At 38.1% G+C, this 103,423-nt stretch overlaps 1 protein-coding gene and 1 non-coding gene across 3 annotated transcripts; one reads left to right on the top strand and one right to left on the bottom strand.

The window, feature by feature from the left end:
• Positions 1-27,146: 27,146 nt before the first annotated feature.
• SLC9A4 (solute carrier family 9 member A4) lies at positions 27,147-90,045 on the bottom strand. Of its 2 annotated transcripts, none has more exons than XM_066377505.1 (12): positions 89,343-90,045; positions 84,072-84,535; positions 63,712-63,971; positions 61,814-62,031; positions 58,859-59,061; positions 57,814-57,900; positions 53,255-53,325; positions 51,724-51,885; positions 42,465-42,573; positions 37,930-38,061; positions 36,783-36,870; positions 27,147-29,386 (listed from the first exon to the last, which is right to left on the bottom strand). In XM_066377505.1, the coding sequence occupies exons 1-12, from the start codon at positions 89,626-89,628 to the stop codon at positions 29,070-29,072; spliced, it is 2,397 nt and encodes a 798-aa protein (XP_066233602.1). In that variant the 5' UTR covers positions 89,629-90,045; the 3' UTR covers positions 27,147-29,069. The 2 variants fall into 2 exon arrangements, with proteins under 2 accessions (XP_066233602.1, XP_066233603.1); XM_066377506.1 differs by having other exon boundaries at positions 89,431-89,528.
• Positions 79,759-79,962, top strand: LOC136401804 (small nucleolar RNA U3). Its single transcript, XR_010750765.1, has one exon. It is a non-coding gene; the product is annotated as a small nucleolar RNA U3 (small nucleolar RNA).
• Positions 90,046-103,423: the final 13,378 nt, after the last annotated feature.

The raw sequence follows: 103,423 nt of genomic DNA, 5'->3' as shown, positions 1-103,423 counted from the left end.
TCATCTCTCTGTTCCTGTCTATCTGTCCCTGTCTATCTCTCTCTCTCTGATTCTCTCTCTGTCTCTGTAAAAAAACAAACAAAAAAACCCCCCAAAACCCAAAATAGCAATAAATAAGTACATATTAATAATAAACTTAAATATAAATGTATTTAATGCTCCAATCAAAAGGCATAGGGTAACTGCATGGATAAAAAAACAGGACCTGTACATATGCTGTCTACAAGAGACCTTCCTGAGAACAAAAGATACACATAGATTGAATGTGAAGGGATGGAAAATGTATTTCATGCAAATGGAAATGAAAATAAAGCTGGGGAAGTAATACAAATATTGATCGACTTACAACCTATGCAACTTATGACCATTTGATTTTATGACCACAATCGCTAGCCATGACTGCTCCGCATCTGGCAGCGCAAGCGTTGTCCAGCTGGGCATACTACATTGTGGGCCAGCTTCCGGCAGCACTACCATTTCTGTGTGCACCATTTCAACTGTTATCCCAGACTCGGTACAGCAATTTGTGTTTTGTGTCTTGAATATTTTTCATCAAACCCCTCCCAAGATATTTACCAAGAGGAAATTGTCTTTGCAAATATTAAACCAGTTGTACTGGTAATGCAGTGTTTCACTTAAACCTGATGAATGTAAAACTAAGAAACAAAATGGTGTAGAGATAATACAAATGGCATAAAATGAACACAAAAAATATGATATATAACAATAATGAAAGAAAATTATGATAAAATATGACTTAAAGATTTTTATAACATCATTTCACAGTACTGTACATATAGCTTACTCAACTTTGACCAAATCATGTTATGACCAGTCTGTTGGAACCAATCATGGTCGTAAGTCGAACACAAGTTGTATGTATATCTGACAAAATAGCCTTTAAAACAAAGGCTATAGCAAGGGATAAAGAAGGTCACTACATAATGATAAAGGGAATAATCCAACAGGAGGATATAACAATTTTAAATACTTAAACACCTAACATAGGAGCAACTAAATAATACAATACAAAAACTGAAAAACATTCAAACACTTGGAAGATAAATAGCATGTTATTAAATAACAAATGGGGTAACAACAAGATCAAGGAAGAAATAAAAGATTTTTTCAAAACAAATGAAAATGAACAAAAAACATATCAAAATTTATGAAACACAACAAAAGCAGTCCTGAGAGGCAGGCATACCTTAAGAAGCAAGAAAAAGCTCAAATAAACAACTTATCCCTGCATCTTAAAAAGCTAGAAAAAGAACAACAAATAAAGCCCAGAAGAAGTAGAAGAAAAGAAATAATAAAGATCAGAGCAGAAATAAATGACATAGAGGCTAAAAATATATATATAAAAGATCAATGAAAGCAAAAACAGTTTCTTTGAAAAGGTAGACGAGATTGACAAATCTTTAACCAGATCATCAAGGAAAAAAAAGAGATAGGACTCAAATAAATAAAATTAGAAATGAAAGTGGACAAGTAACAATTGACACTGCAGAAATACAAAGAATTGTAAAAAAAAATACTATGAAGATCTATATGCCAAAAAACTGGATAACCTAGGTGAAATGGATAAATTCCAAGAAACATACAGTCTTCCAACATTCAATCTGAAGAATCAGAAAACCTAAACAGACTTATTACAACAAATGAAATAAAAACATTTATCAAAATACCCCCAGCAAACAAAAGTCTTGGACAAGATAGCTTCACAGGCAAATTTTACCAAGTATTCAAAAAAGACCTAACATCTATTCTTCTTAACCTATGTTAAAAAACTTAAGAGGAGGGAAGACTTCTAAGCTACTATTTTTTTATTGATTTAAATTTATTGTGTCTACATAAATTTAAGTGTCCCACCAAATACATCCCCCTGTGTGCCCCTCAACATCCCCTTTGCCACTTTTGTCCACCTTTGTCCCACAAAGCCCTCCCTCCTTCCCTCCGGATTTGCTTTTCTGCTCTCTATAAACCTGTATTGTGAATATATAATTTTACAAATCTCTTTCCCTTCTCTGATCCCATCCTCTCATCCCCTTTCCCTCTGTCTGCTTTCCCTCTGGTACCTTTGATCCCACCTGTGCCTCTATTCTGTTCTTCAGTTCACGTTGTTCATTAGATTCCTCAAATGAGTGAGGTCATATGATATTTTTCTTTCTCTGCTTGGCTTATTTCACTTAACATAATAGTTTTCAGATCCATCCATGTTGTTGCAAAAGGTAAGATTCTCTTCTTTTTTATGGCCCTATAGTATTTCATTGTGTATATGTACCACTGTTTTTTATCCAATCATCCATTGAATGACACTTGGGCTATTTCCAGATTTTGGCTATCATAAACAATGCTGCCCTAAACATGGGCGTGCAATTCTTATTTTGAATCAGTGATATGGTGTTCTTGGGATATATTCCTAAAAGTAAGATGGCTGGGTCAAATGGCAGTTCCATCTTTAAGTTTTTGAGGAATTTCTATACTGTTTTCCACAGTGGCTACACCAGTCTGCATTCCCACCAGCAGTGCAGGAGAGTTCCCTTTTGTCCACATGCTTGCCAGCACTTATTATCTGTTGTTTTGTTAATGAATGCCATTCTGGCTGGTGTGAGGTGATATCTCCATGTGGTTTTAATTTGCATTTTTCTAATGATTAGTGATGTTGACCATTTTTTCATCTGCCTATTGACCATCTGTATGTCCTCTTTGGAGAAGTATTTATTCATATCTTCTACCCATTTTTGATTGGATTGTTTATCTTTCCAGTGTTGAGTTTCACAAGTTCTTTATAAATATTGGTTATTAACCCCTTATCAGATGTATTGTCAAATATGTTCTCCCATGGTGTGGTTTTTCTTTTTATTTTGTTTATATTGTCTTTAGCTGTGCAAAACTTTTTAGTTTGATATAGTCCCATTTGTTCATCCTGTGCTTTACTTCCCTTGCTGGTGGAGATAAATCAGCAAATATACTGCTGCGATAGATGTCGGTGAGCATACTGCCTATGTTTTCTTCTAAGATGATTATGGTTTCATGACTACATTTAAGTCTTTTATCCATTTGAGTTTATTTTTGTGAATGGTGTAAGTTGGTACTCTAGTTTCATTTCTTTTGCAGTAGCTGTCCAATTTCTCCAACACTATTTGTTAAAGAGACTCTCTTTACTCCATTGTATGCTCTTAACTCTTTTGTCAAATACCAATTGTCCATAAAGGTGTGGGTATATTTCTGGGTTCTCTGTTCTTTTCCATTGATCTGTATGCCTGTTCTTATGCCAGTACCAGGCTGTTTTGAGTACAATGGCCTTGTAGTGTAATTTGATATCAGGAAGTGTGATACCCTCCACTTTATTCTTCTTTTTCAAGATTGCTGACGCTATTCCTGTTCTTTTTTGGTTCCATATAAATTTTTGGAATATTTGTTCTATATCTTTGAAGTATGCCATTGGTATTTTAATAGAAGTTGCATTGAATTTATAGATTGCTTTGGGTAATATGGACATTTTAATGATGTTTATTCTTCCTATCCATGAGCATGGTATATGCTTCCACTTGTTTGTATTTTGCTTGATTTCTTTTATCAATGTTTTATAATTTCCCAAGTACTAGTCTTTAACCTCTTTGGTTAAATTTACTTTTAGGTACTTTAATTTTTCTGTTGCAATAGTGAAAGGGATTGTTTTTCTAATTTCTCTTTTAGATACTTCATTGTTGGTGTATAAAAAAGCCACTGATTTCTGACTATTCATTTTATATCTTGCTGCCTTGCTGAATTCATTTATCAGGTCCAGTAGTTTTTTGACTGAGACTTTAGAGGGTTTTCTATGTACAGTTTCATGTAATCAGCAAATAATGATAGTTTTATTCCTTCTTTTCCAATTTGGATTTCTTTTATTTCTTCTTCTTGTCTGATTGATGTGGCTAGGACTTCCAGAACTCTGTTGAATAAGAATGGTGAGAGGAGGCACCCCTGCCTTATTCCTGATCTTAAGGGGATTGCTTTTAATTTTTGTCCACTGAGTATGATGTTGGCTGTCGGTTTCTCATAGATGGCCTTTATCATGTTGAGGTATGTTCCCTGTATTCCCACTTTGCTGAGAGTTTTGATCTTAAATGGGTGCTGGATTTTATTATGTGCTTTTTCTGCATCTATTGATATAATCATGTGATTTTTTTCTTACCTTTTGTTTATGTGATGAACCTCATTGATTGAGTTGCAAATTTTTTTTACCAGCCTTGCCTCCCCAGAATAAATCCCACTTGATCATGATGGAATGTTTTTTTTTTCATATATTGCTGGATCTGGTTTGCTAATATTTTGTTGAGAACTTTAGCATCTAAATTTATCAAGGACATTGGCCTATAGTTTTCCTTCTTTGTATTGTCTTCACCTGATTTTGGAATCAGAATTATGCTTGCCTTGTAAAAGAAGTTTGGAAGTCTTCTCTCCTCTTGAATGTTTTGAAATAGCTTGAGAAGGATAGGAGTTAGTTCTTCTTTGAACATTTGGTAGAATTCGCATGTGAAGCTATCTGGCCTAGGGTCTTTGTTTGTTGGGAGATTTTTGATAACTGTTTCAATCTCATTTGTTGTAATTGGTCTGTTTCGGTTTTCTGATTTTTCCAGATTGATTTTTGAAAGATTATATGTTTCAATGAATTTGGCCATTTCACATAGGTTGTCTAATTTTTTGGCATACAGTTCTTCACAGTATTTTCTTACAATCCTTTGTGTTTCTGCTGTGTCAGTTGTTACTTCTCCACTCTCATTTCTAACTTTATTTATTTGAGTCTTCTGTCTTTTTTTCTTGGTAAGTCTCGTTAAAGGTTTATCAATCTTGTTTACCTTTTCAAAGAGCCAGCTCTTGGTTTCACTGATCCTTTGTATTTTTTTCATAGACTCTATATCATTTATTTCTGCTCTGATCTTTATTATTTCCTTCCTTCTACTTTTCTGCGTTCTACTTGCTGATCTTTTTCTAGTTCTTTTAGATTAGGGTTAAGTTGTTTATTTGGGCTTTTTCTTGCTTCTTAAGGTATGCCTGTAATGCTATGAACTTTCCTCTCAGGACTGCCTTTGCTGGGTTCCATAAATTTTGAGTTGTTGTATGTGCATTTTCATTTGTTTCAAGGAAATTTTTGCTTTCTTCCTTGATCTCATTGTTAACCCATTTGTTATTTTAACATGATATTTAGTTTCCAAGTGTTTGAGTGTTTTTCAGTTTTTCTATTGTAGTTGATTTCTAGTTTCATGCCATTGTGTTTCGAGAAGATGCTTGATGTGATTTCAATCTTCTTAAATTTGTTGAGACTTATTTTGTGCCCTAACATGTGGTTTATTCTAGAGAATGTACCACGAGCACTTGAAAAGAATGTATATTCTGCTGCTTTAGGGTGAAATGTTCTGAATCCAGTTGATCTAGTGTTTCCTTTAAGTCTGCTGTTTCTTTGTTAAGTTTAGTTTGAGGATCTATCCAACTCAGTGGGGTATTGTAATCCCCTACTATTATAGTATTGCTGTTGATCTCGCCCTTTATATCCATCAAAGTCTGCTTTATATATTTAGGTGCTCCTATATTAGGTGCATAGATATTTATAATGATTATATCTTCTTTTAGATTGCTCCTTTTATCATTATGTAGTGCCCTTCTTTATCACTTACTATAGCCTTTGTTTTAAAGTCTATTTTCTCAGATATAAGTTTTGCTATCCCAGCTTTTTTTTTTCATTTCCATTTGCATGATGTATTTTTTTTCCATCCTTTTATTTTTGGTCTACGTGTATCTTCTGTTTTGAAGTGGGTCTCTTGTAGACACCAAATGTATGGGTCCTGTTTTCTTATTCATGCAGCTACCCTATGTCTTTTTTTTTTTTAACAAAGACATAGAGTCAAAGAGAGGGATAGATAGGGACAGATAGATGGGAACTGAGAGAGATGAGAAGCATTAATTATTAGTTTTTTTTGTAACACCTTAGTTGTTCATTGATTGCTTTCTTATATGTGCCTTGCCCGTGGGCCTTCAGCAGACCGAGTAACCCCTTGCTTGAGCCAGCGACCTTGGGTCCAAGCTGGTGAGCTTTGCTCAAACCAGATGAGCCTGTACTCAAGCTGGTGACCTCGGGGTCTCGAACCTGGGTCTTTTGCATCCCAGTTCGATGCTCTATCCACTGTGCCACCACCTGGTCAGGGTACCCTATGTCTTTTCTTTTTTTAATTCTAATGGGGTGACATTGATAAGTCAGGGTACATATGTTCAGAGAGAACATCTCCAGGTTATTTTGACATTTGATTATGCTGCATTCCCATTACCCAAAGTCAAATTATCTTCTGTCACCTTCTAACTGGTTTTCTTTTTGCCCCTCTTCTCCCCCAACCCCCTCCCTCTCCTTACCCCCACCCTGTAACCCCCACACTTTGTCCATGTCTCTGAGTCTCATTTTTATGTCCCACCTATGTATGGAATTATATAGTTCTTAGTTTTTTCTAATTTACTTATTTTGTTCAGTATAATGTTATCAACGTCCATCCATGTTGTTTTAAATGATCTGATGTCATCATTTTTATTACCCTATGTCTTTTGATTGGAGCTTAACCCATTTACATTTAAGGTTATTATTGATATATAGCTGTTTATTGCCATTTTATTCTTTAAATCTACAATACATTCCTCTTTTACTAGATGTTTTTCCCTCTTTTGTTCAGGTTACAACAGACCCCTTAACATTTCTTGCAGCATTGGTTTGATTGTAAGGTATATTTAGTTTTTTTCTGTGAAGCTTTTTATTTCTTTTTCTATTTTAAATGATAGCCTTGCTAGATAAAGAGGTCTTGGTTGTAGGTTATTGTTCTGCATTACTTTGAATATTTCTTGCCATTCCCCTCTGGCCTCAAGTGTTTCTGAGAAGTCAGATGTCACCCTTATGGGGTCTCTTTTGTACATGATTGCTTTTCTCTTGCAGCTTTTAGTATTCTTTGTTTATCTCTTAGCTTTGGTATTTTAATTATAATTTGTCATGGTGTAGTTCTCTTTGGATATTAATTTAATATGATTCTGTGCTTCTTGAATTGTGTGACTTCTACATCAGTTTAGGAAAGTTTTTAGATATAATTTCTTCAATCAGGTCCTCTATCTCTTGTTCTTTCTATTCTCTTTCAGGAACCTCTATTATGCAAATGTTATTTCTCTTCATATTGTTGTAGAGCTCTCTTAGAGTTTCCTCAGACTGTTTGATCCTCTTTTGTTTTTTGCTGTTCTGCTTCTGTGCTTTTGCTTATCTTGTCCTCTAAATTGTTGATTTTATCCTCTGCTTCATCCAGTCTGCTTTATTTCCTTCAAGTGTAGTCTTCATTTCTGATATTGTATTTGTCATTTCTGTCTGATTCTTTTTTATGATTTCAATGTCCTTTTTTGATACCAGCTATCTCTTTGTTTAGGTTCTCAGTTTGTCCCTCTATTGTTGCTCTAAGATCATTGAGCATCCTAACACTCATTATTCTAAACTCTGCATCTGATATCTTAGTTATTTTTATTTTATTCAGTTCTTTTTCTGGAGCTTTCTCTTGTTGATTCATTTGAATTGCACTTCTCTGTCTTCCCATTTTGTCTCTGTATAAACTGCTCCTTTGGATGTGTTGTTTGTGTAGCTAGCTGAAGGTAGGGTTGGTGTTGTCTGCCTCCAGCTTTCAGTTGTGTTATTTCTAAATATTCTTGGGATGCCTTCAGCTATTTGTAATCCACTGTTGGCTATTTGTCTGCTGCTACTAATTTTTTTGCTGTTTGTGACAGTGTTTTCTATGCCTTAATTGGGTTAGCTGTGAAGAGCCTTGTTTTTAAGATAGCACTCTAACTATGGTTGTTAGGTCTCAAGCTAATAATGCTCTCTGTATCTGGCTACTGGATGTACCACCCTGGACCTCCCTGGTCAGAACCTGGTGCAGACCATTAGGGGTCACTGCTTTTGACTGGCATTTAGCAACCTTCTTGGAGTGACCTGCAATCTAGAATTTGTGTCTGCCTCTGCTGGGCCCTGATAACCTTGGAACTATCAGCTGCACTCCTAGGCTGGCTTTTATCTACTCTTGGCCAGTGTGTGTGGCCTATCTATTCCTGAAGTGAGGTATTTCCACCAGTCCCCCTCTGTCTCTGCCTCCTCTGGCACCGGCACCAGAGCAGGCTCACAGGCTGCAGTCCAGGCTTTTCCACTGTTGTGAGGGCCTCCTTGCCTCCCTGGGACCCCTCCCTCCTGTGGGTGCACAAGCTGTGTCTCTGGGCTCTGCCCCTGCAGGCATGAGGGACACCTCTTAGGGCTCTACCCCTCTCTTTTGCACTGCTACTGGGGTCAGCCCTTCATGAGTGTGTGGGCTGCCTCTCTGGACTCCACCTCCCACATGCATGTAGGAAGCCTTTCCAGGCTTCACTACTCGCCATTGCCACACTGGCCACCTGGCTCTGCCCCCTTGAATATGCAAGATGCCTCACCTTGCTGGAGTCTGTCCCAAGTTAGCACAGAGCATACCTCGCTCTTCAGGGTTCTGCCCCTGCAGGCATGTGGGAGTCCTCTCCAGGCTTAGCTCCCTACCACTAAAGCTCTGGCTGTCTCTCTGGGCTCCTCCCCTGTCCACTGCATGGGCCAAGTGCCATGGCTGCTGCCACAGCTGGGCCCCCCTGGTCTTCAGGAAGTACTCAGCAGGTTGAAGGGGGGCCTTGTAGTCCAGACATCAGCACTCAAAACCTGTGTTCCTGATGTGCCCCTTGCTTCTAAGTGACTCTTTGCACTGACTGGAATAGGAAACCTCTGGTGGGCAGGGTAATTGCTTCCCTTTGCTGGTGCCACTTCTTCTGGGAAAAATGGCCACTTTAGATTTTGGGAGTGAGTCAGTGCAGGGGTTAAAGTGGCTATCTCCTACAGTCTCTCCTTGTGCCCTCAAGACTATACTCTCCTCTCACAACTCCAGTTTTTTCAGTGGTCCTCGCTCCTGGAGCCCCAGGTAAGTGGCTGTGAATGAGGTTTTCTGCATGGTCCCTTTAAGAAAAAGCCTGGGTATGAGAGTTCTGTCTCGCTCTCGCAAATAGTAACCCAGCTTTTCTTTCAACTAAATACTGTCCCTACGCCTTTTCTAAGCTTTGGTACTCCAGAATGGGTTTCCAGTCCTGTGGCTGAGCACCCACAGTTCTCTGGTAAACTCACCCCACTGTGAGAGATCCTCTGAGCCACCTCTCACTCCTGGGGGTGGGGCAGCCCTTTCCACATCTCCGCCTTTTCTACCAGCTCAGTGTGGTTCCTTCAGTATTTCTTGGTTATAGATTCCTCTTAGTTTAGGCCAAAGTGGTTTTTCAAGATGATTGTTCCTAATTTAAGTTGTAATCACTTTTATTCTGGGGTGTGAGAGGTGTAACCTCCACCTACTTCATAGCCATTTTCTTCCTTCAAGCTCCTTTTATGAGGCAAGCATTATTCTTATTCCAAAACTTGGTAAAGAAACTACAAAGAAATAAAACCATAGATCAATATCCCTGATAAACTTAGATGCTAAAATTCTCAACAAAATATTAGCAAACCAGATCTAGGAATACATTAAAAATGTCATACATCATGATCAAGTGGATTTATTTTGGGGAGGCAAAGGTGGTACAGTATTTGCAAATCAATCAATGTGATTTGTCAAATAAACAAAAGGAAGGATAAAAATCTCATGATTACATCAATAGATGCAGAGAAAGCATTTGATAAATGCCAGCACCCATTTGTGATCAATACTCTCAGCAAAGTGGGAATACGGGGGACATACCTCAACATAATAAAGGCCATCTATGAGAAACCGACAGCCAACATCATACTCAGTAGATAAAAATTAAAAACAATTCCCTTAAGATCAGGAACAAGGCAGGCGTGCCCCCTTTCATCACTTTTATTCAACATAGTTCTGGAAGTCCTAGACATCACAATCAGACAAGAAGAAGAAATAATTGCCTGACCAAGTAGTGACACAGTGGATAGATTGTCAGACTGGGATGTGGAGGGCCCAGGTTTGAACCTTTCAGGTCACCAACTTGAGTGCAGGCTCAACTGGTTTGAGCAAGGCTCACCAGATTGAGCCAAAGGTCTCTGGCCTGAGCATAGGGTGACTCAGTCAGCAGTGTCCCCCCAATCAAGGCAATTATAAGAAAGCCATCAATGAACAACTAAGGTTGCAATAAAAAATTGATGTTTCTCACCTCTCTCCCTTCCTGTCTGTCTGTCCTTATCCATCCCTCTCTGTGTCTCTCTTTGTCTCTGTCATGAAAAAGAAGAAGAAGAAATAAAAGACATCCAAATTGAAAAAGAAATACAAATATTATTTGCTGATGACATCATACTGTACATAGAAAACTCTAAAGTCTCAGTCAAAAAACTACTAGACCTGATAAATAAATTCAGCAAGGTTGTGGGATATAAAATTAATATTCAGAAATCAGTGGAATTTTTATACACCAACAATAAACTGTCTGAAAGAGAAATTAAAAAAACAATCCCATTCACAATTGCAAGAGCAACAACAACAAAAATAAAGTACCCAGGAGTAAATTTAATCAAGGAAGTAAAAGACTTGTATTCAGAAAATTATAAGACATTGATAAAAAAAATCAAGGAAGATACAAAATAGTGGAAGCATATACCATGTTCATGGATAGGAAGAATAAACATCATTAAAATGTCTGTATTACCCAAAGCAATCTATAAATTCAAAGCAATTCCTATTAAAATACCAATGGCATACTTCAAAGATATAGAACAAATATCCTAAAAATTTATATAGAAACAAACAAACAAACAAAAAACACAAATAGCCTCAGTAATCTTGAAAATGAAGAATAAAGTGAGAGGTATTACACTTTCTGATATCAAGTTATACTACAAGGCCATTGTACTCAAAACAGCTTGGTACTGGCTTAAGAACAGGCATACAGATCAATGGAAAAGAACAGAGAACCCAGAAATAAACCCATGCCTTTATGGTCAATTGATATTTAAAAAGGGAGGTAAGATCATAAAGTGGAATAAAGACTATCTCTTTAATAAATGGTGTTGGGAAACTTGGATAGGTACATGGAAAAAAATAAAAAAAGACCACTAACTTACACTATTCACCAAAATAAACTCAAAATGAATAAAAGACTTAAATATAAGTTTGGAAAGTATAAACATCTTGGAAGAAAACATAGGCAGTAAAATTTTTGATATCTCTTGTAGCAATATTTTTGCTGATTTATCTCCACAGGCAAGTGAAATAAAGAACAAAATAAACAAATTGAACTATATCAAACTGAAAAACTTTTGCACAGCAAAGGACACCACCATTAACAAAATAAAAAGACAACCCACACAATGGAAAACATATTTGCTAATACATCTAATAACCAAAATTTATAAAGAACTTCTGAAACTCAACACCAGGAAGGTAAATAGTCCAATTAAAAAATGGGTAAAGTAACTGAGTGGACACTTCTCCAAAGAGGACATACAGATGAACAATAGGCAGATGAAAAAATATTCAATGTCACTAATCATCAGAGAAATGCAAATTAAAACCACAATGAGGTATCACCTGACACCTGTCAGAATGGTGCTCATTAACAAAATAGCACACCATAAATGTTGGTGAGGGTGTGGAGAAAAGGGAACCCTCCTGTACTGCTGGTGGGAATGCAGACTGGTGTAGCCACTGTGAAAAACAGTATTGAGATTCCTCAAAAAGTTAAAAATGAAACTGCCTTTTGACCCAGATATCGCCCTTTTAGGAATATATCCTAAGATTACCTAATCACTGATTCAAAAGGAGATATGCATTCCCATGTTTATGGCAGCATTGTTTACAATAGCCAAATCTGTAAACAATTCAAGTGTCCATCAGTGGAAGAGTGGATTAAAAAGCTGTTGTACATATACCCATGATCACATGGTCATGAAAAAAAAATGGAAATCTTACCTTTTGTGATGACAGGGATGGACCTGGAGATTATTATGCTAAGGGAAATAAACCATGCAGAGAAAGACAAATATCATATGATCTCACATATATGTGGAATCTAATGAACAAAGTGAACTGAGGAATGGAATAGAGGCAGAGGTAGAGTCAGAGCAACCAGGGGGACAGCTGTCAGAAGGAAGGGGGGGTGAAGGGATAGGATCAGAGAAAGTGAAGGGATTAGTGAAATTATATATACATAACACAGAGATACAGATAACAAGACAGCAAATCCCAGAGGAAAGGGTGGAGGGAAGTAAGGGGTAGGAGTAGAGAGGTTGTAATGGAAGGCACATTGTTAGGGGGTGAGGGTATTATACTGAGTGGCACACTTGAATTCATGTTAACACAATAAATTAAAATTAATAAAAATTAAAAACAAAACAGTCATAAAAAATAAATAAAAAATAAAGTAACACAGTTTAGCTTAGTCTCAAATAACTAAATTACCTGAGTTTTAAACCTTGTTCTGCCACTTAACAACTGTGTTACCTTGGGCATGTGATAATTGATCTGATTTTTTTTATTTGTTAAGTAGAAATAAAACTTACCTCTCAGAGAAAGATGTATAACCCAAAAGGGAGGCCTATCATATGTGGATGACACCAGAAAAATAAGAATTGCAAATTAAAGTCTTGCTTTATTTATGTGACATTTGATAATACAAAAAGAAAGAGGTCAATGTTGTATTAAAAAAAGGAATCATAATTCTACTGTATTTCCTTGTATTTTCATTTCATTCTTGTGTTCATTGTTTTTTTTAAATCCATAAGGTTACTAGAGACAATTATCTAGCTCAGTTCTAAGAATTATTATGAGAATTATATACAGAGGGCCCGCGGGTTATGACACAGTTTCGTTTCTACAACAGTGATGTAACCTGAATTTTGGTGTAAGTCTAAACACACCCTAACCTAAGTTACTTACCTATCCTAACACAGTTGTAAAATCATAATCTAGAACATAAAAACACAACTGAGCCACAGAAAAAGGAAATGGACATAAATATACTGTAGTGTACACTGTACTGCGTATTCTTCTACTGCGCATAAGCAAACTAGTTTGCTCATGTAGTCCATAAGTACGATGCTAATGGCATAAGCCAAAACACTTGTGTCTCAATTTTTTTAAGTTTTTATGGGAATGAGCATCGTAAACTCTAAACATTATATGTTGAGGCTGTTGTAAACTGAGGACCTTCTGTATGTGAGAAAATCAAAAGTTTGGCAAATAGTATAATAGGTAGCTGATAATTTTTAGTGTGAGAGGGACAAAACATGAAAATAAAACAAGAGTTTAATAGTTTCTTTGCTTACACCTAACTGCTGGGGCAAATTTTGCCCTTGATAAATGGCATTCAGGCCTCTCTCAGCTGTGCCAACCTCATCCAATTGATTTCCTAGAGCATAGTGTGCAGACTGCGTAAAGAGTAAGGGCAGAAATCTAAAAGAATTAATGTATCAGAGAAAAAGATTAGATATGGAAGGAAACAGAAAACATGCAGAAGGAATGTTGGCCTTGCATGGTGACTGCGGTCGGAAACTTCTGGGAGCCTTGGATGAAAGAAGACTTTGAGTACCAGCACACTGTGGTAGTCCCTAAGAGTAAGAGAGATGTGAAATTAATTTTTAAAGTGTTTAAGACATTTGTTTTTGAATGTTCTTCATGTATGGCCTTTTTCACAAGAGAAAAATAAAAAACTAAATTGTTTTTCAGTTAGTTGTTTTACTGCTTGACTATTTATTGTATCTTTGACTCCTAGTCTGTGATAGGATGTTTTGAGATCAGAATAAGTCATTTTGGCTTTGTGCAGGGTACAGTATTATTATTATTTAAATCCAAATACATAGAGAAAAGCAAAGGGTATCATGGAATCCATAGCAATAAAGAGCAAGCACATCAGAATCAGTTCAATGAATGTGTGCTGAGCACCTGCTCTGTTGCAGCCATGGTGGTAGAAATGGCAATGTTATAAACTAAGGTCTTTCCTTCAAGAGAATTCCAGCTTTGTGGAGGAAATACTGAAACCTGCTGGACATACTATATAGGAAGTATTATCATAAGAAAAAGCATAACAAAAAAATTGTTCTACATAGAATTAAATAATTCATTTTGAATTAAAGAATTAGAAACCAGATTCATACAAAAGATTGAATAATTCAACTGAATCTTGAAGCACAGATAAGATTTGGGTGGGTTTTACTGAGAGAACGGAGAAGCTCACAACGTGATCTTGAAGCAGAATTCATTTGTGATAACAAATATATCCCACTGTTATGCTTCCTGTTACATATGGATAAGATAAAATTATATATCCTATATCTATGGTGAATATAGATTCAAAACCTAAATAAAATACTTAGCAAAAAAAATTATGAAGATAATATAAAAATAAGGTGTGTTTACTAGATGCATGCAAAGTTGGTTTAATAATGGAAAGCCAACTGATATAATTTACCACGTTAAAAGTAGGTCAAGACTGGACTTACAAAGTCAAAGTTACAGAGTAATAGGAGCCCAACCCAAACTACAAGCACTGGACACTTGGGGATATAAAAATATGTTTTAGTGACAAGTAACAGTGCCCTTACATAGATGGGTGGAAGGTAAGCAGTCACAAAAACCCCCTGGTTTACATAGTTTGCTCAGCAGAAGACTCCTTCCCTACCTTAGTGTACCACATTTTCAGTGGAAGTGGTTATACAATTCTCCTGGACAAATGGATTCAATTGTATTCCAGATTAGGCTGAAGAATAAAAAATGACAATGTACTAGTCATCAGTATTATTGCAAGTCCAAAGGAAGTTTGAATGAAATTTACATTTTGTTTGGAAATAATCATAGCAATTAACATGGTTGAGCAGTTACTATTGATAAGCCATATCTTCACTGCTTTTCAAGAAATATATCTCTTATTTTCCCAACAACTCACATGTCCATCATCATCTTTGGGATGAGAAATGCATAACTTGCCCAACATTATAAATGTAAAAGCTTTCAGGCTCCAGAGCCCACACCTAAACCACTAATCTATATCTGCCTCTTCCAAAAGAAACATTTGACACCTTCTTTTCTTGGCATTTATTTCCCCACATTTGATCTCAACAATTTGTCTTACATTTTCAATTTGACATACCACTATAAAATAAGCCCCAGTCGCTATAAGGTAAATCTGGAGAGCTTTCATAAAACTGTGTCAAATCTACTGTCCATTTATATATGTGAGCCTGCGTGTGTGTAATTGTATTATTTGCAAACTACTGAGGCACATGTTCTCTAACTATCACATTAATATCAAAAACACTCTTCTTGTTTTTTTTTCCCACACTCCTTTAACAAACACTTCCCCACCCAACTCAACCTATGCACTTTCCTTGTTACCAGCCTGAGCAGGGATGGGTGGCTACATTTTCTGAATATTTCCTTATCACTCTTCCTGAGTCATGATTATCATTATTACTTTGGTTTCTTTATTCTCCTTTGTATGAGGTATCTAAGTTTCAGAGAAACTCACGCTCATTTTCTTATCTTATACCAAACCAAACATTTCCTCAGAACACTTACCAAAATTTTTATATTTAATCAACATTGATTGAGCAGAAATATGATATATGTGACTCCCTTATCTGAGCATGTAAAGGTGAAGATAAATGTGTTAGGTACTTGTGGGGAAAAGAGCTGTGCTAGGCTTGCTCACTAGCTTACCAGCTGCAAGCACTTGGCTTGATTAGTGTGTAAGCACGTGGCAGTGCCACATGTAGATAGCCATGCAAGGCTATGAGTGCTTGTGGTCAGGGCGGATTGCAGATGTGGATTGTGGATTGCCTGCCCCTGACTGTGAGGGGTCATTTTGCTGTTTGTTCGCTTGCTGCCATGAGAATAGGTGTTCCCCTACCTTTTTGCTCATCTGTCATTGCGAGAATCTATTAAATGAGAATGGCCCAATTCTCTCAGGCTTTGCAGTTTTTCTATTGCCTGCCATTCATTTATTTTTGCCTTTACTTCCTCTGCTTTTGGGGTAAAATTCATAAAATGTTCTCTTTGGCCAAGGTTCATAAGTTTAATAATATGTTTTCTTCTATGTAATTTATTGATTCAGATCTTATATTTAGGTCTTTGATCCATTTTGAATTAATTTTTGTACATGAGGACATTAATTTTAATTTCTAGAAAAAAAAACAGAAATATCAGTCAATGAAATAGAATAGAGAGCTGGGAAATAAACCCTTACTTTATAGTAAAATAACATTTGACAAAGGAAGAGAGAACTTACAATGGGGTGAAGACATACTATTCCATAAATGATGTTAGGAAAATTAGACAGATTTATGCAAAAAAAATGAAACTAGACCACATTCTTGCACCATACAACAGAATAAAGTCAGAGTGGATTAAAGGCTTAAATATAAGATTTAAAACCATAAAACTCCTAGAAAAAAAAACAAGCAGTAAAATCTCGGACATTTCTCTTAGTAATACTTTTTATTTTATATCTCAGTAGTCAAGGGAAACAGAAGAAAAAATAAACAAATGGGACTACATCATACTAAATGGTTTTTGCACAGCAAAGAAAACCATAAACACAATGAAAAGACAACCCACTGAATGGGAAAACATATTTGCCAATGATACATCTAATAAGGGGTTAATATCCAAAATTTATAAAGAACTCACAACTTCATATAAAAACAAAAGAAAACAGAACAAAGAGTCCACTTGAAAAATGGGTAAAGAACCTGAATAAACACTTTTCTAAAGAGGACATACCGATGGCCAATAGACATATGAAAAGATGCTCAATATCACTAATCATCAGAGAAATGCAAATTAAAACCACAATGTAGCCTGACCTGTGGTGGCGCAGTGGATAAAGCGTTGACCTGGAAATGCTGAGGTCGCTGGTTCAAAACCCTGGGCTTGCCTGGTCAAGGCGCATATGGGAGTTGATGCTTCCAGCTCCTCCCCGCTGTCTCTCTCTGTCTCTCTCTCTCTCTCTCCCCCCCCTCTCTCTCCTCTCTAAAATGAATAAATAAAATAAAAATTAAAAAAAAAAACCCACAATGTGATACCACTTCATACCTGTCAGAATAGCTGTCATCAATAAATCAACAAAAGCAAATGTTTGTGAGGATGTAGAGAAAAGGGACCCCTTGTACACTGTTGGTGGGAATGCAGAACAAGGGCAGCCACTCTGGAAAACAGTGTGAAATTTCCTCAAAAAGTTTAAAAACTGAAGCTGCCTTGTGACCCAGCAATTCCATTTCTGGGACTATATCTGAAGAAACCCAAAACACTAATTTGAAAATAGCTATGTCCCCTGTTTTCACTGCAGCATTATCTGCAATAATTAAGCAATGGAAGCAGCCCAAGTGCCCCTCAATAGACAAGTGGATAAAAAAAAGTGTGGTACATATTGTAAGGTGGTCAGCAATGGGGGAAGTTCATGTGAAGAACCAGACCCAGGAACATTGGCTGGAGTCGCCTACATCCATGTGCTCCCAAAGAAACTTCCCAGGAGTCCTTTGGAAAAGAGTGACTGTCCATCAGCCAGTGAGATTTCATCACGTCATATTAGCTCAACCACACTAGACAGGACTCTTTAAATATCTCCCACACAGTTTTATCCATGCGACTTCCCTGGCCTGTGTCCCCCAGACCAGCTGCGTCAGAAACTTCTTTTCCGTTCCGAGTGCGTGTGTGCCCATGGAGACATCCCGAGCACATCCACTTTACTTATCCATCTGGTGGCAGAGCTTGAGTTGCAGAATGTCAATTCTCAACTCTGACCACTCCGAGAACTGAGGGTGGCCATAGAGGCATAGGAATCTAAACCTAATCCAAAAACATTCCTGGAATTGCCTTATCCAAAATCTCTCCCTCCCTAAAGAAGAAGAAACTGTTCTTCTCCACTGTGGTCAGGCCACAGAACCCACTGGATAATCAAACCAGGTAGCCTCCTGAAGGGACTATCAGTTTTAACACCCTCACCAATTTAACTATCGCCAAAAGAACTGGGAACTGGTTAAAGATCCCTTACATTCAGGGCTTTTAGTTATTTGTGCTCCCATCCTAATCTCTGTGCCACCTACTACATGGTGCAGCTTTCTTAGGCCAGAAAAACCTCACCTAAGTCCTCCACTCCTAATCTTTCCTTCTTTGCTGACTCTCAACTCTCTCCCCCTCCTGTCTGACCCCTGGGGCGCTCCTCTCTCGGGGCCCCTCTCTGGTCCCTCTGCAGACCTCTTTTGCTCGGGTCTCTTCCCTCCAAGAGCCCCTTCTCCTCCCTTCGCTGGATCCTGCCTGCAGCTGCCCACTGAGCCCTGCCCTGACTGCAAGCATCACCATCACTGGCAGAATGATTGCCCCTTGTGGGCAAATGGCTCATCCTCAGCTCCTCTTCATGGAGGATGGGCCACCCAAATGGGAGCCAATCTAGCCAGGTGGGCCCACTGCTCGAACTCCTAGACATCATGAATGACTGACATGGCCTGGACTCGGAGACCCCCCCATCATCCTCCCCAAACTCCAGGTAGGTTAATGCTGCAAATAGCGGGTAAGTTCATCTCATTTCTTGTGGACACAAGAGCTGCCTTCTCTCTTTTGCCATCACACCCTGGACTTCTAGTTCCCTCACAGGTCTCGGTTATGGGAGTGAATGTGACCCCTTTCCCCTTCACACACCACCTCTGACATGCAGTTTGGACAGAATCCCCTTTTTGCACTCCTTCTTAGTTATGCCATCATACCCTGTACCCCTCCTATCTTGGAGCACTGTACAAAGTCTTGAAGCCACGATCCAGCTGATGACATCTTCCTTACTACCAAGGGCTACCCCATAATCAATGCTACCTTCATTTCTAACCATGTCTCTCTCCTCAAGCTTGCCCCCATGCAGGACCGCTGGCAGTTGGAACAGGTGTTCCTTGCGACTACCCTCAAAACCACCACCTTTCGATCTCCCCCTCCCCACGATGCCCCTAACCATCAGGAAGTAGCCAGATGAATAAGTGGCCCCCCTAATTAACACAAAAGGTCGAAATATAAGGTGGTCAGCAATGGGGGAAGGTTACGCGAGGAACCCAGACCTGGGAACTTTGGCTGGAACCGCCCACATCCGTGGTCACCAAAAAAAACTTCCTAGGAGTCCTTTGGAAAAGAGCGACTGTCCGTCAGCCAGTGAGATTTCGCCATGTCATATTAGCTCGGCCACACTAGACAGGACCCTTTAAATATCTCCCACGCAGTTTTATCCATGCGACTTCCCTGGCCTGTGTCCCCCGGACCAAGGGGCATCGTTCGGGAAGCGCTCTGTACTCAATAAAGCTTTTTCTTATCCACACTTCGTGGCTACGCCCCTTCCTTCTTCCTCGGCCGGGAAAAATGCCTTACACATATATGTAGTGCAATATCAATTATAAAAAAGTTGGAAGTAACTTAAAAGTAAACAAAGAGACAATTCATGGGGTAAGAGAGGGTTTTAAACATACAGCTAAAATGAACTGTATCCTAAGACATTTGCAGACAAAGTCATTTATGATGAAATGGTAGCCCCTGCTGATCTCATGAGAGTTCCTCAGCTGAATCAGTAGAGTATGTGGGTTCTTTAAATAGCAAATCCACTGGTAAAGCCCAGGACAAAAGAGTCAGATTTGAATAAGATGCAAATTTGAGCAGCAGACAGTAATCTGAATAAGGCTAGTTGGTCCCCTTTGCTGGAGAAACAGGAGCTTTCTGCATTGTAGTACTTCCCACCAGTTTTTCCCAAATGGAAATTTAGGTTCACAGCATTAGGGTCTAAACAATGTCACTTTCTCTCATTTCTATAATAATTTTAATCTACTCTTTCTTTATTATTATTAAATGAGAGTTGGGAAGCAGAGAGACAGAGACAGACTCCCGACCTGATTCACCCAGCAAGTTCCCTATAGGGCAATACTCTGCCTATCTGGGGCTGCTGCTCAGTTGTTGGTCAACTGAGTTATTTCAGTGCCTGAGGCGAGGCCATAGAGCCATCCTCAGTGCTTGGGGCCATGGCTGTGGGAGAAGAGAAGAGAGAGAGAGAGAGAGAGAGAGAGAAGATGGGGGAAGGGTGGGAAAATAGATGGTTGCTTCTTCTGTGTGCCCTGACCAGGAATTGAACCTGGGACTTTCACACACTGGGCCAATGTTCTACAACTGAGCCAGCCTGCCAGGGCCTTAATCTGCTCTTAACACTTTGTTTTAAGCTTTCATTGTCTTTGAATTATTTTGTTTGAATTACAACTCTGTAAATTGAGAAAGCTGACAGTATTGCAAAGAATTCTTGTTCATAAACATAGAAATGGATTCTGTCAGCAGAGGGAGATAACCGATTTCACTTCCCATTGTGTTAAATGCTTTCTTGCATCTATTGGTTTAATTTCATTTTAATATTTCTGGCTACCTATAAAACTATGGCATTTTCAATTCTCCTCTGAGACACTATGTTGGTTTTCTCATTAATTAATGAGTTAAATACATTCTTTAGCAAGCATTAATTTTATTTTAAACAATTGTAATTTTGCTTTAAAAAATGCATTCATGGGGTATGGTCAGTCTGACTCCAGAACCCACATTCTAACAACAAAACCATAGTAACACCTTTACTATAGTAAAATTTTATTTTGTACTAACAATATCACAAACATTCTAACACATGTGGTTTTAAACCTGTGTGTTCCAGAACACCACTGTGCTACAAGAATTTTTAAAACATGCAGTACCTGGCTCTATAGGCAGGGGCACTGACCTCTTTTCCCTTAGATTGTCAAATAAAAAAAATGACAAAAGCCAACATAACAATAGCAACCCAGTGTGAATGAATCAAAATTATATCAATTTTTTGTCGGATTGGCAAAAAATATATATCTTGGTGTGCCACAGAATTTTAGTAATTTATGGTGTGCCATGCAATAAAACAAGTTTAAAATCATTGCACGAGCTGGGTGAAGGGGATGAAAGAATTGAGCAAAAAAGGACAAGAAAAAAAAAGAAAGAAAGAAACTCACAAACATGGACAACAGTGTGGTATTTATGGGGTTGGGAGTGGAAGGCAGAGGAGGTTATAAGGAAGATAAATGGTGATGGATGAAGACTTGACCTGGGGGCGGGGTGGACAACATAGTGTACAGAGATGTGTTGTACAACTGGGCACTTGGAACCTGTATAATTATGTTAACCAGTATCAACCCAATAAATTCAATTTAAAGAAAAAGAAAGTTGTTTCTCTAACAGCTTGAAGAGGTTAAATAAGTTCTTACCCCTAGTGTTATATTTACTCCTTAAGTTCTTTCATAGCCACAAAAAATTTCTGCTTGCTTAAGACTGACTTGCTTAAGCAGGACTCTCTACTTCAGAATTTGTTCAACTAATTCCAGAATCACAACCTCTTCAGGAGGTACAGAGAGTAAATGCCATTACTCTCAACTTAGTGATATGGAACTAACTTGCAGGGTCAAAGGGCTTGGTCAGTATCACATGAGCACTCAGTGATGGAGCTAGTACTCCAACCCAAACCTTCTGAATCTGAATTCTTTTTTGTTGCTCTATTGAAGGAGGAGTCTGTTGGGTCATCTCCAGACAGGTGGTAATGCCCAGCGGGAAGGATTCTACTGCCAGGTGACAACATTCACTGTGAACCTGGAAACAGTTCATAAGCCCTGGAAGAATTGACCCTAGCATGCTCAACCAGGGTCTGACCACTGCTCTGAGATGTTTAGATCTTAGGACTTACTAGGATAATTAATACTGCAACATTCCCACAAGGCTTTCTTTGTGTCTGGTATTTAAAGAGTTGACTGTCGAAGGACACACTGGTGGTACACAAAGCCTTGCAAATAATTTATCAAATGTAACTGTGTGTAAATTTTCCTGAGTATCCAGATACCAAGAAGGGTCTAGTGGTGTGATGTAATCACAAGCATACCTTTTCTCCTGCAAGGAATTCATTATACCTACTCAAGTCATTGTAAAATCATTAACCTGATTGTGAGGTACACTCCAAATAGCTTACTTTCTCTCATTCAGCTTTGAAGAGCTCACCATGGATGCATTTTACTTTTTAGATGTTCATTTTCATTCTTCCAGTGTTTGCCCAGATATTTTTATTTTTAACAGAGAGCTGCCTGATGCTCCACTTGCTGTGGAATAGAACTGCAAAGATTCCAGCTCATTGTCTAAATTTAGAACTTGAAATCCAACTCCAGGGGTGTGGGTGGAATGCCGCAACCATTGTCTGCTGAACTCCTTGCTCTTAAAACTGCTGGTTTGTACTGCTGGTTGAACAACTTTCCCTTTCCCGTGGGTGTTTCCTGGAGGCGAACCTGTCCTATTGTCCCCTTGTTTTACAAATATCCCTTTTAAGGAACAACGTATTTATCCTTTTTTCCTCTTTCTGGTTAGCTTTTTTTTTAAGCTTCTTCATTTTATAACTTTGGTGACATTCTCTTCTCCACATACACACAACCTCTGTTAAAGATGGCATAGTTAGATAACAGGGCTACCTCCTGAACCAGGCCCAGGTAATCACAAACCCTGAACAAGGGCAGCCTTCAGGGTGAAACAGTACACCAGTGAAACCCAGCACTAGAGTTTCACTTGCTCTCAGTTACCCAGAAAAATTCCTGTAAGGAAACAAAATAAATGAAACACTGTGGGCATTTCTTCCTTTTAAACTGCTCCAGGTTCGTGGTGCTAGCTGACACCTTATTTTAAAAGTTTCTAACTATTTCTATAGTATTTCCATTCATTCAAAGATAAAATTCAATAGCAATAAAAACATTGAAATAAAAAAAATCAGTTATAATGAATGTCCTCACTTCCTTTTACTTAATCTGAGATGAACTTCTGAATCAGTGATTTGGCCAGAGTGCCTGTTTATCCTCAATTAGCACTTCAACATCAAGTGACACAGAAAGGAGACTTGTGGCTGTGGCAGAGGTACTTACACAAGACTGAAACTAGGGCTTGACTTAGTGAAGTGCTCTGAAGAATTCAAATGACAGTGGCATAAAGCATATTCATTGGCAGGTACTCAGCGCATGCTGTAGCTATGAGGGTGTTACCCTAGCTTCGTGGGTAAGTTAGTGACTTTGAGTTCAGACAGCTCTAAATGTGCATATATTGTCATTTGTGTGCCCTTGGTGAAAGCTTTTCTGAGTCTCAATTTTTTCATCTATAATAATTCATAATATCAAGAGTTAAAATTTTAAAAACATGCATGTCAAGTTCTTCGTAAAAAGCCAGGCTTAGTACAAATAGTGTACTTAACCATACAGTACTTAACCATAATTTAACTTTCTCATTATATGGCTACTTCAAATGTCAAAATCATTCTCTTTAGCCTTTTAATGGTTGTTGGTTTACATTTTCATCCTAAGTAAATTGCCCAGTGCAGTGTTTCAGACTTCTCAAGACTGTTGAGATCTCTGTTTGGAGACCTCATTAGGAAACCAAGAAAAAAGTTCCTTGAAAACAACATATAATTGACAAATGCAATATATATATGCTATATTAAAGAATGGTACAACTGAAACCTACCTAATTTTACTAATGTTACCCAGATAAATTTAATAAATAAAATCAGGCACAAAACATTATCTTCAGAAATAGTATTAATGACACAAATGGTTAATCCTGATCATCATCTAATTTGTAGGTCATCCATTAACTTTGTAAAAACAGATTGTTCAAAATCACATCATCTTACACTATATTATTTGTCCGTTCTAAAACCAAGGGTTTTTTGTTGTTGTTGTTGTTTTGATATTATGGAGCTTCTCTGTTTTTTTTTCCATTGGTTCTTTTTCAAGTGAGAAAGATAACTGTGTGGATTTGAGTCACTTACTAAATCCCCAGTTCTTCTCATGGAGAAAGTTTAGGTCAGTAATTATGAACCAGAAAAACCTGATTTCTGAGGTTTTCCTTAGAAGTAGAGTGACCTTGGACCTGTTACTTAATCTCTCTAAACGTTTTTCATTGAAGATGGAGTGAGATTGCATTTGTATATAAAGCATTTTAAATAATGCCTGGCATATGATAAGCACACTATAAATGTTGGCTCTTATTGTTGTTCTCTTCAGGACTGATTTCTAGACCACAGAGTATATTCTTTGATTTCAGGTCCACTCGATTAGATTTGAGATCTGTATAACTGCCCAGGAACACAATAGTGATCATCTTGGTTCAGTGTACAACACTGTTTCAGTTACTTTATTGAACAAATCCTAACTTGAAGAAGGCCAGGCAATGGAAATTTTTATTTCTGACCTTTCATACTTACTTGAGCACCCCTAACTTGGAAGCTCATTAGACTCTCAGAAAGAAAAATAATTTATTAATCAAATATTGTGCACAGATGAAACAACATATCATTTGATAATACTTGTAGTGATCCAGGCATCTCTTTTATTCCCTTTGGCTTATGGCTCAATTAACAATTAACAGTGACATGTCCTAAAAGGAAACATTCTCTCTGCACTCCTGGGTTTTCTCAGGATGAGTTAGAAATAAGACACTTGACAGAGCTTAGTCAGAAAAAAATCTGCAATAAACCACCTGTCTTATTTGTAAATGAAATATACTTGCAAAAACTATTGATAACACCAACAGATATTTATTAACTTTATTTATAAGTTACTTTTTTAATTTGAGAAAGTTGTGAAATATAACCAGAAACTCTTCTTTTCCCATGCTGAAAATTCTTGAACACTTATCTCTCCAGTTAATATTCATATGTTAAAAGAATTTCTTGTTTGAAAAGAAGGTCCTTTATAGAAAAAATTCAAAACTGAGAAATTAAATCCTAAGGGAAATTTTCCTCAATGAAAAGCAATGTTCCCTTTCTTCACTAGGCACATCATACTATGCAGAGACAGAGCTTCCAAATTCATTGTCTCTTTGAAAATATACTATGATTAGAATTGGATACCAAGGTAACTATCCCCAAGTATAAAAATGCAATAATTTTGAAGAAATAACACAGAAATAAACAAAGTGTGATTGAAAAAACATGAATCCATACTTAGACCTTATCTCTGAGGTCTATTGATTGATGGGTGCTATATAGAGATGTGGCCAGGTAGAGTTGTGATCATGTTTTTCAATGCCCTCTATTTCTGTTACATCCTCTCAATGGCCTCTATTAAGACAATCAAATGGCCTCTCAGAAAAGACTCGGATTTCTGTAATTTATGCCTCTCTATGTTATCCAATTAATGTATGTCCTATCTTATGAATACATTTTTAGCCTAAATAATTATGAATTTTAGTGATCCAGCTCTCAACATAAAACACATATTAATATAAGAATTTTACATATCTGATATTATTGAATCTTTATTCTCATTTTATGATGTAGATAAAATTGAAAGTTTAAAATTTTTATTTATTTATTCCTTTTTAGAGAGGGGAGAGAAAGAGAGAGAGAAGAGTAGTAGGAAGCATCAATTCCCATATGTCCCTTGACTAGGCAAGACCAGGGTTTCAAACCAGCAACCTCAGTGTTCCAGGTCAACTCTTTACCCACTGTGCCACCACAGGTCAGGCATGTAGATAAAATTAATACCTTGGAATATTAACAATAAATTTTATCTCAAGGAGGATAATTAAATAGCCCAAGGGGGCTTACAAGTACAAGTGGTCTGACTTCAGCACTTGAGCTCTGAACGAGCTATATTGATTTAAAAATCTAAATGCTCTAAGTGGCAGGTATCTAAACAGGAAAGGAGGTCTTCTGGTGACTTTCTTGGGACTGAAACCAACAGTTTGAGCTGAAGACCTGAGCTCTGCCACATACCTGCCATAATAGTCACTTGTTATATAGCAGTGGTAATTCTATCATGGAATTCAGGTGGTAACCCTAGCCCTCTTCCCATGACCCTTTAACTTTTCCAAGAAGAGAAGTACAGAAGTATATGGGCTTCATGAGCAAGAAAAAGATGAAGAAAGCATAAAAAGTGTTCAGGATATCAGCTCCTTTCTGTCATAGCAGTTCCCCTTTTGCAACCAATGGTCAGAGTTTCTTTTTTATTAGATTGATTAAAGACAAAAGAGGTACCCATGGCATCACATCAAGGCTGGGAAAGATGAATAAGAACATTTAACTCATCTGAAACACCAGAAAACATGTCAAAAACCTTAAGGTGGAAAGCCTGTCTGTGTAGACAAATACAAGAAAAGGCTGCATTACTCAACTTCAGAATTCATAGAAATCCAAAACCATTCAGCCTAGCACTATAAATAGGTTTGAGAAAGAAAGAAAGAAAAAAGCAAAACAAAATAAACTTATGAAGAAAAATTAAATAAAACTTTATAAGTTATGTGTTCAATTTTTTGAGGTTGAAGATAAAAGGGAAAATCCAGCCACTGGCAGAGAAGGTAGTCTGCTCAGTGGACCAGATGCCAGGCCTAGGAGAACACCCCTTGTAGAATTCCCTCCCCTCCCTGAGATGAGTAAGGAAGAAAAACATGATCTTTCTCAACACTCAGGAGGAAACTTTTTCTGCTAAACCATGTGGTGTCTGCTCAAAAACTCATCATGCAAAACTGATACCTGAGTATTCTTCAAGCACTTACACTCTCAGCTAATCCTCAGAGTCACTAATGGAATGAAGATCAGATCACATGCATTTTGAAACAGTCTTGGATAATAAACAAAGAGGCTGTTTCCACCATGAGCTCCCCAAGTCCACCAGAGCTACCAAGACCATTTTGCGCCCTCAACCTGCCTGATCTTTCAAGCAAGAGCTCCAGGGCTACTTCCTAGACTTGGGCAGCCCTAACCAGACAGTGACTGGAAAAACAAGAGCCTTGGGAAGAACAACTCCATTATGACTTCTACCAGTCAAAAGAGAAAATTTCTCTCTACTCACAAAATACTATCACAACTGTCCTAAAATGGAAACAACATCTCAGAGAAAAATAGTAGAGGTTAGATGTCTCCTATTAATTTTTAGACCTTGGTGGTGACTCCAGGAAGGGACCTTCTCAATTTGGATTTCTGGTGTTATGTGAGTAGTCCAGGAAGGGATGTAGGTATTTTCCACCTCTCAAGAGTCAGCTGTGTGTATGGATTTGGAAAGGGAATTCTGATGACACACCTCTCGTTATCTCCATCTCTAGTTTAACGATAATGACTCACTGACTCCTTCTCCAGGAACATAGGTTTTTTTCTGTGGCTTTGACTGCAGGTTTATTTAAAAGAAAAACCCAGACATCTCTTGGTTTTATGTGTGCTTCTTCTAAACCTTTGGGTTGATTGCTATTATGTGATAGTATACAGTTTTATTAAAATCCAAAAATTTAGGAAACTTAGAAGCTGTCTTATATTTCAGATTCAGAAGAATAAAGACAAGTAGCTCTTTTGACTGCCATTTCTACCACTGCAGCAGGAACCTGAGTGAATGCCATTCACAAATTGTAAATCCGTGGAAAGTCATATATCTTTCATCAGTCACTGACACCCATGGGTCAACACTACAGGATGAGCCCACGTCCTTCAAGAGAAAGGAGATGCTCAATGGCATCAGGTAGTTTCTCAAGATTTCATTCTGTCACCTAGAAAATAAGAATGCCTGACATCTTCTCTAATCTATTTTTCAGCTGAAAAATGTTATTGTTACTTCATTTATTGAAAATTTACTATGTACAAGGCACTATAGTAACAACAACACAGCCAAAGCAAACAGAAAAAAAGATAAAACAGGAGATAAAAAAAGACACAACTGATAAATGGATAAAATTTAAAATACATAAATTATGCTTCCCATACTTTAAACCAAAACCATGGAAGTGAACACACACACGTGCAAGTGTAATTCCCAGGTAAGTTCCATGACATGTCCAAAGTGCTGTGGGGGCCCCAAGGAAGAAGGGAATCACTTGATCATTTCTCATTAAGGGAATCAAGGCAGGTCTAAGAAGCTGGGTGAATTGGATCCTGACCTTTAAAAGGGTATAGAGTTAAATTAGTTGCGGATGATTGGAGATGTCAAGCACAACAATGATAAAGTGCATTATGATTAATTGATTACTATAGATTAGCCACTTGGCACAATAAATAGTACTTAATAAATTTTTATTCTATATGTAGCCAGAAGAAAGAGAATGGAAAGAGAGGAAAGAGGAAGGAAAGATAAAGTCATCTAGTAAAATTGGTGAGTTGAAGTGTGAGTTTCAAGGTCAATAAAGATGAAACAATAAAGATGTAAAATTAAATTGGAAAATAGTTTCAATCCTTAGGACAAAATATCATACCCTACAAATGTACATCTAATAAACACCTCTTGTTTATGTCATTGCTATTTAAGGTCCATTTATGGCTATTTTGTTTCCAATTTTTGTTTTTAAAATAAGTGCTACAATTATGAAACAGATAAGCCAGAAATTAAGATAAAACAGAAATTAAGTTTTCAAATTAATTTTTCAGTCTTTACACATCTGTCTATTGTTGCTACTGATTCAATATAACAACATTATGACAAATTTTTCCTCTCCCCATAAATATAATTATTGAATAGTGCATTCAAATTCAAAACCAAATGCATTCTTTTGGGAGGAAAGTCAATTAGCTTATAAAGCCAGCAACTCACCACTTGATCTTAGGCAAGATGTCCTCATTTGTAACCTCCTGGAATTGGGTCAGAATTTTCTAGGCCTTCTCTTAGGTCTACCTTGATTTTAAGTTACACATGCATACTGTCAAAGTGAATTACCAATCATGTTGTATCTCAATAAATTAAACAGATCACACACTCTTAGAAATTTCCCGGGTGATGAATGTTTGTCACTCACAGGGAATTATCTACAAAGTACACCGGCTAAGAATATGGTACTGCCTATAAGCTAGTGCTCCCAATCCTCCAAAAAAATCCCTGCCTTTTATAGATGTATGTCTAATAACTTCAAAAAAAATAAACTTAATAAATTTCTTCAGATTCTAAAAAATCTTCTTTTACAATAAGTAGCTAGCCACTTGAGAAGCACAGAAACAATCTTATGCACAAACTATTTCCTTTGGAGCAAAGGCCTGTGGAAGCTGTAGTATTATTCCCTTCTGTGTCTGTGCTCTGCTGACCATCTGGACCCAGCTGCTGAGATCTCTTCTGCGCTCTCTTCTCCAGATTCATACTCCTCATCTACTGCATAAAATAGCGGTTTGGGCCTTAAAACCGCCCTTCTACCTCCACCAGCATGTTCTTGGCTTGTGCCTCTTTGATAGCCAAAGTTGGATGGCTTCCCTCTTCTGTTTAAATTCTTTATTGGGATTATTTCTTGTGTCAGCTTTCTTTCTTGAAGCCTGATTGTTCGAGAGTGTGCAGTGAACATGACCAAGGAGAGTTCTGAATCGCTGCTGTCCTTATCTAGGAAATTATGAAAAGAAAGGGTGAGAAGAAGACCTAAGATCAGAATGAAGACAATACCCAGATTGTAAAATCTCAGAATGAAACTGCCATTTTTGAGGCTCCAACTCTAACACTCAGCTTTCTTTTTTTTTATCTTATTTTTATTAATTTTAATGCAGTGACATTGATAAATCAGGGTACATATGTTCCGAGAAAACATCTCCAGATTATTTTGATCTTTGATTATGCTGCATACCCCTCACTCAAAGTCAAATCGTCCTCTGTCACCTTCTATCTGGTTTTCTTTGTGCCCCTACCCTCCCCCCCACTCCCTCTCTCTCCTTCCTTGCCCCTTCCCCACCCCTCCATCCCACTCCCTGTTACCATCACATTCTTGTCCATGTTTCTGAGTCTCATTTTTATGTCCCATCTATGCATTGGTTCAATCAGCTTTCTTATCGGCATGATTTCCTCTTTAAAGTTTGCTACTCTGGCAGGGATGAGCAATGAAGTTGACCCTTGAACAACGTGGTAATTAGGAGTACCAACACCCTGTGATGTCGTAAATTCATGTGTAACTTTTGACTCCCCCCAGAAACTTTACTAAACCTTACTGTTGAGTGGAAACCTTGAAGATAACATTAACAGTCAATTAACACATAATTTGTACATTAGATATAATTCTAGAACTTATAATAAAGTAAGCTAAATAAAAGACAATCTCATTAAGAAAATCATAAGGAAGAGAAAATACATTTATGGCACTGTACATATTTATTTTAAAAATCCAGGTATGAGTGGGCCTGTGCAGGTCAAACTTGTGCTGTTCCAACATCTACTGTAGAAGTTATATGTGCAGTGTTATAAATAAACAGAAACATATGAAAATGAGTATCAAACTTGTCTCCTCCAGGTCAATAGGAAGTGATTTTTATAAAATCAGAACAATAAGCCTTAAGGCACAAAGATACTTTGTGTTTTCAAAACCAATGTTAAACTGAAGGTTACATGGTACTGTGATGTGAAAAAGGCTGTTTTTATCCAGTTTTTTTTAATTTTTCAACCAGTGGTTACCAGAAGGGTTTAATCTGAGTTTGTTCCCTTTTTTAACCTTGAACTAGCCAATCTTAGAAAAACAGAGATGCGTGTGGGCACAGTAGAGAGCCATGTATGGCCAAGCAACTCTAACTAGGAGCTTTCATGTCAAAAGAGGTAAGAAGATGAGCAGATTGTGGCTGGCACTCAGTGGCAATGATGAAGAGCAAGTCCATGCACTGGAAACTTACTTTGTGTTTGTCCCTGTGCGAATAATTCTACATCTATTATGTCATTTAATCCTTCATTATAACCCTTTGTGATGAGAATACATTTATGGCACTTTGTGATGAGAATACATTATGATGCTTGTTTCTTAGGTGAAGGTTTCAGGAAGTTCAGTGACTTTCAGTATCACACCGAAGATAAGAAAGGAGTTTGAGCAGGACCTGTCCAGCTGCTCATCCACTCTCCAGCAGGCTGTCACTGTCTCATTTATACATGTCATATGTGGATCAGAAAAGTTATGTCATGAGAGGAGAAAAGACATTGGGAATCTATGTAATGTCTCCTCTTGGGGGTCTTTCAAATACCTATGCCATGCCCAGGATATAGCCTTTTCCTTCACTGTGTACATATCCTCCAAGGAATATTTTTACAGTCTTTTAAATTCTCATTTCCTCAAGTTTTACCCTTGTAAATTTATTTTCCCTTTAAATATTCTCCTGAGAATTTAGGTATTTTTCAGGCCTTTTATTTAAATATGAAAAGGTTATTTTCCCCACTTTCTATTCCCTCCTAAAGAAAGCAAAGCAAAGCAAATTGAAAAGATCCCCAGAGCTAGAGCTAACATGCACACAGGTTTATACTTGAAAAAATGTATGCAGAATAGAGAACATCATAAAATCTTTAAATACTCTTTTCAATAATTTTTTATTTTATTTTCATAATGTGACCAAATTATCCTGAGAAAGTAGTCTGTAAATTAAGAGGGACAGAAGGCTGGAACCAATGCTCTGGATAAAGAAAGTATTTGTATATTATTTGTCCACTTTTTCACAACTTCTCTTTAATCTGTGCTCTACGATCTGGCCTGGGACCCAAGTTCCTCTTGATCTTTTGGTGCCTTGAACACTACCTGGGCATTACCTAAAACAATAATGGCAAGGATGCGTCTGCCCCAAGGGCTTATCCTTTCTCTCGCTCTAGTCACCATTGACTAGAGTGGGTTATTGAAAAGTGGGTTTCATGCACCAGAAAGAGGCTTGGGCAGGTAACTTGCAATAAAATCATTAGATCTATCCAAAATGGGAGAAAGTGGTTCTCTGGAAAGCAGAAGAAGGAATAGTAGAGGCTGTGCTTTGTTCAGTGGTTCTCCAGATCAGCACCCAGGCAACTTAGATCCAGGCAGAGATCAGTGAAGACCTTTGCAGCAAAATCTGAATATCTATTCTTCTATCTGCCACCTGATCAGATCATTAACTTCTGGACATGCATCCTGGGGCTGAGTGAAGGCTAGAGCTTAATAAGTAGGATGAAAGCGGACTTCTGATACAGATCCAGACCCCCAGTGCAACCCTTTCCCTCATTTCCTCCTCGTGATTTGCTTTAGTTGCAGTAAAATATACATAACAGAAAATTTAGCATTTGAACCATGTTTTTGACTTGTAACCATTTTTAGGTTGTATAGTTCTGCAGCACTAAGTGCATTCACACTGTTGCACAGCTGTCACCGCCGTTCAGGTACAGAACTCTTTTTGTCGTCCCCAACCCATATGAGTTTTTAGCAGTCTCGGGCAGGCACAGGAAAGGTGTGCAGGCAGGACTTCCATACTTGTAACATCAAGTGAACCTCAAGGGCACAGGAACGTTGCAAGAGTGTTTGCAGACTCCCACACCAGCAGGGAGCTCCCAGAAATCTAGAGTAAGGGATGTAGGGCAATGGGAGAGCGAGGAAGGAAAGTGCTTTCCAATTCATAGCCTGGTTAGCCAGGGATCACCTGCTGGATGAACATTTCCCTCTGTGTTCTCCCATAGAGCCCCTCTGCCCATTCCCTGATCTCATCTGGTGCAGAAAGACTTCAAGGATTTAAGTTACTACACCCAGATACACACTGAGGACTATCTCAGTCTCACAATGATTATTATTATAATTCTTTAAAATTTATTAAGGATAAGTCCTACTTTATTACTTTTCCTTATCAGGTTTCTAGGTTGACCATTCTTTTCACTCACTTAATAAAATTTAGAATGAGTTGAGCACATTTGAAAGAAAAAAATTGGTACAAAGACTTCATTTTATTTCTAGATTAATTCATGTATGACATTTCTGGTGTGTTGTCTTCTTTTCTAAAAACATCTTTATGTACCTATGTCAAGTCCTCTTTGATATCCCTCAATAGTAATAACAATAATAATGGCTAATATTTATTGTACATTTACTTGGTGCCAGGCACTGTTCTAAGAGATTTTTGTGTATCAATTGACTTCATGTCTGGACAACACTTTTGTATATGGAAAGTACCAATATTCTCTTCTTTATAGAGAGGAAATGAAAGTATAGAGGGGTAGAGTTTTATGTTTTCTTCAGCTAAGTCCTTGTTGGGCAGATAAAATATATTATGCTCACTTTGTTAAAGATGGCGCTGCCCACGTAGAGACCCGTCACCCAGGTGATATTAAAGTGTGTTGGGGGCGGGCTGTGGGCAGGCAGAATCCTTGTAGCCTGGGGCTTGGTTTTAGGACTAAGCCTTTCCCACTCTTTCTGATGTGGGGTGGTGCAATCCCATCATGACTCAGATATGTGACTTTGTATTAGAGACTTTCCTATTTTGTATATTGGATTAAAGGTTTTGATTTCTACACTATAAAATGGAGGCAGAACAGGAGCTTGCGCTCTTGGTTCCTGAAATTATCATTAGAGGAGAGAGCAGAGAGGAGAGCAGAGAAAGGCCACGTGGAGGAGGCCAGGAGAAGCAGCCAAGATGGTGGAGTGTTGAGTGAGAAGCCAGTTTGTGCAGAGTTTGTGCAGGGAGAAGGAAGGAGATAGGGAACAGAGGTGAATAAGTCTGGTAAGCTAGAAACCTTTGATTCTAGGAAACTCGGATAAGTCAGTAGCTTTGTGAGCACTGAATGTGAGTGGGTTTTGGAGCCCAGTGTGTGTTTTTACTTGCCCGCTGGCGGCAAGCTAGAATTAAAGATGATAGTCCACCAGTTTTTGGCTCTGTTGTTTCTTTGTTGACTGTCCGAATCCAGTGCGAACCTGCATGGGCCAGGCGGCTATGATGGTGGCCCTGGCTACTGGTCATACAGTCCTAAACATATTTTCCTGTGATTTTATGATTTTTACTGAAAGTATGAGTAAGATGCCTTTTAGGATATCTATTGAAAAGATAAGGTCTTTTGACCTACTAATCTGGTGAATAATTAATGTAAATACATTTCTAAATAATAAACAACCTCAACTCTGGAATAAATTCCACTTTGTAAGATGTAGCATTCCTTTATTGTTCTCCTATATTTTGTGTATAATGCTTTATTTAAGATTTGTATGTTAGTGCTCAGGGAAATTATTTTCTCTACTATAGCATGTGAAATTAATGTTCATCTCGTAAGAAATGATTGTAAGACTTTCATGCTTTCTATTTACTACAACAACATAAATACCACCAGATGATTCATAGCAGGAAGATTTTTAAAAATCATTCCATTGTACACCCCGTAACTGGTGCTCTTTTATTTGTTTGCTTTTGTTTGTGGAATAACTCTTTTGTAACATAAAATAATACTAGTCACAAGACTGATCTAAGAAAAGACCAAGGAGACAGACATGAGAGTCTTCAGGACAACAAAGGTGGCATATCATCTTAAAAAAAAAAAAAGGCTTTAGGACAGAAACACAACCATTTGAAAACAGTGTCTATCTTAATCTACACAAAGATAAATCTCAGATGACTTTGTTTATATGAGAAAGTCAAACTATTAAAGTTCTAGATGAAATTTTTGGGTAAATCAGTTTCTAATTATTCTGTAGAAGATCAAGCATATTTGATAAATCAAAACCTGAATGGAAAGCCTGTCTAAAAATTAAAAAATAAATGTGAGACTTCAGGAAAAGTCATTAGCAACAAATACAAGACAATAGATGATATCCTTGTTATATAATGTTCTTAAAATCCAACTTAAAAAAACAAACAACCAAATAAGAAAAAAATGGACAAAGCAAAAACAAAAACTTCCCCAAAGGAAATACAGTTATTTCTAAAATTATGAAAAGATGTTAAACTACACTAAAAATAAAAATTCATATAAAAATTAAATTTTATCTAATTACATCATAATTACTCAAAAGTTTGACAATAGCACAGTGATGGTAAAAGTGTTCAGAAATTACCTTTTTCATAGACTGTTGATGTAAGGGTAAATTTTAATATGTCATTTTTTTACCTAATAATTTTACTTTTAGGAAAATGTACTAAGGAAATAATTGTTTATTTGTGCAAAAATCAGTGAAAAGTGATTCAAGGCACTTATTTTATTTATATATTTCATTGCTTACATTCATTAGAAATTGGAAATACCCTGACCTGACCGGGCGGTGGTGCAGTGGACAAAGCATAGGACTAGCATGCGGAGTACCCAGGTCAAGACCTCAAGGTTGCTAGCTTGAGTGTGGGTTCATCTGGTCTGAACAAAGCTCACCAGCTTGAGCCCAAGGTTGCTAGCTTGAGCAAAGGGTTATTCAGTCTGCTGTAGCCCCACAGTCAAGACACCTATGAGAAAGCAATCAATATATAATTTAAGGAGCCATAATGAAAAATTGATTCTTCTCATCTCTCTCCCTTCCTGTCTGTCCTTATCTATCCCTCTCTCTGACTCTCTCTCTCTCTCTGTCTCTGTCAAAAAAAAATTGGAAATACCTTAAATATTTGTCAGTAAGGATTTAGCTAAATAAGCTATGATGCTTTTGTATAATTAATTCTTATTAATTCATTTAAAATGATCAAAAGGTTCATACCTATTAACATGGAAATATGTTCACAATATGTGGTTAAGTAAATTAAACAATTTATAAAAGTTATAAAATAATGACTACATGACATTTTTTTTATCATTGATGCTGGTGTTTTTATGATTTCTTTTTCTTTTTTTGTATCATGTATATGGTTAGGGTAGGAATCAGGATAGTGTAGAGGTAATTATAGAAAGATTTGTACCAAAATAGTCAATAGTGATTATATCTGGGTTTGGAGGTTTCAAGTACTTTCAAATTCCTTTGTACGCTTTTCTATACTGGTTAATTTTGTTTCTATATCAAGAAAGTTTTTAAATAAGAAAATAAATAAGGTTAATTTCAAAGAGTAATTATATTCACTCTTCAAAGATTTAATTTTAAAATTCTGTCTTTAGTTTATTTAAATTTACAATGTAACTTAAACTTTTGAAAATTTAGGAAAATTTAAATTAATAGCATACATGCATACAAATGTTAAGAGGAAAATATTTAATCAGTAAATTTGATGAAATTATTTTAGCAAAGTTTAAACAACTTGCAAGAATTCCAGTAATTTTTAAACCATGGATGAATTCTGAAACTTCAAAAATGTGTCCATTTTTTGTTTCTCTAAGACAGGACTCAACAAATTATGACCCTTGGACTATATTTAGCATCCTGCTTCTTTCTATATGGCCTATGAACTAAGAATGATTGTTACATTTTATTTGTTTGTTTGTTTGTTTATTTATTTATTTATTTTTAGTGAGGCTGGGGAGAAAGACAGACAGAGACAGACAGACAGGAAGGAAGAGAGGTGAGAAACCTCAAGTCATAGTTGTGACATCTTAGTTGTTCATTAATTGCTTTCTCATATATGCTTTGATGGGGGCTTGGGGGCTCCAGATGAGCCAGTGACCCCTTGCTCAAGCCAGTGACCTCAGGTTCATGCCAGCGACCTTGGGCTTCAAGCCAGTAACCTTTGGTCTCAAGTTGGAGACCTCGTGCTCAAGGTGGATGAATCTGAACTCAAGCTGGATAAGCCTAAACTCAAGCCAGCAACCTTGGGGGTTTGAACCTGGGTTCTCATCATCCCAGGCCGATGTTCTATCCACTGAGCCACCAGCTGGTCAGGTGATTGTTACACTTTTAAGTTGTAATAAAGAATTAAAAGAAGATATTTCATGATAAGTGAAATGATAGAATTCAAATATCAGTGTCCATTAATAATTTTTTGATTAAATTAATAAATAGTTGTTCTTTCTTTCTCTCTTTGGTCATAGAGGTACCTATATTTTTTACTTTGCATTTTGGCCCCCAAGCCCCAAAATATATACTATCTGGCACTTTACAGAAAAGAGGAAGAGCAGCCAGACAGGGAGTTACCTTTGAACTCAGCAGCCTCCTTATCTCTCCTTGCTGGCTGAGTATTGCTATAGGGAAAGGTGAGGTATCGGATATTTTTGGTAGCAGTCTGTGGAAGACAAGAAGAAATCAAAGCAGAGTCAACTACTGAAATTTGGACTTTTACATGGCAAACAAAGTGAAGGATACAGACCTATACTGTGGCATCTTATTTGGATTACTGGCTTTCAGTTACTTTTGTTTAAAAAACAAACAAACAAAAAAAGGAATATATTTTCTTTCCTTTTTGTGATAACAGACCAGTGGTAGTCAACCTGATCCCTACTGCCCACTGATGGGCGTTCCAGCTTTCATGGTGGGCAATAGCGGAGCAACCAAAGCATAAATAAAACGATAGATTTAACTATAGTAAGTTGTTTTATAAAGATTTATTCTGCCAAACTTAGCGAAAACATAACATAAAATACTTGGTAAGTAATTATTATTATGTGCTTTAACTTGCTGTAACTCTGCTTTATAAATTTTATAAAGTAAAGTTACTTCCCTATTTTATGTCACCATTACTGTGGAACTGGTGGGCGGTTACAAAATTTTACTATTAACAGAGATACAAAAGTGGGTGGTAGGTAAAAAAAGGTTGACTACCCCTGTAATAGATCATTATAAACCTCAAAGTTACTCCCACAGCCTTGCTGAGATTAGGGTAGAGAGGAGGATCTACTATAGACCCAACCTCTATCAAATAATCCCAGCAAGATTGGTTTGATATGGCCTCACATAGACTGACTCAGATGCTCAGTGGGTGGGATGGAAATAAAGCCAAATGCCTTGGCAAAAACAACATTCTCCCTGGGAGAGATGTAAGCTCCTTGGAGCCAGAGGCCTTGGTCTACAGATGGCCCCTAGCATGTTCATTACCTAGTCACCATGGCATCCAGTCTAGCCTCACAGCCCAGTAAGTATGTTGCAGACACTGACCCATCTTAGAAGACAGATCCCTTGGGTTCCTAAGACCCTAGAGCTCAAGAAGGATACCCAAGTATGGTGTCTAGCAAACCATTACTTTTGTATTCCTCTGTCAACAAGGCAGTGACTTTATTTGTTTAAATACCAGTGGTAGTCACCTGAGGAGGCCCTGTGCAGGCACTGTCCACAGTCCCCACCTTACCGGTTTTCCCCATGGCAGGCTGTGGCCTTTCCTTATGCTCTCCTGAAAAGTGTTCTGGCGACGAATCAGGATCTCTTTAGCTTGCTCCTCAACTGTTTTGGGTTTGAGGTTGTATTTATTGTAGGAAAGTGTCTATAGAAAGATGAAATGTCAAATATGAAAGGTCATCTCCATTATAACAGTCAACCTCAGGAGGCTATGAAATTATCACAAATTAAGACTACTGGAGCAAGAATGCAGCATGGAAGTCATCTAAGCATTTTCCTTAATTACAGGGGAGCAAGTTATGGCCCCAAGAAGAATGGTCTGTGATCAAGGTTACCTTTATTGGGACATATCTGTGGTTGGAACTGGTGCCTCACAGATCACAGAGCAGTGCTCTCTATCTGTACTATCTGTCTAATGATCTGCCCCTTCCCCAAATACCTACAGGCTTTGGCTTCTCGGTGTTCACACTGGCTTCTCTTCCTAGGTTGTGTTTTTTATACTAGGCCAGTGGTTACTGAATTTAGTTAATCAAGAAAATGTCAAAACTACTTTGGAAATTTCTATAAGATTGCTATATTTTTAAAATCTTTTTATTTATTGATTTTAGTAAGAGAGGAAGGCAGGGGAGAGAGAGAGAGAGAGAGAGAGAGAGAGAGAGAGAGAGAGAGAGGAACATAGATCTGTTCTTCTATGTGCCCTGACCAGGGATTGAACCAGCAACCTCTGCAATTCGGGACGATGTTCTAACCAATTGAGTTATCTGGCCAGGACAGGTGCTATTTTTTAATTTTGCCAACTAAAGATACACTTTAAAAATCAACCAAATACATCATCTTGGATAAAAAATATTCCTTCAAATTAAATCAATTTAGCTTTATGAAAATCTTCTTCCTGTTTTTTTTTTTTTTTTTTTTTTTTTTTTTTTTTTTTTTTTTTTTTTTTTTTTACCAAGGCTAGTGCAAACCTGTGTCCAACATCAGTCTTCAGATAGTTACAAAGTGCTTAACTGGAACTTTACCTCTCCTTTCTTTTCAGTCTAGGTTTTCTAGTGAATACCCTGTTTCCTGTGGGTCAGTAGGTCTCTTGGATAATATAATCAGGACTGCAGGCACTATCATTCTTGGTTAACAGATGCTTTCATACGAATATTCAGTTCAACAGCAAGAAAGCCAGTGCTCTATGTGCCAGATGCTGTGGTAGACATGGGGTTTTTAAAAATAGATAAATTAGAATTACAGTCTTCAAAAGGCTTACAGTTTACTGAGGAAGTTAAACAAATAAGTATTTACTGTTAATTACTCAGGCAAGTGATAAGATGTTGGGGTTTAAATTGGGCAGGGAGTTATAGAGGATAGGCAAAGGGCACTCAATCAGTCATTTATTTGGGTTCTTAGTGTACATAAATCCAGTTAAGTATTTTGTGGCCTTTGTTATACATTAACTAAATAATAGTTAACAAACTCTCATAAAATAGAACTTGTCTAAAAATATTTCCATAAAGAAAATATATGTTGGGAATAAAGGAAGCAAAGGTGAATTAGCAAAGCCAGCTTTCTCCTTCTGCTGAAGGGAGGTTTTTACCAGCCCCTCTTGACTGATTAGCCAATCTGACAAGAACGTGTCCAAAAAAATTGATTTTTAAAGACAGTTTGAAATATGGATTTTATCCACCATTTCTAATGATAGAACTCAATGTGAATACATTTTATACATTGAGATATTAAAAAATGACACATAACACTATCATAAAAATATTTTCAAAATAAGCATGCAGAATACTGAGACAAACTCTTATAATTTTTCATCAATGCTAAATTCATGCAAAATTGGACTCAAGGTGTGTGATTACATACTGTATACATATATCTGCATACACACATATATGTGTTTGTGTGTTTAGACATACGTTGCTAGTAAAAATTCCCTACACCTTGGTTTGAGGTAAAGTTGCACTTTAAGAAAAATTTGAATGATTTTTTCTATTTCACCTCATATCACATTACTCAAGTGCTTGTTTCACTTGCCTGTCTTCAGGGAGCATAGTAGGCCCTATGAATATAATGCATATTCAAGTTTCTTCCCTCTCTTTCCTCCCTTTCTGCCTTTTAATTAAAGAATTGTTGACTGTTTAAAACCTGTATTTCCCACTAAACCTTGAGCTTTATGGGATAAAGATGTGTATTAAATCTTTGCTAAAGGGAACTGAAGTTAAACAAATTGTTTTCCTCCTTTGAAACTATATCAAAATTCTAAGTGTGGTCTAATTGTTTTAGCCACCGCCAGGACTGCCCATCAGGCTTTGACTTATCCTTAGGATCTGGGCTAAGGCTGGTTTCTTCCCTTGTAAATTTAGGGTGTCTGTCAATCTCCATCCCCACTGTATTCCAAAGCACTTCTGCTCTGATTGTCCCAATGAGAACCTCCACCAGTAAAGAGCTTCAACTGATCCACAGGTGAAGATCTTGTACTAAATGTACTGAGGAGTGTAGCTGCAAGCAGCAGTTGCCAGAGCCCCCTGAGGTAGAACAGATCTAGCAGAGTGAGCTCAGTTTCAGATCAACCACAGTGGTCCCCAATCTTTCTGGGCCACGGACTGGTTTAATGTCAGAAAATATTTTCATGGACTGGCCTTTAGGGTGGGACGGATAAATGTATCATGTGACCGAGACAAGCATCAAGAGCGAGTCTTAGACGGATGTAACAGAAGGAATCTGGTCATTTTTCAAAAATAAAACATCATTCAGGCTTAAATATAAATAAAACGGAAATAATGTAAGTTATTTATTTTTTCTCTGCGGACCGGTACCAAATGGCCCACGGACCAGTACCGGTCCGCGGCCCAGGGGTTGGGGACCACTGATATAGTATATTAAAATCCCCCTATACCCCTTCCAGCCTTGCCCAGTAGTAACTCCTGACTGTCAACATGGCCTTCAAAAGGCTTATTTCAAGATGTGGACTGTGAGAAACACATCCTGACTACCAGAGAGGCCTAGTGACCTGTCATCCAGGCTAGAGACCTACGGATATCATCTTTTGTGACAATTGTCAACATTATAGATTGCCTACTAGAAATACAGCAGTCAAATAGCTGTCTTGGGCATCATCTTTAGAGCTATTTATTCTCCAAGAAAGCAAGAGGACCGTGGTAGAGGTGAGAAGTCACGTGACCTATGTAGAAGATAGAGTGAGAAAAGAAAGAAAGGAAGGGGAAGAACTACTGAGTTTCACTTTCACAAAGTAACAAAAGTGGAGGCAAAAGACATCTCAGAGGCTTGAAAGGACACATACGCAGAAAAGGACACAAAAATTTAATGGACAGTAACCTCATTTTAACTGAATTGGAGACTCACGATCTCTATTTCCATTTCTGGACCTTTCCCTAAATTCAACCTTCATCAACATGGGGAAAAGACTGAATACCCCTGTGAGCTCTGGTCCTCACTAAGCAGGCCTACATTCTTTAAACCAGGAAGTTCTTAACTATTTAGCTAAGGCAGAATGTCATAGTCTTACAGAAACAGTTTCACTTGGAATGATTTGAAAGTTCTTGCATTTACTCTAAGTGTTCTATGACTGCTGCTGACCTATATTTCTTCAGCAGGTGCACAGACTTTCCATGACACATTCTGCTTAATCACTGACCTTTCAAGACAGGAAGCTAGAAACATTCATTTTCACTGGATCTTATACATATGGGGCCATAGAAAGTGCATTGGGTAGGTAGTTGGAAGACCTGAATTCTTATATTAATTTTGTGACCTTAAAAATTTCAGATAAACAACTTCCCTAATTTTCTGCTTAAAAATGAAGAACTTTGACTAGATGACTTTTTATGACATAATCACAAAAAAAGAAGGTCTTAATAAAGAATTCACTTATAATCATACTCAAGAATTGGGAAGTTCAACTGAATACTCAAACTTAAAAAAATTCTCATTAGAGGACACAATGGACAAAATCATTGGACAAAATCAAAGTTTCAGAAGGCCCCCCCCCCCCCGACTCAGGAAATGTTCTTACTGTGCACTTTGGAACAGTTCCCAAGTGCTAGTATAGACTCCATAACTTTTTCCAAAATTGAAAAATAATATGCCTAATATATTTCCTCTTATAAAGGCTTTCAGAATTGTAGTCTTAGTATTCTAATCGAAACCATCTTAATTTTCTGAGTGTTATTGCAGTCCATCAGAAAGAGACAACTTGTTGACTGAGTGCCATCTTTTTTCTGTGGTGCAGCGGGTGAGCTCCACCACTTGTCCTCTGGAGGGAGAGGGAGATCTGCTGCTTCTGGGAAGCACCAATTTGCAGGACTGAGGGCAGCCTGACCCCTAGGGCCAGCAAGTAGATTTGCATTTCTTTTTATACCACAGGTGCCAATTTTGCAACAGAAATGTAACAATTAACTTTCTGTTCTCCAAACTAAGCAGGGAGGAACTGTTCAACAAAAAGGCTGCCTTAGAGAAGATAATGTGACCAAGAACTGATTCCTGAAGGATTGGTTTCCAGAACAGGCAACAGGAACAAGTCAGATTGCTAATACACACCCTTTGTCGGACTTGGTACATGTTGTGTGTCAGAATGTCCTTCATGGACTCAACGTCTTCAGGGGAAAGACTTTTCATTCCTTGTATCCCCTGGGCCCTGGAAACATCACTGGAGGGAGGCAAGCATTAATTTTTTTCGTGTTGGCAAGAGTGCCACAAAAGTGTCAGTGTATTTGTGAGCATTCTAAATTCCAAAACCCTTGCTTTTACATAATCTTTCCTTATTATTTTAGTAAGTTCATGTTTCTTAACTTACATTTTGAAAAAAATATATAGTTTCTTTGCCTTTAGCTTTCATGTGAAAAATATAACTCATTTTTAAAAGGGGGCTTAAGGTGGTGACAAACTAGTAGATTTTTTTCTCTCCATATCTGCTATGAACAAACATGTATAAAATACAATTAAAAGCTAATTATTAAAAAATAAAAAAATAAATTTTTTAATATCACTGGGGAACAAATTTTTTTCATTTTCTGTTGCATGAGGTTTTAGAACTGTTTCTACATATTTTTGCATCACTGATTCCAAATCTGAAATCTGTTCTTTGGTGTGCATGCTCTAGTTTTCATGCAATTTTAATTTCTTTTTGTTACAGTTAATGGCATGCATTCATTTTTAAATTGGAGTTCAAGGGCAACGACTCTTGGATTGAACATAACCACAAGGCAATTAATATTTTACAAACATCATTTTTACATAATTGTAGTTGTTTTTAAATGTAAAACTTATTATCTGATAAAAACACCATCTTATTTTTTTTAAGATTGAATCATGGCTTCTTTGAGTAGGCGTAATTGTAAGAATAGTCCTGATACCTTCTGTTATATATGTGGCTCTTACACACTTCAACGTCAAAGGCTCAATATTTCATCATTTGTGACACGTACATATATTGCCTATTTTCAAGTTCTCCTTGGCAATCAAGACAAGAATTGGGATCCTCATATTATGTTTCATTATTGTGAGGAAATGCTTCATGACTGGACAAAAGGAAAACACAAAGGAATGCCTTTTGGTATTCCCATGGTTTGGCGTGAACCTAAGGACCACAGCAGTGACTGTTATTTCTGTCTGATCCATACAAAGGGCATAGGCAAGAAAAAATGGCATATGATCACATATGCTAATATTCCTTCAGCAATACGACCTATCCCACACTCTGAGACACTCCTGGTTCCAGTTTTCAATGGTTTTATTTCTTCTAAGGATGAAGAAAGTGAACATGGTGATCAAGTATATTTTGATAAGATGCATGAGGAAATGGTTGTAGAATCTGAAGGATCTTCTTCTGATGCCAAGCAGTCATTGACCCCTCAGCAGTTTAGCCAACCCGAATTGAATGACTTAGTAAGAGATTTGGGCCTATCAAAGAAAGCAGCTGAGTTATTAGCCTCCAGGTTTCAAGAAAAGAATGTACTTCACTGGTCAGCTAAAGTATCCCATTTCAGGAAGCGTGAACAAATTTTTGTGGACTTTTTTCCAAAGACAAACACTTTGTTTATTGTCATGATATCAGTAGTCTTCTCAGCCAGCTAGGTGTTACCACTTACAGTCCAACAGAATGGCGGCTATTTCTTCACAGCTTTAAATGGAGTCTGAAATGTAGTCTCCTACACAACAGTAATGTTTATGCAGCGGTTCCAATTGGTTATTCAACTCATCTGTGAGAAGATCATAATGACATAAAAATTGTCTTCGACATTCTGAAGTATGAGGAGCATAACTGGATCATTTGTGTGGATCTTAAAATGGTAAATTTCCTGCTAGGACAACAGAGAAGTTTCACGAAGTATCCTTGCTTTCTGTGTTTGTGGGACAGCCAAGCTCGGGAGAAACACTGGACACAGAAGGACTGACTGAAACGTGAAGCTCTGGAAGTAGGGATGCAAAATATTGTGAATGAACCTGTAGTTAATCGAGATAGGATCATTTTCCCCCCACTTCACATCAAACTTGGCTTAATGAAGCAGTTTGTTCAGGCTTTGAATAGAGAAAGTGAATGCTTTCAACATATTATTTCTGCCTTTCCTACCTTGTCTTTCAAGAAGATAAAAGCAGGTATATTCGTTGGACCTCAAATTTGAACCCTCATACATGACGAAGAATTTGCCAGGAAGATGAATAAGGAGGAGAAAGCAGCATGGCAGTCTTTTGTGGCAGTTGCAAAGAACTTCCTTGGCAACAAAAAAGCAGAAAACTATGAACCTCTGGTTCAAAGGATGCTGTTGGCTTTCTGCGACATTGGATGTAACATGAGTGTTAAGATTCACTTCCTGAACAGTCACCTTGATAAGTTTCCTGAAAGTCTTGGAGCTGTTAGTGATGAGCAGACTACTGCTGGAGCATCAAACGATATTGTCCTCATCAAGTACACAAATGCAAGAGCTACAAACGCAAATTTTTGCCTGAATAGAATTTAAATAAGTTTTGCGCAAATTTTATGATTAAAATAAGTCTTTTAATATGTTCTATTTTGAAATTATAGACAAATTCTGATGCAATCATATCTTTTAGTGTATTTACTGCATTATATAAATTATTATATTTTCACAAAGATAATGCACAAGAAGACATTCTACTTCATTATGTTAAAATAAATGTTGAAAATTTTACAATAAGATATAAACCTAAAATCTTGAATTTCAAAAAAACTAAGTTTACAGAGAAAAACTAATGTCAGATTTGAGATCAGCACACTCGAATTAGGTAAGAACAAGTGTTTTTGTGGATGCAACAAAAATTTTGTTCCCCAGTGTATTAGATTTAACAGAAATATGAATAAGATTATTCAGTCAAGGTCGATGCTTGATTAGGTCTGTATTTACTTACCATGGACAAGTGACAAACAGCTCATGGACAGCAGCACTATCCACATACCACATTCTAAGTAGCATTAAGCTAAGAATGTTAAATTTTTATGAGTCCTTTTATGAATACATCTAATGGGATTATTCCTTTAGAGATTTTATCTTTGGTTAAAGAATATTGTGAGAAACTATTATCACATTTTACAAAGAGAATTAGAACATTTTCACCATGGAAAAGCCAGACCAGTTCTGAGATACTGGGAACTCTGAGATTCTAGAAACATTTGAGTGCTCACTGCCTTCACACTTACTAGCTCCCTACATTTTCCTCTACCATGAGCCCTTCAACCCCCGGAAAGTGTTCTAAAACCAAGTCATGCTCAGGTTAGCAGTTATGCACAATTGTCCTCAGAGGATTTCAAAGTCATGACATTGCTGCATGCAGAATTTGTATTGACAAATATATTTCATTTCAAGCATTTGAATTAGTGGAGGTAATTTCTGTTATTATTGCATGAGTAATATATGTTCACTGTAAAATGTAAGAACTAAAAAAAGAGAAGTAAGAAAAATTAAATCCATCTTTTAATACTATTCTTTCTATTCAAAGAATAGAAATATTCTATTGCTATATAAACCCGGCAGAGTTTTGCTTTTATTTTCTTCTCTAGCTGTAGCCCTTCTGAATTCCAAAGGGCACTGCTGTGCTAATATCTGCTTGCAAAGGTATTGCAAGGGTAATGATCTTAGGGTAATGATCACTGAGATGAGTCATTACTAGTTTCCATACAAGCCACTTTTAAAGTATTTTTCCCAAGCATTGGTAGAAATATTGCCATAAAGAGCAAAGACAATTTTTGAGGAATGTACAATTGGTAAAAGATTTTTTAAGGACTTGAATACTGGGTATCACAGTATGCCAGGACTTATTTAGCAATGCTATCTATACACTGACTAGTCCCCTTTCTCCATAATCATTGATATCAAATTTTCCATATCTTAGAGCTACAAGTGTCAACACTAGATACTCAGTTACCACCCTTGGTAAACTGAACATTATTAAAAGGGCATTTCAACTTAACTGTTTAACTGTCCTACAAATAAAATGTATTCTGACTTAGACACCCACACAGTCCCACAATCTGCACACATTCCTTTATTATAGTGGAAGTGATCTACTGCTAAGCAGAAACCCCCCCCCCCCCAGCTAATTAAACAGTTTCATTTTCTGTATTCATAACAAAGCAACCAAATAGGAAAAAGTATTGGTAAAGGAAATGTTAAACTTCAGACAGTAGTAGACCTAAGTTGGTACACTCTATGGTTTGTAATTGATCACCTTGGAAAGGATCAAACTTAATTAATTAAAAGTCCATTCAGGTTGCTGGCTGGATATGTAATATAGATATCTCCAATGCATCACTTCTCAGTGGTACACACAGAAAAGCTGCAGCTATAAAATTATACAAATGAATTATTAATTTGGGCAAGGTAACATCTGGAGTTTTCTATTAGCAGAATCATCAATGAAATCATATGAGCACAAGAAAGATACATCCTTAGAAAAATGGAATGTTAATGATTTCTTGGTCAAAAAAGTAAAACGATAAACTAGAAGATCTTTATTACTTGAACCTTCCTTCATTATCCATAAAGAAATCTCTTGTCACCTGTAATAAAAGTCCTATGGTAATTGCATGCCTATTAAAATCAAATGGGAAATCTGAATGTAAATATATTTGAATAAAAGGTTCACATTTTTTTAAATATTTTTCTGAAGTTGGAAACGGGGAGGCAGTCAGACAGACTCCTGCATGCGCCTGACCAGGATCCACCCAGCATGCCCACCAGGGGGCGATGCTCTGCCCATCTGGGGTGTTGCTCTGTTGCAACCAGGGCCATTCTAGCGCCTGAGGCAGAGGCCATGGAGCCATCCTCAGTGCTCGGGCAACTTTGCTCCAATGGAGCCTTGGCTGTGGGAGGGGAAGAGAGAGACAGAGAGGAAGGAGAGGGGGAGGGGGTGGAGAAGCAGGTGGGCGCTTCTTCTGTGTGCCCTGGCCGGGAATCAAACCCAGGACTCCTGCACGCCAGGCCGATGCTCTACCACTGAGCCAACTGGCCAGGGCCCAAAAGGTTCACATTTTTCTAAACTTTTATTTTAATTAGATGCCATAATAATGTTAAAATGTTTCAGTTTCAAACACTATAGTATAAAATCCAGTAGATGCCATAGTATTAATTCCTTAAAATCAAATATGTCTTCATTCATTTAAAAGAATCCAACCTCTTTTAATTCATGAAGTTCATGGGAAATATATGTTAGGATGACTGAAGGATGTACTCACAGTAAACAATGGTGCCCAACAGCTCTTCTATGAATGCGGTTGCTTAGTGTCTTCCTTTTTTTTTTTTTCCATTACATTTATTGGGATGACTTAAGAAGGTCAACAAATGAGCAACATTTAGAATGAGTAAAGAGAATCAGTGCCTGACCAGGCAGTGGTGCAGTGGATAGAGCGTAGGACTGGGATGCGGAAGGACCCAGGTTCGAGACCCCAGGATAGCCAGCTCGAGCGTGGGCTCATCTGGCTTGAGCAAAGCTCACTAAGCATGGACCCAAGGTCACTGGCTCGAGCGGGGCGTTACTCAGTCTGCTGAAGGCCCGCAGCAATCAATAAACAACTAAGGTGTCACAACGAAAAACTGATGATTGATTCTTCTCATCTCTCACCGTTCCTGTCTGTCTGTCCCTATCTATCCCTCTATCTGACTCTCTCTGTCCCTGTAAAAAAATAAAAAATTAAAATAAAAAAAAAGAAGAGTATCAGAAAGCCTGACCTGTGGTGGCACAGTGGATAGAGCATTGACCTGGAATGCTGAGGTTGCCAGTTCAAAACCCTGGGTTTGCTCAGTCAAGACACATATGAGAAGACATCAATGAACAGCTAAAGTGAAGTGATTATAATCTCTCTCTCTTTCTTCCTCCTTCTCTCTCTAAAATCAATAAATAAAGTCTTTAAAAAAAAGAGTATAAGAGAAGAAAGCCTGACTCTCCACAACACAATGTTGTTTCTTTTCCCATTAGGGAAAGAAAATGGCATCAGGAGTCTTTATTCCAGACTCTTTGGTATATGCATAAAAGTAAACTTACACCTGTCAATATGTGATCAAATAAAAAATTCTTAAACTACAATAAGTGTATGCTTTTTATAAATGATGTTAAAATTATTTGGGAGTTTTTATATATAATATTTTGAAATTGTATAGTTATAGTCTGCAATGCCTATAAATTTATAAGTATTATAATATTTATTTAATATTAACCAAATATTTTTTAAAAACTTCCATAGTTTTAATCAATTTCAGCCTCTATTCTCTAATATTCCTAAGAGTTTACTGGTAAGTGAGATGCCTCATACTTAAAATAATAATTCAAGTACATGCTCGACGTATTCTGTAGGGTTGTATTGAGGTTCAGATAAAATAATGCATGTAAAGTAATGAGATTCGATGGAATCAGCATCATCTGCACTGTGCTGTGGACAACTTTTGGTAGGAAGTTCTCTTGAAGGTCACAGAGTTTGCAAATCTAAATCCCTTGCTAAACAATTGCTTAAGCTTCTAAAGAAAAAATATATATGTGCATTTTTCTGTTTTCATTTCATACAGAAGAATAAAAATTGAGCTGAATACACCCTTCTTTTTCCTATTATTGAAGGTTTGTTTATTAAGAAATTAGTTGCTTTGATCTTAGGAGAGGAATTCCTTTTTACTTGATGCCCTACCTATTTCTGAAGAGATCAAATAAATGCAGTTTAACTACTAAACTTCAATTAAATGTAAGTTTAAAAATTCGCTGAACCCCAGTTTGGGCTATAGATGGAAAGAACTTGTCTCTCAACCTATAAGGCTCTCCTACTAATCTTGAATTAATGTCTTACAACTGTCTGAAAAAATAATTGACTCAACAAAAGGCCCCCCTCCAAAATTTAAAGCTAGCTTTAAAATTGCCTTAAAAATTGTCTTGCAGTCAAAAAGTGGGGCAACTGTTTATGACCAATGCAATGTAATACAGAGATTCAAATTGTGTTTTAACACAGGATAGACTGATTCTCATTACGGATAAACACTCCCACATTCCCAAGCCAAGTGATCACATAACTAGTAAGCAAACCTTTGTCCCTGCCTGAACCTGTGCAGAATCCTGTCATCCACTGAGTTAACTCCATTCATTCTTCAGGGAGCAGATCCAATGCCTGGGAACCAGGTGAGTTTCACCTCTTATCCTCTCATAGCTTATGAGACCATTTTATATGCTTGTGACTTTTTTTTAGAAACTAATATAACCTTTTGTATTAATGTCATGACCCAGCTCCATGAAGAGGGAGGGGGACTGTGTCTGCTTTCACATAATAGGTGCCCAAGGAACAGGGTTGGGCCTAAAGCGAGGTGAATGAAGCACTAGCCACTGGTGAAAGAATGCCAACAAAGTTATGCACGAGTCTCACCTCTACATCACAGTTCAGGAATCAAGAGAAGTAGGATTTGAATGCAATATTCTAGAAAACAAAGGTCAATGCAAAAAATTCCATGACGAATAAAACATGAACATTTTAAAAAACAGGATCAGTATTACTGATTTTTCCTTCTATTTCGGGCTTTCCTATGGCTCAGCACAGCACTGTCAATAAATATTTGTTGTCACATTCCCAATTTACTACCCAAAGTTTCCTTAAAACTGTGTAATGGGTAGCATCAACATAAACCAACCACAAAAACAGTCTCACTAAAAAATAAGACTGACAGTTGCTTTCTGTTTCTTTGAGACACACTGATTTATGGACACCACTAATCTAGATTGTTCCCAGGCCATGGAAGAGAGGCAAAGGTGCTTCTGATTCATTAGCAAGTAAGGGGTGAAAAGTAACACACAGGCATTAGTGACAATTTTTTTGCCATCTATTCTTAGCTCTTCTCTCAACTTGGTTTTTAAAGATAGGACATTATTAAAGCTCATGATCAAATGTCTTTTTTAGATGAACAAAACAGAATGGAGAGGCTGGTGTTCCTTATCCTAAATACATGATATGATTAATTTTCTCAATTGATAAATTGTTTCTTAGAAGAAAACTGGACATCTTTGGGAGGGTGAATTAATTCTTTATTTTTAACTTTTATTTATTGATTTTAGAGAGAGAAGAAGAGAAAGAGATCAATTTGTTGTTTCACTTATTTATGCACTCATTGGTTGCTCTTTGTGTGTGCCCTGACTGGGGCTGCAACCTGCCAACTTGGTGTATCAGGATGATGCTCTAACCAACTGAGCTACCTGGCCAAGGCTGTGAATTAATTCTTGTGATATTGAAGGAACTTTTGTTGAATGTCATAGAGTTAAATCAGCTTTGAAACACTATCTAGCCAGCTTTTAGGATAATTGGTTTGCTGAAGCTCCAATAGAAGTGCCATGCTTCAAAGGGAATCATCTTGTAATGATGAATTTATATACAGGTCTTACCCCTCCCTACAAACTGCCCTTATACCAACTCCCTAAGGCCTTCTGTTCCACAGGAAGCCAGACTTTTTATCTCATCCTATTCCAAGCTTGTCTCATACTGATGCAAGGCAAATTTCACAATCTCAAACAGATCTTTTTACCTTAGACACAATGACAAACGGCTTTCTTTTAAAATAGCCCACCAACCATTACACCTCTTGCTACCACCACTCATCCTAAAATTTAAGTTAGTATCTCAGAATGCTGACCTGGTTTCTCCTTATACAAGAGAAGAAGATAAATGACTCGTCAGAGGAATGCAATGGTAAGATTAACAGAATCAAATGAATAGGGATTAAAGGTTAGAGATTTCTGATCAGCAAAAGAAAAAGTCTTGTAAAACATGCTGTAATTCTATAAATTCACTTGTCCTTCCTGCATACAATTATAGTAGACAATTTTTGCTAGAAAGTAATTTTCAGAAATTAGGTAAAATAGGTTGATCATAGTTTAGCTACAAAATGCCAAGATTTAGATCCTCCTTTTTCATAATTCATTATTCATATTTGTCCTTCTTCACTCCCAATATTATCTTTAAGTAAAACAATGAGTCCCCTTTGGAATTCTGACATTGAAGTCTAGATCAATGGTAGCCAAAGGGAAAAATGGTTGGGGGGCTGAGTGAAAAGGTGAAGGGATTAAAAAGTACAAGTTGGTAATTACAGAATAGTCACAGGGATGTAAAGTACAGCATAGGGAATACAGTTAACAATATTACAGTATTTATGCATGGTGCCACTTGGGTACTTAATATATTGGGGGGAGCACTTTGTCAAGTATATGATTGTCTAACTACTACGCTGTGCACCTGAAACTAATACAAATTAATATTGAAAGTAATCTGTAATTGAAAAAAAATCAATGACAAAATCTAAATCAGAGAGCAGATATGACTTACTGATGGGTATTGGAAAAGGATGTAGAATTTAGAATCCCAGTCTCGACCATCTCAAGAGCTTGTTTTATTTCCAGCTTCTTGTATAAAGAAACAATGCTTGATTTTGGCAGGTTCTTTCGGATTAGGATTTTCCGTAAATACTTATGATCAAACTTCTTAAACCTTAAAACAAAAACCAACATTTTGGAAATGTTTAATCTCTGTACATGTTATGCATTTTTCTTAAAACAAATGGCTACTTAACTTTAGTCTGAGAAACACCAGGACAGTACTTGGAATTCAGTCATTGAACATATTAAAAAAAATCTATCTATCTATCTATCTATCTATCTATCTATCTATCTATCTATCTATCTATATCTATATATATAATTAATACATTCTTTTAAATAAAGAGAAAACAAACTAAATACAAACTAAACAGAAGGAAGGGACAAGCTGCAATCAGGATGAAAAGCGTACATATGTGGGGAGCGGGTGAGGCCCAACCTGGCTCACCTCTACTTGTAAGAGAAGAAGTGAGGGGTTGAGGCCTTTGACAATCTTGCATTGTAATATCTCGTAACAGTGGCAGCTGGACTTAGAGTAAATGGCCTATCTGACCAAAATCCAGTAAGTTTAAATGGCCTTGTGGTTACAGTACTTTCTCCCATTATGCAGATCATTTTCAGTCCTGCCAATTAATAGGGGAGGTTGAGAACCCACATATATCTTGACAGTCTGACTGACAGAGAATCTGAATAGGCTCGATGCTGAAGGCTGCTGACTGTTGCTGTGAACCCCTCACCAACTTATTAGACGGAGCTATATGTATGCATCAATGCCTTTGGGGTTGGCCCTTTGTTTGGAGTAGAAACTTCTAATCATTTCACAACCAAGAAGTACTTGTCTGCCTGCTGTACTTGTTGCCATTCCCCTTGCCATAATTGTCATGTGGCTTCCCCTGATGCATCCTGTATAATTTCCTCCACTTCCTGATGGACACCAGCTTCCCTTACAGCCTCCCTGATGACTTCCTCGGAGGTTCTCTTCCCTTCCTCTTCCTTGCCTGCTCCATATAAATGGAGGTTCCTCAGAGACCTGTCTTCAACAGCTTCTCCTCTTCACATTCTTGTAGTGACCTCACTCTTGCCCATGGCTTTGGTTACCAAACATTCTCTAACAACTTACAGCCTTTATCTCCAGCCCTAATCTTCTTGAATCTGAGACAAAATTCCAAAAAGAGGCTGAATATATAAACAAAACAAAACAAAACAAAAAACCCATCATTAACAGAATCTATTATTTCTGTGTGGTGTGTAAATTTAACCATGGCATTGTTATCTCCCTAGATTCTCTACCTGAAAATTTGAGAGTCATTCTTATTTTACACCTGCTTCTTGTTTGGCAAGACTTGTTTGCCATGACACCTACGCCCTTTATCTTACTGGTCCCCGTCTTCTACATTCTTTCTAGTTTTATGCTCAAACCTTTTAAGATTCCCCATGCCATAAATATACTTCCTAGAGAGTGCAACCTTCAGTCTTCTTACTTGTCTCTCACTTGGTAGTGGCTCCATTGTCCACACACATCTTCAATTCCAGCCTTCAAGTGATCCATCAGCTACCAAACAAAACACAAGGAAGTGATTGCTGGTGAAATATTAACTCTAAAAGACACACGAAGAAATCTGATACACTTCGGAAAACAAAGGAAGGCTTAACTTCCTGGAGCAGATCCTTTTTTTTATCATTCTGTTCACGTGACTGAAACTTGTCATTCTTTTCATAGTAATTCAACACTGTTTCATGATACAAAGACTGCAGAAATTAGTTCCTTAATAATGCAAATAACTTGCAATAAAAACAGGGTACCTGCCATTTCCTTTGAATAATACTTTTCTAGAATGGTCTAGAAACTATCTCACTACTAAAATCATGTGGATGTAAAGTCTGACAATTCCTATTACTGTTAATTTCATTGCAAAAGAAAATAAATGGCCAGTATCCAATGTATAGTTTCTAAAAAATATACCATAAATATTCTATTACAAAAAATATAACAATAAAATTTATCTATATTCTTAATATTTATCTGATATTTTGTCTCTGTGTTTATACTTCATCGTTCAAGCCAATTTGATTTATCCAAATTGTTTATAAGAAATTAGGGGAAAAAAACACAATTTCTTCCAAATTTATAAATTTATCTTCATATATTTTAAACTTGTATCATTAAAGTTCATACTAGCTTGTAATTCTTTTTCAAACTAGATTAAAATATTAAATTAATTTTGAAATACTTAACTTAAGAACATTATACCAATAATTATAAATTTTTTGAGAAAAGTAAAAATGAATAAGAATGAAGGAAATATCCAAATTCTATTGTCTTAGGTGTGTAATCTCTAATTTCTCAAAATAATGAACTAAGGGGATAAAAATAAAGACAAAAAATTTTAATTTGATTAAAGACTCTTAAAAATATTTAGTAGGTGAAATGGGGGGGTTGGGGAAGGAGAGAGAGAAAAGTATCAACTCGTTTCACTTAGTTGTGCCATTGATTGTTTCTTCTATGTGCTCTGACAGGGACTCGAACTGGAGCCCTCAAATCAAACTAACACCCCCAGGCTGGAGCCAGTGACTCTGGAATTGAATCAGTGACCTGGGCACTCCATTATGACACTCTATCTTCTGTTCCACCAGCCAGGGCTACTGAATATTTTTCAATAACTGAAAATTTTTGTTTTGGATTTTCTGGAATTTAATTACTTTATTTTCTCAGGTAACTTTGGCCATAAAATTCAGAGCTGATTTTGAATGATTTCAGAAATTTCTCCACCTTTAGAATTATGAACACTCAGAGATGAAAGAAACCTGAAAATTATCTAAATCAATCATCCCCTCAAAACTTCAGGCCCTGATGGGTTGGCTCAGTGGTAGAGCATTGACCTGGTGTGTCGAAGTCCTAGGTTTGATTCCCAGCCAGGTTACACAGGAGAAGTGCCCATCTGCTTCTACACTCCTCCTCTCCTTTCTCTCTCTCTCTCTCTCTCTCTCTCTCTCTTCCCCTCCACAGCCAGGGTTCCATTAGAGCAAGCTGGCCTGGGTGCTCATGGCCTCTGCCTCAGGCACTAGAATGGCTCTGGTTTCAATGGAGCAACGCCCCAGATGGGCAGAACATCGCCCCCTAGTGGGCTTGCCAGGTGGATCCTGGTCAGGTGCATGCAGGAGTCTGTCTCTGCTCCTCGCTTCTCACTTCAGGAAAATCCAAAAAAACAACAACAAGAACAACAGAAAAAACCACCAAAAAACCCCAAACCCAAAACTTCAACCTCCTGTACAATAACTATGCCAAATGTTCCCAATCATTAGTTGTACACATCCATTTCAGCTTTGGGTGTGCCATATAAGAAAAGAGTCAGAATGTTCTTTATTAACTGATGTTTGTCTTCTTATATCTTCCATACATGAGTTCTCATATTTATTTGCTGGAGCCATAGATAGTGACATTTCTTCAATGTTATATTGAACTTAAATAAAACAAACAAGTAGAAACCATGCTCACTGTCATTCTCATCTTTGTCAGAGGTGGATATTTTCACTGAACACTGCCACTAGGGCTTGTCTGCAGAATTAAAAGTTCAGAAAGAAGCCCTGGCTGGTTGACTCAGCGGTAGAGCGTCGGCCTGGCGTGCGGGGGACCCGGGTTCGATTCCCGGCCAGGGCACATAGGAGAAGCGCCCATTTGCTTCTCCACCCCCACCCCCTCCTTCCTCTCTGTCTCTCTCTTCCCCTCCCGCAGCCAAGGCTCCATTGGAGCAAAGATGGCCCGGGCACTGGGGATGGCTCCTTGGCCTCTGCCCCAGGCGCTAGAGTGGCTCTGGTCGCGGCAGAGCGACCCCCCAGAGGGGCAGAGCATTGCCCCCTGGTGGGCAGAGCGTCGCCCCTGGTGGGCGTGCCAGGTGGATCCTGGTTGGGCACATGCGGGAGTCTGTCTGACTGTCTCTCCCCGTTTCCAGCTTCAGAAAAATACAAAAAAATAAATAAATAAATAAAATAAAATAAAAGTTCAGAAAGAGCTGAGGATCCCATGTTTTACTGGAACAATGATTTTAGAATCAAATAGGACAGCTCTCAACATTATAAATTTTCTCATGATAAATTTTCTGAGGTATCAAATTATCTAGAGTAATCCCCAGTTATTACTAACACCAATGTGGATATTGCTATGATGGTGTTTTGTAGATATGATTAAAGTCCAGAATCTCCCTTACTTTAAGTAAGGGAGACTATTTTAGATTATTTGGGTGAGCCTGATTTGATAATTTGAAATGCCTTGAAGTGTAGAGCTGAGGTTTCTATTTAAGCACAATAGCTATAGCTCACGCCTAGGAGTTCTAGTCTACCCTTCTTAATGACCTATTCCATAGATATTGAACTTGCCTAGACAGTCTCCATAGTACGCAAGACAAATTCTTTGCAACAAAACTCTTAGTAGATATTTCTTACTGGTTCAACTTTCCTTCTCAAAAACACTTCCAACTTGGACCAAAGGAGAGAGAGAGAAGACAGAATGATAGAAGACTGTTAGATTCCCAAAAACTCTACAGGCAAGAAACAGGCTGATCAAATTAAAACACTTTAAACATGCTACCTTTCATGAAAAAGGGGTGCAGTTTAGAACCAATAAGGTGGAGCAAAGAATCGCAGAAGATGGTTCTCAGACCTTAAAACAGTTTTCCCGGGTGAACTGAGAAATTTGCTTGGATTAGATGACTCCTTTTATTCTTTTCATTTCCCCCTCCCTTTTAGAATGAATATCTATAGCTGCTAGCTAGCCTATGACTTTCCTTCCAACTTATTTTGGGAGAAGATAACTTTTTCTTGAGTGTTACAAGTTTGGCACTAGAAGGGAGTTTTGCCTCAGGATAGATTATACTCAGGGCCTTATCCATTCCTGATTTAGATGATTGAGGTGATAATATCTGAGACTTTTGAACTAATAAGATTTAGATGAGATTTTTGGTCTTTGAGTTGATACTATAAAGAATTGAAACTTTTGGGATAGAGTTCATGTATCTTGCATGTGGAATAGACATAAGTCATTGAGGGGCAGAGGGCAGAATAATGATCTCCAAAGATATCCGTGTCCTAACCCAGTGGTCCCCAGCCTTTTTTGGGCCACGGACCGGCTTAATGTCAGAAAATATTTTCATGAACCGGCCTTTAGGGTGGGACAGAAAAATGTACAAAATAAAATTATGCGACCGACGTAAAAACAGTGGTATTTTTAAATATAATTGTCGAACTTACGAGACAAGCATCAAGAGTGAGTCTTAGATGGCTGTAACAGAGGGAATCTGGTCAGTTTTTAAAAATAAAACATTGTTCAGACTTAAATATAAATAAAATGGAAATAATGTAAGTTATTTATTCTTTCTCTGCAGACTGGTACCAAATGGCCCACGGACCGGTACTGATCCACAGCCCAGGGGTTGGGGACCACTCTTCTAACCCACAGAATCTGTGAACTTGGAGTTAATTTATATGCAAAGAGGAATTAAGATAGCAGATGGACTTTGGGTTGCTGACTTCAAAATAAAGAGAACACCTTAAATTATCCACATAGGCTCAATATAATCATAAAAGTTTTTAATATGGAAGAGGAAGGCAGAAAAATCAGTATTAGAGTGATGCAACATGAGAAAGACCTGACTGGCCATTGCTAACCATGAAGATAGAAAGAGTCCAGCAGCTAAGGAATGCCAGCAGCCTCTAGAAGCTGGAAGAGGCAGGGAAATAGATTCTTCTCTAAAACTTCCAGAAAGTAATACAGCCCTATTTTATTCTAATTTTAGCTCTGCAAGACCCACTTTGAACTTCTGACTTCCGGAAATGTAAGATAATAACTTTATGTTTTTTGGGGTTTTTTAACCACTGAGTTTGTAGTAATTTCTTACAACAGCAGGAAACTAGCATAGTTACTCCTGGTGAAGTTGGAGAGGAAAGAGGCTATGTCTAAGGACATCAAAGCCCTAGATTAGTCCCATGGGTGGCAAATGGAAAGCATTTTACTAACTTACTAAATTATAACAAAGAGATAACTTACACGAATGTGAAGCTCTTCATTGATGGATTCTTTTTTACTGGTCTTTTTAACATCCAGGTACCTGACCAGAGGACCAATTGTGATTCCCTAGATCATAGGTAACACCAAAATAAACAGTTTTGTTGTAGTGAAGATTGTCATTATAGTGAACAAATAATTAACAAAACTATTAGAACTTCCAATTTTTATATTTTCTTTTTGTACTAGGTAGGTTTTGCTGGATAATGATTCAGTGTTTACTTTAGTTCTTATTTAATTGTTTTAAATTCTGTAGTAAAAAATAGGCATTATATCTATATTTTAAAGCAGAAGTTTGGTTTCATCCCTTAAAACAGGGGTCGAGAAACTTTTAGGCTGAGAGAGCCATGAATGCCACATATTTTAAAATGTAATTCCGTAAGAAACATACAACGACCTGTGTATGTTATGCATTATCCAATAAAAATTTGGTATTGTCCCGGAGGACAGCTGTGATTGGCTTCAGCCACCCGCAACCATGAACATGAGCGGTAGGAAATGAATGGATTGTAATACATGAGAATGTTTTATATTTTTAACATTATTATTTTTTTATTAAAGATTTGTCTGCGAGCCAGATGCAGCCATCAAAAGAGCTACATCTTGCTCATGAGCCATAGGTTCTCTACCCCTGCCTTAAAATAACCTCTTATTACTTTGTTGAAAGGTAACTCAAGCAAAAATAAAATTTTGTGTTATCTAGTATTATTTGGAATCTAATTTTTAGCAACACAAAATGGAGTAGCTATAATTTACCTGTTACCCAGGAATATTTTGATTAATATTTTTTGCTGACTAAAAGTCAACATACTTTAGAAGTTGAAGGATGATTACAAGCATGATTTAGAAATATTTGGGAATTTAGTTTAGATGTATTATCTAATTTCTCAAAATAATGAACAGACAATAAAAAGGTAAAAAATCATGTCTCAAAATCAAATAAAGTGTACATTTTTTTCATTATGTTAAGTTAATACATAATCCTGGAAGAATCAACTTATTTCAAATATGAAAGAAATCTACCAACCTGAATAAATACAGTAAAATATATAACTACCAGAGTAGCAGTGATGAACATTTTCTTCCTAGGAAAAAGAGATAGAGGAAGCAAAAATGCAAGTGAAAAGCTTCCAGCTCCTCGAACACCACTGTAGAAAATTATGTACTGGTCCTTGATGGAGAAGGGAAAAGTCCGAAACTGGTTACTGACATAGAAGAGAGCAAATACACCTAGAAAGGGGGAAATGCATATTAGAGTAGCAGGTCATTAATAAGTAGAGATACAATGAGAGTGAACACATGTTATGTGCATGTGCCTTCAAAACTAGGCACCCTAATTTCATCATACCCGTGGCTGCCCATCCCAAACAGTAATGCTTTAGATCAGTGGCTTCCTAGAGTTGTGTGTGAGTGTATGTGTATTTAGATTAATAAAATCTTGATACTTTTTGATATGAGAAGTGTCATATACTTTCTAACCTACAGTTATAATTTTTACTCTCTTTTAAAACAAAGTAAATCAGAGGTATTGCCTGGGGAATAAAAACACTCTTTTCATCTCATGTCCTCCCTGAGTAACCAAACAAGGTGCGTAATTTTAAACATAAAAGGAGCCATCTCTGTGACTATAGTCTCTGCAGGATGAGCAAATCTTTTGTGGTTGGACTGGTTCTCCTTGAGATTAATTGCAAACAAGAGAGGATGTTGGCAAGGAGGGCTTCTTGCTGTTGTAAGTGGAAGATGAAGGGTAGGAGAGCTTTTGTTAAAACACAGAGGTACTTTCTACCACTCTGATTTTACACCCCCAACTGGCCCACATGACCTACTACCATCAGTGCAGTGGTTCCTTGTGAGAAAGGTCCCTTCACTAAAGCTCGGACTAAAAGTGATATTTCACTGCAGACTAGAATAATAAAGCTCTCATCATCATGATGTGACTTCTAATCACACAGACTTCACAGCAAGCAACCTTTGATTGCAGGCATATTGACAGCACAAGAGACAGTTACCCTGAAATATTTTCATTTTGTGTTATTTATCCTGGCTTCTCTACATACTTACTAATCATGTGACCTTGGGCAAGGCTCTTAATTTTGTCATGTACTCAATGTTCTCATCTGTTTAATTAAGATAATGATAATATTTCCATCAAAAGGTAGATGTGAGGTTGAAATTAACTTCATAACTATAAATAATTATAATTTATAGTTATATTATAATTATAAAGCAGGGCCTTATGTATTATATGCCTTCATGAGTGTGAACTATTATTAGTTATAATAAGTCAGGCTAAAGAGAATAGGCTGGGAGTGAAAGAACTGGATTCTGACACCTGGCTCTGTCCCTCACTGTGGCCATGTTCTTAGTAACTGTTCCATCAGCTCCCTAAGCTAGAAGATGAGCACTTAGGCTGGATGGTCACCACAGGTCAACAATGTTGAAGGATCTACAATATTAATCCTCTCCTAGATGATTTCTATTCCTGTTGGAGAGGCTGAAGCTCTGTAGTGTTACTTCTCTTGATATTAGCTTTACTCCCCTGTAGATTCTTACAGTCTTAGAAAAAAAGAAATCTGAGAAATTTGTTCATATCCACCATTATGTTGTTGAGGAGAAACATTTTGAGTAGTTAAATATCTGCCCAAGGCCAAATAGCTAGTTAGAAATAATGCCAAGATTTGATATGAGATTATGAATTCTTATCACAGTTTCCTTAATTCATTTTTCTCCTGGGGACCCATTAGACACATATATTCAAAGTAAGTTTTATGAATATTTTAATATTTCTTCATTCTTCTTATTCTTTCTTGGATCATAAAACCTATCCTAAATTAATTTAGAATTAATATGCTCAATAAGTTCTCAGCCATTTCTGCTAATTTCTCTTTGAGAAATTAAATCATTTAAAAATATAATTGCTTCTAATCAAATGGCAACACATATATTGTTGTTCAGTACTTAATGTCTTTTTCTTTTTTTTTTTAAGTAAGAGGAGGGGAGATAGACAGATTCCCACATGTGTCCTGACCGAGATCCACCCAGCAACCCCATCTGGGGCCGATGCTCAAATCAACCAAGCTATCCTCAGTGCCTGAGCTCAACGCTAGAACCAACTGAGCCACTGGCTGTAAGAGGGGAAGAGGAAGAGAAGGAGAAGAGGGAGGGGAAGAGAAGCAGATGGTTGCTTCTCATGTGTGCCTTGACTGGGAATTGACCCTGGGATGTCGGCACACTGGTCTGACATTCTGTTCACTTAGCCAACTGGCCAGGACCTCATGTTTTTTTCTATCTCCCAAACCATAAAACAAGATAAATCAGCAGTTATTTGTCAAGACATTTCACTTTTTAAATTAAGCACATTTTATAGGGGTGATGTCAGTTAAGTTATATAGTTGTCTTTACTAATTAATACTAGGTACTTATTAAAAATAATGATTCACTTCCTCATCCTTGATTTCTATACATCACACTTAACCCTCAACTGAAACCATCTAAATTATTTAGGAAAATGGTTTTTAATAGTACTTGCCTTACATAGAATACAATCTGTGACACCTCATTTTCCTGTAATATAAGTGTAAATGCCTGCAGTTTATAATCTATAACTGACTTAAGGTGTAAGAGGGGGCAAACCAGCACCAGAAGTGAAGAGCAAGGGGAAAATGTACTGTTATATTTAAATGTGTAGATGTGAAATTTTCTCTTCAGTTAAAAAAAAAAAAATGTTCCTTGCTCTGAAGCAGAACCTTATCAGCTACTAACAACTTTGAACTGATTGAAAGAGTAAACAGTATATGTGCTGCTGAAGCAAGCACTTGAGAGAGTGAACAGAACATTCCTGATAACTACAAGTTTCCCCTGCTCCCCTAACCAGTAAAGCCAGCTAACGTAACCTCATGCTTAAGAGTTTATACTGCAAGAAAGAATAATAAAAAAATGTAAAAACAGGCAGGAGGCCTTTGAGGGCCCTGCCATCTCTTACTGATGGCTCTCCAGATCAGACAGAAAGCCAGAGTGAAGCAGACGAAGGCCCAGTTCCACTCGTGGTTCTTCCCGACGGTGGACACGCCCATGAAAATGAAGATCAGGGTCTCGCTGACACTGCTCAGCATCTTCATGAAATACCTGATGGTCGTGTAGGATCTCTGGGACACATTTTCTTCCACATACTTTTTCATTGTCACCGCACAAGCCGTGATTCTGCAAAAGGAGCTGAATCTCAGAGAGAAGCACAAGTTTTGGCCCCTACCCCCAACTCACCCTATGGGTGATGCCACAGATACACAAATCCTGTTTTCATTCAGAGAGGGCATCTTTTCCATCCTTTTTTTGGCTCCAGCTTTCCCACAGATTTTCTTTCTTCCTCTACTTCCCCCACAAGGGGTTTGCACAAGCTGAGTATGGTGGGGAAAGAGGGTGCTGCCACGTCTTCTCACAACAAAACGGCAGGTGACTCATGCACAAACTAGAAGCTGAACTGCTCCTATCTTGCCCACCCTCATCAAAAACTGTCAGCCCTCCTCTTACTCTCTACTTCACTCTACTTTTAAAACTAAAATAAATTCATTGCTATTACCTAGGAAGAGTAATACTCTGCCTGAGCAATATTCCTTTCAATAATTTAATGAGAAATTTTTTCATTAAAAATATTTCTGGCTTAGATCCAATTAGGAAAGGTGTGGGTGAAGAAAAAACTTGACTTTGTCTTAGTAGTTTTGATCCCTTTTAAGATGGGGAAACAATGTCTAGGTTTTACACTATTATATCTAATTAAAATAGTTATCTCTGTACAATAACATTAACTAGTTCTGGCCGAGTAGCTGGTATGAGAACAATGTCACAGAGAAAAACAACTTGACCAGATATGATGAGCCAAATTGAAAACCTTCATTCCAAGATCTCCATAAGGATAAATATTAAAAAAAATATTTTCATTAAGGAAAAGGAAATCTGGATTTCTAGTTTATCCTATTTACCTAGTTTTCTTCTACACTGCAGTCCTGGAGCTGTGATGCAGTTTGAAGGAAACAGCAGAAGACAGTCCTTTGTGGCAGGCTTCTCCATAACTTTAAGATAATAAACTTTTTTTTTCTTTCTTTCTTTCTTTCTTTCTTTCTTTCTTTCTTTCTTTCTTTCTTTCTTTCGTTCTTTCTTTCTCTCTTTCTTTCTTTCTTTCTTTCTTTCTTTCTTTCTTTCTTTCTTTCTTTCTTTCTTTCTTTCTTTCTTTCTTTCTTTTTAAATTAACTGAGAGGTGGGAGGCAGAGACAAACTCCTGCATGCGCCCTGACCGGCATTCACTTGGCAGGCCCCCTCCAAGTGATGCTCTGCCCATCTGGGCCACTGCTCCATTGCTCAGAAACCAAGCTATTTTAGTGCCTGAGGTTAGACCATGGTCCCATCCTCAGTGCCCAGGGAAACTTTGCTTTAGCCATTCGAGCCATTGGCTGCAGAAGGGGAAAAGAGAGAGAGAGATAGAGGGGGTAAGGTTGGGGGGAGAAACAGAAGGTCGCTTCTCCTGTGTACCCTGACCAGGAATCCAAATAATGAATTTTTCAAAGAAAAAAAATTTACTAAGATGAGACTTTAACCTTGAACTTCTCCCAGATTTTCTCTGCAGCAGCTTTTCTTATCATTCTAAAATGACCTTATAGTTTCTATGCTTTCCTTATGCAAATCACAGGAGGAGAGTACACACAAATACTGGGAAGAGTATTTGGCGAAGAACCTGAATCAGATTTTACAAGTGTTTATTATACCTCAGTCCTGCAATACCTTTGAGAATGAGCAGCAGCAGTCAAGCCTTTTTCAGCTGTCAGCCCACCAGAGATGGTACTAAACTCTCCTTTATTGTTACAAGAGTTAGTTTTCGCTTGTACTCACGCCAGGATGCCCGAGAGACAGAGGGTCTCCGCAGCTAAGTAAGACAAATAGCTGAACATGAAAACGATGAGCGGTTCAATTGCAGAGATATTCTGAGTAAAACGTGTGATAAACGCAGAGATGAATCCAAAAATAACGCCGAAAATTATTCCCCCAACCCCCACAATAAGGAATCGGGCGCATCCAGCCAAAATGTCGACAAGCTCTATGTTTTCAAATGCATGCATCTTTGTGAAGGCAATTAATATATTGTATAAGACCTGGACAAAAAGAAAATTAAAAATAAGAAACATAAATTAGCAACGAGATATATTTTACACACAGATGCTTAATTTTGTGTCTAGTTAAATAATGTACAAATAGTAAATGACATGTCAGTATGAACAAAGCTGCTTAATTTTTAAATATATTCCAACTAATTTAAAGTATTCAGTATTTTTGAATAAGTATCATATTAATAACTTTCAATCACTGAGCACCTACTATATATGTCAACCTCTTGCTAAGCCTCTTTATGGCATTATCAATTCATTTCCTCTCAGGTCTAAATGCACCCCTCAATATGGGCTCTATATTCAACAGTGAAACTCCCATAAGTATTTCTCCTTGAACATAAGCATCATATTATGTTCTATCAGCAGAGGGACATTGCAGGAGCAAGAGGCTTCCTGCAACATTGGTGTGGCCTGGGAGGAATCAGCCATGTTGGAGTGAAGACTTTCAGTGGATCCTGCCAGGACCACAGGCCTTAAAAGTGGTCCCTCTGCAACTTGACATCTTTAGCCTGATCATATATGGGGGCAGGGTGGGAAGCTCCAGCATGACCCATGTGCAGCATGTCCACTGGCACAGCCCTTCTTCTGTAAACTCCCACCATGCAAACAGCTCCTACTTACGCCCTCCTGAGACCAGGATCCAAATGCATGCCTGCTGCTCTACTGTCTGCTTCCTGTCTGCCCTCGGGGGTGGGCTATTGCTTGCTCAGCAACTCCATGACGGCTCTAGTCTGGCTAAACCAGCCAGCTTCTTCTCTGTCCAGTGGCACATCTATACCCTTTCCAATGAGCTCTGAATTCCTTTTACATTTGTTCTTTGCAGGCCATCCCTCAGCCCTAGTTTACCATATAGAGTCCCTTACATCCTATAACTATTCCATTATTATAGTTAATATTTTCTTTAATTTTCATTGTGACATTGATTAATAAAATTATATAGATTTCAGTTCTATAATATATTAAATATTGTGGGTGAGCAATTTTATAGTATGAATATTGTCTGTGGATACCCCTAGTCAAGCTTCTTTCCATTACCGTATATCCCCTTCACCTTCTTTACCTCCCACACACTTTTCCTTCTGGATCAACACACTATTGTCTGTGTCAATGGGATTTTTTTTTTTTTTTTTTTTTTTTTTGCTTAATTCCTTCACCATTTTCACCCAGCCCCTCAGCTCCCCACCCCTCCCCTCTAACAGTTGTCAATCTGTTCTCTGTATCTATGAATCTGTTTCTATTTTGTTTGTTAGTTCATTTGTTTTTTCATTAGACTTCACATATGCTGGTGAGATCTAATTAAGCAAGAAAAACTGTTTACCTGACCTGTGGTTTCTCTTTTCTGATGGGACTCAACTGGCTACACTTTTCAATATGTTATCTCACTCACCCCCCCCAAAACCCCTTCTAATTCATGTGATGCACACTCTCAGTGTTCCTACTATTTCTCTACTTATTTCTGCATTGCTATAAAGTTGCAATGATATGTTTATCACTCATTCATGTAACTTGGCAAGCCCAGAACTTAAACTGAACTTCTCTGCAAATGACAGTTAATGGGACACGTAAAAGAAGTGAGGTGAGCCTGACCAGGTGGTAACACAGTGGATAGAGTATCGGACTGGGATGCCGAGGACCCAGGTTCAAGACCCCGAGGTCATCAGCTTGAGCGCGGGCTCATCTGGTTTGAGCAAAGCTCACCAGCTTGGACTCAAGCTCTCTGGCTAGAGCAAGGGGTCACTTAGTCTGCTGTAGCCCCCCGGTCAAGGTACATATGAGAAAGCAATCAATGAACAACTAAGGTGTCGCAACGAAAAACTGATGATTGATGTTTCTCATCTCTCTTTGTTCCTGTCTGTCTGTCCCTATCTATCTATCCCTCTCTCTCTCACTCTGTCTCTGTTAAAAAACAAAACAAAAAAAACCAAAACTTGGTAATATTTAAAAAAAAAGACACGAGGTGAGATCTCTGCAGAAAATGAAGATCGTTGAGAGTATCAGGTCCTGAAGTGTTCTGGGAAATCACAGCACATGCCTTTGTTCCTACACTAAGACAAATGAGAAAATCAGATGAAGCAGAAGGTAAAACTCAAGGGAATAGGGCCAATGATCTCTCTGTTTATGTATCAATGATATTTTAAAAAACGGGTATAAATATTGGTATTTTTTTTTTGTATTTTTCCAAAGTTTGAAGCAGGGAGGCACTCAGACTCCCACATGTGCCTCACTGGGATCCACCTGGCATGCTCATCGGGGGTGATGCTCTGCCCATCTGGGGTGTTGCTCTGTTGCTGCCAGAGCCATCCTCAGCCCCTGGGTCCACTTTGCTCCAGTGGAGCCTCGGCTGCGGGAGGGGAAGAGAGAGACAGAGAGGAAGGAGAGGGGGGAGGGGTGGAGAAGCAGATGGGCGCTTCTCCTGTGTGCCCTGGCCGGGAGTCGAACCCAGGACTCCTGCATGCCAGGCTGATGCTCTACCACTGAGCCAACCGGCCAGGACCAATATTGATGTATTTTATTTCAGCAAAATGAAGCATTGTTTTAAGAAGAATCTTGGCTGAGTTCAAGAAAATTGTGACATAGTTTTTAAAATGAACACAAAAGAAACTTAGTGGTCATATCTGAACTCAGTGAGCGTGTTTAGATCAATTTCACCTTTTGCCTGACCTCAGAGCAACCCACATGTGGGTCTCAGAAGCTCTGAGTGTTGCACTTTTGGAGGTGTGCTCACATTATAGTGAATGAAACCGAGATAAGGACCCAGATATTTCCACAAGGCCCTGAGAAAGCAGGTATGAATACACTGAGGTGGGACATGGGAGTTTACTTGGTTCTTAAACTCAGAAAAAACTAAGGAATTCGATTGAGACTCAAAGATTTGCATGTTGTTGCCACAAACAAAAAATTCTTTTGCATAGCTCTCCAGATTATAAGTAACTACCCAGTCTGTTCCAAGGACCTGGAAAAACCATTCAGGTCAGCCCTGTCCCTGGCACCCAGGTGCCCCGCCCGGAACATTCCATAGCAGTTTCAGAAGCGAAAGTAGTACATATACTTAAGACTACATTTATAAACACAACACATATTGTCATTATAGTTGTAGAAGATTTTCTTTAGACTCATCTTAGGTCATAATAATGTGCGTATATTTTTCACACATTGGAGGATAAATCATCCAAAATTAAATCTGAAACAACTTCACAGCACTAATGGAAAACGAGATTAGATTTAATCTCTTGACTCAGTGTGGAGTTGTGATATTGTGATATAATAATGTGTGTGTGTGTGTGTGTGACTGGAGTGTAAATATACAGGGTGGAGCAAAAGTAGGTTTATAGTTGCACCTACATTTGCTCCACCCTGTATATATTTTTTGTCTTTGATTCCTGACAGACAGAAAAGCAGTTTCCTTCCCCTTATTATTATTATTATTATCATCATCATCATCATCATCATCATCATTATTTTGTCAAGGATTTAACTCAGAAACAGCCTGACAAGCACAGGGCAAAGTTTGGGGAGGAAGGGTCACAGTGTTTCTGTGCCCTCTCCATTCACACCATTCTCCCAGTAACCTCCCAAAACTTAAACATTTTTGTAATTTCTTGAGTGATGAGATGATAGGAGCATCTTTTATTATTCAAAATGAGTACTTCTCATCCTTACATGAGATTATGCTACGAGGCGATGGGCTGGCCTTTACTAAACTGGTTGCCAGGAGAACCAATCATGGAATTAGAAGGCTGTAACTTTCTTTTTTTTTTTTTTTAATTTTATTTTATTTTATTTTTTTAATGGGGCGACATCAATAAATCAGGATACATATATTCAAAGATAACAAGTCCAGGTTATCTTGTCTTTCAATTTGTTGCATACCCATCACCCAAAGTCAGATTGTCCTCTGTCACCTTCTATCTAGTTTTCTTTGTGCCCCTCCCCCTTCCCCTTTCCCTCAACCTTTCCCCCCTCCTCCCATAACCACCACACTCTTATCAATGTCTCTTAGTTTCACTTTTATGTCCCAGCTACGTATGGAGTAATGCAGTTCCTGTTTTTTTCTGATTTACTTATTTCACTTCGTATAATGTTATCAAGATCCCACCATTTTGCTGTAAATGATCCGATGTCATCATTTCTTATGGCTGAGTAGTATTCCATAGTGTATATGTGCCACATCTTCTTTATCCAGTCATCTATTGATGGGCTTTTTGGTTGTTTCCATGTCCTGGCCACTGTGAACAATGCTGAAATGAACATGGGGCTGCATGTGTCTTTACGTATCAATGTTTCTGAGTTTTGGGGGTATATACCCAGTAGAGGGATTGCTGGGTCATAAGGTAGTTCTATTTTCAGTTTTTTGAGGAACCACCATACTTTCTTTCAAGTAGTACAACCCTAATGGTTGTACTACTTGACATTCCCACCAACAGTGTATGAGGGTTCCTTTTTCTCCACAGCCTCTCCAACATTTGCTATTACCTGTCTTGTTAATAATAGCTACTCTAACAGGTGTGGGGTGGTATCTCATTGCAGTTTTGATTTGCATTTCTCTAATAACTAATGAAGATGAGCATCTTTTCATATATCTGTTGGCCATTTGTACTTCCTCCTGGGAGAAGTGTCTGTTCATGTCCTCTTCCCATTTTTTTATTGGATTGTTTGTTTGTTGTTGAGTTTTATGAGTTCTTTGTATATTTTGGATATTAGGCCCTTATCTGAGCTGTTGTTTGAAAATATTATTTCCCATTTAGTTGGCTTTCTGTTTATTTTGTTATCAGTTTCTCTTGCTGAGCAAAAACTTCTTAGTCTGATGTAGTCCCATTCATTAATTTTTGCCTTCACTTCTCTTGCCATTGGAGTCAAATTCATAAAATGCTCTTTAAAACCCAGGTCCATGAGTTTAGTACCTATGTCTTCTTCTATGTACTTAATTGTTTCAGGTTTTATGTTTAGATCTTTGATCCATTTTGAGTTAATTTTAGTACAGGGGGACAGACTGTAGTCCAGTTTCATTCTTTTGCATGTGGCTTTCTAGTTTTCCCAGCACCATTTATTGAAGAGGCTTTCTTTTCTCCACTGTATGTTCTTGGCCCCTTTATCAAAAATTATTTGACTATATATATGTGGTTTTATTTCTGGACTTTCTATTCTGTTCCATTGGTCCTGAGTGTCTACTTTTCTGCCATTACCATGCTGTTTTGATTGTCGTGGCCCTATAATATAGTTTGAAGTCAGGTATTGTAATGCCCCCAGCTTCATTCTTTTTCTTTAGGATTGCTTTGGCTATTTGGGGTTTTTTATAGTTCCATATAAATCTGATGATTTTTTATTCTATTTCTTTAAAAAATGTCATTGGAATTTTGATGGGAATTGCATTAAATTTATATATTGCTTTGGGTAATATGGCCATCTTGATTATATTTATTCTTCCTAACCAAGAACAAGAAAGAAGGCTGTAACTTTCAATCCCACCCCACCCTGCCCCCGATCCTGACCTCCAGGGAGAAGAGATGAGCTGAAGATTGAGTTCCATAACCAATGGTCCACAATTTAATCAAGTATACCTATGTAATACAACTTTGGTTGAAACCCCTAGAAGATGAGTTTCAGAAAACTTCTAGACTGGTGTTGGGAGGGTGGTGTAACTGGAGGAGACATGAAAGTCCTATGCCCCTTCTCCCCATACCTTACTCCATGCTTCTCAAGCTATTTCTGAGTTGAATCCTTTATAAAAACCAGTAATAGGAAATAAACTGCTTTTCTGAGTTCTGTTAGCTAGTCTAACAAATTATCATACCTGAAACAGGGTACTGTAGGAACCTCCAATTTTATAGCCAGAGTTAGAAACAAGGGTGGCCCAGACTTATGATTGGTGTCTGAAGTGTAGGCAGTCTTGTGCAACTGAGATCTTAAGTTGTGACATCTGCTAATTCTGTTAACATAAGTAGCTAGAAAATAATAAGGGAAGGAAGCAAAGGATCTCAGACATTAAAAAGCCTGCTTGCTTCAATAAGAAGTGACAAGTTCACACACTCCCCAGGGCATCACCCGCTCCCTCAGGGACCTAATCTGTTGAAGAGGGCAGGATCATTACAGGTCACCACTGAGGGAGGAATGGAGGAATAAACAGCAGAAGAAATTCCTCTTCTGGGTACATGCTCAGTAGAAGTCAAGAAGGCAGAGGGGAGGTGCTTCCATTTTGAGGCAAGCACAGAGGAGCCAAGATAGCAGCCATACAGGCCTGTCAGTCTAGCCTAGTTGAAAGATTGGCTTGGATAAGAGACACAGAACTCGAGAAGATCTATGAAATGAATTGATTAAGGGATATATCCAATACAACAAGCCCGTGGAAGATTGGGAAGTTGATTGGTTAGTTTAAAGAGGTGCCTAGCCTGAGATAATATAATCAACCTAACAAGAAGCTTGCTCTCTTCTCTCTCTCTCTGTCTTTATGTTGCATGGTAACAGGCGCTTGCCCATTGGTTTGTGTGTTCTCCAATTGCCATGTGGTCCTAAGAGCTGTGTGGGCTGCAGCTGCTTGAGGATGACAACTTGGGGACTCCCAGGTGCAGGCTCCAAAGCATGGCCTGGGCACAGTGCCAACCAGAGTGCAGCTGGGAACACAGACTGTGCTAGCTGGACAAAGACGAAGGCTGGACTGGACTAAGCTTTGGTATAAACTGAATCATAGAACAGGATATCTGGCCAGTGGTCTTGGTATTGGACCTGATGAACATTAAGCTTGTCTTTTTCCATGGCAGAATGGATGGAGATGAGACATTGGGAACCCAGGGTCAGCCTTCTATTTCAACTCCAGTAAACCTTACCAAGCCACAGCCTCCCATACGTGAGTCCTTTGGAATGCCTTCCCTGTGGAAGAATCACATTTCCACCAGCAACAATTCCAGGTAGTTATTGTCAAAATTGAATTGGATTGGAGGACATCAAGTTGGTCTCTGAAGAATTGGAGAATTGGAGATAGAGGGAAAAACATCCACATATCTGGTATCAGAAGTAATGTTGTAAACAAACAACAGTTCAGGGAAGGTGTCTAAGGAAATGGTCCTTTTGTGCTACCTTTAATAACTCATCATGTTTCCCAAGATCATAATGATGAAAAACTTTTTAAAAGATACTATTGCAGAAGTTTGCAAAGCCTTTTCAACAAGAAGACTAATTAAAGACACCAGCCCACCAACTTTAAATGTGATTTTTTTCTTTATCAATTTTATTGAGGAATAATTTACATATGATAAACTACATCTAAAATGAATAAATACTGACCATTCTATACACCTATAGATCACTACCACAGACAAGATCTAGAATAGTATCTAGGTTTTATGAACCCAGAAAGATTCTTTTATCCTTTTCTATAACCCTGACTTTAAGAAATCACTTATCTATTATTGTCACTATAGATTAATTTGTATTTTATATAATTGTATAATAAATTTTGAGCTCTTTTGTGTCTGCTTTCTTTAACTGAGTATAATGGTTTGGAAACTAGCCATATTATGACAGATATTAGTGGTTCATGCCTTTTTAATCACTGAGTAGTGTTTCATTGTATGGCTATAGCACATTTGGTGTATCTCTTCACCCATTGAGGGACATTTGTTTCCCACTACCCTCACCCCCCAGTTTTTGCTATTGAAATATTGCTATAAGTCTTTTTAGGTAGACTCATGTTTTCTTTTCTTTTTTTAAGATTTATTTATTGATTTTAGAGAGAGGTGAGAAAAGAGAAAAGTGGGGTTGGGGGAAGGAGGAAGAAGAGAAAGCATCAATTCAAAGTTGCTTTTGACTGGCAAACCTGGGGTTTAAACTGGCGACATCAGCATTCCAGGTTGACACTTTATCCACTGCACCCACCACATGTCAGGGTATAGACTCATGTCCTATAAACCCAGGATCCTGAGTAAACATGATGAATAGAGAGCCCACTGGCCAGCAAAACAAACAAACAAATGGTTTAAACAACAACAACAAAATACACCTTTGTTGTTTTGGGTTTGAGGGATGTTTGTTATCCCAGAATCACCTGATGCATTCTGACTGTCAAAAAGACCTATGAAATCTTGCTTCTGAAATCCTCAAAACCAGCTTGGTTCTAGTTACAGCCTTTGTGAGACTCCTTTGTAAGACACTTGAGCTCCTGAGGGGTCTTTTATGAGGTGAATTGCATGCTCCCAAAATTCATGTTATTGTCTTAGCTGCCAGTACTGCAAATGTGACTGAATTTGGACTATTTCCAAATATGTATGTAAAGAAGTAATTAAGTTAAAATTAAATCTTAATGGTGGGACCCTAATCTAATAAGATTGTGTTCTCATAAAGAAAAAAAAGAGACTCTAGGAGTGTGCTCAGCAAGAAAGCAGCTGGCTGAAAGCCAGAAAAAGAGGCCTCACCAGAAACCAGCCCTGCTGGCACCTTGATTTTGAACTGCCAGCCAGTCTCCAGAGCTGTGAGATATATTTCAGTTGTTGAAGCTACCCAGTCCATAGAACTTTGTATGGCAGTCCTCGTAGACATGTCTTCCTGATGGTCTTGTGTATCTTTCAATTAATCCTCATTACTTGAGCGTGCCATAAACTCAGGTCTTAAAAAAAAAATCCTAATTATTGACTCTTCATACATGAAAAAAGCATTGGTAATTCAGAGTCACATCAGCATACAGTAAAAATGACATTTACTGTCTGACTGATACTGTGAAATACAGACAATATCATAAAGAACTGTGTTCGTCCATCTTACACCTGAAATTAAATAATGAATCGAGTTAATTTTCTGAAGAGGAACTAGCACATTAAGTTTCATCTCAGAGCAGTTCTTTGACAACTACTTGTTATGACTGTTAAAAAAAAATTATCTAAGAAATCAGCAATTACCCAGCAGGCACTGTAAAATCATGTAAGAGATGGAAGGGGGAAGCTTTTACCTCACTCTTAAAGGAGGATGATAAAATATCTGCAACCAAGGACAGAAGATTGATTACACACAAGATTCACCAGCTCTCCTAGGGTTCGTTTGTCCATTGGAACTTCAGAGAACAAAGCCAAGAAGATGAACTAAACAGAATGTCAGGAAATGTAATGAAGATGAGAGAAGTGTCAGTGACTAGATCTTACTGACTTGGGGAAAAGCAAAGACATTCCTGTAAAGAACTCACTTTCAATTTAAAAAGTTGAAAACTTCTTTTCAGTTTGAACAATGGCAGGGTTGTGGATTGCCCTATCTCATAGATGCAATTGCTGCCTACTCGTGAATGACTGTCAAATTCGCATCAGCATTCACTCTTTCCCCCAGACTCTAGACTCCTGTTTCTAAACAATTGAAAAATTCTCTTCAGTGCCCTGTACGTCTCAAATTCAACACTCAAAACCAACTTAATAATAGTTTCCCTCACCCATAATGCCCTACAAGGAACTGCCAAGCCTTCCTCCCCTACACACCAACCAAGAGCAAATGCCTATACTGGTGTTAGTATACTTACGAACAGGAGAGAGCATTTAACCTCCACACTTTTTTTTAACTATAAAAGCATGCATCAGTTGTGACCAGAAGACTCAAGTTCACTGAAGACTAGCTTGGTGATTTTCTTCCTATGAGATGGTCACTGGGGCACAGTGGAAAGAGCAGTTTCCAATAAAAAGTAGTTGCTTAGTAATATTTTTTTATGAATGAATAAATGAATAATTTGGGCTCAGGCTTAATCAAACTGGACTGAACTTTAATATAAAAGAATTAGATTTTATGATCTCTCAGTTTCCTCCCATACTATTAGTTTAATATTTACCAATGACCAAAGCTGATCCTGGGTGGTAAGGAGTATCATATGGATGACCACAGCCTAGAGCCAAAATTATTGGCTTTGTCTCTGACCCATGACCTGGATGTGATGTTTCAGAGTGGCCTTATATGACAGGTTCTGCCAAGTACTGTTCATTTTACATCATCATTGAGGAACCTATAACGAAACCATTTGTTGACAAATGGTTTGTTCCAAACAGTCAGCTTATGGGGTTTTACACATAATTCTGACACTATTATTCCATAGTGAGGCCTGGCACTCCACCACACCCTGCTGGCAGTGGGGGAGCTGTTGGAAACCACTGAATTAGGAAACACTTGGTTGTGTTTGCCATTCAAGTTTTTTCTCCCTGGTCAATGATTTCTATCAATGTATTATGTAGTCTCCTAAGAAATCTCTAGGGCTTGAAAGGGTTATAAGAAAATACAAAAGAATAGGTTCTTCCATAGCTGTAGTGTAAGAAGGATTTACAAATGAAAAGAGATAAGTCAGAGGTTCAAGGTGTGGCTGCTCAAGTGTAGGGACAGTCCTTGTCTGCTTCTGAGTGCCTGCCACATCACAGTCACACAGGTGCTGTGTAGTGTGTGCTTACAGCCTTGAGAGAGCAGCTCTGAATTACTTTATCGTACTCATTTTGACTATTCCTTAAAGATTTGAGAGTTTGCTTTTCTCGTTAAGTGTGTATGTGTGTGTTTTTAATGTTTCCACAGCTGCTTGCCTTACTTCCTGAACAAGAGACAAGTGGACAGCCAGCAAGGTTCTGTCCTCACTTCCTGCACTTGTGAACTGGGATGATTTCCTACCTAATCAATCAATGGTCACAGGGTGGGTGAGTTGTAAAACGAGTTGTATAATTCAAATGTCAATCAGTCTGTTTCTTCAACCAGAAGAATATGAACCAAACAAGTGTTTGGAAATCAAATTTGAGGAATTCCAATGAAGGAATGGTTGATATGTCCCTTTCTGCCCCTGATCGCCTCAGCATGCCTCTGAATTATTAACATGCATGCAAGAAACAGATATCTGTGGGGCTGCTGGTTAAAGATAGTCTGAAACGTAGACCCAGGCAGTGTAGCAGGTGCTGGCATCAGCCAGCTGGAGAAGTTTAGGAGTCAGATCTGCTTTCTCCAGGTTGGTGAGCTTCCATCACCTCTAACACCTTTATTTGTAGAGATCTATCGACACTGGACTGCCCTCTGGCCTCTCTTCTCCCAGCTCCTCCCACCTCCCTAACCTGGTCCAGCAGCATTCCAAGCTATTTATGTGTGTTGTATCTAATTCTCTCTCTCTCTCTCTCACACACACACACGCACACACACACACACACACACTCATACCCACACACTCATAACACTTCCCTCTCCCCTCCACAGACCTGTACAGCCAGCACCGTATCTCACTGTCAACGGCAGTGTGGGCCTAAGAGAAGCTCAGCAGACAAATCTCCAAAAGTATTGGCTGAGTGCATGTCTGAAGGAAAATGTCTGGGTTTGGGCTGGGTGGGCACCAGATACCTGCCCTCCCCTCACAGTGAGGCAGAAGCAGCCCAGGAGAGGTGCTTCACAGCTCAGGTGCATTTGCTGGGTCCTTGCTGGAACTGAAGTTCACTCCCCAAAAACCTGATTCTCACCAAGCAAAGCTGCATGGTCCTGTCTGTCTGAGTTGTAGGCTTTATTGCCATTTGTTTGCACATAAACATCAACCAGATTGCCTTCTTCTGTGCAACTTCCTTTTGCTTATTGGGAGGGTAACTTACCATGTGCCAGGTATCCATGTGTCTTATTTCACACCCTCCTCAAAACCACCCTTTGAGGTTTGATTAACTCTTTCCATTCTACACATGAGAAACTGAGGCATGCAAGGATAGAGTCGCTTCCTGAAGATCATATAAGCATGTAGATCCAAGTTCCCTTATACACTGAGCTCCCTGAATTTTGGCCAGAAGAAACTGTTCACTTACAGAGGTGTCTCAAGCCTCTTACCTCCTATCCTAGAAGCATAAATAAAATGAAAAAAAAAAAGATAAAAAGAGGGCAAGAAAAATTGCTTACTTCTCTCCCCTGAAGAGTCTGTTCAAGTGTTTACTCAGCTCTTCTCTAGAATAGCTGAGACTGCAAAGTTCAGGCAGATGGATGGACAAGAGGATATGGCATCAAGTAAAAGAACTCTGGGGCTCAGAAAGGCTCATGTAGGTGAACTCAGTTTAGGTAGATTAGATTAATAATACCATACACATAACTCGGTGCTCACGCTGTGCCAGGTGCTGCTTTAAATGTTTTGCATGTAGCCTGACCAGGCAGTGGCGCAGTGAGTAAAGCGTTGGACTGGGATGCGGAAGACCCAGGTTCCAGACCCCAAGGTCGCCAGCTTGAGCACGGGGTCATCTGGATTGAGCAAAACTCACCAGCTTGGACCCAAGGTTGCTGGCTCGAGCAAGGGGTCACTCGGTCTGCTGAAGGCCCGCGGTCAAGGCACATATGAAAAAGGAATCAATGAACAACTAAGGTGTTGCAACAAAAAAATGATGACTGATGCTTCTCATCTCTCTTCATTCCTGTCTGTCTGTCCCTATCTATCCCTCTCTCTGACTCTCTCTCTGTCTCTGTAAAAAAAAATTAAATATAAATAAATAAATAAATAAATAAATGTTTTGCATGTAAAACTCACCTTAACCCTCACACAACCAAATCTTCATTCCACAGAAAGGGAACTGAGGCCCAGAGGCATTAAGTAACTCCCCTAAAGCCAAACAGCTTGCAAGTAGTGAAGCCAGAACTTGAACTGAGGGATATGACCTCCATGTCACTGCCTCTTGAATGGGAGGTTACTGATGGTAGGACCCCATTGAAGCAGAAAAAAATAAACTGCAGAAAATTTTGAAGGAAAATTTACCCCAGAATGAAGTTATTTTATCTTTCTCAGATTAAAGGCAGATTTCTTGGCAAGCTATTCCCTATTGTCCTAGATTAGTTTGAACTTGCCTTCTTGTCTTCACGACAAGAAGGAGTCCAAGACTGTCCCTCCTCCATCCTGTATTCACCTATGCACCAGACGTACATGGTTCATCTTCGCTTCCCCAGTGTTCAGGACAGCATCAATGTAAACAGGTGCTCTACAAAAGTGCTACAAAAAGGACATGGCACTCTTTTGTTCCTCCATGCTGCCCCTACTTTAATTCTACCCTTAGCACTCAGGGCAGCAATTCTGGAGTTCAACTGTGGCACTTTATCGGAAGAAAAACATCCCAGTTTGCTCACAACTTCTCTGACAAATCCAAATGCAAATACAGTGTCACTCTTGAGGGTTGGGGAAGGAGGGCTGTGGTCATGGGACATGACCAGAGCTACAGCCCAGCCCCATGGCAAGTATAGCCTCTGCAGGGCCTCTGCCAGTTCCCATGACTTTATCTATCATTTACTTGTTCATTCTTTATGTAGCATTCATTGCTGCACTACAGTGATTGCTTAGTACTTCCTGCAACACTCAGTGCTACACACTGAGCCTTATGGAGATGGCTAGAGCTGTTCCAAGACAAATCACAAAGCTCAACAAGCAAATAGGTATCAAAGTTAGGTTGATAAAGAGATGGAAAGATGAGAAGAGAGCAAAGAAATTCTAGCATAAGGGATTGAAAAATTTAAGATCTAATACCAGCAACAAGAATGCATCATAAAGGGGCAAATCAAATGAAAGGTAAAATTTGCTCTCAAGTGCTGGCTAGGAAAGGCGGTGGGAGGAACACTTTTCAGTGTATCTCTTGGATATAGAGCTAGACAGAATAAATTATATTCAATAAATAAATAATTTTTTTCTGACAGTCTGTGTCTTTATAATAAAAACAATAGTGAGTAAACTTAAGCACATGTAGAGTGGTAACTCACCTGAGAAGTTCCAAGGACCACGAGGGGCCAGTATAGGGATGTGAACCTTGATGCCTGGGTCCTAGGGTCTCTGCTCTTAATCACTACACACTGTGTCTTCAAAAAAGGAGGGCAACAATCCCAAGCACATTGGGTCATTAGAAATGTCAAAAAAGAAAGTACTTAAAAAATGCCTGTCTATGTTATTGGCCCAAGGTTTGTGCTCCAAACTTTTAATTTGTACCCTTCCATAATTTTTGTATTCATTCTACTCATAGAGAATGGACTACAAGAACAACAAGATGCCAAAAGGCAATGAGAACAAACTAGAGGATGAGAAGATGGAAGGGGGAGAGGGAGAAGTGACAGCCTGGAGTAGCAGTTAGGAGCAAAATCTCTGGAGCCAAGATGCTGAATTCAGATCTCACTCCTGGACCATCTTTGCCTTTTGGACCTCTCAGATGAGTGGGAGGACAGGGCTCATGAGGAGAGATAGGAGGTTATAGAAACCTTGCTGGCATTGCTTTGCTGCTTATTCAGCAAATTAATCCAGAGAAGCCAAGAAAGAACATAAGAACAATCTGCCCACAATAAGTGATGTAGTTCCATATAATGGCAACTGCCTATTAAAAGAAAGTCAACTACCATGTTATATCCATGAGCTTGTACGACGTAAAGATAATAGCCAGCTTCCATAGAGTTCTCACTATATGCTAGGTGCTCACTGTATCTATCTAGTAAGAGCTTAATATGAATGTTCCAGTAACTCTATGAGCTAAATAATATCATTTTGATTTTACAGAAATGAGACACAGAGACAATCAGGAGCTTTCCCAGCTCAACACGTTGGACTTAGCCAAGCCAGTCAATTCTGACTTAAAGAATACTTGTTTCACTACAAACCAGGCATGAACCAAGTCTCCATATCAGCAAAACATGGATTCTTTATCATCCTCCCCCCCCAGCACCATGAATTGAAAATTCAAAAAGGTAAGAATGAAAGGAAAAACATTATAACAAACCAGACTAAAGTATCCATGTTCAGTCTGTCATTGGCTGGGGAGTATGTCCTCATTCAGTTTACGTTAGCTTACTTTGCCTTATTTTTTCCATTTGTAAAATGTGGGTATGAATTCACTCATTGTAATAAAATTTAAAAATTTAATAAAATAATAAATATAAATGTGACCCTACAACAGGGCAAGGAAGTGGTAGTGGCACCTTTCTTTCTGCTGTGATTTCGGCCATGAGATTTACCTGGAGATAATACTTATCATTTTAAAGTTGTTTGGGTTTTATCTCTGCACCCTTTGCCTACCATTAAGAGTCTGTTCTGGTGATGAGTCATAAGTATTAAGCAAGAAGGAGAAATTAGTGGGACAAGAGATCTGGAGAATCAGTTATTAATATTATATAGTTTTAGAGTGGTTCTTTCCTTCTCTTTAGGGAGAAGGCAGCTTTCAGTAAAGATATGTAGAGTTGTCACATGTTACCCACAAATCACAGGTCACTCTTTAAATGACTCAAACTTCCTGCTAAGAGAGCATGCTTGTGACTGCTGCCCTTGAGAAGGTTCCTTCCTCAATGAAAGGGTAAGTTCAGGCCCTTAGTTCAAAATACAACTGGACTGCATTAAATACCAGTTGCTTTTAAACTGCTTTCTAAATCTGGCTCTGGGGCTTCTCTGGTTTCACATAGGAATGCAATAGTGCCCCAGTACACACTTAATACTCACTGTGCTATGGGTGACCACAGAGTGACTGGACAGTGATGTGTGGGCAACCCCCTGGAGCCAACACAACAGCAGCTCTGCCCACTGGAGGTCAGAGCAGTGACCTCAGCAGATACTTTGGTCACTTGATAATTATAATTTTATTTTGAAGTTATCATTTAAAAATATGTCCAAGTGGAAGCAATTAAACTTTGGGAAAGTCAAACAAATACTGCTAGAAAAGAAAACCCAATCAGAAGCCAAGCTGTGATTGTCTCTATGCATAAAACTTAGACAAAGTCCAGGGTGAGGTCAAATTCTCAAGTTCAGGGTAACACTGAAGAGGCAACAGAGTAAAATGTTTTCACTGGTAATTAATAACGACTACTTCTCAAGACTATACTTTCAGGGATCATTTCTATAGTTTGTTAATAACGACTACTTCTCAGCAAAAATTTTTATATCTTTGATTTCCTGATGAAGAAATAGTGTGTTCTGTGAAAACTAAAGAGTTGGTATTTAGAAAATAATTTCTAGACTTCTCTAATTGATGAAGGAAAAGTTGAGAAACTATCTCAGAATGGGCTGCTGAGAGGTGGCCTGATGTTATACAGATGAACAGTCTCAGTAGTGGCATTGCGAGTAGTGGGGTTTCAGTAAACAAGTCACCTTGACAAACTCAGGTATAACAGAAATAAGACTATGTATGTCTCAGAGATTAACTATGAAATGAATACATCATGGCTCAGAGAAGCCACCTTAGAAGGTGAGGTAGATTTCCAGCCAAGTACACTGACTCCATGGTAACAAGATTGAAAATATGAAAATATCTTGGCTCTGGCCGGTTGGCTTAGTGGTAGAACGTCGGCCTGGCCTGCAGAAGTCCCGGATTCGATTCCCGGCCAGGGCACACAGGAGAAGCGCCCATCTGCTTCTCTACCCCTCCCCCTCTCTTTCCTCTCTGTCTCTCTCTTCCACTCCCGCAGCGAGGCTCCATTGGAGCAAAGATGACCCGGGCGCTGGGGATGGCTCCTTGGCCTCTACCCCAGGCACTGGAGTGGCTCTGGTTGCAACAAAGCGACGCCCTGGAGAGGCAGAGCATCGCCCCCTGGTGGGCAGAGCGTCGCCCCCTGGTGGACGTGCCGAGTGGATCCCGGTTGGGCGCATGCGGGAGTCTGTCTGACTGTCTCTCCTCGTTTCCAGCCCTCAGAAAAATACAAAAAAAAAAAAAAAAAAAAAAGAAAATATCTAAAGCAGGAATAGGACATCAGAGACTAATCATCTAGCCCAGTCTGAGAAGAGGTGTACAGTCATTATTCTGGACATATCTTTATCTTAGATCAACATATATTGAGTTTTCTCAACCTAAAGATAAAAGAAAGAAGAAGAAGGAGGAGAAGAAGGAGGAGGAGGAGAAGAGGAAGAAGAAGAAGAGGAAGAAGAAGAAGAAGAAGAAAGAAGAAGAAGAAGAAGAAGAAGAAGAAGAAGAAGAAGAAGAAGAAGAAAAGAAAGAAAAGAAAACACTAGTTCTCAAATGTCAGCAATCATCTGAAGTGCTTATTAGAAACACAGATTACCAATTTCCCATCCAAGAGAGTTGGGTCAGTAGGTCTGGGATGGGTTTCAACATCTGAGGAGTCATAAAACCCACCAAGGTCCTTCTGAGGCACATGGTTTGATGACCACACCGAGAAACTGAATATCTGAATCTTACAGCACTCTAAAGCCAACTTTCTGACAACTTGGCTTTTTGTGATCTTTATCCAGAGGGTAGTGTGTGCAGGCTTGATGACTCTAGAATCTTGTTCATCAACTAAAGATTCTTATTATGAATAAATTGACTTCTGACTTCATTTATGGGTCTCCTTCACTTGGTGAATCTTCACTTGTGTTACTTTTCAAGAGCTTCATTCTCTCTGCATTATATATTTTGACATAAAGTCCTCACAATAAAATATTATGAGCTTAATGAATTAAATAATTAATTGTAAAATGGGAATAAATGGAAAAAATGGCTGCCTGTCTTCTGGCAAGACACAATCTCCAAAAGCAAATAAGAAACCCAGAGGTAGTAAAAAATGTGCTTTAGTTAAATTTGACTTTCTAAAAATTTTAAGCTTATCTAGATACCATAATCTAAAAGAAATGTAAGTGACAGATGGGAAAAAATACTTATTTTTTATGTATTATTTAGAAGCTTAAAATGTGGATAATTTAATGAGTTTCTAAAAATCAGTTAAAAATAAAACAACAGGTTGTCCCCAAGAAAAATTGATGAGACTCAATATTTGCCTACAATAATTGGGACATACTTATAAAAATTACTTGTAATTTATATAAAATTTATTTTTAACTGGGTATCCTGTAGTGTTTTTAAGTCTGGCAACTCTAAAAGGATCCAAACTTCCAATTGAAAGTATGAGAAACATTAATGATCCATAATCATTGAAATGCTTCATATCACCATGCAAATTAAAACAAACTTAAGTACTGTAATCCTTTTTTTCTCATTAGATTGGAAAACACCAGGAGGTGGTACAGTGGATAGAGCATTACCTGAGATTCTGAGGACCAGGTTAAAACCCCAAGGTTGCTGGCTTGAGCACAGGCTCATCAGCTTGAGTGAAAGGTCGCCAGCTTGAGTGTGGGATCACAGACATATGCCGTGGTCGCTGGCTTGAGCCCAATGGTCGCTGGCTTGAGCCCAAGGTCGCTGCCTTGAGCAAAGGGTCACTGACTCCAATGGAGACCACCAATCAAGGCACTTATAAGAAAATAATTAATAAATAACTAAAGTGCCACAACAAGTTGATACTTCTCATCTCTTTCCCTTCTTGTCTGTCTGTCCTTGTCTGTCTGTCTCTTTCTCTATCTTGCAAAAAAGAGAGAAAGAAAGAAAGAAAAAAAGAAAGAAAGAAAGAAAAAGGAAGGAAGGAAGGAAGGAAGGAAGGAAGGAAGGAAGGAAGGAAGGAAGGAAGAAAACAATGTCCCTTGTTGATGCGATACCAGGAAATAGGCACTCAATATACTATATGTAGAAATGAAAGCCCACAGATTTAAAAAATATTTGCAGTTGTGGTGTAAGAACTAAACTTAAGGTCCAACAACATTACCTTGACATTTGATAAAATGAGGAGGGTCCTGAGTGGGCTAGCTTCAAGTCCCGTCCCCAATCTAACCCCATGGATAAGGTCCCCTAGCCAATAATTTTTTTGTGGAGGGAACCAGGCACAGTTCCTGCTTTTCCCTTAGTAGTGGGTTTCAGCCCTCTGCCAGCTGTGGACTTATTCAAACAAACCAATTTTCCCATTTCATGGGAAACAGGAGGCACCCCATCCCCTCAACACTGCACAGCCTGACTTTCACACCCCTCATTGTTTACTCTGGTCCTGACTGTGCCTGCAGGTGACCTAGCATGGTGTGTAGTGTCCACCTCATCTGGGTTTTGACTGGTAAACTGTCATTGATCTCATCTGTCCAATATCACAATGTTCCTGTCTAACCCGGAGTGCGGATCCCTTCCCTGTCAACTGGATGAAGAAGTGTTGATTCAAATATCAGTATCTTTCAAATTTTTAAATTTATCCACTTTTTACTCCAGAAATTTCACTTCTTAGATCTTGCAGAAACAGAAAAATTCATTTGTGACATTGTTTTTAAAAACTAAAAGTTGGCAACACCTGAATATTTATTGGGCAATGGTTAAATATAATATATTAGTTAAACTATGAAAAACTATGCAACAGTTAAAAAAGGCTTAAAAAATTCAACACCTGCTACTTCTAGGCAATACCTATAATATAATCTCACTCACTTATGTATGATAATATACATCTAGATATATATTAGCTGGTCTCTTTCAGAAAGGGAGAGAAGAGGGGCCAATGGAGGCTTTTGTTATATAATTTTGTATGGTTTCAGTCCTTTACACTGAAAATGCATTCTAGTTTTGCTTATGCTATGTGATATAAATTTTAAAATAAGAAAAGTATATTGAAGTATATATAAAAAATCTCAGACTAAAAACTGGTGAAAATTTGTAGTAATCTAATGAAACTGAACAATGTTATGGTGAGTCCAGAATATTCTAACACCCCCAGCCGCAGACATCTTCTGGGCTGTAATGCTCTGTGATTTAGCCTTCAAGTCCTCCTTAGCTTCTCTTTAGAAAGACTCCTAAGCAAAAATTTCTATTTTACATTTTCCGTATGAGTCATGCAATCAAGACTAATGCATAAGTTAACACAGTTTTACAAATCTCGCTCCACTAACCCTATCTTTTATTAAACATCATCTTCATGTTAAAAAATATAAGCATACGAAGGAAGGAGGGTGCGGTCCTGTGAACAAGAGGAAATAAACACGTTCGCTACTGCTTGTCCAGTGTGCAAGCCCCGAAAAGCCTTTACCAACAGTTCCTGTTTGTGAAGTGAAAACCTAAATTTAACTACAGAATGATTTATTGTCTCTCTTTTTCACTCTTTAAAAAAAAAAACGAGTTGTGTATTGATCGACAAGCAGTGTTAGTGAGCAATTATCTTAAGGAAAGTCACCTAAACTTGAGCCACAGCGCATTGACTGAAACCAGTCTCCATCCTGCTGTGGCTCAGTCCCACCAGCCTTCTCCATCAGCCCTGAAAACAGACTCCTGTCCTCAGCCCCAACAGCCTCCTCAGCCCCCTGGGGACATGTCATTGACATCTCACCACACTGATGCCATCATTGAGCAGGGCCTCTCCAAAGATCATCATGTACAGTGGTTCATTCACTTGTGCCTCCTCAAACACAGCCAGCACTGCCACCGGGTCCACAGCAGAGATCAGGCTGCCAAACAGCAGGTTCTGAAGCAAACTGATGTCACTGAGGCCAAAGGCCCTGACCTGGCAAATGAAGTAGAGGGAAAGACCAATGCCAAAGGCATTGATCAGGGCCCCCAGGCCTGCCCACCACAGGATGGAGCCAATATTTTCAAAGAAGGGCCGGGTGGGCATGAAGTAACCACCTTCTAGGACGATGGGTGGAAGGAGATACAAGAAGTAGATGCTCGAGTCCATGACCGGAGGTGATTTGTGGTCAGTGCCAAAAATAATGGCACCCACCAGAATCCCAACAATGATGAGGAGGCAGCTTTCTGGCATGAGGCCTGGCAGTCTGTGGTCAAGATGGAAACCTAGGGAAGAGCAGAGAACCACATTTAGATGTTTGCTAATGATACGGTTCTGGCCACAAAGATACCAGGAGGTGGGTGTTCAAGAGTTCTCTTTAAGTCAAGCAGATGGAAACTTGGTCAAGCTCGTTGTCTTCTCTGCATCTCAGCACCCCACATGTAGCAAGAACTAGAAGTGTTGAGGGGCTTTCCACAAAACCACGTACTTAACATGTCAGCCCTGTTCAGGTTACAGAATCAGTGTTACCAGCCAGCAGTCCTGACTCCCTTCCTCCTTATTGCTTTCCCCATTTTACAGAACCTTAGGCACTTGGGAGAAGAGAAGAGGGTGGGACTGTCTGTACTCATGCAAAAACCACCTTTCAAGCTCATGCATGTCTACTACCATCAGCTAAACCTCAACCTGTTTCAACTTACTTTACCTCACTTCCCTCTCCACCAAATACACAATAATTAAAAGCCTTTTATTTTATTTTCCTTATTTGATCAACATTTCCATCTAGTCAGTCACTTAAGAGGGAGATGCAGCTGCATTCCTGTGCACCCCTCTATTACCTTTGCTCCTTTACGCAGTCAGGTCCCTATTGCATCAATAATGTCTCTCACTGGCTGCCCCTAAAGTCCATCCCCTACTCCCCAATTCTAAGCTATCACGTTTACTTAAAACCTCCCCATTTCTTCTCCTAATTACTGCATTGTCCTCCTGATAGTCTACCTCACCCTCAACTCCTAGTTCACGCCACACCCTGCTGCCAGATGACTTTTCTACACCAAATGTATCTGATGGTCTCATTTCTCACCTACAAATGTCAAGGTACACAACACACCTCATGGATTTTAAACTGAGGGTATTTGTTAAATATTCCTCTTAACTAACCCACTGGGAAGTACTGTGAGGTGGAGAACCAAACATGTTTTCTACAATTCCAACTACTGATGAAATTTTAAAAACAAGACATTAACAAATAAGAAGTAAAAAACAATAAAATGTATAAGTATACAATGAAATGCATATTGAATATACCATCAAATAATGATAAATGATCAGAACACAACAGCCAACACAGGCTTTCTCAAGTCAATACCCCCTGCCCTGACTCTACCTTTACAGATCCTACATTACAGCCTTTTCACCCTGCTGGCTCCCCTTTCTTATCTTTATATACTATTGGGGCTGCCTGGATTGTCCTTTTGTTCAAACTATTTTGGTCTTGTAAAATCTTTGAAGTTAAGCTTTCCCTGGTCTCTTTGAAAAGTAATAATATGCCTTTCTCTGAATTATTATAACATTTTATCTGTAGCTGTCTGACAACAATGATCTCTTTCTACCATTTTTCATTTTTTCTGCATGACTTATCTCCCCTACTCAACTCTAAACTTCTCAAATTTAGGCAGAATGATAGATATCTTTGTATCTCTGAAAGCATTTAGCAAGAAATCTACAATGTGACAACAGCTCTATTAGCTGAAAGAATTTACAAGTGTATAAAAGAATGACTGAACAGCTTAAATGTTCATCAGAGAAGATTTTACATGAGAAGCAGAAGTTGAACAGGTTGTTGCAGAATAATTAGGACGTACATAGTTAGACAACAGAATGGAGGATATTTTAGGTGAGGAGAACAGGAGGAAAAAAAAGGAGACAGGAATGGCCTAGCAAGATGTTCACATTCATTGAGGAGATTTCCCTAGCTGGAGAAAAATTTGAATTGTGAAGAATATTGGGAGAAGAGTTAGAAGAGATGATTTTGAGCCAAGTAATGTAGGCCTGTAATGCAAGGTTAAGGAGTATATGTTTTCTCCCATAGACCATGGGAAGCCACTGAATGTTTCCTATGGAATTTTTTAGGTTCAGCCATCCAAAGAGCATGTGGGTTTCCCAGAGCACAGCTTTGAACTTCTCCATTCACTATAGCAGACAGGTTAATATAATAACTTTTTATTAGTATTAAGAGACATTATCTCAGACCTTACTTACACTTAGACCACTGGCTTCAAGACCAGGGTGAAGCCTCCTTCTAGAGACCTGATCTCTCTATTTCTGAATAAGACCTTTCTCCTCCTTTTCCCTCCTCCTGCCCCTTCTTCTTCATCCTGTAGTGCCTGTTTTAACCACATTGAACTTTTTAAAATGTAAAAGAGGTGGAAGAACCCATAGTGTAATTTTATCAGACCCTATGTCTCCCAAGTTTGGTCCTCCTTCCCAGAATCAGGTTTCCTAAAATGGATCCACATGCACCCACCTGCCTTAAGCCAAAGTCCTACCGACACCGTAACAGCAGGAAGAGGCTCCGTGACTGTCAGTGAGGCACTGCCAAGGGCAATGCTGCCTGCACTGCTAGTTCAAGCTCTCCTCTTTCATAATGGACACTAGAGTTAGTCACTTTGAGATTTTTTTTAGTTCTAGTGCCTGAAACTTTAAGGGCCACAAATAAAAAAGTCCTACCTATACATCAAAGACAGCCCTTCCATTCCATTCTGCCCAATGATTCAAGAACACATTTTTTAAAATAAAATTACAGGAAGTAGAACTGAAGGAAAAGATAGACAACAATGGCTGAGGTGACTATATTATTTTTGGTCTATAACATTCTTTTACAACATGCATAGTTGAATGTTTTAAAAAGGATCTGGGAGAGTTGTGATACTTCTGTCAGTGTGCCTACCGGGCAGTGCTAGATTCACCTGTCTTCCCTTTTAAACTAAGTCCCCTGGAGGTAGGATTTATTGTCATTTCCACATATTGCATGAATGCTCTATAACTGTGGCTTGATAGGATGACTAAATAAAAAAATAAGTAATAATGATTATTAATTATATTTTGATTTGTTTTATAATAAAATCTAGATAGATTTCTTATCTTAAAATTTGATGTCTTTTTTTGCCACAAATGAATAAGCCACCATCTATAAAACTACAAGCCCAGCACTTGACACCTGATATAGCTTTAATAAACATGACCTTTTTTCATGTACAATGTAAAAATAATCTGCATTTCTAAAGACCAGCAAATATGAAATTGTACTTGAATATGCATGATCCATTTGATAACCTACTTAAGTCATTTTCTTTTTCTAAAGTATGTTGAATTACATCAGCATGAAAGTCAAGAACATTTAAACTACTACAATACTCTAAACTTCTAGACATAGTGTGTCTGGGCACATATGATATCTCTAAAGAATATCTGTATTTGTTTTTTTTAGCAAGAGAGAAAGAGAGGGAGGGAGGGACAGACAACCTGAAAAAGAGAGAGATGAGAAGCATCAATTTTTCATTATGGCATCTTAGTTGTTCATTGATTACTTTCTCATACGTGCTTCGACAGGGGCCTCCAGCTGAGCCAGTGACCCCTTGCTCAAGCTGGCAACCTTGGACTCAAGCCAGTGACTTTGGGCTTCAAGTCAGTGACCTTTGGGCTCAAGTTAGCGACCATGGGGTCATGTCTATGATCCCATGCTCAAGTTGGTGACCCCACGCTCAAGCTGCATGACCCTGCACTCAAGTCAGAGGACTCAGGGTTTTGAACCTGGGTCCTCAGCATTCCAGTCCAATGTTCTATCCACTGTACCACTACCTGGTCAGGCTAAAAAATTTTTTTATTAATTGATTTTAGAGAGAGAGGAAAACAGAGAAAGAAAAAGATAAAGACAGAAATAATTACCTGTTCCTGAATGTGCCCTGACCAGAGATTGAACCGGCAACTTTTGATCTATCTGGTCAAGGCCACAGATTTTAATAAAGAAATTTATCTATTCAAATAACAAATTTCATAAATGAAGCAAAGGATATGTTATACATAATAATTGTATTAATTTTCAACTTTTGAATAAATTGGTTTTAAGGAGACATTGAGGTGGAGATAGAAATTAAATGGTTAGAGAATAAACCATCATGCTGGTTTTGACACAAAAAAACTTTGATTAGAATTTAAACCATTAACTTGAATTCACTTTATTTTGCAAAGCATAGGTACCCCACTGGCTTCATTTGTCTCAGTTGCACATCAATACTGACAGATATAATTTCATATGCCCCCATCTCCCATCACTGAGGGGCTTAAGCATCGCCTGTGATTGTCTTGTTCTTTGCTTTCTGCCAATTTGCAAGAAGCACATGCCACTTTTAAAGAATTAACAATGGGAGCCATTGATGAAGCTCCTGGCTATGTGGCCAAGAATGAAAGAAGGATATTTTACGGAAGAATTACTATGTGATTCTGAAATGTCCAGTGGCCATCATGCTGAGGTCTACATGCTTTACTTTATAGTTCTTTTTCAAGCATAGGATCTTGAGATTTTTGCATGCCAAAGAATGTCACATGGTTGTAACTTTAAAATGAGAAGAAATCAAATCACCCTAGGACTCAAAGATATACTTTTAATTTTAAAAGCATGATTCTGAAGCATTAAATGACTCTGTAAGAAAAGCTGTATGACTGCCTGACCTGTGGTGGCGCAGTGGATCAAGCATCATCCTGGAACGCTGAGGTTGCCAGTTCAAAACCCTGGGTTTGACTGGTCAAGACATATATGGGAGTTGATGCTTCCTACTCCTCCCCCCTTCTCTCTCTCTCTCTCTCTCTCTCTCTCTCTCTCTCTCTCTATTTCTCCTCTAAAATGAATAAAAATTTAAAAAAATTGAAAAACATAATCTGTATGACTTTCCCTTGAATCAAGAGAGCAAACCTTTTTTTGATGTAATAACAGTAACAGTTACAATTCACTTAGTTCCTTATCTACAAGGCATTTTCACATAACAATATCTCATGTGGAAAACAATGTGCATTACCTGGTGTTTCAGAACTTACCTATTTTTGCAAGGGATGCTAGTAGTATCCAGAGGGTGACCTCATAAGGAATTTGCACATAGTCATAATCCAATGCAAAAACAGTTACCTTCTCATCTAGCTCCAAGCTGTCAGCAGCAAACCGAACATTGGGCTCATGCATGGCAACAGAATTTGTGGATTTGTTCAAATCAGAAGTTGCTTCAGAACACTTGAAGACCACTAGCAACAGTAACCAATTCCAAGGACAAAGAGGCACAGACATCTGAAAACCAATGCTGTGGGCTTCCTCTATCCTGTGTGTCATTGTGTGACACACCTCTGAAGTGACGAGGGTTTCTGGAGAACAGTGGCACCCACCTCGTCAACAGTAATATATGTATAGTCCGTGGGTTGTTCCAAGAAGAGTCCAAGTTTGTCATTGAGTTCTGAATGCAGGTGTTTTCAAATAGCCTTTACAAGATTCATGATCGGGCAATTCAGCTTCTGGCTCAAATGCCATCATTCAATAGATTTGCTAAAGCCTAGGGAGCCACCTATTTGACCTTCCTCTGATCGTGTTTTGAAAAGCCTTTATAAAAGAAAAACAAAATCTCTTCATTCAAAGCTGCCTCCTCACATCACTGCACACTGGTTTGTTCTTGTGAGTGAAAATTAAAAAGGACACGATGGTGCTCATTTTAGCTATTATTAGAGTTCTTCTAACCAGGAAAGAAATCCTCCCATCTCTACCAGATTCCAGTGAGGAGTTACCTGTCTAGTACTTGCTTTTTTCTCTCCTCCCCCTATTCTCTCACTTGTTTTGAATGGCCAAACCTGCAGGTAGCTCTTGAACCGCACTTAATTATTTGTTCTGATTTGACTTTCCCTGAATGTTCTCTGCGGGTTACACTGCTGACACCTAGTGGGCAGCCACGATAGGACACCTTGGCGTGTTCGAACCTGCCAAATGATAAACCATTTATCATCATGTAACCAACATCTAAACCAGAACACTTCTGAGAGGTAAGAGCAGCTATCAATACATGTCAAACCACAGGTGTGAACCAGGAATGTCCTGGCATATTGTGTCATATAGTCTCTATAAAAAAAAGGAGGAGGAAAAAAAGGAAAAGGTATAACACTGGACCCCATGAGCAATAATCCCAACAAAGAAAGAAGTTTACAGTGCTTTGTAAACTTTACACAGTATTAAAAAAAAAAGGGGCCCTGGCCGGTTGGCTCAGCGGTAGAGCGTCGGCCTGGCCTGCGGAGGACCCGGGTTTGATTCCCGGCCAGGGCACATAGGAGAAGAGCCCATTTGCTTCTCCACCCCCCCTCTCCTTCCTCTCTGTCTCTCTCTTCCCCTCTTGCAGCCAAGGCTCCATTGGAGCAAAGATGGCCCAGGCGCTGGGGATGGCTCCTTGGCCTCTGCCCCAGGCACTAGAGTGGCTCTGGTCGCGGCAGAGCGATGCCCTGGAGGGGCAGAGCATCGCCCCCTGGTGGGCAGAGCGTCGCCCCTGGTGGGCGTGCCGGGTGGATCCCGGGTCTGGTGCATGCGGGAGTCTGTCTGACTGTCCCTCCCCATTTCCAGCTTCAGAAAAATACAAAAAAAAAAAAAAAAAAAAAAAAAAAAAAAGAAAGAAAAAAAGCAGAACAAGTTTTATGAATACATGTAAAAACTCAGTTTTGAAAATCTTCATAGTACATCCAAATTTTTCAGTTTTAAAGGATTTTGTTATTAGGTTCTATTTGAAAAAAGCAGTATAACAGAATTTATGAAAGGATGTTGAGATGGAGTCTATGAACTACTGCTAGTTCTGCATCTAGCCAGGTGACTTTGGCCAATTCCTTACCCTTGAAAGTGTCTTCATATGAAAAAGAGGAAGATAATAATAACTACCTCATCTAGTGACTAGGAATATAAATGTAGTTAAAGCAGGTAAACTATCTGGCACTTAATAAATGTTCATTTTTATTCTTTTATTCACACTGCTTAGACTATACGAGAAATAAGAACTCTGTTGCAATGACAATAGTGCTCAATAGAATATGAGAATTATTTTTTATTTTCATTATCTCAACACCTCTTCATATCAAACTGCAAGATGATTTGCAATTTTTTTCTTAGTTGATATTAGTAAATATAGATAATTCCCTCTCAACAAAGATCATTGAAAAATTGAGGCAGGAAAGGTTAAAAAGGGCTAGCATCTAAATGCAACTTCTTAGGAGAATTAAAAACTCACAAATGGATTAGGCAAAGCCTTCTCTCATATACACCAAAACCACATCCAATAAAAGGAAAAATAGATAAACTGAACTTTATTAAAATAAAAAAAAACATTTTTGCTCCAAACTATACTATTAAGGAAGTTAGAAAAAACCCCACAGAATAAGAAAAAATTTGTAAATCAGATCTCTGACAAGGGATTTATATCTTGCCTATATAAAGACCTCTTATAGGCCTATGGTGGCACAGTAGATAGAGCGTTGATGTGGAATGCAGAAGTTGCTGGTTTGAAATCTTGGTCTTGGCTTATCAAGGCACTTAGTAACTAAAGTGAAGCAACTATGAATTGATACTTCTCATTCCTACCTCTTTTTTTTCTCTGTAAAATCAATAAATAAAATCTTAAAAAGAAAAAATACTCTTACAACTCAATATTCAAAAGATAAACATCTCAATTAGAAATGGGCAAAAAATCTAAAAAGACATTTCTCAAAAAAATGTAAATGGTCACAAAGCACATAAAAAAAGCTTAACATTAAGGAGATGCAAATCAAAACCACAATGAGATATCACTTTACACTCTCTAGAATGCTAAAGTAGCAAACGAAACAGACAAAAAGACAGGTAATAACCGATCTTATCAGTAATGGCAAGAATGTAGTCGGACTTAAAATGCTAGTGAATCTAAAATAGTATAGTTCAGCTATTACTAAAAATATTAAACAAAGAATAACACATTACTCAACAATTCCACTCCTGGGTGTATGCATGTGTGTGTGTATATATATTCATATGTGTGTGTGTTTGTGTATGTATATATGCATGTATATATTTTATGTATACATATATCTCCAAGAGAAATGAAAACATATATTTACTCAGAAACTTGTACATAAATCGTTTTAGCACCATCATTCATAATAGCCGAAAAATGAACGCAACTGAAATCTCCATTACCTGTTGAACAGACAAAATGTGAAATAGCCATCCATGAATGGAAGTTCTGGTATGTCACAATGTGGATGAACTTGAACAAATAATGGGGATATGTGCTCAGTGAAAGAAGCCAGTTGCAAAAGAGCACCTATCATAAAACTCTAATTATAAGACATATCCAGAGTAGCAGATCTGTAGGAAAAAACTAAAGTAGTGGCCAGGCCTGAGGGGAGAGAAATGTGGTGGGAGGGGTATATAGTGGCTATTTACACTCACGAGGTTTTCTTTGGTTCGATGAAATCTTCTAAATTCATTGTTATGGTTGTGTGATTCTATGAGCATCCTAAAAACCATTGAATTGTACACTTTAAATGAGTGAATTGTGTAGAGTTTAAATGTGTGAATTGAAGAGTATTATATTTCAAAAAAGCTATTTAAAAAAACTAGGAAGTGAGGCAGGACAGGGGGTTAATTTGTTATGACTCAGCAATAGCATCACAAGAAAGTACAACTGGTTGTTTGGTCACATGAGATATCTTCCAGAAAGCCACACAGAAGCACCATGCTTTAGAAAGTTTATGAGAGCCCTGGCTGAATAGCTTGGTTGGTTAAGAGCATAGTCCAAAGCACAGAGGGTGCCGGTTCTATCCCCGGTCAGGGCACATACAGAAACAGATTGATGTACCTGTCTCTCTTTCTCTCTTTCTCTGACTCTCTCACTAAAATTAATAGAAAAATAAACAAAAAAGAAAGTTCATGAGAGATAAGAAAAAAAGGAAAGAATTTTTCTGGGGTATGCTTCCTACCACCTGTCTCTTATTGACTCAAATCTGCCTCACTGAGCGATAACTCCCTTACACTACTAGATACACTAACAGGACACCTGTGGGAAGCTGGGTCTCACACCTTGCACTTGCAGGCCTTCATATTGACCTGGAGTCAGAAAGAAGAACCACAGCCTTTATTGGGTCCAGTCATGCTAATACAGTGGAGGGCTTGAGCCAGTTAGCAGAAGCCATTGATAATGCGGGAGCAGAAGACAGTAAAGACACTACAATTCATCATGGAATAATGTTTTTAAAGCCAGAGGTAGAGAACTGAGGAAAATAATAAGCTTTAATTTGGAAGCCTCTACTATGACTAGAGCCTACGAGGCCAGAACTAGAGCATGTGATGCAGTCCTTGTATGAAATAATGTGTAGCTGGCTGTGAAAATTGACCTCAGAACACACGGAGAAGTCCTGAGCATTTGAGCTCCTTAAGACTACTGTCCATCTACTGGGTGAGAAGCTAGTGTTCAGTAACACTTGCTCATAAACTGGTTCAAGGACATCTGCCCAGAAGACCAATCTGATGTGGGAACAATAAAGGTTATGACAGCCAGATTAAGTGGTCAAAGCCCATGCAGATGAAGCCAAGTAAATTCTGGGGTTAGGGCAAGTGGTGCACATAAACTAGTTTTGGTTTATGTACACCAGAATGTCTCTCTGATTGATCCATTTTTCAACGCGATCCAAGTGGTCTGCAGGTTCTAACCCTTTACTATATCTACAGTTCCACTTATTCAAAACCACTTACAGTTTCTGGGAGAAGCTTTACTCTTTCTTTTCAAATCTTCATAACTGTAAATTCAGCTTTTTTGAAAATTTTATTTTTATACTGAAACAGCCCAGTTCTACCTCCTATCATTGTCCTTCATCTGAGTAAGACCTTCTGGTTCTTTGAAACTTAGGAGAGAGGCATCTCACTTTTTCCACTTGAGAGAGAGTTTCTCCGTGGACTCATGTTGACCTGTCAGGTGGTGAGCTCATAAAAGCAGGGCTGTCATGCTCACCTTCGAGTCTGCAGTGTCCAGCACAATGTCTGACACAAATAGGCTGCCTTGGATCGGTAGATGTTGATATAAAAAGTTTTCCCCACTAGCCTCAGTTGTTTCACAATCTGATTTCTTCCTTCAAAAGTTCCATAGCAAACCCATTTCCTTTGAAGGGTCTAAATGTAGGAAGAGAGAGTAGTAAGTCCTGCCAGAAAAGCTGTATCTTGAGAAAGCTTTTCAGTGAGATAATAACATAAGGTGATAAAGAGCAGAGGTTCTAGAGCCAGAAAACCTGTGTTCAAACCCAGCTCTACTGGCTGTGTGACATTGAGAAATGTACTTAATCTTTATGTGCCTTGGTTTCTTTACCTATATTGTACAGAAAATAATAAACAAAGTGTTTTGAATATTAAACATCTTTATATTCATAGATTGCTTAGAAAAGTTTTCTGGCACACAAGAAGTATTGAGTGAGAATTTTTTTAAGAAAAAAGGCAGAAGATAGAATGATGAGGAGGAGGGCCTTTTTTCATTCATTCAACAAACTTGAAGAATTTGCTGTTATATGTTCTTGACATAAAATAAAGGAAAAAATGTTGTCCCAGGAAGAGAATATGATGCTTTATGAACACACTTTGAATTGTGCAGGTTCCTGACTAGAACCATAGAGATACCAACATTTAGGTAGGATCAGGGCAATTGATAAGAAGGAAGCTTTTAGTTAGATCATTAGAGTCTAATTGAAACAAATTCTTCCTGATGTGCTTACATTGTAAATAAGATCCCAATTATAGCTACTGGTGAACTTAATTAATTCCTTGGAAAATATCAATTGGTGAGACATCAGGGCACCACAAAAAGCTATACAGTTACCTGTTGATGGATGTACATAGAAAAAGAAATTTGCAATGTAAAAAGAAGAATAAAAACCAACTTTCACTTGTAAAGCAGAAAATGAAAGATATTACTCTGGAATTTTAGCTAAGTAACAACCTACTGAATTACCAGAAGCTTTTGGTCTAATTACATATCTAGAAAATTATATTAGCAGTAGAAACCTGGTCTACTCTGACCCTTTTGGTTCCAGATTCCCAAAATCTTTGTGCTTGTCATCTGTTCTTGGAAACCCACCAACTCATAGAGTCCAGTGGTGAGGAAGAATGATATCTTCTCTCCACTGGGCCCATTAAAATTTCAGTGTACTATATCTGGTTCACACCCTTATGAGACTGTGAGTAGTACACCTAGCAGGGATTCTCCCATTGTCCAGGGTGTCAGGACTTCATGCCTGCACATGGTGAATTAGAAAGTCACCTCTCTCTCAGAATAGTTTCAAACAAAATAATCAGCATCTCTTTTTTCCTTCCCAGTGTGTGGCAATAATTGACTTTATCAGAAATTGTTTGCACAGCACTTCAGGGACTCAAGTATCTGTTGCTTGTCCCTGAACTCTTGTTACTTTGTGGAGACTCAAATTTCTATTCTATTTTTAGAAAGAAGAAGAAAAAAAGCTGTGTTAGAGAATTGGACAGTGCTGTCCAGAAATACGATTTGCTTTCCAAGCCCATAGCTAGCAATTAAGCTGGATGGCCTTGGCTTGAGTTCTGGCACTTCATACCCCTAAATTGAAAGCCTGCATCCCAAGCTGGAGTGAAGTCAAGAGCTTTGACCCTGTTCTTCAGGACAAAAAAGCTGAACTCTGTTCTTGCTCCCCAAAGTCTTCTACTTCTCAGAAACAGAGGGAGCTACTGAAAGGTGTAATAAACTTTAGTACATTCCTTAATACAAGGAGAAGAAGATAAATACCATGTTGGTGTGGTGGATATAAATGTGGCTTTATAATGGGACACATCTTTACAGTAGAGCATGATTAATGTCATGGTCTTACAAGTCTAATGTGATAGCTTCCATTAGGAAACAGGGGTTCTGTAGAAGAGAGAACCTTGCTAGTTGTATGATCCAGGGCATGTCTTAAACACCTCCACTCCTCTGCTGCCTTATCTATCAAGATGACGATTATGACAATGATGAGGATAATGTCTATCTAAAAGACAGAAGATTAAATGGCACAACAGAAAGGAAAATGCTTAGTATCAATACATAGTAGACACTAAAGGAGTGTTTGGTTCATTTTATTTCAAAGAGATTATAAACTTCATATAGGTAGAATCCTTTTGTAAACACTATAATACTTAAGCAAATTCTTGTCGATACCACATCCTAAATTAATGAATTGGGTGACTGAAGTAAAATAATTGCGTGATTAAAATGAAATAGATAATCTTAATCTATTTACCCACATTATCACCAGTCACCACAGTAGGAAAATGGAGTCACAAGGTTGATTGAGCCCAGATTAATGTGACTGCGCTAGTGAAAAGTTTTATATTCTCTCTTTTTCCTCCCAGGAACTGACACTCTTGTCCCCTATCCACCAACATAACTTGTTTTAGGAATGCCTAGTAAGCTTGTTATCCATCTCCTCTCTCTGAAATTACTCCTTGTTTTTCTTTCATCAACAAAGTTCTTGTTCCTTTAGAATGACTTTGACATTGGATCTTGAGTAACACTGATTCTCACAACAGTGAGTGGATAATATGTGTTGCCCTGGGAAAGGCTGCTTTTGTTAGAAAAGGAGAATTGCTCCTAGTATTTAAGCAGTTTGGTGAGATATAAGTGACAGGTACTTGGCTAGTGAGCAGTGGGGAAATATCATGGGCCCGAGGAAATTTTCAACCTGTCCCACTAATTTGGCTTCAAGAACATGGAGGGTGTGGAGACAGCACAAGTGTAATCTTTTTCTCATAATTTATTTTCAAGGAACCCACTTCTTGCATGCCCATAAACCAATTCCTATTTTCTGTGACTTAATCCATGTAAATCTTCACTCTTTTCATGGCTTCTGCCTGATTCATATCCTCTCCAATGTCAAGTACCTAAATGAGTCTGTAAACTGTGTTAAACAACTTGGGTCACCATAACAAAATACCAGGTCACTTCAACAACAGAAATATACAGTGTGTACGTAAAGTCATGGTGTACTTTTGACTGGTCACAGGAAAGCAACAAAAGACGATAGAAAGTGAAATCTGCACCAAATAAAAGGAAAACTCTCCCAGTTTCATACCTATTCAGTGCAGTTCGATGTGGGCTCATGCACGGACTTTTTAGAGCTCCTTAGGTAGCTATCACGTATAGCCTCTACAGACTTGTCACTGACTGATGGCCTACCAGAATGGGGTTTCTCCACTAAACTGCCAGTTTCCTTCAACTGCTTATCCCACCAAGGAATGTTATTCCTATGTGGTGGCGCTTTGTTATAAACACGCTGATATTCACGTTGCACTTTGGTCACGGATTCGAATTTAGCGAGCCACAGAACACACTGAACTTTCCTCTGTACCGTCTACATCTCGACTGGCATGGCCATAGTCTGCTCCGCTGTATACACGGTGTTATGTCATCATCTGTGCATGTGCACATGCTGCCACATCATCCTATAGAAACTGGGAGGGTTTTCCTTTTCTTTGGTGCAGATTTCACATTTCTATCATCTTTTTTTGCTTTCCTGTGACTGGTCAAAGTGCACCATGACTTTACGGACACACTGTATTTTCCTACAGTTCTGGAGGCTGAACATTCTAAAATCAAGGTGCTGACTAATTAAGTTTATGGTGAGAGCTCTCTATCTGACTTCCAAATGGCTGCCTTCTGCTGTGTCTTCATATGATCTTTCTTCTTTGAAGGCATACATGAGAATGAAATCTCCAGTATTTCTTCTTATAAGGTCACTAATCCTATTAGATCAGGGTCCACCCTTATAACTTCACTTAACCTTAATCACCTGCTAAAGACCATGTTTCTTAATACAGTCACATTGGTGGTTAAAGCTTCAACATATGAATTTTGAGGGCACATTATTCATTCCATAGCAAAAACCTTCAGAAAGAGTTTTGCCACTGCCTGGTTCCCAAATTCCTGTGATAAAGCTAATTGGTACCCGTAATAGAATTTGTTCTCTTTGCCACCTCAACTGGCAGAGCCTCAGTTTTCTTAGATACCCCATTAACACTGATGTGTCTATTCATAAATATCCCTTATCTAAAAGGCTTTCTCAGGTAGCTCTGGACTTCTGAGACCTGTTGCTTTGTTACAAGACGTTTTTACTCCATAGTGATATAACTGTCAAGACTCTCAGCTTTTACCAAACAAATATTTTTGAAGAAGCACTGGAAAAATTCTCCAAAGGCCTTTCTATATCAAAATACTGATATTGATCATGCATTGAATAATGCTTTACCTAGCGCAGAACTGAAGAAACCACTCAGTAGCTCACCAGCCTGGTGGCAGTTGAAGCAGTGGTTGGGAGACATTCTTGTAGCTAATCCATCTGTTAGAGTGCCTTGGAAGGAGAGAGGTCATTTAAAAATCTCCACTCTAGTATTTTCCCATTCTTTAGAAAAGGTGGGCCCAGATAAATTTTCACCTCCTCAGCAAGAACTGGATGTCATGCTGTCCCCAGCTACCTGACAACTGCTGGCCTGAAATTCCACAGCCCAGGAGACAATGCTTCCTCCTGCTTCAGAGAAGTTGATTTCTTCTTCTCCATGAGAGAGAGATGAGGGAAGATTTCTCAAGGGAAAAACAAAAGAGAAGAGACAATTGGTGAACAATGGATATGGAAAGCCAAGATAGCACAATACTTGTGGTTCCAGAAATTTCTGAAGCCAGAAATTTCCTAAGCTAGAGTTTCTGGGGTATTTATCAAATTTTCATCTCAGACATATAAGATAATCTCTTATACTGAGGTAGACTTTTGATAATTAAAGCAATTTGGGTGAGATAATATTCTTTAAATTTATTTTTGTTTTATTTATATATGTGATGTATAACAATATTTTCAAGTGTAGAACATGATTCAATATTTGTGTATATTCCTCAATGATTACAATAATTCTAATTAACATCCATCACCATACTCAATTACATGTTTTTTCTTGTGATGAGAATTTCTAAGACTTGCTTTCTTAGAAACTTTCAAGTGTACAATACAGTATTATCAATTATAGTCATTATGCTGTACATCACATCCCTAGGACTTATTTATTTTATAACTATCAATATAACTTTTAAACACTTTAACCTATTTTTCCCACTTTCCACCGCCTATCTTTAGCAACCATCAATCTGTTCCTCTGTACCTATAAGTCTGTGTTTTTCCTTTGTTGTCATTTGGCTTTTTTTTTTAGGTTCCACATACAAGTAAGATCATATGATATTTAAATTTTTTTGGTTTGATTTATTTCACTTAGCATAATGTTCTCAAGGTCCATCTGTATTGTGACTAATGGCAAGATTTTCTTCTTCCATATGACTGTATAATATTTCATTATCTTTATCTTTATCTCTTCCATATCTATATCTATATTATCTCTATTTATATCATGACGTAGGTAGTTTGCATGTATGGACTACTATAAATAGTGTTGCAGTGGACATGGGGTGCATACATCTTCTCAAGTTGGTGTTTTTGTTTCTTTCAGATATATAGCCAGAAATAGAATTGCTGGATTATATAGTAATCTTATTTTTAAAGTTTTATGGAAACTTTACACTACTTTCCATAGTCACTGCACTAATTTACATTCCCATCACACATGGGTTCCTTTTTCTCCACATCACCAACATAATTTTTATTGATTTTTTTTATAATAGTCATTCTGACAGGTGTGAGGTGATATTTCATTATGGTTTTGATTTGCAATCCCCTGATGATTAGTGATGTTGAGCAGCATCATTTCATGTACCTATTGGCCATCTGTCTTCTTCTCTGGAGAAATGTCTATTCAAGTTCTCTGTCCATTTTTTTATTGCTTTGTTTTATTAATTTGGTATTGAGTTACACAAGTTCTTTTGGATATTAACTCCTTATCAGAGATGTAATTTACAATTGTTTTCTTCCATTTCATATGTTGCATTTTTATTTTGTTGATGGTTTCCTTTGCTGTGAGGAAACCTTCTAATGTGATTTCGTTCTACTTATTTATTTTTATTTTATTTTGGTGTCAGTTCAAAACATCATTGTTAAAACTAATATCAAGGAGCTTACCACCTGTGTTTTCTTCTAAGAGTTTATGGTTTCAGATCTTATGTTCATGTCTTTAATCTTTTGGGTCATGTCTTATGGTGAGAAAATTAATTTGTGCACAATATTCTAAGCCAAAATCATTATTAGAACTACTCAGGTAAGAGGGATTTTAATCAGGGTCAAGATGTTTTCTTTTAGAAAACAACAACAAAAAAAGAAATTATAGGACACAAAAAAGCAGGGACAGAGGTGAAATTCAAGAGCTCAGGCACTGTCTGCCTTCTCCTACCCAACGAAACCACACATCTCCTCTGCCAGTTTTGCCTTTTTAAATAATGTCATATAAGTGGGGAAAATGTAACCCTTTGAGTTTTTTTTTTTTTTACTCAGCATAATGTTTTAATTTATCCAACTTGGTATCTCAGTAGTGTTTTCTTTTTTAAATATTGAGAAGTGTTTAATTTTTGCATGTACAGCTATTTATTGATTGATTTGGCTTGTGACATTCATTTTATGACCAGTTAGCCCAGAACTCACTATTCAGTAACTGCTCCAAATAATGGACTGCATTTATGAAGCGTTTTTTCTTTAGAGTGAATGTAATGTTAAGCTTCATCAGCAGAGGGAACTGAAGGGGCATTGTTCTCTCTGGTTCCAGCTCCTACGTTTTGTATTTTTTTCTTGATCCTGCTGCACCATCGAGCAGTAACAACATAAATGTGTGGAGACATCTTTTGGTACCCTGCCCACTCTGGGCAACCAGAGGTAGCAGTCTTTCAGTGACCTTGCAGTCCTGGTCTGAGCCAGGTGATCACCTTCCCAGACTCTTCGCATGGACAGTGCACTGCAAGCTTTCTGCCTACAGTGGCACTCCACACGCCGCCATGCGTCCCCACATCAGCTGCAGCTCACCTGCACGCCAAAGCTTCGTTTCCTAAAACTCTCATAATGTGGACAACATGTGCTCCAGATCCCTACCCACAGCCATTCCCTAATCCAGCCTTCAGATCTGTCTGCCAGCCATGTATTGTTCTGTTCTGGAGGTTTGTTTGCTGCTGTCCAGCAGCTGTAGGCTGGTTCTGTCCTGTGCAGACAGGGAGAAATTTGCCATCCAGTGGGCAGCAACACACCTTCTCCAACAACATCTGAAGCCAAGACTGGGGAATGGAACCCTTCCAGGTTTTCATCCCACTCTATTTTAGCCTGAAGATACTCTTTGAAGTCCTGTTTACATATTTATGGTCACTCTCTTATAGCCAAAAAATTATTTCTACATGAAGCTTATGTACTCTTATTGATCAATGTCACTCCTTAAATTTAATTTTCTAAATAAAATTTAAAAAATAAAATAATTTTTTTTCTCTTTACAATTACTGTGTAGTTTCTGATCCAAACTTCTATATACTAGTTAAAGGTCACTGAGTTATTTCAAGGTATTGATTATAAACAGAGGTGCTATAAACATGCACATACAAGGTGTGTGTGAGTACATAAGTTTTCATTTCTCTGGGGTAGGTATTGAAGAATGAGATTTCTGGGATATATAGTAAGTGGATATTTCACTCTATAAGAAATGAAGCTATTTTGCAGATGGCTGTACCATTTATTTTATTTTATTTTTTTGTGATAGAGACAGAGAGAGGGACAGATAAGGACAGATAGGCAGGAAGGTAGAGAGATGAGAAACATCAATTCTTCCTGCAGCACCTTGGTTCTTCATTGATTGCCTTCTCATATGAGCACATACCTTGACCAGAGGGCTACAGCAGAGAGAATGATCCCTTGCTCAAGCCAGTGACTTTTGGGCTCAAGCCAGCGACCATGGGGTCGAGTCTATGATCCCACGATCAAGCTAGCGACCCTGTGCTCAAGCTGGTGAGCTTGTGTTCAAGCTGGATGAGCCCAGAGTTCAAACTGGTGACCTCGGGGTTTCTGACCTGGGTCCTCTGCATCCCAGTCCAATGCTCAATCCACTGTGCCACCACCTGGTCAGGCAGCTGTATCATTTTCTATTCCCACCAGAAGTGCATGAGGATTTCAGTTGCTCCATATCATCACTGGCATTTAAAATTGTCAGATTTCTTTTTATTGTTCTTGTTTTCTTTCTTTTATTTTTGTTTTTAGACACTTATTTTGTAGTTTTAATTTATTTTTCTATAGATAATGATTTTGCACATTTGTCATGTATTTATTGATGTATATTCTAATTGTTGAATTGTCTATTCAAGTGTTTTGCTATTTTATTAATTGAACAGTTTGCTTTGTATTACTGAATTTAGAAAAGTCTTTATATTTTTTAGATACAACTCCTTTGCTGTATATGTGATTTTCAAATATTTTCTACATTTTAAAGTTTATTTTCTTAATCTTTTAATAGTATCTCTTAAAATAAAGTTTTTAATTTTGTTTAAGTCCCATTTATCAATCTTTTTCTTATAGATCATACTTTTGATGTCATATCTAAGAACTCTTTGCCTAATATCAGGTCATGTTTTCTTCTTAAAGTTTTTATAGTTTTAGGCTTTACATTTAGATCTATAGTCCATTTTGAGTTAATGTTTGTAGAGGCCTAAAGTTCATTTTCTTGCCTATGTATGTCCAATTAATCCAACATCATTTGTTTAAAACTTTCTCTTTTCTTTATTGACTGTCTTTGAAACTTATCAAGAATCAAAAGGCTATATTTGTGTGGATATATTTTTTCACTCTTGACTCTATTCTATTGATCTACCATTTTGACCATGTCACAGCTTTGATTCTTATAACCTTTTATTAATTCAGAAAATTGAGTAAACTCCTCCTATGTTATTTTTTTTCAAATTGCTATAGTATTTATAAATCATTTGTCTTTTCATATAAATTTTAGAATCAGTTTGCCTATCTCTACAAAAAAAAAAATCCTGCTTCTACATTTGAGATACTGACTGGAATTGCATTAAACTTCTAAATCAATTTTTGAAGACTTGTTGATTTGAGACAATGTTAAACTTTTGTGTCAATGAACATGCTATGCCTCTCCATTAATGTAATTGCTCTTTGATTTTTTTTTT

Source organism: Saccopteryx leptura, chromosome 3 (genome assembly GCF_036850995.1).
Source record: "Saccopteryx leptura isolate mSacLep1 chromosome 3, mSacLep1_pri_phased_curated, whole genome shotgun sequence".
In the NCBI taxonomy this organism is placed as follows: Eukaryota; Metazoa; Chordata; class Mammalia; order Chiroptera; family Emballonuridae; genus Saccopteryx; species Saccopteryx leptura.
The sequence above is the reverse complement of the archived record's forward strand: the minus strand, read 5'-3'. Positions and strand labels throughout refer to the sequence as shown.

Coding starts and splice junctions, on each gene's coding strand:
- SLC9A4 (XM_066377505.1), bottom strand. CDS start 89,628: ATGACACACAGGATAGAGGAAGCCCACAGCATTGGTTTTCAGATGTCT. Junction 57,901..58,858: donor ATTTTACTGTATTTATTCAG/GTTGGTAGATTT, acceptor CCTATGATCTAG/GGAATCACAATTGGTCCTCT. Junction 42,574..51,723: donor TCCTTTTCCAATACCCATCA/GTAAGTCATATC, acceptor GCCTCCCTCCAG/TGATGTTTCCAGGGCCCAGG.